We start from the raw sequence: 108,156 nt of genomic DNA, 5'->3' as shown, positions 1-108,156 counted from the left end.
AAGGGAATATGCTTTCTCAGCAGAGAATTATAAATTACAATCCGAGACTAGCAAGTAATTATTTCAAAAAACTCTACTCCTGATATTCTAAACTCTAAAGCAGAGAGTATTTTATCTCATATTTTCATCCAAAAAAGAGATTCGTTCTTTCTCATTGTTTGATGACTTGATCCAAAAGGGAAAACGCGAGACTAAGCAGTTAATTATCTCAAACAACTCTCTGCTCTTCTTCTCGTAGTATCCTGATATGCTCCTCAGTAGGCTCAAAGAACTCTAGCGATATGTAGTGTTGCGGTACAATTTCCCATTGGATCCCATCTCTTGGCAAGCTGCTAGCTTCAAAGGCAGACCAATCATTGTCAAAAGTTATGATTCTGATAACTCAATTTCGTCGAGAAATGACGTGGATGCGCGAGTTTGGGAATCGCCCTGCAAGAGCTTGTAAAAGTATTGGTTCAAACTCTTCGTTGTAGGGAAAACCATGACACACAAAGAAGAAAGAATTCTCAAGGTGCCGCCTATATCGATTCAAATCCCTCTCTAATAATTGCAGCACTGACAATGGGGGATCCCAAAAAACGGCTACTTGATTGCCGCATATCTGAATTTCAGCTCTCCGCACACGGCCGCCGGTGGACTTTTCCTTAACCGAAGCAACAACTATGGCCTACTCCACAAGGGTATGAGGTTGTAGATTGTTTCTATGGGCTTCAACAAACTCGGCAGCATGTGTCTTTCCACTTCCGATAATCGCAGAATATCCAACGTCCATAAACTATCCCGCCAAGAGTGCTGGACCTAACTCTAAAAACCAGAGCCTGAGCATAATAGTAACCAGCTATTATAAACTCCTCCTGACATGTGAGTCCATGGTGCATCATCTCCTAATTATCCATGCATGCCATCACCACCCTCGCCGCAAGATACACATGTTCAGGAGCTGGAACACCAGAAAAAGCTGCTATTATAATGGCAACCAGCTATTATAAACTCCTCTTGACATGTGAGTCCTGGGCTCCTCATTTCCCAATCATCCATGCATGCCATCACAACCCTGGCAGCAAGATACACACGTTCAAGAGCTGGGACATCACAAAAAGCAAATATTAATTGCAGCTTGTACAAAATCAAAACATCTTTCTGAACAACCTGCTATTGTGCCAAGAATATCGTTCTCAATGAGATACAACTTTATTAGTTCATTAGTCAATACATAGTTTGGGAGCATTCCCTTCTTATCATTAGCCAGTCAATTAGGAGCACTCCCCTTTGATCACTAATCAAGTGAATTGCCATTGCACCAATAAATGTTATAATAGTTTTGCCCTTGAGACTGCAAATCAATAAGTGACTGGTTAGTTTTTGTTATGGTGAGCTACAAACATTACCCTTTGAGTAGCCAAGTCAATTGCCTTTGCACCAATAAATGCTATAGTAGTTGTGCCCTTGAGATTGCAAATTAACAAGTCATAGATTAGTTATACTGTATTCAAGTAATTGACATGATACAATGTAATCCAATGAAACTGTACACAGTAAACAAATAAATATTCTACTTTTTCTTAGGCTGATTATCAACATATTGTCATCAAAAAATTTTAATCAACAGTTTGTCCTCGATATTTTGTCATGAACATTTTATCATCCAATAAAACTAATACGTTTTTTTCACTATTTTTGGGTAATTCCACTTTTTGTGATGCTAATCGTCAACAATTTTTTATCAACATTTTGCATGTCTTCAATATTTTGTCATCCTAAACATTTTATCATCAATTTTGTCATCCAATAAAATTGATACATTTGTTCACTATGTTTGGCCAATGCCACTTTCAATACCATTTGTTCACTATATTTGGCCAAACCCGAACAAAAAGATACTAGTTTGTAGTATATAGCAAGTAAGGATAGTTCGATGCCAAGGACTAAAAGAGATGCAAGATTTTATGAAAAAAACAAAATAAGAGAAGAGAAACGAAAACTAAGAGAGGGGAAAGCTTGGTTTCGGGAACAAAAATTTTTAAAAGGAAGAAAACGTTTTGATATCTCTTTTAAAATCAAAACGTTTTCTTCCCTTTAAAAATTTTTGTTTCCCAAAATCAAACTTTTAAGGTTATTAGTGGATGCCACCACCAGTTACATGTAAATCAATCAGATTATTAACCTTCAAATCTTTACTATGTCGTGAAGGAAAACAAGATGAAACGCATACGAATGTACTTATTACTTTCCTCTAGTTACTTTATTCTATGTGAAACACACCGAATTAAGAACATTCTAAAACATGCTATCATAAACAAGAAACGTAAGTTAATCAAGTCATGCATAGATGATTAAGAACATGTGAAAGTTTGATTGTTCATTGAACTAATCATATTATGGAAATGTTGGATCTAACTCTAAGAATTAGAGGCTGAACATAATAGCAACGTACCAGCTATTATAAAGTCCTCCAGACATGTGAGTCCGGGGTTTCTCATCTCCCAATCATCCATGCGAGCTATCACCACCCTCGCCACAAGAAATACACGTTCACCAGCTTGGACACCACCAAAAGTTGCTCTATTTACATCAAAGATAGTGCAAACTCTAAACATCTTTGCGAATCACCTACCGCTGTGGCAAGGATATCATTGTCAATGTCATACAACTTTTTCCATGCATCATTCACTACATAGGTAGTTTGCCGTTGGTCAGCTGTAACTTGCCTCTGATCACTAACCAAGTATATTGCGTTTGGAGCAATAAATGCCATTGCAGTTGTGCCTTTGAGATTGGAAAAAAAACAAGTGATTGATCAGCAAAATTCGCAGCTGCAAATCATAGCAACAATTGTGAAGCTGTAACAAATCAATCACACACAATCTGCTAAAGCAATATATAAGGAAGCTAAACATTGATTCTCACACAACAAAAATACAAATTACAACCTTATAATACTATCAGAATCAGAGCCCTTCTTTTAATGATTACAAGGACAAAGGCTATCAGCAATAATAGATTTATTTTAGTTTCCAATAGTTAAACAACACTCACTTTACAAGTAAGTTAAATGTAACTGAAACTCCTAAATCATTTTATAACTTAAATGCCAACTATTGCAATAGTTATGGGAAAGCATCACTCACCCTCTCTCAATTGCAGGACTAAGATTATTCAACCGAGGTTCACTGTGTTCCAATCTCTTGCAAATCTTCGAGTGAAATTTTCCAGCTCCACTTTCATTTCCCAGAGCAAATTTCTCAACTGTTGACTCACTACATTAACCAAAGAGTGAAAAACATAAGAATATGCTTTCATACTAAACTCATATGCAATGATATATACACAGTTCATGATCATATTTGCTGAATGCAATATAGATGTGTCCATCATAAGCATTTTAATATGACTATACCAAGCTCTAAGTGCATTAACTCATAAACGAAATCACAAACTCTATACATTCATAGCTTAGATATGAAAGACTATGAATTCATTGATTAGTCAAGTAATTGGTTGGCTTGAAGAAAGATGAGCGCATTACTACAAAAAATTAGATTTAAGGACGTTCGACGTCCTTAAAAACATTAGATGACACTTTAAAAAGCGTCATCTATTAGGACGTTCAAAAAACGTCCTTAAATATCTATAAGGTAAGGACGTTGAAAAGTGTCCTTATTTCTATTCACAAACATCCTCTAATGTCTACAATGACACTAGAAAAACATCATTGAAACTCATAAAAAAGTCATCTAACATTTATAAGGACACAAGAAAAACGTCCTTGTATCTCATAAAAACATCATCTAAAGTCTATTAAGACGTAAAAAAAAAAAAACATCCTTGTATCTTTTACATGACACAAAAACAAAATTTAATATATATATAATTTGATATAATACTAACCAAATATATACATTATAACTAAAATACAATACAATGAGCACAAAGTTATTAAGCTATAAGTAATGATCCAATAAATAACTACTAACAATGATCTAACTATAACTTTACAAGTTCAACACACAGCACTTTCATTAAGGATGTCCATGAATTTGTCTAGACTCTTGAACAGCAAAAGTCAAGAAAATAGTAGAGAATAGTAAGTGTTAATGAATATATGTCCCAAACAAAGCATTCATTCTCAAAATGCAAATTTCATTAACGCAATACATCTCTAAGCACAATGCAAAAATCATATCCTAAGTCATGCGGATGCAGTTATCTCTAATCAAGTACAAGACAAGAATGAATGAAACCAATATGCAGGAACCATATTCATAATGACTAGTGTGCATGAATGAAACCAGTCTACAAGAACCACACTCCCATGATTCTATCTCCACAATTAAACAACATCATAACTTGCAAAGCACCACTATTAGTACTCCAACATCAAGTAATTGTGGTCCTCATATAGCCAAGTACCTCATTTTGGTATATTTGAGAGCAATCAGGAATGTTTATGTCCTTTCCAACTGTAAGCAACTTTAAAACTTGCAAACTTGCATGGGAATTATATTCCCTTGAATACATTAAAATATAGTTGACATTTGTGTAAGCTTTTACAAGAGGACATTTAATAATAAATGCCTATGAAGAGGTTTCTTGTTCAAGACACCTAAAACGACTTTCTTGTAACATGTTAACTTACCATAGTAGCAAAACTTCCATTTTCTATTATAAAGCTCTAAGTAGAAAAGCTCCCATTATAAGGTCTAAAGACCAGAATCAGAATCACACCGAAGGATGATAAACTAAACTCATAATGAGTTCTCATAGGGAGACTCATAATGACTTCTCATAGGAACAACACAACCACACAAAGCAAATAATCAAGCATGTTGGCAATTTGATCAAGTATTGGGGCAAACTATACACTTTCACAAAGTGAAATATGTGCTGCATAGAAAGGAATCAAAGAGGTAACATACAAGAAATAGAAGAATGCAGTTGGTGGTTTCTTGGGCTTCCCGACATCAATTTTTGCACCTTTTTTTTTCTTTTGCTTGGTTTTCGATCTTTTTACTGAAACAACCCACTTTTCCTCCTCCTCAGCTCTGATTAAGCTTGATAACCTCTTTAATGCCTCACTTCGTCTGACCCTCAAAACCATTCTCCTAAAAAAATTATGAGTTTTTATCAGAACGCTTTAAACACTATCAAGAGCAAAATAGACTCTAAAAACCCAACTTCTTATTCAACAATGTCTAAGACCCTCAACATACAAAAAAACCTTGTGAAACTAAAAATGAAAATCTATCAATCTCCAAATTTAAGATATTTGTCAGTCATTTGCTCTGGATCCTTCTCACTTTCACAAGGAACTTCAATAGTATGTCCTCCTTGTCATTATGAGAAACATTAATAAATACTCAATATTTTCATTAAGTACTACTAATGCAAGCTTTGACAAGAGTGGAAATGTAATCAGGTAAGGTACTAAAGGATTAAAATATGACTTAAAATATAGCAGATCCAGCAAAACTAAACCCAATACATATGGCCAAACATTTACAACATATTTCATTCAAATATCACACAATTATTGTTAAGTTGATTCAAAATGCAAGTTCATAATACAATTACAAGAAAGTATTTATTATTCACACAGACAGAAATGAGGAAACAAATATTGATTTGTTTGATTAAATCAATATTTGCAAAAGTTTGGATTCGCAGTTACTCAAACATACAAACACTTTCACAATAATGAACCACATCCAAGTAAAGATTGAGAATGAACTTACAGTTGGGGCTAGTGAGTTCAAGTATGGATTCTCCACAAGCTGAAGAACAGACAAAGTAGCATTGTAAGACTCCACAACAGTATCTGATACCTTGGAAGATGGGAACACAATGAAAGTCATCATCATCCGATCTGGGTACTCCTCCCTAATCTTGGAAATCAGAAGCGTTCCCATTCCAGATCCAGTACCACCACCCAAAGAATGGCACACCTAGGACCTTGCAACAAACAACCAAACCCTTAAATCGTAGGTCTGTATTCACCAAATTCATATAATACAATTTGATTTACATGTAAACTAAGAAGAATTAGGGTTTGGTTAGACCGGATTCATAGTGTACTCGTCTATCTCATTTTTTCTCTTTAAAAGTTTCAGCTGTTTTGGCCCAACATCATTAAATCGGTATCATGACAGTCGAAGTAAAAAGACGTCCTTATAAAAAAAATGAGGTGTCTAGGTATGTGTTTTGTGTAGTAATGGCGAGGAAGAAGCTTGGAAATTTGTTGATGGGGACGAGTTGCACAGAGAGGCCAAGGAAACAAGCAGGTTTTAAGTGAAAAAAAGAAAAGAAAAGAAAAGACCGTGAGATTGAATTAGACGGCCAGGATTGAAACGTGAGGCAAAAAAGTATGCCCAGTCCAACTAGGTTTCCTACTTATAGCGGGTCGATTACACTGACATAAGAAAAAGTAGTATATAATAAAATGAAGGATTAAATTCAGTTTACCCCCCTGAACTTTGGGCCTAAAATCAGACTGGTCCTTAAACTTTTTTTTAATCAGACTGGTCCTTGTACTCTCAAACAACATCACCCAAGTCCAAAATTTGAATTCTGGTCCAAAAATGATGTCAGCTGCTGAGTTGGAGCCGACAAGGGAGCCCACACTTCAGATTTTTAAATCCTGAAGGAGGGCAGAATGGACATTTCCTATTTAATATAATTTCTCATTTTTATTTTTATTTTTTTCTCTATACTCTCTCTCCCTCCCTCCCTCCCCGCCGCCGCCGGAAGCAAATCTTCTCCTTCATTCCGCCTCCAAAGACTAGTTTCACCAGAAGCCCAACCAGCCCATCTTCTCCCTCACTCTCTCACTCAATTCCCATTCTCCTCATCCCTACATTTGCATCCGAATTCGTCTTCAAAACAAAGTTCACCACTCTCATCTCGTCTTCGAATTTACTATGAACACCCATATGACTGATACCATTCTCTAGTATTCCACACTTTACAACAATTATCAACGGTCCAAACTTCACAATCAAGAAGAATAGTACATTCACCAGCAGCAACATGACGAATCCCAATTATTGTTTTCACCAAATAAAAACATCAATTAGAAAAGGAGATTCTAACAATTACTCATCAACTTAAAAACCTAATCCCCAATTTCAAGTTCAAAGTCAGGCATGTCTCTCTGCGACAAAAACAGTGATGGACCTCTCTGCTTTCCGATTGGCATTGAAAGGTGCCTTCAACCCCGATGGTATGCTTTTCGTTTTTGTTGCAGGGTTTATGACGAAGAATATTTAGTTTCATACCTCTATTTCTTTGTCTGAATTATCTTAGTTTCATTTGATTTGGAATCAGATAAATTTAACTGGAATATTGCTGCACCATTTCATTTGAGTTTCCGGAATGTCCTTCGGTTGATTTTTGTGTATTAAATGGATCCTCTGTTCATATATATATATATATATATATATTTGTTACAGAGATCCAGTCTTATGACCCAACATTTGTTATTATTCAATGTCATCTTCTCTGTATTTTTGTTTGAGAGTAACTTCTCCGGCCAAATCGATCATTTTGGTCTTTTAGGATCGATCACTTGATATACTAAAACTATTATATTGTATTTGGATTTGTGCAGACTTGTTTTAAATGACAGACTTTTTGAAAAGTCCACAGACTCTTTAAAAAGTTGATAGACTGTTATGGATTTCTTAAAACCATTAATTTTAGCAATAGACTTTTATTGATTCATGAAAATCTATATACTTTATTATGAATGACTTCTACAGATTTCCTAAGATATACAAAATATAAAAACAAAAAAAAAACAAAAAAAAATAAAACAAATGCAGCCCAAACACAAAACAAAATAATTACTTTTTGTCTCTTCAATGCTCCAGTATCTTCTAATAGAAATTGACTCAAATAAATGATCGTTAGTATGTCTAGTGAGTTTGTTCTTATTCCTAATCTCCCAACAACATAAATATACAATATAGATCACTTGATGTTTATGGTTAATTATTCTCATCAATTTTGTTTTCGCCGATTAACATATATTGTAGCAATATTGGTCAATGTCTTGATCTATAATCAATCAATTGAAATTCAATTGTTCAACCTTTTTTTGAACCATAATATAAATTCAAATTAATGAGAATAATTAATTAATAAAATAAAATTTAGTATGGTTCAAGGTCTTAGGGTTAGACCACAATATTTGAGTTTTAGGGTTTCATAAATCATTTTTATTGCTACAATGAACATGTTGGGTATCAAAAAAGATTGATATCATAAAAGATTAGAGAAAAGAAAAAAAATTAAGAAAAAGAGATGATGAAGGACAAACTTCTTCGTGCGTAGAGAGAAGATCTTTAATAGACTTTTTTTTTTGAAGAGGAAACTTTGATAGACTTTTTGAAATCTTTGGTCTGGAGGCTGGAAAATTATTGGAGTTTGGTATGTATAGTTAACACTACAAAGTCCATGATTATCCATGATTTTCTAATTCCATAAGTATGAATGATATTTTGAATACCTCTGTACTTTTATTCACTTTTAAAAGTCCTAATTGAATACCACTAGATTTTGGTGGAATTCATGAAGTCTTTAAAAATCCTAATTGAATATCTCAAGACTTTCATGGACTGTTAAAAGTCTATATTGAATACATCCAGATTTTTAAATTCCATAGATTTCTTTAAAAGTTCTACTAATTCCATATACAATACACCCCCCCTTTTTGAAAGGATTACAGCTCCTCATGTTTTGTCAAACTTTCATTTTTGCTATTCATGTGATTATTCGGTATCACCCCTTATTTTTTTGTGTTTTCGTTTGCCTTTCCTTTTTATCTGACAATATGACTGCTAACAGGTACCAAGTCGTTTGTGCCTACCTTCAGGCCATGTGAACCTGGTAAGCTCTGAGTTGTTCTTTTAAGGTTTCTGAGTAATCTAGCTAATCTAGAAATGATTTTTAATTTGGTTAATTTAACGAAATTCTGTTTGGTCATTTGGTTTTTGAAGATCCCTTACCCAACCAATTATGTCTAGGAGACAGGAAATATTATAGTTTTGTCATCTTTAAATATATCTCCTCCAGAAAAATCATTTTGGTCTATTTAGTCTATGTATGATGCATGTGGAGTAACTTTCTGTTGAGGGGAACATCAATCTCAATGCATTTGCAGATATATATTTGTAGTTGAACAGAGTTTCTTCCTTGTTTTTCTTATGACACAAGTTGTTAGTCACACAACATCGATACATCTGCTACTATCTGATGTCATGTAGTTACAGCACTGATGTTTTTGGTTATGGCATTATATTACATTCGTATCTGACAATACCGATGAACAGGTGCTTTAGATCATGTGTCACTCCGTAGTCGTATGACAAACACTGGTGGTTCTCCCAATATGATTTTGAATTTGTTTTGCTTACCTTGAATTTGCTTGGACGAAGTGCTTTTTATTGGGTAAACTACAGAAAAATATCCCATGTTCTGGGGGTTGTTTCCACATAAGTTGCAACTACAACGTTTTGGAAAACCTACAAACTATCCCTACCTTTAACTTGATTGCCTTGGGACATTGCGAGTACTTGTGAGTATTGCGAGTCCAATTTTTCTGTCATAGTATATTAAAGGGTCCCACCACTTAAAATTCAGGCCGAATTGTTGTTTATTAGGATGTGCTTTGGCGCTTTGCAATCCTTCGTAATCGTATTGTTGGAGAATCCATTCGTAGTCTCTGTTGTGTGCTGATGTGGCTTATGTGGACACCCTTAATTTTGGGGACGTGGGTTCTGGAGTGAACAGAAGATTAATAACAAAAACTCTAGTTTGTTTTTGGTAACGTGTAAATCCTATTTTGCAAAAATTCAAAAGATTTTGATCAGGGCACTTTCAGCTAACATGCACAAGCCTTGACAAACTACCCCATGTGATGCCTAGTTGAAAACAAACTACTGCATATGATGCATTGAAAGTCTATAAAGAGCAAGTCCCTGTTGATGGGATGAAATTGCAATGTGCTGTCTGATCCTTTATGAGAAAACAACGATACATCTTTTGGGTTTTGACACATATGTATACCCATGATTTTGGTTTTGTTTTTAGTTACCTGGAGTTATAGTGCATTGCAGTTATTACCAGTCTGCAATTTCTTTCAGCTAACATGCACGATCAATAAATGTCTCATATGAAAAAGTCTCGACAAATCACTGCACCACTAACTCCGGTATCTTTTTCCTTGGAGTAAACTTCAGAAAACAACCCTATGTTATTGGAGGTTGGGACACATAACTGTAAACACGAAAATCCTGCAACGAATGAAAAAAAGACACGTGTACAAAATAATATATTTTATATTAATGAATTTGAGGGTTACAATCTCTGTAGATGCTATTTCACAAGAATCTCCTCTGATTCGATCTCTGACTTTGATTTGATCCAAGGGTGACGAGCACTTGATCTTGAATCGAACGGTTGTAGTGTGAACTTCTTGTTATGTTGACGATTTGAGGAAGACGATTGACCAAGGGCTGTAGAAGCTTGATCTTGATCGGATTTAGGCCACGAGTGGTGCCACGTGGTGAGTGTTCTTCGGCTTTGGTAGGGGATGAACCGGCACGTGTGTTTGGTGCTTGTTGATTCTCCACGAGCTTGATGAAGAACTTTGTAGAGGATTTACTTTGTTGATGACTTGCAGAAGGCGGTTGATCAAGGGATGCAGCGGCTTGCTCTTGATCGGATTTGAACCACGAGCGATGTCACGTGGCTAGTATGGCTTTGATGGTGGATGAATCGGTACGTTTGCTTGGTGCTTGTTGATTCTCTGCGAGTTTGATAACTTCTGAGCTTGCAGGTGATTTCCCTTTTTTGTCTGAAGTTGGTGAGGTGAAGAGACCGGCTAGTTGGCAGCTAGATGGTTCTTCACGAGATTGGGAGACTTCTGAGCTTTGGAGAGGTTTATTCCGACTGCTTGCGTCCCTTTGTTTTTCGTCCCCTCCCGGTTGGTATACTTGACTCAAGGGCGATTGTCGCTTGATCTTGAGTCGTACGATGACCACGAGAGTTGACACGTGACGAGTGCTTTGGCTTGAGGTTGGTGATGAACCGGCTATTTTGTAGCTTGAGGGCTCTTCACACCCTTGAAGACTTCTAAATTTTGGGAGTGATTTTTCTCTTTGGCTCCAGTCCTTCTCTTGATTTGAGAGGGGATATTTATAGTGTCGGCGCCTTTCTCAATTTGGAATGCCTTGATGACACGTAATTAATTGCATTTTCCTTCATAACGTAATCAAATCAATCAGCCTTAATTAACTGATTTAATCACGACCATTAAGGAATTAGTCAATTAATTTGATGGCTGATTTTAATTGTATTTCATTAATAGCATAATCAAATCAATCAGCTTTAATTAACTGATTTAATCACGACTATTAAGGAATTAGCCAATCAATTTGATAACTGATTTTAATTGTATTACATTAATAGCATAATCAAATCAATCAGCTTTAATTGATCGATTTAATCGCGACTAATATGAAATTTAGCCAATTAATTTGATGACTGATTTTTCATCTTGATTATCAATTTAAATAAATTGACATCTAATCAGCAGACGAAATTTAATACTTGATTTGACTCGGAATCAATTGATTTAATTTGATTGATCCACTTTAATTTCAGCTGATTAGGTCGGAACAAATTTATTTATTGCCGTCGGGTCTTTCATGTGTCACCAAGTGTCGTTCTCTGAGTCCGCGTGATTTTGCTTACTCACAAGCTACGTGCACATTTTGTAGGACCCACATGCTGATTATGTTTGTTCAGTCATAATTTCAAGTGTTGACCGAATTATTTAATGAATGTATTTTCATTAAATTTTTGGTGTCTACAAATGCCCCCACTTCAAGGTGCGTTGTAAAGTAAACATGTTGTCACGTGTTGGAGGTGTGACTTGAAGTTTGAATTTTTTTTTTTTTTTACAAAACTTGACGCGGCACTTTGCTTCACTGTAGTCAACTTCTAAAACTCTGAAGTTATAGAGATTCCTTTGGAATCTTGATTTAAAATTGTTGAGAGTCTCCCGGAATCTTGATACAATTTAGAAATTCTCTTGCAATATTTAATTTTGCAAATATGGCAAGGACTCCGAATAAGCAGGTGACAAAGCCCATAACATAGGAGTATTTTTAACAAACATTTATGAAATGGATCATTTATTTATTTATTTATTTATTTTGCCATATATTGGCGCAAATCAATATAATGTGCCTTAATTTCAGCAATTAATATAAACACCACATAAGTCGACGCCATATATAGTAGGAATTTTGATTCCCTCCATGTTTTCCTGGTCTCAACAAGGAGATTAATGGAGCGAGAAACCCCTACCCTTTCAACATAAACGGACGGCCTCCTTTATATTTTGAACAAAAACAGCTTGGCTGCTAGCTCATTTCACTGCCCTTTTATCTTTGGTGTTGCAGAAAATCATCAAGCAAACAATTAAGATTATTTGCCTTTACCCGTTTCTTCATTAATAGTTGAGACAACCAATGACCTGTGCTGACTTTTCCTTTCTCTACTGTCCGACAGGGACCTGCTGCTGTTGGGTGGCTACTTTTGCTGGGACTTTGAGTTTGCGCGAATTACTGGTAGTGGCAAGGCTGAGGTACGTCTGTTTTGCCTTCCTCCTCTGATTAACCCTTCTTTCATCAGTATTCTTTATATACGTGCTGTGCCTCATGAATTATCCATGATTTCATCTTCTGACATGGTAGAGACATATGATTATGATTATAGTGCACGTGCAGAATTTTCATTCACAAAAAGCATGACTCATACCTTTATTCATTCATGTCCACATGCCCCCTTCTCCTTCTTGTCTCATGACGTCACTTTCTTCTTCTTCTTTTTTAATTTTGTTTATATATATATATATAAGCCCGTGCAGATCCAAAGTGAAAGCTTGATTCATTTTTGCACTTGATCACATACTCATATATATACATGTGTAGCTCTGCAACCCCTAGAATTTTTTTTATTTTTATTTTTTCCTTCACATCGTACATGCAAACTTGCACAGGCGTGATTAATTACTCATTCATGTTCACATGCCCCCACGCCCTCTTTGTCTTGCTGACGTCACCGCCTCTTTTTTTCTTTTTCACATCGTACATGTATTCTGAAACTAGTAGACTTGCTGCTACTAGTGTGTTGCTTCTACAGGGACCTTAATTTGACGCAAGCTCTTGGTAGCGGCAGAGGTAGGCTGCAACCTCTATTTATTATTTCTTTCTTTCATACATCTTGTGTTTTGGGCATGATTCCACCATCTGACATTACATATATGCATGCACGTGTAGGCCTAATCAAGCATGATCCGTTAGCTCTATGACTCATCATTTCCTTCTAATCATTCTTCTTTCATATGTCATGACGTAATTGCTCTTTTTTTTTTTCCTTTTTTTTTTATTTATTTTTTTCAGACGTTGCACGGCTCTGAAATTTTTTTCCCTGCCTTTTTTATGATGTCACCTCCTTTTTTTATTGTCGCACAATTTCATATGTATTTCAACACACACACACACATATATATATATATATATATATTTTTAAGGGTTTTGGTGACAATTGAATAACGCAGACGACCTAAATGCTTGGATTTTTCTACTTTCTGATTGTGGGAAAATCTTCTCAAAGCAGTCAGGCTTTGCGTGTTTGTCGACGTCAAGAAGAAGAACGTGAACGTCCTAAACACTTGGCGGATCAATCGGTACGTTTGCTTGGTGCTTGTTGATTCTCCGCGAGTTTGACAACTTCTGAGCTTGCAGGTGATTTCCCTTTTTTGTCTGAAGTTGGTGCGGTGAAGAGACCGGCTAGTTGGCAGCTAGATGATTCTTCACGAGCTTGGGAGACTTCTGAGCTTTAGAGAGGTTTCTTCCGACTGCTTGCGTCCCTTTGTTTGTCGTCCCTTCCCGGTTGGTATACTTGACTCAAGGGCGATTATTGCTTGATCTTGAGTCGTACGATGACAACGAGGGTTGACACGTGACGAGTGTTTTGGCTTGAGGTTGGTGATAAACCGGCTATTTTGCAGCTTGAGGGCTCTTCACACGCTTGAAGACTTCTGAATTTTGGGAGTGATTTTTCTCTCTGGCTCCAGTCATTCTCTTGATTTGAGAGGGGATATTTATAGTGTCGGCGCCTCTCTCAATTTGGAATGTCTTGATGACACGTAATTAATTGCATTTTCCTTAATAACGTAATCAAATCAATCAGCCTTAATTAACTGATTTAATCACGACTATTAAGGAATTAGTCAATTAATTTGATGGTTGATTTTAATTGTATTTCATTAATAGCATAATCAAATCAATCAGCTTTAATTAACTGATTTAATCACGATTATTAAGTAATTAGCCAATCAATTTGATGACTGATTTTAATTGTATTTCATTAATAGCATAATCAAATCAATCAGCTTTAATTGATCGATTTAATCACGACTATTATGAAATTTAGCCAATTAATTTGATGACTGATTTTTCATATTGATTATCAATTTAAATAAATTGACATCTAATCAGCAGACGAAATTTAATACTTGATTTGACTCGGAATCAATTGATTTAATTTGATTGATCCGCTTTAATTTCAGCTGATTAGGTCGGAACAAATTTATTTATTGCTGTCGGGCCTTTCATGTGTCGCCAAGTGTCGTTCTCTGAGCCCGTGTGATTTTGCTTACTCACAAGCTACTTGCACATTTTGTATGACCCACATGCTGATTATGTTTGTTCGGTCATAATTTCAAGTGTTGACCGAATTATTTAATGAATGTATTTTCATTAAATTTTTGGTGTCTACAATAACTACCTTACGTGCATTGTTTCCAAAAACCTACAAACTATCCCTACCGTTAGCTTATCAGGCTTATATGGATTTCCAACCTGCTCAATGTGAACGGAGTTATAGCAAGTATTAAGAAGTTGCTCACCATTTGAAAAAAAATCAGGGTGAATTGCAGCATCATTACCTGACAGTCTTACACCTCTCATTATTATCATGTGTTTGAGTGAACATAATATAATCTAAAAGTGTCGTTAAAATGTTCGAAAAATTAGTGGTTTCAGCTCACATGTATAATAAATTATTCATGTCCACGTACTATTCATTTTTGTTGCTCTTGTGACATAGATAATTTGGTATTATTCAATGTTCAATGTGCTCTCACAATACTTATATTTTGGGTTTGTCATATGCATGAATCATTGTTTTTTAACGGATTTGCAAACTTGCAAAAGATACATGTTTGATTTGTTCTTTGGATGAACATACTTCATCTGAATGCCGGTACAACGCTGAAGTCCTAAAGAACGCAATTGTTGGCAAGGGCTGTGACGTATTTTGTAAGACTTGTGATTATTTGTTTTTCGAGCGCTGTTGTAACCAAGTTTCACGGCGTGCGAAGCTCAAGTATTGTAATCTATGTTCGACCTACGGCAAGCACTGGCACCTGCTGTGCCCTCGCAGATCTGGTGAATATGTGCTCAATCCTCCTGGTCACATAACTGCATATGGTCGGAGGAACAAAAGTGGTGTGTAATCTGTGGTTTGTATACTCCGAGGAAAACACATCATGTTGGATATCTAATGTGAGAGATTATTCAGAGCACCGCCGTGCACTTGCACCAACATAAATGAATGGTTAGATTGCATTAAGTACAGTTTTTGTTTATTAAAAATAAAGTTGATAATAAATATCAAGGGTTGAGATTATTTTATAAGTGTTGGGTCATTTACACCGTCGGTGCATAAAATAATTTCCAATCTAATGTGACTTTTAGGTGAAATCCTTTGGTTTGTTTCTTTTTCATCGATCCTAATATCCCAAACAATGGAAAAGAAAGTAGGTGAAACAATGGAAACACAAAGTAGGCGGCCACAATATAATAAAAAGAATGAACTTTTTTCACTGAAACACAATGCATAGAGAGAGGGAGAGTGTAATCAATGCCTGTGTGCGTGTGCGTGTGCGTGTGCGAGTGCGTGTGCGAGTGAGAGAGAGAAGCAAGAGACTTTGTGCTCGAAGCTTGAAGAATTAAACCTCTAATAATCCTACGTTTCATCTCTTGAGATTCTCAAGAAATATAAATAAGTTGTTCTCCTCCTTCTCCTTCTTGTTTTTCATTAGCATTAATGCCCGGGAGGACCACAGGTCACGTTCCGCCAATAAGCTGTGGCCTGTGGGTATGAAAAAAAATAAAATAAAAAATGCAAAAAGAAAAATGGAATCTTGACCGTGGGATTGAAACAGACGGCCGGGATTGAAACATGAGTTCTTACTGAAACGACGTCGTGCGCTCCTCCTCGCGAATCACTTCTCCCCTGAAAAATTCCTGAGTCGCCAAAATCTGAAGCTACAGTGAGAGAGGGATAACAGCATCTCAGGTATTTTGGGTTGCTCTACAATTTCTTCTTCTCTATTGTTTTCTTCATAAAGATACTTCCTTTATCTTTTGGGTTGCCTATTCTGCAAGTTTTTGCAGATGGGTTTTTGATTTCTGTATGAACAACGAGCTCAGAAATTTGATGATTTCAGGAATTTTTGTTTTTTGGGATTCACTTTTCTCATTTTTGGTTGAGCAAAATTTGGTTTCTGGGTTTTCAAACGGACCCTTTTTTTGTTGACTTAATTGACTCATTGATTTGTTATAGATCTTACACTGGTTTTTTTTTTTTTTTGCTCGATTTGGGTAGAATTGCTGAAGTGAATGGATTGATTGTAAGAAGGTAGAGGAAATTAGACTTATTTGCGTTGCTATTTTGCTTAATTGTCGAAAATTTTCGATCTTTCTAGTGAGAAAACGTGTAGATTATGATTGGCGATTTGTTACTTCTGTACTAGGTGGTCAGACACAAACACACTCGAATCAGACTCCGTTAGATGAATAGAACCACCAACTTCCTCAAGAAACCTTCCTTCTCTTTGTGTTTCAGCTACCCTTTTTCACATTCCGCTCCCCAACCTGTTCACTCTGTGTATGACCTCAGCACCTGCATAGCCTCATTGCAAGCATGTGCTCGCTACAAGAGCCTCAGAAAAGGCAAGCAACTCCACGCCTATATGCTCACGAATGGCTTCCTTTGCTCCCCTCAATCCATAACCAGCCTCATCAACGTGTACTCCAAGTGCAACCAAATGGGTGATGCCGTCTCAACCTTTTACTATAAGTTCCATGATCACAATGTGTTTGCTTACAATGCAGTCATTGCTGGGTTCACTGCAAATGGGTTGGCTAGAAATGGATTTGAATTCTATAAAAGAATGCGGTTGGCAGGTGTTGTGCCAGATAAGTTTACATTTCCATGTGCTATCAGAGCTTGTTGTGGGGTAGTGGAGGTTTTGAAGGTTCATGCCTTGGTGGTTAAACTTGGGTTGGAATTAGATGTATATGTTGGTAGTGCTTTGGTGAATACATATTTGAAATTTGTGTTAGTGGAGGAGGCACAGAAAGTGTTTGAGGAGTTGCCTTCTAGAGATGTTGTGCTTTGGAATGCAATGGTTAATGGGTTTGCACAGATTGGACGTTTTGATGAGGCTTTGGTTGTCTTTAGGATGATGGGTGAGGAAGGGGTTGTGCCTAGTAGATTTACGGTTACTGGGGTCTTGTCAATCTTCGCCATGACTGGAGATTTTGACAATGGGAGAGCAGTGCATGGGTTTGCATTAAAAATGGGGTATGATTCACATTTTGAGGTTTCAAATGCATTGATTGACATGTATGGAAAATGCAAGTTTACAGAAGATGCGTTAGATATTTTTGAGATGATGATTGACAAGGATATATATTCTTGGAACTCAATTATAGCAGTGCATGAACAGTGTGGTTATCATGATGAAACTCTCAAGCTTTTGTATAGAATGTTAGGTGCTGGGGTTCTACCTGATCTGGTGACCATCACGATAGTTGTTCCAGCCTGCTCTCATCTAGCAGCGTTGATGTATGGTAGAGAAATCCATGGGTATATGATTAAAAATGAGATTGGGAAGGATGTGAATAAGGAAGATGTTAATGATGTGCAAATGACCAATGCGATCATGGACATGTACACAAAATGTGGGAGCATGAGAAATGCTTATATGGTTTTTGATAAGACGAAAAATAAGGACGTAGCGTCATGGAACATCATGATCATGGGTTATGGCATGCACGGCAATGCTAATGAGGCATTAGATATGTTTTCTCGCATGTGTGAGGCACGGATTGAGGTTGATGAGGTCACATTTGTTGGGGTTTTGTCTGCATGCAGCCATGCAGGGTTAGTGAGTGAAGGGCGTGAATTATTGAGACAAATGAAGTCAAAATATGGTGTAATTCCAACCATTGAGCACTATACCTGTGTGGTTGACATGCTTGGTCGAGCTGGACATGTGGAGGAGGCATTTGAATTGGTGCAAAACATGCCTATTCAGGCCAATCCTGTGGTGTGGAGGGCATTGTTAGCAGCATGTCGACTCCATAGAAATTCGGATATTGCAAAAGTTGCTGCACAGAAGCTAATGGAACTTGACCCAGGGCACTCTGGTAATTATGTGTTAACATCCAATATTTTTGTAGACATTGGTCAATATGAAGAGGTATCAGAAATTAGACATACAATGAGGCAACATAATATCAAGAAGGCACCAGGCTGTAGCTGGACTGAGTTGAAGGATGGTGTGCATGCTTTTATCAATGGTGATAGGGCCCATCCTAAAGCCAACTTTATTTATGCTGAATTGGACTCCTTGACAGCTCGACTTCGTGAGCATGGATATGTGCCCCAGCTCTAGAACTTGGTTTCTATTGAACAAAGCACGGTAGTTCTCAATAGAAAATTTTTCCATTAAGACAATTGACTGACATAGGCACTACCTAGGAAAATAAAAATCACTTTCCTTGCATTGAAATGAGAAGGCTGATACTAGAGTTGGTATCTTTCAATTCTTTAGTGTTAGTTAAAGTAGGGTATGATCGGAATCGTATTTGTTTTTGGTGTTGTATTGTTGGTAGATTTCGCATACTGATTTTTCTTTCTTTGTTATTTAGCTAAGTACTTTTCTTACCTTTAGATATATAATTGAATGATTTTTTTTTATTCTCTCTGGTTTATTCCTTGCATCTATTATGCGTATGGGGTATACTGGTTTATATTTGTTGCTTAATCATGAAGGGTTTGCATTTTCTTTTTCGCATGATTTTGTATTTTACATTAGGTAATGGTTAAAGTATTAAAGATTTACTTGATCTATCTTCATTAACTGATTGATTGCTTGGCCCCCTGTTTTCTATTGGAAATTTCTGGCTCCAAACTCTGCCTGCTTCAGTCCCTCTCCCCTTGATTTCCAAACATGGCCTGCAACTTCACAATTACTGTGGTAATCATAAGTGTGATGTTGATCTTGTTTCGTCTGCTCTATGTTTTTTACCAATCCGGCAAACCCCTCAAAACCAGAGGCTCTGCAGGCTTAGCATCACCCCTTAGTACACTCATTATATTAGGCTCAGGGGGTCACACTGCAGAGATGCTCAACCTGTTATCCGTGCTGCAAAAGGACAGATTTTCCCCCAGGTTCTACGTTGCCGCTGCTACTGACAATATGAGTCTCCAGAAAGCTCAGTTGCTAGAAGAGACTGAGGACAAAATGGAAACTTCACGCTCACAGTTCATGCAGATCTATCGAAGTAGGGAAGTGGGGCAATCGTATATAACCTCTGTGTTGACTACTTTGATAGCTATGGTTCATGCACTTTGGCTAATGCTAAGAATCAGACCTCAAGTGGTAATGTTCTTTTTTTCTCTACTCATTTATATTTCTTTGCATTTGAACATTGTCCTAAATCAACTGTTTTATTATCAATTGGAATTGCAGATTCTATGCAACGGGCCTGGGACTTGTGTTCCACTTTGTGTTATTGCATTCTTATTTAAGGTTTGTGCGCATCTTTTAGATTCTCTTTTTCTTTCTCTGGGCAGTTCTGTGCATGTGATCAATTCAGAGTTTTGATTCTTGGTTGATATCATGCAGGTTGTGGGGATTAGATGGTCATCTGTGTTTTATGTTGAGAGTATAGCAAGAGTTCAGAGGCTTTCCCTAAGTGGCTTGCTTCTTCACAAGTTACGCATAGCTGATCAGTTCTTTGTCCAATGGCCACAGCTACAGAAGAAATATCCCCGAGCTCACTATGTTGGCTGTCTCATGTAGTCACTTCGGTAGTTTCTAACCTCCAATATGGTCTTACATCCCTCAAGTTTTTACCTACTTTAAGTTATTCTACTTCAAATGTAGTTCACAGCTCCTAAACTTCATACTGACGAAACTTCTGTTATACCACCCACGAGGATTGGGTCAGAACTATTCAACTGCTGTAAAGTTCTTTGTGCAATACTGATTCATTTTTCAAAGTGATGCCATTTTGATTTGTTAACACTAGGCACTGGTGACATTCAATTGTAACGGATTAATTTCAGTGAAAATTCCCAGACCGTTCAAATCGTATAAGGTAGGAGAAAAGAAATGCTGAAATTATAATTTTATATACTTCTTTGAATTTGATGAACACTATTTGGAGTTAAACTTCACAGAAAGCTGGTTGTTCTCCCTTTTCTCTATTCATTCACTCAGCAGTTGGTCTCTTTCAGTAAAGGAATCATTGAAATTTCTGTTACAGGTTTAGTTTCAGGGTTGGAGTTCGAATTGTCGAGATAATGCTGATAGAGATATGAAGCAAATCCCCAGATTGCCAACACTGTTGCAATAACCTTTATTCCATCCATATGATCATTGAAGAATATTACTGCGAGAATTGGAATAAATGGCAAGCCCGAAACACATATAACATTCGAGAACAAGGAAGAAACCTCAAAAATCAGTCCTATTGCACCAATATTGAAAGCTTGCCATGCTGCAGCTGTGCAAACCAAAGTCACCAAGTAGAATAGCCTCCCCAGCTCAAACTCCTCAATCTCTCTCTTTAAACCCTTCATCTCTTTGCTGACGAAAAGTCCAACTAGGGTAGCACAGGTTGCAACTATAGATTCAAAGATTATCATTTCTAACACAGCACTAAATGCATTTGATTTTAGAACTTTCTGGAAGGCTACCTGCGTAAGGGAAAACATCAAACCATAGCCAGCAGATGCGCCAATGGTGCACGTGATTCCGATTATGTACTTCTCTTTGGAAACTCCAGCGATATTCATGGAGTTGGCATGAAACACAAGTAACATGGAGGAGATGGTGAGAAGGACTAGGGAATTGACAATATAAGGTGTGAACTTTTGTGAATTGAGGAAGAAGGAGAAGAAAGCATTGAAGACCAACTGAGATGCACAAATGAGTGAAAATGTCGAAACTGGAAGGTACAAGAGTCCAATGGAATACAGCATGCTATCTGATGCTAGTAGCACACCAAAAGAGAGATAGATCAATGCAAGAACTGATGAAGATGGCAGGTTCACACTGCTTTCTGTAGTGATTTTTTTGGATGATGAGAGACATTGGTAAGGAATTAGGATTGGAAACCCTACAAATTGCACTAGGGTTGCCATCCATATGCTTTTTCCACCTTTGTTGTAGTACAGTCGTCCCAAGAGTATAGCTGCTGACTGGCCAAAGAGAACAAAGAGTGTGTAGACGCTGATACGGAGCCACCACTTAAAATTTCTGGGCTGAGAAATTGCTGGTTCAGCTTCTTGAACTGGTATGAGAGACATATTTGGATTACAAACAGGTGCAGCTTTATCTAAGATTAGTTTATATATAAGATCGTCATTTTAAACATAATACAAGGGGAAGATGATTCAATGTTGATGATTGTACTTCTTTTTTAAGTCCCTTTTCAGGTTCCTCCAAATTCTAGAACCCTACTGGTAGAAAGTTGCTAACTTAAAAGAAAAACACAACCCTAAGTCTTTTCCTTTCTGATATAGAAAAACCATATAGAATAATCAGACCTACAAAACGTTTGTTCATATTTCTGGACTTACCTATGATGTGGAGTTGCAGATCTTGAGCCTTCCCCATGTCGGAGGTGAAGGATGAAGAATCTTGAAATGATAAGGCAGAGAGAGAGAGAGAGAGAGAGAGATCTAGCGAGTCTTATGCAATATGAAATGCCTGAAATTCTTGCAGGTGATCATGAATGTCCATTTTGATTGCTTTGAGGCCTTGCATCATTTTAAACAATTACTGGAAAACATATGGGCATCACAATCAACCAGTTCCTGTCTACAAAGGTAATTTAAACATGTTTGATGCCCCTATAAAGAACATTTAAGTAGAAAACAATGGACTTTTATCAGGACAGGGGCATGTATTAGTCATAAGGACTAGCTAGCATGTAAATAATGACCTCATATATGTAAGTGAAACCCTTATAGCTCTTCTTTTACATAAGATTAGAATAAAATTCATATATCGAAGGCTGATTGTTCAAACATTAATGTTTTCCACAGGGACAGCTTTAGAAACTTCATCATTGGCATCTTTCTTCTCACTCTTGGACTTACGATCATCGAGGTAGTCCTGATAAACATATGAAATAAAACCCCACATAGCCAAAACCAGGGACATTGCCTTTAGCCCATCCATTTTTTCATGGAAGAAGATCACAGCTAGAACTGGAACAATAGGCAAACCCACAGCACTTATAGAATTCGAGAAGAGGGATGACGCCTCAAATACCAACCCACTATTCCAATATTAAAGAACTGCCAATTAATAGCTGTCCATGTTACATTCATAATATAGGAGACCTTCCCTAACAGAAATCCTCCATCTCATGCTTTAGACCCTTCCAGTCTCCACTAGCAAAAAGTCCCACCAAGATAATAGCGGTTGCAATGACTGATGTATACACTGTCATATGACTCATATCCATGATCACTCTAAATGTTTCTTTTCTTATAACCTTTATGAAGACTAGCTGCGTTAGAGAAAGTGTCAATGCATATCCAGCCGATGCCCCAACAGTGCAGACAAAGCCTATTATGTACTTTGACCTGGAAACTTTACTCGAGTCTGCAGAGTGGTCTGCTTGAAGCACTAGGAGGCTGGATGAGATGGTCAGTATAAAAGAGAGTTGACAATTAAAAAAGTTAACTTCTGCGTGTTGAGGAAGAAGGAGAAAAGTGCATTGAAGGTGAGTTGGGATGCAGAAATGAGGGAGAAAGTAGATACAGGAAGGTAAGATAGTCCTACTGAATACAAATAGTAGTCTGCTGCTATAAGGGAGCCAAGAGAGGCATAAATTGATGCAAGGACTAATATAGACAGTGGCTTTGACTCGATTGCTAGTGGCTTTGACTCGATTGTTTGTGGTTGGACAGTTTTTGTTCAATGCTGGAATGCAATAATACGGAAGGAAGATAGGAAAGCCACAAAGTTGTACTAGTGTAGCAAGCCAGTTGCTTTTACCACCTTTGTCATAGTACTGTCTTCCCAATAGTGTTGCAATTGCCTGGCCAGCGAGGACAAAGACTGTATAAATCGACATTCTAAGCCACCAGTTAAAACCTCTGCACCAAGGCAGCTGGTTAGGAATATATGGTAGTGAGTTTGCTTCATTTGCTTCTGCTTGAACTGAAAATACAAACACATATCCAAGGATCAGTAGTGGAACTCATGATATGATTATATTTGGGAAGAAAAGATATCAATAGCGCTTTGTTTGTAACTGAAGTATCTGATCAACGCCAAAATGGGAAAATTTTAGACCAAAAAACAAGAAGTATATGTAAGGAGGCAATTACTGATATTTTACCTCCAATGGTTTTCTTACTATACTAGATACACTCTTCTTGTATGGCTTCAAAAAGTTTTTGACTTTAATAATAGTAACAATAAATCTGGGAACTTTTACACTTCTCCATCCACCCCTAAATTTAAAGACTATCATATGCAGGATGAAAAGATCGATCAGAAAAAGCAGCAGTTTCCATAGCTTGTAATAGTAGTTGTGAACTTGTGATTGGCTTGCAGTCTTGTACATATCAGTTGCTAAAATAGATTCCAGACTTACTGCATGCAGTGAAAACTAAAAGGCCAGTAAGTAAATGAACTAGCTAGTTGACATACCCTTGATGCTCAGCTGCCGTTCTTGAGGTTCTAATGCTCCCATGTTGAAAGGTGAAGAACAATATATCTCTCAAACAGAGAGAGAGAGAGAGAGCCTTATGTCAATTACACATGGAATTTTGGCATGTACGTGTGGGAGGTCGTATGATCTAGCACAGAAAGGAAGAAACAAGTCAGAGAATAATGGGTATACACACTAGCTAAGAATAATGGATCTAGCTCAAAAACCTTTGATGATCTTTTTTGTAAGTACTTGGACTACTCCCTTCAACACATGACTTTCCCAAGATCTCAAGGACAACAGACATGCAAAGAATTAGGAGCGTATCTCTCCTAATTGCTCGTAGAAACAAAGGAAATAAAGGAAGATCGCATGAAGAGAATTTCAAGGAAGCTATCTCACTGATCTTGAGATAAAGGTCTCTTTAATACATATCATATTTACATGATTCTAAATTGATATGCATTGATTTTAATTGATCTCAAAATCTCTTTATATATGCATATCCGATTACATGTTCAAAATAGTTTTAAAACCCTTCCATGTTTATCTTATTCTGTGATTAAGATACGATCTGTTTGAGGGGGAGTCCTGCTCCTATAAAAAGGGTTTTCAAACTGATTTATCGTAGAGAGTTTTGTTTTGCATAAATTGGTTTTTGCTTGAACTTCTAGTTTTTTTGTTTAAATCGGTCCTTGAAAACTCTCAGTGTTTTTGTTTCATGTATTCCATTGCTTAATCAATCACTTGCATAATTCATTCTCAAGATCATTGAGAAGATTGAGTACGAGGATGATTGAATACAGATTGGTTAGTAGTTGATGTTGAATAAATTAGAAGTTAGAACAGTAGTAAAACAAGTTAGCATCTGTTGCTAAGTGAAAGTGTTTGTTGTGAACAAACATTACTTGTATACTGTAAACTTGATTATTTCATATTGGATTGACTCTTCATGTTGGCTACGTAAAAAGCCACGTAGTGATGTTTCCTCAGTGGAGAGGTTTACACTGCGTTAGCAATTTTTGTGTTTGTGTTATTTCATTTGTGTGCTAGAATAAGGTCAGCATTCAAACCTTACAATAATTGTTCCATCTTGTAAAACCTTACACTTTTTAGTGAGAAAACGTGTAGATTATGATTGGCGATTTGTTACTTCTGTACTAGGTGGTTAGACACAAATATTCTCGAACCAGACTCTGTTAAATGAATAGAACCACCAACTTCCTTAAGAAACCTTCCTTCGATCTCTTTGTGTTTCAGCTACCCTTTTTCACATTCCGCTACCCAACCTGTTGAGTCTGTGTATGACCTCAGCACCTGCATAGCCACATTGCAAGCATGTGCTCGCTACAAGATCCTCAGAAAAGGCAATCAAATCCATTCCTATATGCTCACAAATAGCTTCCTTTCCTCCCCTCTATAGATAACCAGCCTTATCAACATGTACTTCAAGTGCAACCAAATGAGTGATGTTGCCTCCACCTTCAACTATAAGTTCCATGATCACAATGTGTTTGCTTACAATGCAGTCATTGCTTGGGTCACTGCAAAATGGGTTGGCTAGAAATGGATTTGAATTCTATAAAAGAATGCGCTTGACAGGTGTTGTGCCAGATAAGTTTACGTTTCCATGTGTGATCAAAGCTTGTTGTGGGGTACCGGAGGTTATTAGATATTTAGATTCCTTCCTTGTTGGGTATGATTCACATTTTGAGGTTTCAAATGCATTGATCGACATGTATGGAAAAGGGGTCGTGACCACTTACCCCATTTTAGCCCAAAAATTGCCCACTTACTCCACCAAGAGTTTTTTGACCTCGTTTACCCAATCTAACCTATAGTGACAGTTTTGCCCCCTATTAAACTTTATCCTCTCAGACTCTTTCTCACACACACACTCTCTCTCTCTGCCGCGCCCCACCTCCGGCTTCGCTCTCTCTCTCTCTCTCTCTCTCTCTCTCTCTCTCTGTGCCATGGTTGCTCCGGCAGCTTCGGGCCACCACCTCCATCAAGTCTCCACCGCCATCAGAGAAGATAGGAGCACTGCATCCGGATTCGACCTCAACCTCCGAGCGCCGCCGTCACCCGAACAAACTCTCTCTCCCCCAGACTCTTTCTCTCTGCCATGGCTGCTCCGGCGCACCACCTTCGGATTCGGGACAACAACTCAATTGATCCGGCGGATTCTGGGCCATCTAGTCTCTGTTTCTCGATCCGGATCTTGGCTGGGTCTTAACTGGGGAACCCACGGAGACGAAGACGTACGGTGGTTGAGATTGAGGTCGGTGGTCCGGTCCCATCAACCTTGTTTCGCCAACTCTTCCCATCTCGATGAAGACGATGACGATCCGACCAATCCTGCACCGGCCTCACACTCGGTGGGTGCCCAGAGCAACTTCTGGGTGCCCATATCACCTTTTTTTTTTTTTTTTGTATAATGTGAGCTCCGAGAATGGGAAAGGAAAAAAAAAGTGAACGTGTACAATTGAACATATAAATTGATCAATTGTGTCTTTAGTGTATTCATTTTGGTTCACTTGAGGGCAATAATATGAGTACTGGGGGGTAGTAATATAGTTACTGGGGGCAATAATATGATTACTGGGGGCAATAATATGAGTATTGGGGGGCAGTAATATAGTTACTGGGAGCAATAATATGATTACTGGGGGGCAATAATATGATCAATTGTGCCTGTCGTGTATTCATTTTGGTTTTAGGAGTTTATACAATTCACTGGAGGGCAATAATATGATTATTGGGAGACAATAATATGAGTATTGGGGGGCAATAATATGATTACTGGGGGGCAATAATAGCAGGATTCCGGATTCCGGTCATCGATCGCTGGATTTCGGTTACCGGTCGCCGGAATCCGGTCAACGGTCGCCGGAATCCCATCACAGTTTGCCGGAATCAGGTCACCGGTCGCCGGAGACCGCACCGGCCACTGGTCACCGGAGCACAGCAGGGTGGAGGATGACTTCTCCCTCTAAGTGAGAAAGAAGGAGAGGGCAAAAAAGTCTCAAAAAAAAAAGAAAAAAGAAATAATTGGGTAAAGGGGAAATAATCCCTTAGAGTGTTTTGGGTAAATGGGGTTAAAAAACAGTTGGTGGAGCAAGTGGACAATTTTTAGCCTAAAATCGGGTAAATGATCATTTCCCCTATGGAAAATGCAAGTTTAAAGAAGATGCATTAATTGGATATTTTTGAGATGATGATTGAGAAAGATTTATTTTCTCGGAACTCAATTATAGAGTGCATGAACAGTGTGGTTTTCATGATGAAACTCTCAAGCTTTTCTATAGAATGTTAGGTGATGGGATTCTACCTGATCTGGTGACTATCACGATAGTTGTTCCAGCATGATCTCATCTTGATCTAGGCGTTGATGCATGGTACAGAAATTCATGGATATATGATTAAAAGTGAGATTGGGAAGGATGTGAATAAGGAAGATGTTAATGACACGCAATCATGGACATACTAGTGGGGGATCCGGTTCCTTTAAACCAAGTTTAAAGTGAGATTGTTGTAAAGTTACGTGGAATTCGTGTAATTTCCATCATTTATATAATTTATAGGGATATCTTCACAAATGGTGTATGAACTTTAGGCATTTCTACACTTTGGTGTACCAACTTTCATAACTATCAGAATGGTGTATGAAGTTTGCTCCAATATTTCATTTTGGTGTACGCTGTTAAATTTTCCGTTATCTTTGCAAAAAAAAAAAAAATTCCATTATCTTTCCTATAGCTTTGTCAAATTTTTTTTTTTAAGATAACGGAAAATTTAACGGCGTACACCAAAATGAAAGATTGGAGCAAACTTCATACACCATTCTGATAGTTATGAAAGTTGGTACACCAAAGTGTAGAAATGCCTAAAATTCATACACCATTTGTGATGTTTTCCCTAATTTATATGGCTTGAAAGGAAACCACATCACCTAATAGGCGAATACAGCATATCGATCATTTTATTTTCAAATTGTAGTTGACTTGGTAATTAAAGCAAAAAGAAAGTCAAATTCTTGATCTTTTCTATCCTTTGTTTGTCTCTCCTTGATGCTATCGGAAGTAATAGGGTTTACAAGCTATAAACCTTAAAACAAATAAATCTATAGTTCACCAGACAATATGAGAAAACTCTATAGGGCTCTGGAACGTAGGTTTCTATTAAGAACTACCGCAACAGAAACCTACGTTCCAGAGCCCTATATCTCATATTCTTTTGCACTAACAACTCCCGCCTCGCCGTCCAATCCCTCTGCTCAGTCAGGCCCGACCCAAATCCTACCTCCTAGCATATGATGACGAAGCCCGCAGACGGTGACGAAGCCGCATATGATGACGAAGCCTGCAGACGTTGCCGGATTCGGTCTCCGGTGAGAGAAGAAATCAATGAGGGGGAAGGAGAGAGAGAGAGAGAGAGAGAGAGAGAGAGAGAGAGAGAGAGAGAGAGAGAGAGAGAGAGAGAGAGAGAGAGAGAAGAGATCAAAGAGGGGAGGGGAGAGAGAGAGGGAGAGAGAGATAGACAGAGAGATATATATATATATATATATATATATATATATATATATGAGTGTAATTTATTAATTAAAATGAGGGCAATACTGTCAATAGATGTTAGATTGGGTAAATGGGAGTAAAAAACTCTTAGCGGAGTAAGTAGGCAATTTTTAGGCCAAAAATTGTTAAATGGTCATTATCCCTTGATTGTTCTTCCTTTGCTATTTAGCAAATTTTCTTTCTTTAAAAAAAAAAAAAAAAAAAAAATCTTCTCAGGCCTTAGAAGGCTTCTCTCACCTAGAGAAACCCTAAGACCGGGCATACTCCGTTGTTGCAAAATTGTTCTCGTCCGGCGGCGCCCGAACGTCTGAGTGGCCTCTGGCCTTGCTGTCATCATGGGGTTTGCTGCTGGACGAGAGATAGATATCTATTGCCCATAGGATTCTGTCGAAGAGGTTTTTCCCAGGTTTTGTCAGTTGGTTCGGCTGGGCTGGTGGCGGAGGCAATGGTTGTGCTGTTACAGGCTGGTAATTGATCCCCATGAATGGTTTCTTGGACCGATGGCGCTGACATGGGTTTCGATCAGTGGCGGTGCAGGGTTTGTGAGGACCCGGATCGGGGATGGTGTTGTTGTTCAGTGGTGATGCAGGTCGGCAACGTGGCTCGGACCGATTGGATCGCTGTCGGCGGTGTCGATCGCAACGAGGCGATTTGGCAACATGGGTCGGACGAAACTCGGCCGGAAAGTGACGTACGACAAGGGTGATGGGAGAAGCCGGTGGACTGGGCCCGAACCAAGATGATGGGCCTAGGGTGATCTCCTTGGCTGACTACCCTATTGGGCTTCAGGTTGTTGGGCTGGGTTCTACACTAGTCCATTAGCTTCTAAATTTGGGCTAGGGTTTAGGCCCTTGGCCCAACCCTATGTTTTTAGTTTTTTTTGTCTAATTACAATAAGTTTCCTTGTATTAGGAATTTAGAACTCTAGTACCAATGGATGATCCCGCTACCTCTACGTATTTGAATGTATAATGAGTATGTCTATTTCTGTGTACCACTGTGGGTACTACCACTATCTTCTTGCCTGACTATGTCTTTAAATGACAGCGCGGAAGGGTATGTAATGACCTATTCTGGCTTGTAATTAATATACTATTTTTGCCCTAGGCGCCTGATTAAAAAAAAATTACTATTCTTGCCTTTAGATATATTATTGAAAGTTTTTTTTTCTTTCTAGTTTAGTCCTTGCATCTATTATGTTTATGGGTATACTGGGTTTGTATTTGTTGCATAATCTTGAAGATTTTATTTTTGCATAATTTTGTATGTAATGGTTGAAGTCTTAAAGATTGCATTGATCTATCTTCATTAACTAATTGATTGCTTGGCCCCTGTTTTCTTTTGCTAATTTCTGGCTCCAAACTCTGCCTGCTTCAGTTCCCTCTCCCCTTGATTTCCCAATCATGGCCTGCAACATCACAATTACTGTGGTAATCATAAGTGTGATGTTGATCTTGATTCGTCTGCTTTATGTGTTTTACCGAACCGGCAAACCCCTCAAAACCAGAGGCTCTGCAGGCTTAGCACCACCACCCTTAGTACACTCATTATATTAGGCTCGGGGTCACACTGCAGAGAAGCTCAACCAGGTTATACATTGCCGCTAGCTCTACTGACAATATGACTCTCCAGAAAGCTCGCTTGCTAGAAGAGACTGTGGACAAAATGGAGACTTCATGCTCACGGTTCATGCAGATCTATCTAAGTAGGGAAGAGGGTCAATCGTATATAACTTCTGCGTTGACTACTTTGATCGCTATGGTTCATGACTGAAGAATTTCAAAGAGAGTAATCTTTCTATGTTTATTCAAAATGAATATATAAAAGTACAAGAGAGGGGCTGACTATGTAGAGAGAGGAAAGGTGAGGGAGAAGCTAACGCAACTTGCAGCCACCTACTCCCACAAGCTAAGCTGAACCAATTCTTAATTACAAGGCAGCCACATCTAATCCCTTAAATCAAGGGAAAGACAACGTGAGAAAGGACATTGTAGCCACATCCCTACATAGCTAGAAGGAGGAGGCAGATACAACCATTAATGAGAAGATAACATAATTCAACACGCCCCCTCAAGCTGGATCAAGCAGATTGATTGATCCAAGCTTGGAGAGCAATCTGTGAAACTGAGCAGTGGGGAGAGCTTTTGTGAAGATGTCTGCGATTTGATCTTGGCTGCTGGTATACAATGTTTGAATCACATTAGATTGGACTTGATCTCTGATAAAGTGACAATCAACCTTTATATGCTTAGTCCGTTCATGAAACACGGGGTTAGCAGCAATATGCATGGCAGACTGCTTATCACAATACATGGACATGGGACAATTTCTCTTGAACCCTAACTCTGAAAGGAGAGCTTTTAACCAGATAAGTTCACAAGCTGTTGATGCCATAGCTCGATACTTAGCTTCAGCACTAGACTTTGCAACCACAGCTTGTTTCTTGCTTTTCCATGTGATAGCATTTCCTCCAACAAACGTGCAATATCCTGTGGTTGATTTTCGATCAAGTGCATTCCCTGCCCAATCAGCATCAGAATAGCCAAGAATTTCACAGTGATCATGCTTCTTCATGTGAATTCCTCTACCAACTGAACCTTTGAGATAGCGCAAAATTCTGGTGATCAGCTTGAGGTGTTCAGTTGTAGGAGCATGCATGAATTGGCTAACCAAACTCACTGCAAATGAAATGTCTGGTCTAGTGATGGTGAGATAAATCAATTTTCCCACCAATCTCTGATAAGAGCTTATGTTAGACAAATGATCACCTTTATCAGTTAACTTCATCTTCACGTCTAAGGGAGTTTTTGATGGTTTGCAATCAGTCATTCCAGCATCCTCTAAGAGATCAATAGTGTAATTTCTTTGGTTTAAGAATAACCCCTTTCTAGAAGCTGCAACCTCAATTCCCAGAAAGTATTTCAAAATGCCTAAATCTTTGATGGCAAATCTATCCCTCAAGGCAGCTTTGAGAGATTCAATCTCGTCTGAGTTGTCCCCTGTGATGATCAAATCATCGACATAAATGAGAACTACCAAAGTTCTTGCAATTCCCACTCTAACAAATAATGATGAATCTGAGTAGCTCCTTTTAAAACCCGCTGTAAGAAGTACAGAGCTCAGTTTGGAGTACCAAGCTCTAGGAGATTGCTTGAGTCCATAGATAGCCTTGTGTAACCTGCACACCAAGTGTGATTCAATTCCTTGAGGACGGCCTGGGGGAAGCTTCATATAAACTTCTTCTTCAAGGTTTCCATGCAAGAAAGCATTCTTCACGTCCATTTGATACAAAGGCCATGATTGATTAACGGCAATAGATAGCAAGACTCTTACAGTGTTCATCTTAGCTACTGGTGCAAAGGTCTCTTTGTAATCAACACCATATGTTTGAGTAAATCCTTGAGCCACTAATCTTGCTTTGCATCTCTCAATTGATCCATCTGACAGAAACTTAGTTTTATAGATCCACCTGCTTCCTACTGCTTTCTTGCCTTTTGGAAGAGGCACCACACTCCAAGTGCCACTGTCAGCAAGGGCTTTGAGTTCATCTTCCATGGCAGCTCTCCACTCAGGAAATTGAAGAGCTTCCTGAAATGTTCTCGGATCATTAACATTGGACAAGTGAGTGAGAAAGGCTTTGTGACTGAAAGAGACCTTGTTGTAGCAGACAAAGTTAGCCATAGGATGTCTAGTGACACACGTCACATAGTTTTTCAGTCTAGAAGGAGGATTTCTGGTACGTGTAGGGTTGCGTCTAGGCACTAGATGATGAACTTGGTCCTGATATTCAACATAAGGTTCAGAACTGCAAACTTCTGGAACGGCTGGTGCTACACCATTATTGACATTAGTTACTTATAAAGTATTTGAGATAGAATTGTTTTGATCACCAAGTTCAATTGGTGTTGGTAAAGGAAATTCACCAACAACGAACTCCCTCATAATATCAAAACTCAATGGCTTTTGAAAGAATGGTGTAGCCTCATCAAATTTAACATCACGAGAAACAAACATTTTTCTGGTTTTTGGGTTATAGCACCTATAACCCTTCTGAGTTGAAGAATATCCCATAAAAACACATTTTTCAGCCTTGGGATCAAGTTTGTCTCTGTAAATTGCCTGAACACGAGCAAAGCATATACAACCAAAGACCTTGAGGTGAGATATATCAATTTTTCTGCCCTTTAGAGTTTCCCAAGGTGATTTGGAGTTCAACACTCTGCTAGGTAATCTATTGATGATATAAGTTGCAGTAAGAACACCTTGTGACCAAAAGACTTTGGGAACATTCATTTGGAACATTAGAGATCGAGTTTTCTCAAGCAAATCTCTATTTTTCCTCTCGGCAATTCCATTCTGTTGAGGAGTACCAACGCAGCTTGTCTCATGAAGGATACCATGAGAACTCAAGTATTCAGACATAGTGTTAGATGTGTATTCAGCCCCATTATCTGACCTCAAAACATGGATCTTAGAAGAAAACTGGTTAACAACAATGTTGTGAAAATCTTTAAAAACTGACATCAATTCACTTTTGAACTTTAACAAATACAACCACGTTACTCTAGAGAAGTCATCAATGAACACAGCATAATACTTGTATCCATCAATTGACTCAACTGGAGCTGGTCCCCAAATATCAGAGTGAACCAACTCAAAACACTTGCTTGCTCTAGACTGGGATACACTAAAAGGTAGTCTTGCAAATTTGGATGTTACACAAATTTCACACTGATGAGCAGCTTTACAAAAGTTTGGAAAAAGAGTAGACAAAACTTGCTTCGAAGGATGGGCAAGACGCTGGTGCCATAGCTGCTCATCTACAACTAGACTTGAATTTACACAAAAAGCTTGAGGAACTGCAAAAGACTTTGACAGATAGTATAATCCGTTTAGGAAGAACCGTTCACCAATCATCTTCTTGGTAGCTTGGTCCTGAAACACAACACGAGTTTCGGAGAAAATTGCAAGACAATTTAGGGATTTAGTTATCCTGCTGATAGACAAGAGTTGAAAAGGAAATGCAGGAACAAATAACACAAAGGACTCTATGGTATTAGAAAGCAACTTTAATTTTCCTTTACCAAGTACTGGAACACGTAGACCATTAGCAACAGAAACATGGGAAGGTTTGGATATTTTTTGAAAATCATGTAATATATATGACTGATTAGTCATGTGATCCGATGCACCAGAGTCAATAATCGATACATCTTGTGAAACACTAGCCTTCAATGCAGAAGAAAAGGCATGTAGAGTACCTGGTATTTCTTCACTCTTAACACAATCTGAATCAGCTAAGAAGCCTGCAAATTTACCAAGCAAAGCTGTAGAGTTTCCATCAGTGAGCATCTCACTCTCAGAGTTACCCCTCTTTGTTTGTAAATATGCTGCAAACTCATTAAGTAAGGCAGCAGGATTAGACGAGAAATCAATAGATCGACTTGTTTCAGCTGAGGGAGATCTTGCTAGATTGGCCTTGTGCTTGTGATCAGAAGCAGTAGCAACTCCCTGTGAACCCTTGTTGTCTCTGGAAAAGGACTTGTAATCCTTATCAAACTTGGGTTTGAGCTCTGGATGCAAAATCCAACACTTCTCTCTCAAATGACCTAGACCTTGGCAGTAAGAACACTTCCAGTCAGGTCGTTTTCCTTTGTAACCCTTATCTCCAGAGTACCTTTGACTCACTGCAAAAGCTCTAGCTTCAGAGCTGCTGGGTTTGGTCTCCACCTTCATCACTTTCCTACGTATCTCTTCACGCTGGATAGTATTGCACACACTTGAGAATGAGGGAAGCTCAGAGTTCATTAGAAGATGACTCCTCAAGTCTTCGTACTCTGACCCAAGGCTTGCAAGCATCTGAAATACCTTATCTTCGTCAGCTCTCTTCAGAAGAGTTGTAGCATCTGTAGTGTGTGGCCTATACAAGTTGAGTTCATTCCACATGGATTTCAGGCTTCCCAGATGCTGGACAAATGTTTTGTCCCCTTGTTGCAGACCTGCAATTTCTTTCTTCAACTGAAACACACGAGCCGCATTATTCTGGTTGCCATACATATCATATACTGACCTCCAGATATGATAAGCTGACTCCGAGTAACTGAACAACTCAGAGAGTTTAGGTTCCATTGAATTGAGCAACCAGGACATTACGAGCTTATCTTTACTCAACCAAGTTTCATAAGTAGGTTGTAATTACCGGATGGAACAAAATTGATAGAGTTTGAGTAATGACAGTTATTCAAACAAGCAACAACACAAATAAAAGAACACAAGAATTGCTGACGCAGTGTAAACCTCTCCACTGAGGAAACTTCACTGCGTGGCTTTTAACGTAGCCAACACGAGAATCAAATCCAATATGAATCAAATCGTTACAGATCACAAGTAGTGGTATTCAACACAACCACATTGACTAGCAACAATGCTAACTTGCTCACAACTGTAAAAGACCTATTCTAAACAACTATGAAGCAATCTGTATAGATGAAGAAATCTGGACATGCCTTCAAATTCAATCTTGCCTTGAAGCCTCACTGATCTCAATCACATATGCAAGTGATGAATGCAGTGAACAAGCAGTATGATCAATCAATCAAACAAACAATGAGAGTTTTGTAAAACAGTTAGTGCAGACTATGCAACACAATTAAAATTCTCAATCAGAAAACTCTACATCTCATAATGCAGTTTCAAAACCTTTTATAGAAGATAAAGACTCCCCCTCAATCCAATCACATTAAACACCGATTGAGATAAACATGGAAAGGTTTTTCAAAACAATATGCAATCACAATCTTTTATCTGATATGTATTCAAAACAATTCTAAATGCAGATAAGATTTTCTAAACTCCTTTCCTTAAACACTATTTGAATTGGAGAGTTTAGACCCACAATATATGCATCAATCACATGCAAATTGATATGATATGCAAATTAAAAGCTCTCTAAACCTAGACCATATTTTCATAATTATATGGAGAAAGAATCGTGTACAATCAATGCGTCTAACCCTAATTGATTCCTATTAGGAAAGATCTTTTTAACAAAAGATTGCCAATTAAAATAAACAGACCTAAATCAATTAGGTCTTCAATGGGACGATTTTAACTGGTGAAAAAAATCTTTGCATAATAAAATTTAAGAATAGAAAGATACTTTCCAAAAACAAACTTCCTAAAACCTAGGACTGACTCAAGGATTGCAACACAGATTGCAATCCCAATGCATATGCTGACTCATGAGATGCATTTACCTGTAACGTATTTGAGATCAGTATTAGGCCCTTTTCCAGCTTCTTCAGTGATGAATTGTCATGATATACTTCACTAGCTTTGTATGGGAATGCCAACAAATAACATGTACAAAATCTTGTACTTACATAGGTGAGGTGATATCAGGAGCTTCCAAGCTTCCATTTATGAAGCTCAGCTTTGACCTTCCCCCTAGAGCCAAAGTAACAGCACGAGACCATGGCAAATAGTTGAATTCGTTCAACACAACTGAACACAACCTTTGGTTAGGATTCCCCTCAACCTCAGAGGTTGGAGAAGAGGTTACTGAGACAGTCTCAGTATCAACAATAGATGAACCCCCAGTCATGGCTGAGGTTAATTTCAAAAGAACTTTTGCAAAGATGAAGTTGAAGAACAAAGAGTCAGGCCCGTGAAGGATCCTGCTCTGATACCATGAAGAATTTCAAAGAGAGTAATCTTTCTATGTTAATTCAAAATGAATATATAAAAGTACAAGAGAGGGGCTGACTATGTAGAGAGAGGAAAGGTGAGGGAGAAGCTAACGCAAGCTAAGCTGAACCAATTCTTAATTACAAGGCAGCCACATCTAATCCCTTAAATCAAGGGAAAGACAACGTGAGAAAGGACATTGTAGCCACATCCCTACATAGCTAGAAGGAGGAGGCAGATACAACCATTAATGAGAAGATAACATAATTCAACAATGACCTTTGGCTAATGCTACGAATCAGACCTCAAGTGGTATTCTTTTTTCCTATACTCATATTTCTATATCTTTGCGTTTAAAATTGGGTTACAAATAGGTGCAGCTTTATCTATGATTAGTTTATCAATGTTGATTATCTAATATAAGGGGAAGATGTTTCAATGTTGATTATCTACAAAACCTTTGTTCACATAGAATTCTGGACTTACCTATGATCGAAGTGGAGTTGCAGATCTTGAGCCTTCCTCGTGTTGGAGGTGAAGGATGAAGAGAGTCTTATGCAATATGGAATGCCTGAAATTCTTGCAGGTGATCATAGATGTCCATTTTGGTTGAATTGAGGCCTTGCATCATTTTAATCAATTACTGGAAAAAATAGGGGCATCACAATCAACCAGTTTCAGTCTACAAAGTTGAAATTTAAAACATGTTTGATGCCCCTATAAATAACATTCAAGTAGAAAACAATGGACTTTTATCAGGACGCGCGGGGGGCATCTATTTGTCATACGGACTAGTCAGCATGTTAATAATGACCTGAAAAATGCAAGTGAAACTCTTATAATTAAAATCAAGTTCATATACAGAAGGCTGATTGTTCAACCATTAATGTTTTCCTGTGCAAAAGCTTTAGAAACTTCATCATTGGCAGCTTTCTTCTCACTCTTGAACTTACGATCATCGAGGTAGTGCTGATAAACATATGAAATAAATCCCCAGATAGCCAAAACCATGGACATTACCTTTATCCCATCCATTTTGTCATGGAAGAAGATCACAGCTAGAACTGGAACAATAGGCAATCCCACAGCACTTATAGAATTTGAGAAGAGGGACGACGCCTCAAATACCAACCCCACTATTCCAATGGTAAAGAGCTGCCACACTATAGCTGTCCATGTTAAATTCATAATATAGGAAACCTTCCCTAACTCAAATCCCTCCATCTCATCCTTTATACCCTTCCAGTCTCCACTAGCAAAAAATCCCACCAAGATAATAGCGGTTGAAAAGACTGATTGAAACACTATCAAGTCCATGATCACTCTAAATGTTTCTTTCTTTATAACCTTTATGAAGACTAGCTGCGTCAGAGAAAGTGTCAATGCATATCCAGCCGATGCCCCAACGGTGCAGATGAAGCCTATTATGTACTTTGACCTGGAAACTTTGCTCGAGTCAGCAGAGTCGTCTCCTTGAAGCACTAGGAGGCTGGATGAGATAGTCAGTACAACAAGAGAGTTGACAATGTAAGGAGTAAACTTCTGCGAGTTGAGGAAGAAAGAGAAAAGTGCATTGAAGGCGAGTTGGGATGCGCAAATGAGGGAGTAAGTAGATACAGGAAGGTAAGATAGTCCTACTGAATACAAGTAGCAGTCTGCTGCTATAAGGAGGCCAAGAGAGGCATAAATTGATGCAAGGACTAATGTAGACGGTGGCTTTGACTCAAATGCTATAGTACTATTTGTGGTTGGACAGTTTTTGTTCAATGCTGGAATGAAATAAAAGGGAAGCAGGATAGGAAAGCCACAAAGTTGTACTAGTGTAGCAAGCCAGTTGCTTTTACCACCTTTTTCATAGTACTGTCTTCCCAAAAGTGTTGCAATTGTCTGGCCAGCGAGGACAAACACACTGTAAATCGACATTCTAAGCCACCAGTTAAAACCTCTGCGCCGAGACAGCTGGTTAGGAACATATGGTAGGGAGTTTACTTCATTTGCTTCTGCTTGAACTGATAATACGAACAAATATACAGGGATCAGTAGTGGAACTCATGATATGATTATATTTCGCAAGAAAAGATATCGATACCGTACCGCTTTGTTTGTAACCGAACTATCTGATCGAAGCCAAGATGGGAAAACTTTTAGACCAAAAAACCTTGAGAGTACGTATATGTAAGGAGGCAATTACTGATATTTGACCTCCAATAGTTTTTTTTTTTCACTTCTTGTATGGTTTCAAAAAGCTTTTGACTTTAATTTGATAATAGTAACAATAAAGCTGGGATTTTTCACGTCACTTCTCCATCCACCCCTAAATTCTGAGACTATCATATGCAGGATCAAAAGATCGATCCAAAAAGAGCAGCAGTTTCAATAGCTAGTAACAGTAGTTGTGATTGGCTTGTACATATCAGTTGCTAATATAGTTTCTAGACTTACTACATGTAGTGAAAACTAAAAGGCCAGTAAGTAAATGAACTAGTTGACATACCCATGATGCTCAGCTGCAGTTCTTGAGCTTCCACTTCTCCCATGTCAAAAGGTAAAGAACAAACTCTCAAACAGAGCTCTGAGAGAGAGAGAGAGAGAGAGAGAGCCTTATGTCAATTACACATGAAATTTTGGCATGTGCATTTGGGAGGTCGTATGATCCAGCACGGAACGGAACAATGGATATATATATATGTATATATCGATCAGACAGCACTTTTGGAGCAAGTGATTGGATTTTTGGATTTCTCACTGGTGTTTTAGTCTACTATGGCTGCATTATTGGAAGTGTCTCCGCCCAAGTTGCAACCACAATTAATGTAACAAAAATCATTCATGAATAAGACTCTTATATTTGATCTTCTCTTTTGTTTGATATGTGATTCAACCTCTTTGTAGTCGGCTGGTTAGAACATTCAACTAGTAGATAGATAACCATGCCCTCATTGTCTAGGGAGGACCGAGGACCGTACCGCTATCATTGCTGACATGCAATTATTGCATATGTGGGACATAGGGTGCTAATGATAAGTAGGTACATTTTCTGACTTATTACCTACCTATTGATTTAGTGATATTTATTAATTAATGACACATTGTTCCAACTCTTAGCATATTTCATTTTCATTTGCATTTTCAAGTTTGCTTCACAAGGATAAACAACCAATTTTGGTATCACAGTGAAGAGCCATCAGCCCTTTACCCCCTCATCCTATAATGATTGAAATTTCAGGGACTGTTCGAAAATATCTTCAATGAGCTACGAGTCATGCCGTAAGTGTGATATAACAAACTGGAAGAAATATATCACAATCTGAATACGCAAGAGAGTATATGGGACAACAAATTAGAAAAATTGTTGTTACAGTCCTGCTACATGACAAAAGACACCGTTAATTAGGTTTTGACTTGCATAGATTTAGAAACAAATGCCACTGTAACATTGAGGACATCAATGGCTAAGACGATCTCATGTAACATTGTGGAACTGAATTAACGCATTTTCTTTTTTTTCCAATTTTTCAAAATAAAAAAAACAATAAAAGTCACAACGATTAGATAGAATTAACAAACCGTCAGCAACGAAAGCTTCGTCGGCAAAAGGTATATTTTTCAAGCCTTTACCGATGAAAAACGTGTTTCCTTTTTCAATATTTTTTTATGAAGTGCTTGTAGCGACTAGCGACAAAAAAATTGTCACTAAATACTTTATTTTCTTTATTTCTTACTAGCCTTCCTGCACGCGCGATGCGCGTGCGGAAGGGCCGCGCTCGCGCGTGCGTATTGTCCTTCCTCTCTTGGTAAGCATATTTGAAATGTTACTCATGAGTGCAACATAATTTCTGTGTTGCATATTAACTAATTCTTTAAGGAATATTGATTAACTGAGGGCATATCCATTAGTAAAAAATATAAAACTCTGTACAAAAACATATACATAGATTAAGAGTATTGGAATTGATTAACTACCACAAAAATAAAAATATATTTAATGGAAAAGAAACAAAGCTTAAGAGAACATACTCTGTATGCTTCTTTTTGTTCCACTCTTTGAAAATAAGTTTACTGAGATAAGAAGTGTTCATTTTTATTGATTGTTTTCGTGCACCAACCACATGAAAATATGGAAACACATCTCCTAAAGCTTCTGTCTCAACCATTCCTACAAATAGAAAAAATTACACAAAGTTACAGATTGCAATATAAAAAATTCAATCAAATATGTATGTTTATAATCAATTAAAATGTTGATGTACCTATGAAGACGATCGATCATTTGTGTTTGAATGAAGCAAAACTTCTTTAAATACTACATTCTTCGTAAATACGCCATCTTCACCAACTATGGATCCTTTTTTAACCAAAACTTTTGTGGTTGACTCTGATACTCCTCTCGACAATGCAACATATAATTGTCCATGACTAAAAACATGATCTGGGAGGTAAACACCTACATGTGGGATAGTCTGACCTTGAGATTTGTTTATGGTCAAAGAGAAGCTCAGTTTGACTGGAAATTGCTTTCTTGTTAGTTGAAATGGTAGCCCAGCATTTTCTGCACTTTTCAAAGGAATTCTAGGTAGAAAAACTCTAGTCCCAGCAAACTGTCCTGTTAGTATCTCAGCATCAATCAGATTTTGGTACGAACCACGACACAACAATCTAGTACCGTTACACAATCCCAATTTAGGGTCAATATTCCTTAAAAGCATGATTGGAGCACCTACTTTCAAAGTTAACTTGTGGGGTGGCAGCCCACCTGCAGTTATTGAGTTCAGAAACTCTGGTTGGTACAAATTTCTCATGTCATCTTCAACAGAGTCAAATGAGTACAATGTAATTTCTTCACCCGGAAACATATTGATTATCTTTTCATTCAACACGTCCACATCATCGTTTATAGGAGTAATCAATGCTCTGTCCACCATGTATCTTGCATCATTTACATGATCACCCAAATTGGGGAAAACTTCATCAATAATTTGATTGATAGATTGGTCACTTTCCCATGGAACCACCATGCGTTCTGGTAATCTCATCATTTCGTCGTCAATGACTTGTTCACTTCCATCGCCAACACGAAGTAGAAATTCTGCAAATTGGTGGTCATTTATGGATCTCATATTCTGTCTCAATCTCAATATCTTTGTTTGTGCCCAAAATGTTGCTTTCACAATGGAGGCTTGAATGAGTTCAGACTTCGTTCCTTTAGGAATAACAGGGAGAACTTGACGAAAATCTCCCCCAAAAATCATTATCTTTCCACCAAACGGTAATTCGACATCCATTATGTCTCGAAATGTTCTATCAAGTGCTTCAAACACATGTCGATGTGTCATAGGTGCCTCATCCCAAATAATTGCAGTGGAATCTTGTATCAGTCGTGCTAGAGCAGACTGTTTACTTATGGAACACACGGATGATGCATCTACATTGAGTGGAATCTTGAATCTAGAGTGAGCTGTCCTCCCGCCGGACAATAAATTTGCAGCAATTCCAGATGATGCTGTGGCTAAGACTATATGATTCATTCTTCTCAACTTTGCTAGCAATGCACGATATAAGTACGTCTTCCCAGTACCTCCAGGACCATCGATAAAAAATAATGCACTTTCTCCTCCCTCAACTGCGGCCATTATGGTGTTGAATGCAATCATTTGGTCGTTGTTAAGGTGGTCAATTGCATCAATATCTTCTTGCGGGATATTTATAGAAATTTCGTCTTCAATACATCTCGGTATTCCTAGACTATCTTCTGGCTCACTTGTCATTTCAGGCAGATCAAATTCTCCAGTGCCCTTATTAAATTGTTCTAGCATTCTATTTAGATCTCGAAGTAGCCTGTTTCTGACAGAAATATCGACAATATCACTTGAAGAAGAATAATCTTCAATCATGAAAGGATAAAATTCATCCCACAATCTTCGAACACCAGTTGGTTGACTATACACCAAAATTGTGACGAATAATCTTCTCAAAGCTGATGGCATTCTAATTGCAGAGGCCTCTAACAGACATTGTCGGATGTTATTGTCATCTTCCAGCAAACCTCGTTTCTCTGCCGCTTCCTTAAAAGTAGTTTGCAGAACTCCATTAATAGTAAGCAAATCACGAAATGATCTCGGTCCTCTTATATGATTGAGAAGGACACGTAGGTAAAATTTCTCACCTTCAGAGGGTGAAACACTGTATATTCTTCCAATTACCTTGTAGTTGTTCCTTCTTTTCACCCAAGCTTTTTGCTTACTATCCCACCTATAGTATTGAGGGAATTCTCGATACAGATATCGTCTTGCTTCCGGATCCATACGGTTCATGGTGAAATATTCAGTAAGCATAGACTTCTGTGCATGCTCATCTGCTAGAATGTCTTCTACAGTCTCATTTGCATCGAATCTGATTTGTTGCATGTTTGGAAGATGTATTTGTAATCTGTCGACTGTTGGATATATTCTGTTCATTACAAATTTAAATATCCTCCATAAAGCCTCTGGTGCACAAACCCACCTTGCATCGACAAATTGTCTTATTTCATCGAACTCTGGGTCAGATTGCACTTGAACTGCAACTCTATCAGGACCTTTGTAGACATACTTATATAAGTATTTGACACTCTTTATGCTCCCACATATTTCAACATTGATGTGACAATCATACCGTAGCAACAACCACGGGTTATAAGGAACAACCCAACTATTATCCACCATTGTGTCTCCAGATCTACGTAGAGGGACTGGTAAGCGACTTGCTCGTCTTCGATATATAGGATATGCATCGTTTCCTTGCACAGTGAAATTTACAAATGATTTTGGATAACTTTTATTGCATCTCCCATTCTTCATACATGAAGACTGTTGGTTTAAGGTTCCACATGGACCGTGAATCATATGTTTCAACACCAGATCATAAAGTTGTGGCTCTTCATCTTTATCTGGTATTTCTGCTCTAACAATGCGGTCATAATCTTCAGGGTTATTAAGCTTATCATTTTCATCCAACATGACCAGCATGTGTACATGTGGTAGGCCCCGTTTCTGAAATTCAACGACAAAAGCATGAGCAATAACTCTTCCCAATACCCCTTTGGTGATGATGTCTTCTTTTAGCTGCTCAAGTTTTGAACGAAATACCCTGACCTCTAAATCTGGACGATCTTGTGATGTTTGTCCAGGGAGTAGCTCACTTTTAATTTCTTCCCAATTCGGGTTACACGTCATAGTGATAAACAAATCTGGTCTGCCATACTTTTGAACCAAAGCCATCGCATCTTGGTACCGTTGGTACATATCACGTGGACTTCCAACAAATGATGATGGCAGAATTGTCCTATGACCGACGTTACCTAAGAAAATGTGAATCTATATTAAATATTTCTACAATTGTACAATTGAAAAACTCACATATCTGATATATAGGTGAAAGTGAAATATTAATTCTTACCTGCATTGTTTTCCCCTGCAATAAAAGAGTCTTGAAGTCCTTGATAAAATTCTTTCCTAATTGTATCTTGGTTACTGCGAAGCCATCTGAGTTTTTGGGATTCAATTTTCACGTAATTATCTACAACATACTGTTGTAAGAGCCGTCCGCCTCGAAGTAGAGGATTTTCATCACCTAGGCGCATCTGCACAATCAATTTTTTATTTATTTAGCAGGTGTTTAAGTATGATTTTTTTTTCATTTAATGCAATAGGAACTAAAGTGGAAAAAAAAATGTACTAACCTGTAACATATATGCATAATAGTCGCAACATGACATAGGTCTTCCATTCTCATCATGACTATTAATATCCCACCCATATGTTCCATAAGGTAATAACAAAGGATACTGCATGGGGTCGTAATATCCGACCGAGTCTTTAACATTCCAGAGTCTTCCACTAATTGTTTGGACAATTAAATCTCTTCCATTCGGATTGATGTCGCCCCCTCCTACTATAATAGCAGCAACTTGTGATGCAGATGGTAAACAATACTGACGTTGATTAGAAGGCTGCTCTCTTATGATGAGCCTGCAATTGGGCAAGTCTTGGCGCTGTCCGAGGCTTCGAAATTGATGGACAAATGGATTATAGTGATTCAATATCTGTTGTATCTTTTCAACCAGTGCCCTGTCTAAAACTACACTTTCAGACAATCGATTGTCAAGTTCATGCTCGGTGTCATATATGTAAGCTTGTAGATATCGTGGTCTCGCCCCTTCACTTGGTAAAAGCCCACCAATCTTATGATATATAGAACCTTGTGCACGAAAAGTATAAATTCCACGACCTCGAAGATTAATGGATTCATCAACATGCACACCCATTGAAGTGAACGCAAACACATTATTATAGGCTCGGATATTTTGTCTGAATTTTCTACCCACATCTGTTTGGTCAGAAAAGAGCTGGATCATCTCTGGCGGAGAGGGTATTAGAGGCAGAACAATATTTCCTTTCGAACAACACAAATTGAAGGTCTCTCGATGAAATAACCGTGCATTGCAGTATGGACATGTTCTTAGTGCAGGCAATCGACAAAATGGGACACCCCATCCCTCATTAAAATCTCTAGCGCAGTTTGAATTTACTACTGCTCTCCTTGTACGCCGCACTGGGTCAACACTGCTGCTGCGCTGATCCTGTGGGTTATTCTCTAGCTCAGTGTTGTTGTTCTGATCCTCATGATTATTCACCATATGCTCGTTGTTATTGTGGTCCTCATCGTGATTATTCATTGTGACATTAGGCATCTCTATTTATAAGTGAAAATATACAATTTTAGCAAAAACACCTAATAAAAATTCACTTATGTGAATAGGTTGGATATAAATATTTGGTAAGCTTACCGTAAGGCACAGAATTCTGAATAACCACATTGCTCGGTCGAGACGTAGTCGAACGGGCTAATTGTCTTATGTGGGTCAAGCGCACCCTTGTAGCATCTTGGTCATGGTTTTGGGAATAGGATGAAACTCTTGAACTTATGCTCTCGTTGTCGGAGTGTACTATTAACATAATAATAAGCAATTGTCAATTATTTTAATTCCAACTATTAAGTTTAGAATTTTTGTTTCGTGTTATTAGTACACATATCCATACATCGTGTAACGGTAAACTCTAGCGATGTAACTTGCAAGTATTAAGAGGAAAAAAATAAAAATAAAAACTCTTAACAGTGGCATAGTTAAGAAATACAAAAGTACCTGGAGCTAGCCTATTCCTATTACTTGGGCCCGCCTCTTGTCCATGGTCACTTACATTTTCCACGGCTAGTCGCTTTCCCCTAGCATGAGCTCGCCGCCGTGCCAAATAGGCTTCATGTTGTGTAGAACTCATCGATTGTCTCCATTCCTGATGGCTAGCACGCGCACGCTCTCTATGATCCATTTGTGTCGTGCCTGTTCCTATAAAAATATAATAAAATATTAATATTTTTCCAAAGCTGTTGCTCCGTTCATCTCTCTTTCTATACTTTTCAGTGGAAGATAACAAAAAGATCTTGAGCAAAAAGGGCTGATAGTAAATTATTAATTTCAGAAAAGTTTATCTTTTTTTTTTTTTTCGATTTTAGTTTGAAAATAGAAAAGTTTCTAATTGCTAATTTCAGAAAACACATTCAATTTCAGTCTCCCTATAGAAAAGTTTGTAATTGCTAATTTCAGAAAACACATTCAATTTCATTCTCCCTACTAAGTTTAACCCATTGTTGGGTCTGGTGGAGAAAACTGCTATATAGTTTGGTATACGTGTACTATCCATGTAAACTACTATCCTTAATTTTATTTTTTTCTAGCCATCTCTATTTACAACTCATAGACAAAAGATATGATTCACTGATTTATAAAGAATTGCATTACTGATGAAATTAATCATAACATCACAGGTTGCAATGAAAATGTCTTTTTCAAACTCATGCTTACTTACGGCGAATGAAATGATAAATCATTCTGAACAACATATTTAGATATATGGTTACTTTTACCACGACCAAAGACAATCTACTGGTTTATTGTCATCAACACCTTACTTGCTTTTAAACAATTAAATGATCGAGTGGTAACGGTGTGTTACGGTAACACCGCATCAAAACATAGCTACAACTCCTCTAGTAATTTTATGGTAGTTTCAGTATTAGCCATTTAGGCCAGTACGTACTTGAAGCATCCACAGTCTGGGTTGCCCCTGATTCGTCTCTGTGAACCTGACTCGGTCTAGTATGTGAACCTGAGTTAGACATAGTGGTATGTGAACCCAACATGACCTGATTTAACTGTCGAGTTGCCCAGTCTTTTGGTGTTTACTGCATGAAAAGACGTACACTATAATCTTTATTAATTAAGCCAATTCTCAGGCACATGAATTAGAAGCAGATTCAACAAAATGTAAGAACTTCAAAGCAAGTAAACCTGTGAAAGAACTAAAATGTCAAAATGTATCAGGCATCATGCTAGGTGACCAAAGTATTAACATTTCTCAGCAATTCTCAGAAGAAGAAGAAGAAAAAAGTCTTCAAATCACAACCAAAAAATCCCACTCAAAAACAGAGGAAAAAAAAACAATTGATGCACACACCAATTCAAACGTACTTGACTTGAAATTTTCACTGAAAAGTTTTGCCAGGTATGTCTTGAGGATACAAAGAGGTTACTTTCAGCATATTTGTTACTTTCTAATTGTCTTATAACTATATTTCCGAGCAATGTACGCGTTAAAGAGAAATAAAGGTCATCAATGAGTTTCACTTAGACAGCCTAAAGCAAGAGAAGTAAAAATGCAATTAGGGGGCAGATTAAAGGAAAACCTAAATTCCAAGCAGGTAATTTCCTTTGGGAAAAGATTGAAAAAGATTAAAAAATAAATAAATTATGGAATGATACAAAACTTCAAACATCATTATAGCTAAAAATAATTCGCACATAGATCAGCATATTAATATTGGAGTGATTATAGAATTACCTTGTCATTAACTTTCGTTTTATGAGACACCATCAACTGGAGAGAAGCATAAGCAAGATCTCACACGTTGCATCAACCAAGTACAAAAAACTTGCTAATGCTGATCTGTGAGGTTCCTCTAAACTTTCAAAAAACATAACATCACATCTTGATAATGCGAACCCAAATAATGTGATTGTTTTCCTTGACCACTGAGATTATTTTCCTTAACCTGTATAGGAAACAAAATTAATGAAAACAAATTAAAGGATCAAACATATGAAAATAAAGAAACAAACAGAACCGAAGACAAAAGAGATATCTCTAACAACATGGGAGATATCTCTAACAAAACAGATGGCACAATCACAAACAATCCCTATTTTTTTTTTTTAAAGTCTTTTGGCAATAGAAAATAAGGATTCAAATTAATGTATATAGTAAGTAGTAACTCAAGAAGCATAGATTGTAACTTGCATATCAAAATGAGTAAAAAAGAATTTGCAGACCTCATAGTCTCTCTGTAGACCTTATGTCTAAGTATCTGTAAACAAATACAAAGGAAAAAGAATAGAGGCTTTTATGACCTTAAAGAGAGCAAACAAAGAAAACCTCAAAGCTGCACTAAATAAAAGTTATCAGAACCTCAATTCATATAACAGTAATAAGAACACCCAAAATAATAAATCTCAAAATGCTTAGATGGAGATAAGATCACAATCTAAATGGAAGAACTGAGGGAAGGAAAATAACAAACCTCAATCTAATAATCTGTAAAACATAAATCCAGGGAGAGAATTGTTACCAGACCATGAGGAGGTAGAAACAAATCAAAATGAAAAAAGGGCCAATCAAGAACTTTAGTGAGATCTATCTCTAACCAAGAGGAAAAATCAGCAACATCAATATGACATGAATGTGTAAACGTAAAAATATGAATGGGAAAGCCAAAGGAACATCAGAATCACTACCAAAACAGTAAACAAATTGAAAGGAAGACCAACATCGACATCTACGAATAATATATTCAAACACAATTATTAGTTGCAGTCCTAATTCATATCTAACACAGAAAATGAAGAACCTAACCAATTTTGCTGGAAGCTCTTAGCAGATACACCATGGAATCCCAACTTTAGATAGCCACTGCCCTTTCCTTGTTTTCTTCCTGGATAGGATTTTAGACGACTACCCTGTTCAGGAACAAATAAAAAGAAGACCCAGAAAAAAATGCTAAAATCATCGCACACAGTCATAGTATCATCAATTACTAACCCCAATCAAAGTAAACAAAGAAGAAGAATAAAAATTCTTTCTGCAAAAAACAATCTAATGAACAAAAAGATTATGCATACATTATCCCCTCGACATGAAAAAAGAGAATTAAATTAAAAATAAAAAGAACTATGCAATTGGGAAACCAAATGAGTTCAATCGAGAAGAACAGAGGGATTAGATTACCTGGAACCATAACTTCTTTGATATCTGCAAGATTCAAAGAAAACCACATTAAAAAAATCAGTTAGGAAATTCCAAAAGGAAAAAAAAAGCGAAACATAAACAGAATGATCATTCGACTGGAAGTCTCTAATGAAAACCAAACTTCAAAATTTACCCAATGCCAACCTCAAGTGAATCTACAAACTTTCAAAAAACATAACATCACAAATAAGGACAATTCGGCAGGACCAAACCTATCCTCCTGGGTGGGTTTGATCCTTGATGGCAGAACATACTTTGATATTATAAATCAAACCCGTGATTGGATTATAGAAAACCCGAGAAGATAACAAATTGAATCTGAAAAACGTAATTTGAAAATTACCCAATGGGAATTATCAAGTCTGCAATAGTGGATTCGTCTTCTACTTGAGCAAAACAAAACCCAAAATCTGAAATGACCCAATGGCAATTAGCAAGTCTGCAAACCGTCACCCGATTTGTTTCTTTCTCTTTCTCCTCCTCCTGGGTTTGATTGTGCTCTGCTCTTCTTTCTTTCTGTGTATCTTATTTTCGTATGAACTGTAAGTTGGAAGAGGGATGAGTCCTGATGCATCCATTTGTACACCGATTTTCTCCCACGTCGTCTTGTGCATCGATCTGTGTTGAGATCGTGGCCCGGCAGTTCTTCTCTAGTCTGGAGATCGTGCGCGACTGCGTCTTTGTTCTCTCTCTCTCTCCCCCCTCTCTTTTGCCGCAGAATTTGTTGGGAATTTTTTTTTCCCTTCTCTTCTCTGCCGCAGCAGAATCCTTACCCCTTTATTTTATTGTCAAGATTACCATCATATCCTTCATACAGTATTTATAGATTTATGGAGCTTTAATAAAGTATAGGCATTTCAGGTACTTCAAAAATTTAACCATTCTCTACAGAATTGGCTTAATTAATAAAGATGACAGGTTTTCAACGACGACAATCGTCGGTAAAGAGGCCTTTTGGTTTTGTAAGGTCAAAGATTCAGAACTGAATTACACTATTATATATAGGGTATTTTCTTCCATTGAATATGAACTTGTTTTATAACAGCAAAGGAATCTATGTCACAGAGATCTACATTTTTCTTCAATGATTTAACAAAAATGGGGGGTAAAGAAAAAAAAAAGATACACAACAACCCGCAATATTTCAAAAGAATTTTCTATTGCTTCCTGCTTCCTTCCCCCAGTTAAACTTCTCAAGGGGAACCCTAACAGTATTCGGCTTTCACACAGCAATGCAGTGCCGTTCTGCTTGAAAACTGTTGGAACCAGATTTTTCAGGCTATAGTTGCAACTGATATCTCCCAACTCCCTTATTCAATTCTTTCTATATTTGCACATCCAACAGGAAGCATCTGTATAACCCTCGTTTGGGTCTTGAATTGTTAAGCCTGCAACAGTAAGAACTGGTTATGACATGTAAACTATGTATATAAGACTGAGCATACAGCAGAAAGGTGCTTACTGGTCAATGAGGTATCTGAACAATAATGAATGAAATGAAGTACAAAGAAGTAAAAATGGCCGCCCCAGCAAGAAAATTATGAAGCAGCCTTTGGTTGTCTTTTGTGGGTACAAAGACTGTCTTAAGTGTATTCGTTAACTCAAAAAGCCTATGAGATACCTGCAGAACCAAGCAACAGAACAGCACAAGGTGAGAATTAGTAGGCAGAGTTTGCTCGAAAAAGTTCAAGGGGTAAATAAGATTCTCTTACCAAAACATAGATGGCAGTTGTCAACATGAAATTGAGCATGGGATAGTTTGGAATGACCGAGAGAAGCCACTTAGGTTGTCCATTAGGGGTGTTTGATCTGTACATGTATATAGGAATATTTTTATTTAAATGTCTAAATAGAAAGGCATTTGCACAGACTAAAGATGCATCACACTGGTTATGAAATTTTGGACTCGGTGGACTTATGAGTTCAACTAAAAATAAATAAATAGATGAGTGCTGCATACCTCAACCAGATGTGGAACTGTGAAATATAGGTCTCCAGAGTAATCTTGCCAAGCCACCTAGTAATACAGAGTGCAATAATACATCAGCAAAATCTTGCATATCATGACAAAATTAGCCCTGAACAATAATTAACCTTGAAAAGCATAACGTGATCAAGGGTAGACTAGTGTGAACATTCAGGTAAAAGTACGTACGCAAAGAGAGTCAAAGAGGAGTTCCGCAGCTGCTGAGTAAAGTTTCGTAAGCATATATAAACTCTGTAATCACATTAAGCAAGGGTAATAGTAAGCCATCTGATTAAATCCCAAGCAAGGCATTCCCTTCTAAATTGAAGAATAGATAAGAAATTGTATAACACGCACGTTATGGGAATCCATGATGTGTAGGGATGCAACTTGTTGTATGAAACCTTGTCCAGCTTGTAAATACATTCATACCACAGATAACCAACCTGAAAAGGAAAAATGAGCATGATCAAAACACAAATTTGTAGTATACGAAAACAATTACAATTATATAAGCAGATAAAGATATGCCACACAACTTACAAATAAAGCGACAGAAACTATTCCTGCTTTAATTGAGACTCTCCTTTTGGTATCAGATTCCTCCAATTTCTCCATCCATTTTTCAACCTAAGATATGACATTTCAAAAATGCAGTAGTTAGAATATCAACAGAGCAAAAAGCAAGCAGATGCATAGAAATTCAAGGCATTACAGTAGGATGATAATACGCATATATCATTCCAATGATCCATATGTAGCGATCCAGTCCAGATCTAAAATGCCATTCATGCAGCCGAGGGAGATCTGGTTTTGCAGGATCAGTATACCCTGCAAAGTGAAGAAGTTTTCAGTCATACATGACCCAGTTCAAGAGTACCAAACCAACATATTTTCACTTGTCTGTATAAGGAATCTCAAATCAACACAAGACCCCATTATGAAACTCAAAAGACAGGCTAAACTTTTTAAAGTGATATGATTTTATAAAAAAAACAAAATAAAAACACGAAGATAATTAAGACAAAATTATCCAGAGTTGGAGCATTCCTACCAAAAATAAACAAATAGGAAAAAATTTAGAGTCCAGGACGAATGTAACTAAATTTCTGCCAAGTCTTCCCAGAGTCAGAAGAACCAGAAGAAAAAAAAAAAGTTGCTCTATTTCACAACAGTAACTAAGACATAAAAAAAATTTAACAAAAGAAAAAGAAAAAAACAACCCGAGATCTGATATGTACTTACCCAATAAGAAAGCTAATGGACGCCAAACTATGTCAAAAACCCCAGGAATTTCCCAAATCAAGATAACCACAAGAAAGCATGCAAGAATCTTCATAGCCATTACTGATCTGATTTCATTGTACTTGCTAAAGATACCAAGCGCTCCATACACCATAAGAGTGAAGAGCGTGTGCATTGGGCAGATGTAATACAGCATATAGTCATTGTTAAGAACAATACAGCAAAACGCCACAAAAAAATTCAGCCGCCACATCATCTGCATTGTTCAATAATGAATACAAGAAACCCGGATTATTACTCTATTACTCCCCAATGAAATTTAAGAAATGATAATACTGCCCAAAACTAAACTACCTGAGCAAAGCGAGCGAGGCTAAAATCCTTTCTAATGTAGTAATAGGAAAAGTTTCCAAATCCAGTCATCCAAACATATGCAGCAATAAACATACGTATTGCATTGTATATCTCGCTTGCAGCAAAGTAATGGTACAATAGAAACAGGACCTGTCACAAACAAAAAAAATTCAAAATCAATATTAAATGTAATTCTAATAAACAACTATGTAGTTAGAGGACTGAGGAGCTATACATGTAAAGATTTAACATAATGTACTTCCAGTTCAAACCTGATTAACTCTAAAGGGATAAAAGCCAAATCTTATATACATGTTTTACTCATTTATCTACAGCCTCATGAAGCTCAAGCAACACCAATAATACCAAAGAATGATATATGATTGTTCCAGGCAGATAAACTTTGATGATATCACAAATTCATATCCAAAAAAGCATAAACAAATTACAATGGCAGGTGGTCACCTAGAGTAGAAGTAAAATCATCACAAAATTCAATTCTTTCCCAAAACAAAACCTACAAGCTAAAAGAAAATGAGTACTTGCCTGCATCCACCCTTTCCATTCCTCCGTTTGATGCCGATTTAGGTAAAATATGGATTTCCCAGAGAATGCCGATTTGTCAGAGTGTTTCCTCAAAGATGTCATTGCTGAAACTATGACGAGGAGAAGGCATAGAAAGATAAAAAGATCCCTATTGTAGTTCTGTACAAAAGAAAGAAGCAGTAAATCAATATTTACAGACTAAACATCTAGCTTATTGTGCTCATGACATGCACTCAGGTGAAAACAGGACCTTCTATTTTTATCTATAAGTGACACTAGTAACACATCAGTCATTAAAATGACAACAGTAACTTTGCTTTTATATAACATTCACTAGATGAAATAATTAGTTTTTTAGAAACAGAGAAGAAATATTAAAGATAGGATCATATTATACCATAGTATCATTTGTATCCAGATGTGAAATGATGTGCACATGCAAGTGAATGAGATATAACACTTAAAAAAGAAAAGGACAACATAAAAAAGATAACAGATTACGATATCTAATAGGACCATACACAATAGTGTGATGAAAGTGGCACTGTTATGCTAATTTTCACAAAATGGAATCATCAGTGATTTAAGAATAGATCAGATAGCCGTGAAAATTGTACCTTTGTGGAATAGCCCAGTACATTTGTGCGGTCACATATGTAGAAATAAAACAGAATTGCACCAAGCTCAGACCTACAGTTAATGTCCAGTATGGCATAAGTAAATTATATAACATTTTTCCCCTGAGAAGAGTTGTATTACACTAAATACTCACATCACTCTTAGAGTTAGTCGGTGTTCCAGTAGAAAAGAGTCATCCATGGTCAGAAACCTGGAAATAAGAACCAGAACATAAGAAAGGCCCGAAAGTAAATGAACATGAAATTCAATGCTGAAGATGCATATCATAGAGAGAACCTCATTAAGTTCAGTTTGATGGATGAACTATTAAACTTTACAGACGCTGATCTCGAAAGACCTCCTTCCAGCAAAACAGCCCGATCATCTTCCTTGACTGTCTCTTCTCCCAACTCAACCAGATTGCTATCTGAATGACTACACAATACAAGAAACACTTGTTCAGCATCAGAACATATTGGTCGGAAAAGAAAAAAAATTATGTTCTCACAAATCCTTGTTATCTAATTTCTGATCAAACAGCATCTGAAATACTTCTACCACTCATCTACACCTCCAGACTCCAAATTTGATGATTTGTACCAGCTGATTTGTGGACATGATAAACTTCTCCGCTATTTCATCATATTTCTAACTGAATTTTGTTTCATATTTAAAAGTGTGGTTTCCAATAATTTTGAACCCTAAGGTGGTATTTTTGGGGATTGGAACGGGTTTCCAGAAACCCATGGAATCCATCATTTCCATTCCAGTGTTTTAAAATGTTTAAATGAAAAATAAAACAGAGCAAAAACTATCAGAAGAGCAGCAAAGTTTTAATTCTGGAAGCATAAATATTACTGTATGGTTGCTGTTATGATCTGGTTTAAAAAATAAAATAAAAACAAATAGGATGGGTTTTCATGTGACTCCAACAGAGACTGGAACTAACTCATTGTGTACCCCAACATAGGGCCATAACAACTCTACATGAGGCCTGAATGGGCTACTTTTGATTGAAAAGGGCAGGAGAAAATAAGTATAATACTAAACATTGAGAAGAAAAATTCTAGTCATTGTCATCTCAAGTCGACCTATACCGTGGTTAATAGGAAAGCCACATCCTTGCATCAGTTAAGACAAGTAAAGACAAACTAAATGCTTTCCACTATCTCATATTTCCATGAAGGTACTAAGGAACATGAATATTTAGCCAATAGAATTGAAGAAAGTCCAAGTCGAATATCACCATTTTAAGGCGGAAACTTACGCTTTAGGAACAGATGAAGATTTTTTATACTCCAGGTACTCTGCATATATCCATGTGACAAAAACCGGGATGATTCCAAGCAAAAAGGACACCTGGGACATGATATCAAAGCTTTAATAACTGTGCTAGAATCAATTCATGCAAAAATGAATGAGCAGAAATAAAGAAAATTGAAAATGGGAGTAGTGATGCAGCATGTGATTCAATAGCACAGGTTACTTTCTGTAGATAAATGAGAATGAGGACAGTTATCCTGATGCAACTTTAAATTAACTGGGCGAACTAATTTCTAATGCATTTCTTGTCAAGAATAATTAAGCGATCTGAATATATGGAGGCCAATAACAAAGAAATCCACATGACAAACCATTCTCACATCATAATATTTTTAACAAGCATCCACATGAGTTTCGTCCTTGGGAACAATCCATGTTGATTCCCAGTTGCAGTTTACACACTACATTACATGTATGAGATAACAAAAACTACCTTACATTAAATTTCTTAGCTTCTTTCTCACCGAGATGCAAGATTTAACGTTCCCGTCTTTCCATTCTTTTTTACAAGTTATAGCACCGTCAAAGAATTTATCCATCTACAGAAACTAAAGTATGAAAAGCAACTCATGGTTCATAGTCAACTTGTGGCAGTAAAATTGGATTGGATTTATATGTATAGACACACAATCGACACTGAGATGTGACACATAACCTTCTTCAACCCTCAATTCGGTAATCCACCAACCCCTAGTCCACTACTAACAGCAATGCATTACAAATTGAACCCAATGTTCCTCAGATCAAAAGCTCGAAAAGTCGAAAACAAAGCAAAACTCACGAACCACTAATCCACACACATTTCCAGATCCTCATCAAAATTTCACAACCAAAACTCAAAACAAACCAAATTAAACATCTCCAGCATTGAATCAAAACCATCACTACCTGCCCAGGAGTAACAGGCCCAGCGTCCACCATTCTCGATCCCTCAAATCGGGTCCAACCTGCAAAAACCCGACCCGGAAATGAGCAACGACAAAAAAAACCCAGTACAATCGGACAATTGAAAACGCAGATCGAAGAGTGGTGTTACTTACCTAGTGGAAGAGTTCAGAGAGTGAGTAGTACTCTATGGGGCATTGGGGGAGAGGAGGAGCATAAATACGGAAACCCTAGCTGAAGCGAAACGGGGTCGTTTTAGTTGTGTGTTGCTTGAAGAATGGGGAAAGCGTCGGAAGGTACGTCGCTCTCTCGTGTTTCAGCGGTTGGGTGATAGTTGTTGCTGTTGCTGGGGTTTGCCGTTTTGTTTTCCAAAGAGAATGACGGGATTATAAATTAATGACTGTAATTAGGTACCTCATTACTATCGTTTCCCTTATTAATTTGATTCATTATTACTGGATTTAGTTACTAATTCGTTGACTGGATCGGGGATGGTAATAGTCTTCGTTGACTTCCAATTTTAGGGGAAACCTACAGAAGCGCCAAATTGAAGGGTTTCACTAATTTTGGCAAGTATTCAAAAAATAATAATTTTAGTGTTTAATCATAACAAATTAGATGAAGACATGACGTTATGTAAATAATTTATTTATTTTTTGAATAAAAAAGTCATGTAAATATAGGATAAAGAATTGAGAATTTCTATTAGGACCTTCAAATCTGCTCACTTGACCTCACTCTATTATGAATTATTAAATGACATATATAACCTACTATAAAATGACTATTAAGGACAATAATTATACCAAAAAAATATTATATTTATTTTATGTAGACTTTCCAATTCAATAATATTAGATTGTATTCCTTATCTATTTTCATTTTCCAATTTCACTACATACTCATTAAAGCATTCATATATATTTAATAAGAATTAAAAATATGATTAAGATCATGTGACATAAAAATGTGTGATATATATGTTGAACGCATATTGGTGAGAGAAAACAAAATAAATCCTCTTATGATTTATGACCTAAATCTAAGTCAATCCATTATATTTGCAACAACAAAAAAAACTGAAAAAGCTAAAAATATTTAAATAAATAATCATGTGGTACAAAAAATAAACATTAAAAAACGAATGATTTTTTTTTTTAATAAAAACAAATGATTTCTTTTTTTTTTCTTTTTTTTTTGCACAGCTAAAATAGAAAAAAAAAATTATAAAAAAAAATTATTAAAAAAAACATAATAGTTCATGGCATTTTCTTATTGATTAGACATTAATTTTTGAAACTCAAGTTTGATTAAGAAATGTATATTTAGTTAAGATTTATAGAGTGATTAAATCATTGAAATGACTAAATTTTTTATTTTAAAGATAATAATTTGTTTGCAAATTATATGAGTAAGGTTAGTGAGGTTCAGTGAGTAAATTTAGTATTTGAAAATTTGATAAGAGGTGTAAAAAGCATAGAAGTCAAGTGAGTAAATTTAGAGGTTCCAATAGAAAAATTCTAAAGAATTTGGTGCACAATGGAGCAAAGGCGGTTACCAGTTTTGTTACAAATACTTGTCGAACCATTTAATGATTACACAAACTTGTCGAGTTGTTTGATGAATGTGATGAAATTTCTTTGAGAATGAAGGTAAGAAGTTGATGAATTACTTTAGAAATTATGACTTACGATTAACTTTAGACACCGTTTAGTTTGGTTTATGAATGGAAAATGAGAAACTTAAAACTTAAGGAGAGGGAATGAATTCTATGTCCCCCTTCTCAACAAGTACTATTTCCACTTATGCTCATACTCAATCTTCTAATATGCAAACCTATATGCAATCATTTTTAATTCGTAAAGTTATGCACATGAGAAAGTAAAGCAAACTCATCGGCATACCGAATCGTCTAATCTGTAAACCAATCCAAGCCTCATAAACACTGCAATTGCTAAAACTTTACACTGGGCAAACATTAATTATGTGCCTCGACTCTTATAGGAAAAAGTAAATAAATAAATGTTCAAATATTAATAAGAATATAATAGACCAAATATATTACTTGAGTGAGAGAAGGGAATTAAGCACGCACTAGTAGATTGAGATGCCATGCAGTTCTATAAATTCATATTATCAATGCCGCCAATCATGCGTGGTTGGTCAAATTATGATCAGTTTAAGTAGTTGATCATTTGGTTAACTATATATGCATATAATTTATAGTTATTAGCTCAAAGGACAGGACCAATATTTGAATTAATTGTAGAGTAAGGACGAAGCAGAATAGCAGATTGAGTAATTAATGTTTTTGGGTAGAACCATAGAAGTAGTAGTGCTTCTAAAGGAATCACCTACCTTTTATTGTTGCTTAACTTCTTTCCTATGTTTCCTAGCATGCTGCTTGGGATGATTAATTAATCAAAGCTTACTACAGTGGATATGAAAACTATAAGCTTAATAAGTTATCCTCAGTTGCCTACTATTTGGTAGGGATTTAGGGAATTCAAAAGCATTAGGGATTTTAATTATTTGTATGGCCAAATGGCCCAAATCGTTGAATAAATACGGATTAGTATTATGGCCATCAACTTGCTCAGCTTTAAGATTCTGAGTAAACCATGGAAAAAAAGGAGACTATAAAGCGGTTGCCTCATTAACAACCTCCCCTCGATCAGGTCAATGCATTCCGCACCAAATTGGAATTACTCCGATTGTTGATCAACACCATGCTTCACACACACGAGTGGAAAAAGTCTATATCTTTTCACTGATAAACTTTACTACAGATATATATATATATATATATATATATATATTTTATAGAGCTATTGATACATAATCCATCATTAATCAAAGTGATCAAACACAACCGAAGTCACGCACATGTGATGATCCAGCTCGATCACTAGGAAAACTGCTAAACATGAAAAATTAAATTTGGGGGTGTCGAGAGGCCCTAGCCATACGTCCGACACTAACGGGACACTTGGGCACTCAACCAGTGAACATCAACTCTTCAGCACATTTTTGACGCCACAACATCTTGCTGAGGAGTAAGGAGAGAAATCAGAGTTTGAATTAAATAATACTCATATTATCAGCTTCAGCACATTCTACCGTTTGAGCAAAGATTAAGCAGACTTTCCAAACTAATTTGAATGCACCTAACGCAAGATGCTATGTGGTAGAATTGGGTTTAGGTGTGGATAGAGTGTATGTAATTTAGTTACGGGCAATTAGGCCCATAACCCCAAATTATGATTTGGATAAATTTATTGTAGCAAGTTAATAACTCCTACGCTCTATCTTTCTTGTATTTTTTTGTAAATTCTTCTGGCAATTTAACTCGATCCTTGCTAAACTGGAGAAGCAAATTTTATTTTATCCCAATCAACATATGAGTGAATCATGTTGCTCTTAGAAAACGAAGTATATTTGTAAATTTGTAATCGATCAGATTTTGTAATGGCTTAATATTATAAATATATATATTTGACAAAACCTAAATCTAAGTATCTGAACATCAAGTGTTCTACACTTTTCTTTCGCTCAGAATTCTCACGCTACATTTTTTCCATGACATATTTCTAATTATAATGGGTTCACAGTTGTTGGTAATTTCTTATACCATTCAAGAAAAGAAAACATCAAGTAGTACTTTAAACATCCCACCATGCATGATGCATACAGGCTAGGCAGCAAGCTAGGATCTTTTACATCCATTGCATTGCTTTTGTAGTTGAATTACAAGCATTTACCAACCAATATCGATCAGTACTCTGAAACTATACTACCAAACTCTTACAAAACCATTTAATTACTCTTCCCTAGCTAGCAGCCTAGCTAGCTAGCTAGCTAGTCACCTTCAAATCAAAAAAGAAAAATATCTAAATCTCCCTGTAGACTTGTAGAGATCATATGTAGAACGTCTCAATGGATCTTTCTTCTTCCCATTCGAAGCAGAATCATTAGAAAGCAATCGTAGCGGAAGCGTGCTGGGGCGACCGGCCGACGACGTTCATCGGGTTATTGCCCTACTGCCATTTCGCAGGACAACCCCATCGAACACCTTCTCGTTTCGAAGCCGCAGCTAAATTTTGGCAAGAGCGAGAAATAAGAGAGTCGAACTCTTGCCGTGTAATCAGTGCTCAACTACAGTACGACCTAGTACGTACTGACCCACTGCATATAAAACTTACTTAACTAATAATTGAAATGATCAGATCGAGGTGAAGATAGATTAATATTAATATATCTATATTCTAATAATTAAGTCAATCAACGATCATGGAGCTAGTAATTATCATATCTACAATGATAGAGAGAGGTAGCTAGCTAGCTAGGTCATGGCTCGTGTTTGAAAAACATAGAGGGAACCACGTCCTGCAAAAGCCCATATTGATCTGCAGGTAACTGATGATACTGCTGAGGAAAGTTAACATTTCTCGAGGAATAAATCCCGCCGGGGCCGGCGCCTCCTCCGTCGTTTCTCATCATCATCTGAGGCGTCGCCATCTGAAACAAATACTCCTGAGGAAAGCTAGGACCCGAAGACGACGTGGTCGGCGCAGCAGACGCGTACATAGACGAAGGTGAGAACAATGCATGGTGGTGGTGAGCTGCATTGATGTTGATGCTTCCTCGGAGAGTAGCCGGGATCGGATGGTTGTGCTGCCCCTCGTAGGTGGTGATCACCGTCGACGGGTCCTCAAATGACCTTTCTACCCTCTTCTTCACCCCACATTTCTGCGTCGTGCATCGGTAGTAGCTTCTGCAATATTATTAAAAGAGAGCCGTGCTCAAATCAAACACAACTTAAACAAGAAAACGGCCAAAACATAAGGCGGAAAAGAAATTATTTAGTCAACCTTTGGTTTTAGTAAAACAGTAAAAAAGTTTCCATTAAGTGATTTGGGATGGAGTAAAAGATCAGAAACTGCAGTAATGAAATGAAAGCTAAACCGCTAAAGCTAGCACATGTGCGCATACACAAGCAACTCTCAAAGTTAAACGTTTCGTTCGTGCATCATGGTTTTCCTGATTAAGGACAACTTTTTTGGTGGGTAATTTTTAAGTGTGAACAAAGAAATAAGCTACTTTTGTCTATAATCAAATTATATTGAGTAGCAGGTAATACCTAGGGTAGGGGCTGTTTTTGACAGCTTTCTGACCGTATTTTCTCCATCTGTATCCGTCTTCTAGATGATCAACCTCACTCTTGGTCATGAAGGCAAATCGAGGCTCTCTTTGCTTTTTCTCTCCTTTCTTCTTCACTATCTTGCTCCTGCATATATAGGTATTCGATCGTCATCACCGTTAATTAATCAGATCGAGTATGCATAATTGCATATGCCATGATCAAAAGAATTAATTAAGCTGCAATACTTTGAATGCAGAAAAAATATTTGAGGGTATTCAATACATAGTACCTACTGGTTCCGAAAACTTAAAACTATGAAAAATGGATCGATATATATATCTACTAAGCTGACAAGCACTTACGATTTCTTGGGGCTATGAACATCTCCTCCTTCTTCAGAAGACCCTTTTGGCTGTGGCTGCTGCCTATCTTTCTTGCTCTTGTTACCGGAGTCCTCTTCGGCGCCGGCCTCAGCTGAAGACGATGAAACCGAAGAGTTTGGTGTCACATGAACTTCACCATCGCTACTAACATGACCTCCACCACCACCTAAGTATCCGAGATTATCAACAGGCTTTTGATGGCTGCCTTCGTCAATGGAGGAAAATACTTCGTGATCGGAGGGTGAAGACGATAAGCCGAAAGCCGTTGCAAGCGAGTTGTACTCTGTGAAGCTGGTGTTCATGTATGAAGGAACATCAAACCCCTGTAATAGATTATTGTAAGCTGGGGATGATGAACCAGAAACTTTTGGGTTGTTCATGATCATTCCACCATTAAGTTGTCCGTGATCATACTGAAATAGGTCATGGTAGTAAAGGTCTTTAGGTTCATGATGATGATCAGACATGGAAGAAGAGCGAACAAGATGGGAGAAGAACAAAGAATTAGTTTTGCTGGAGAATAGAGAGGACTACTACTCTTTGTTTCAACAATTGGAATCTGTCTCTCTATAAATATTGATGATTTGAGTATTATATAATTGAGAAGAGAGAGTCCATAGGTTTGAATTTGGACTTGTTATAATCACTTTATGAAGGAGGTTGACAAAACACCTTCCAATATTGAGAGGACCAAAAAGTGCCTCCGCATTTGGAAACATTTTGAGTCCTTGATACTCCCATTGTTTTATTTAAGTAAAACCATTATTTTGGTTTCTCTTTTTTATGAATTGTAATTTCCCTATAAATAAATATACGTAGTAGTGTAGTACAAAATTAGAATATATATATATATATATATATGTATGTATGTATGTAAATTTGAATGAGTTCTAATATCCATAATAATTTGGTCTATTGACTTTAATAGAATAAAGTTGTTTTAGCAGATTTTTTCTATTTATCGATCAAATCAAATAATTTGATTGAAGAATTACATTGCGTGTGCGAAATAGAAATAGAAAATAAATGTATTGTTCTTTCAAATTAAGATGCATTCAATAATGTAGACCTAATGACCTATACAAATTATGGAATCTGTACGAACGAAATGAAATTCACGATCATCCTCATAATTCTGTGTGGTCCTTTCCATTATTCAGACTTTTAGTATGAATTGATGAACAGTGTTAGGAATATTATTAGGCATACGTACACGTGGCGCTAGTGGCACCGGTATTTGACCGTATTCTAGTCTACTGTAGACTCTGGAGTGGGCACGTGGTAGACCACACTCCCACAACATGTGCTTGTCTTTCGTTTGCTGATCCCAGACTTACGTCACCATCTTACCCTCTGGATTTTCTGCGACGCCTGTCGTGTATTTTGTTTTCTGACCACCGACTTTAGGGTTTGATGGACATATCATCTATTACGACAGTATTTGTAGCTAAACGGCAGCTACTACATATGCATAAATGCCGAGTTGTTAGCTCCTTTTGATAGGCACGGCATCACCCACCATGATCGTCCGTTTCTCTTTTGAGCTACTTGATTAAGCAGTGTGCACTATACAAATACGTTACGTATTTAATTAGTTGTTGAGGTTTTTTGTTTTTACATACTTCGGAAAATGATTCATCTCGTGGGTTAGGTGTTTTCGTATGTGGACTGCACAGTCTATTTGGATAATATGTGTTGAGTTTATATGGTTGGATGCAAAAATCAAGGACAAATGAGTTAAAAATTCAAAGAAAATTCTAATTAAAATATCAAATAGACTCAACCGGTGGAGTGATTTGAAACAATGTACATCTCTATCATTATTTCAATCCAAACACATAACTAATGTGTACTCTTCGCTAATTCGTGCATGTCAGAATACATACTTTATGTTGAGACTCTCATTATTATCTCGGGATGTTCTCACTATCCTTATTGTAATTTGGGGTTTAGGTTTCATGTCTCTTCCATGTATTCTGCAGTTTTATTAATGATCAAGGCTCAATGATAGCCGTACTAGCCCTCTTTCAAAAAAAAAAAAAGTGGTTTGCAAAAACTCATTCTAATAAAATGAAAAAATTTTAGTTAGTGAAAACTTACATCTCGCAAAGGTGGATATTATTGCATTGGTGTATCCCAATACCATGTGCAAATATTTTCCATAATCATATAATTCTCTCTTAGTTGGTTTAGAACCAAACCCTAAAGAGAGAGCAGCGGAGTGCTTCTCGTTATATGACCGACTCCTTCTGCAATTTCGTGCTCGTCCGGCAGCGCACGATGTCGAGCGGGCCTCTGTGCTCTGTCGGCTTCTTTGTGCAGTTGTCGGACGGGTAATCTAAAGGCGGGCTCCGAGGCGACGGTTTTCTGGAAGGCGTGCTCGTAGTTCTGCCAGATTTTGTCTCGGAGGCTGTCTGGGGCGGCATCTCTGCGTTCATGGCGGTGCAGTGTGGCATCTTCGTTCTGTGGGTTGGCTGCTGTGAATCTGGGGTCGGTGACGGCGATGGAGGCTGTCGGTGAACTGGATCGGTCTGGTATCTCGGGTAATCTTAGGGATTGGTGTCTCAGGTTGCTCAGTTTTCAGGCATTTTGGAGTTTCACCGTGGTCGAAATTGGGTGACGAGGCTTCAGGTAGCAGCGGTGATGGCGGCGCCGGAAAGGATGGTGCGGAGTGGCGGCACGTGCAGTAGATGACGACTTGGGCCGGTTTGGGCTGGTTTGCTAGGGCTTGGGTGATGGTGTCCTTGGGCTGTTCCTTTTTGGGCCTGGTTGTTTTAGGCTTGCATTATGTTAGTAGCTTTGTTTACTTCCAATAATTCCCCAAGTCTTTTTAGGGACCAATGCACTTTTTTGTGCTTCTAGCGGATCTTCTGGAGTAGTACTAAAAGAAGATTCATGTTATTTCGAATGTATTTAATGTCAAATGAGTGCCTTAGTTTCTATGTACCACTGTGGGTGCTAGCACAACTTCTTGCCTACCCTTAATTGGTAACGGGAGGGTATGTAATGGTCATTCTGGCTTGTGATCAATATAGTGGCTTTTTGCCTTGATTCAAAAAAAATATATTATGTGCAAATTGATTTTTATTTTTATTTTTATTTTTTGGATATAATGCAAATTGATTTTAGAACTTCAGCTACTATAAAGACGCAAATCGGATTTGCTAGATTGTCACCGCCCACTTTATGTAAGAGGAGGAAACATGCATACACATTTAACACCTTAGCTTTTTAGATAGTCAACAAAATTAAGCTTTTGTAGCTAGCAAACATCATAAACCAATTGAAAGTATGATAGAGAGACCAATTCAATTATTTCACTTGTGTGTTTTTGGGAGATTTGGTCAAGGTTGGAAAATTCAAGGGCCAAAAAGCTACTTTGCTTGAGAGTGACATTAGTCTATTTATAAATGTATTTATCCTCAGCATTTTTGTAATTAGATGTGTCGTCGGTCGTCCACATGCGAAATAGTACAATATGATTATAATTGAATTTTTTTCCCTCAAAAGCTAAAATTGTTCATCCATATTTGTACGAATTAGTGAATTACCCATTTAGCAACCGTGATTTATGCTCAATGTTATTTTTTTTGAATAATATACTTAAGGTTTGGTGACATGAAAGTGGAGTCTAAATGTTAAATAAATTACTCATTTATGAAAGTATGAGTCGTTATAGTAAGTAGTTTCTACTCGCCCAATTCTTCTTTTTCTACATAAATTTCCAACTTCTATAGTTCTATCTATACATGTCATGTACAAATAGTTTTGATTTGTGTTGAAAGAAGGAAAATAATGGAAACATGACGTGGACAGTGACTTGCACAGTTGAGTATTTCATGTTTTCCATCACAAACTAATTAAATAATTTTGGAAGATTAATATCGAGTCAGAACGGTAAACCCTGTGTATTTGACTAGTGATAGTTTAATCAAAAGGATTAGCAATAATACACGAATTACGGAAAGTATACATGAAAACTTGTGAAATGATCAAATCAAAGTTGCAAATCAATCTAATGTGATGGGGGTTTGGATTTTGGGGTGGTTGCTTAAGCGGGGAGACTTTTTAAATGGCCAAAGAGGGATTTGTAGAGAATGAGCTTGAGATTGTTGACCTATAATTTAATTAGTTGCGTCGATTATAAGGGACAGAAATTAAGGACTTTGGTTTTTGGTATATATATTGGTAATGGAAGTCCCTATCGATATAGAAGAGGGCAGGTTTTTTGTTAGGTGTGCGCACTGGAAAAAAGAATCTTTGAGATATCGACACATTTGGGTTTGCACCAAACCATAAATTTTAGGGCACATCAGCAACATGTGTAACCTATGTTTGTTCTTTCTTTTCTAATCATCTGCCTAATCAGTATTAAGTGGCACACTTTCTTGTTCCAATGGCCTAATCAGGATTCAGACAACCTAATAGTCTGATTATTACATGAACTTAGAATTAAACAATACTTCACTATTCACAAAGGATCTATGAGTGATTCAATGAAGAATCGATGATGCATTTTCAGCGTTATAGTCATATTAAATATTGAGAAATACTAGTAACTTTTGTCACTAGTTTTTATCTCCAATTTTTTTTCAAAATTTTAGCTCAAACCGGAAAAAAATTTCATGATTGGAACTATTATTATCTTCCATTGTTGAAAGATTACTGAAGATAGGAAGTAAGACTGTAAGAGGTCTCCACTTTCTTGTTCCAAAGGCTTAGTTGCCCATGCATTAGCTTTCTCTACATTATCAGAAGATTAGCAATCAAGGAAGTTAATGCAGGCTTCTCTATCTTGCCTTAAAAAAAAAAGACAAAAAAAATATATCTTGAGTTCGTTATTCTCCACCGTAAATAACAGGTCTCAAAGTCATCCTTGTTCTAAGAATGTAAAACAATCTTGTACCTATTTTAGCCTAAGCATGAAATTTGAGTGTGTTTTAGTCCAATACCTTTTGTAGCCGAAGCTTAGTATCGAAGTTAGGATAACCAATGAACTTGAGTAATAGAACACCACCTTTTTACTTGGAAGACATGAATGACTCTATCAGTACCCGATCGAATCACGTGTAGACCCAGGAGTATCCGAGGTTTCACCCTATCTAGGAAGCTACAGCCCAAAATTAGAGTTCCACTTCATCACGAAAAACGCAGTGTGTGCCTAACTTTCCCTAAAATACTCAATAATGGATGATATAGCTTCAGAGTACGTGTATCTCATCCGATGCATGAATCTACTAACTCGTAACTCGTAAAGCATGATTTCTGTTATTTGCATATAAGGAAACTTCACTATTCTCCGAATGACATGTACAGAAAACTGAGAATGTATCTATCAGTCACGAACAATGCACAGAAACACCGGTTCATGCATATATGAACAGTCAAGAACAAGCATGCAGCAGCAAAAATAACCTTAATGTTGTTGATGCTTGTATTTCACCAAAAATTCTACCGGGCTCTGCACTCCCCAGCATGATAGCTCCTAGCTTTTCAACACTCAAAACAGTTGAACATGGAACATCACATGTATGCTCCGAAACGTGATAAAAGCACCCGTAATTTTCCTTTCTTCTAGTTCCTTATTTGTTATCTGTAGTCCAGTCATCACAGCCCATTTTTTTTCGATGACATGATATCTGCATATTGAGGCTAATGTTATTTTAGTATTGGTAGCAATGATTCGTCTTGACTTGAAGGCCAAAGTCAACATCCAGAAGTGACCATTCTCGATCAACTCCACTTAGGAAGCTCCAAGTATAAAAGTATGGTTTATGAATTGGAAATTTAATAAACAAAACCCAACATGGGTTTTGTCGTACATTCATCACTTAGTGTAAAAAGCCAACTCTTCTTTAAATGTGAAAGGAGCCCTTGTGGATAGATACCTCAACAAGTCAAAAACCTCCATGACTGGTTCTAACAACTGCAGCTTTCCTTTAAACTAATCTTTTCCAACTTGAATTCTCTAATGCAAATACCCCCACCATTTTACTAACTGGTGAATAGAAAATGAAGCAAATGACCTTTATTTACCAAATCATAAACCTATTGTTTCTTTTGATGGAGTCATCTGCTTGTCACACGTTGCAATGAGTCAATTTGACTCGGCCATTTCATATTAAAATGTAGTTTGCATTCTTTCAAGTTTTTCTTCTTTTTTTGAGTAAACGCTATGAATTCAAACGACACAGTCTTTGCTTCCCAGTCAAGATCAAGATCACTGAGGAGAGTACTAAGAGACGGTCTAATTGTTCGTCCTACTAGAGCGAGAGAGAGAGAGAGAGAGAGTCAGTTAGTTTGATGGAGTTGCGGGTTCATGTACATTGCTCTGGAAAGCTTCAAAGAAAAGGTTCTGGTACCAATAAAAGGTTTCGTTCAACACTTTTGAATGTAACTTTTTGAAGAGGACAAGAATAAAGCAATATAGATACTTATTGAATTTTACCATGAAAGTCGCAATAGATTATGAATGCATTGCTTTGATGATCAAGCTTTTGAAACCAACATGGTCACCAAGGCTGACTACCTTTCATCTTCTTCTACTATAAGACTAGGGTTTCTGTGATACCCAGTATATGAGATAGTAGGGACAGGAAGTGGTAAACCAGGAGTAGAAGTAGTACACACCTTTTGGGTTCATTATGACTCACGACTCATGAGTACATAAATTTTTTTTCCACCAATAAAGCAGGGACCATACTTCAGCCAAAAAATGGAGACAGACTTGAAGGAATCAAACCATATCAAGCAGTCAAACACTCCAAAAATATTTAATTTGTCAAAGCATTTCACCGTTTTCAAACTGAAAAAAAAACAAAGTTATGATTTGTTGGTAGTGCTGATTCAAGGTGCCTCACCTTCATTGATCGAAAACTACAATCATTTACAATTTGAACTCTAACCAAAAGTAACATATTGTTGATTTCTAAGCCAATCTTCAAATTTCTCCAAGAAAAAATCCTACAGCCAGTCTGTGTCAACAGTTATTTTCTGTCTGAAATAAAAACAGCGTCTTCAATTAGCTGTTTCACTTTTCCCCGTCACTTGAGCAATTCTGGAATATGCAATAACCTTTGTTGTTAGCTAGTTTGTATTACTCAGGAAATGCATCGATGTAGGTTATCATATAAGAATGACCAAGTTGATGCTCAGGATGCATAGAGAAGAGGACCAATTGATCGGGAAGCAATGTTCATACTTCATGTGTATGCAACTTGGATATCAACGGCAAGTCCTACGTAAGATCAGGCTTCTTCTACAGTCATGTCCAATGAGATGAGGTATTTTCTTGCCTTGCTGTACCATGAGGAAAAAGAACAAAAGGTGCTTGGATATCAATGACGACTCATAAGATCAGCAAGGGTTATCTTTCCGCAGTTCCCAGCGTCTAGCCTATCAAATTTGTTGGAGATCTGCATAATATCTTTCTCTGATACCTTTCCCATCTCCTTGAGTTTGTATACAACATACTCTGACTTGCTGCATATACAAACAACATCATTAGCCAACAAAAATTTGACTAGTTGCAGATTGCTGCTAGTCAAAATAAGCAAGCAAATAATTTAAGAGCTGGAGACAGTGAAAAGAAAGTCAAACAAAACACAAAACTTTTTTATTATTTTTTTTAATTTATGCATACACTAGAGAATTACAAATACTTGAAGTCAGCAAAGCAAACTAGCACACCACGTTAAGCTAACATGATGTTCTAGCTAACATAACTAAATGACCACACCAAGAAAACAATAGTTGAAACCACATTATTCCCTAGTACAGTGACACTGAGCAAAACTTAGACAAGGCGTTCATCTCCAGTTTTCTAGAAGACATCATGGTCACTAATGGCAAAAGGTTGACTGCATAAAACCATATGCATACAGTAACTATAAACTATCAATATATCAGTTGCAACTCATAGACAGTTTGCCAATATAGACATTCCATACGGATCTTAGTATAAACTATGTCACGTATATATGCACGAGAAATTTAGAGCAAAAACTTCACATTCCAATATGTATGGAATACTTCTGTAGAAGATAATGGAGTAAACAGATAATGGAAATGTTAAACTTATTAAGGCAGGTTCAATAGGAGCACATAATATGCATGGTATCGGAAAATATCCCCATCTTCTACAATCTGTTGACTTCAAATTATTCACCTACCCTCTTCAGACCGAAAAACGACTCTTCAACTAATTGTTAATAGCAACCTACAAGCTTCACTTTCACCTTATAATATCTGAAACTTGCATAAACTATACAATCATTCATGGTACAAAAGCTTGTGAAGTTGGGCAGTCAAATAAAAGGTCTCAGGTTTCAGAAAACTTAGTAAGTTGGTACCTCTTTTAATTTGTCATCCAAACACTAATTATAATTTAAATATAGGCCCAAGTCAGATTACTAAGCTCAAGATCATGCAAAATAATATGAGTAGCTAGAAGAAGAAGAAAGGTGCAAGTCATTAGTAGTTCTAGCCTATACGCCCCCAAGTTGGCAGTGCTGGATAATGGCTGTTCAACTAATGCTCTGCAATTTGTATTTGACCTTTGGCGCTTCTATTAGGAGCCGGCCATCTAAAGAAGAAGTTTATTGACTGAATTGGTCTTTGGAAACTCCAGAAAGAGGAAAAGAATCAGGAAAGTAGTAGTGCTTACGTTGCAAAAAGGAAGGGCAGGAGTTATAATTTTGTCACTAAAGAAGACTAGAAACGTGTACATGAGTTTCAAACACACAACAAAGGGCTTGAGGTTACACAGAGAGATGTTTGTAAGGGTGAGAAAAAGAGAGCTCTGAACTAAAGATGCAATTCACATTATATAATCTGTTCTCAGTGCCTATGAAGCAAAAATGGCAACAATGATTTCAAATGCTACCATGTGTTCATATGTCCTGGATCAGTTGGAATTAGACACAAGGACCCTGACTTTGTGGCATCCAAAATTCTTAGCAGAGACTTGAATTCCACAATCTTTCCCTTCACATGAGAAACCAAATAATTTTCTCAAAGTGGAGAATGTACAGACTCAGATGTTCAATACACAAGCAAAACCGAATATCACTAAAGTAAGGCCCAGTGCCAACCCTACATCAAACTCAAAAGGGAAGAGATAAATACCAAAGCATAAGCATCCAGAGTTGATACTCATCATCAAATGTGATTCATTTATAAGAGAAAAACATATAACCAATTCCTATCAGAGACCAACCCTAATCAAATTTCACTACGATACATTCCTTGCTCAGAGTCCTATATATATTGATGTATAACTTCTTGTGGCAGCATTATGTAATTATGACTCGCTCAAATCCCAAAAGGAGTGACTATTGTGCTTATAGGCATGCTATAATAAAGACTCGCCTCAAGTATCCTTTCTGATTTATCCCACCTTAATGACTCATTAATCTCCTTTATATCACACATACACGTACCAAGGAATGAGAAGACATTACCAACCTTGATATGCTTTGTACATAATCTGATTAAATGATGTCTGCTTTGGCATCACATGGGCACTAACCAAATAGCTTATTGAACTTATAAAAGTTGTCCAAAGTTTTTATATTTACAAACAAGAAATTGTTACTATAATCTGTAAGGTATACATACTAAGACAACAATTGTATCAAATGCTTATGATAATCGATGAAAGTATAAAGCCGTAGTATTAATGAGTTCATGACACCATAACAGAAATTTTGACACTAAATTAGTCAGTTCGATTAACTATCACATTCTCTACCCAAAAATGTAAAATAAACTATCTAATTTTTGGCAGTTATCTCATTCCTTAACATATCATATCATCAACATAAAGGAGGCTCTTCATTCAGTCTCATACTAAAGGAGTGCTCATCTGTGTTTCTAACAAACCAGAAAAATGTATTACAAGTTGCTCAACATGTATTCATGTTTCTTTCATACAAAAGCTAAAGTAAAGGGTACATGCGGTACAAAAGTGAACACTGTAAACAGCACAAAAAGTTTTAAACCAAAACAATGCAATCTGTGAAGTAGATTACTTCTGAATAACCATCATTATAGGTCACTAAAACAAAGCCAACAATCTCAAACAACACATCTGATCAAAATGTCAAAAGGTTTAATAAAAACATACCTCACAAAGCCATTATTGTCAATGTCAGCAGCAAGGAACTCAGAAACAGTCATATCCTGGCCAAGAACCCACTTTGCCATCTTCCTATGCCGTTTATCCACCCTTGCCTCAGCCAAATACAGAAAGGCTCTAGCAACCGCGAGTGTGGACACAAGCAACCAGATTGATGCAAAGATTCGACCCTCCATAGACTGGAACGCCCGGTCACCATACCCCACAGTCGTAACAGACATCACCGACAGATAAAACGAATCCAACCATCCGAGCTTCTCCACATAATGCATAACCATAGCACCAACACCAATACAAAGCACCACAACCCCCAATGCCAATCCCACCTTCATCCTAATCCTCATCCTCCCCTTCTTCACATCAATTATATACGACTCCTTCTTCTCCCCCACCCCCTTCACACTCCTCAGCAAATAACTCTCTTGCAAATCAAGCACATAAGCCACCATCCCACTAAGCAAAATATCAATAAACCCGAACCCCACCAACACAAACATTATCGAAAACAGCTTCGTAGCCGTGGTCTTAGGCGTGATATCCCCATACCCAATAGTGCACATTGTCACAATACAAAAATACAAAGCATCCACAACAGGGTGAGTCTCACTCGCAGCAAAATGATCACGGTTAAACCAATATATAATCACCCCCAGAGTCAAATACGCAACAAGAAGAATCACCGCTTGCCTAACAATCGACTGTGAACTCACTTGTGGCTTAGTCCCTGACCGGCGGTTCACCTCGTTCAAAACCGCCATGGCCGGAGCGGTCTTGGACCGGTGCAGGTTGGTATTGGTCCATGAGTAGTTCGGGTCAATGAGCCAGCCCTGCGGCGTTTGTGGGTCCCCTTGCGGCGGCGCTGTGGTGGGGTCCAACAGCGAAGCGGAAGAAGGAGGTCTGGGAGAATTGAGAGAGAGAGTGAGGGCGTCAACCAGAGGAGACGAGTCTTGTAGCGGCGAAGAAGATGCGGCGGCGGGGGAGCCGAAGATGATGGGTCCTTGAACTCTGAGGGGGTTAAGGGGACGGGGACTTCGTCGTGCTCCGGTAAAGGCCAGAGGGTTGTTAAAGATGGGAGCTTTCTTCTTGGGCTTGATGTGTAGGGGAGTAAAGGCTCTTTGTCCATTCTGGGTTTGGTCGGAAAACCGGTTTTCCCCAGTTGGGTGTCGCCGGAAAAAGTGAAAGATTGAAACTTTGGGGCGGTTTTTGGACGAATGGGGTTGCAAAGTTTTGATAATGAGAGAGAAAATGTGTTGGGAGGTGGGGAGCCAAAGCAAAAGTGCAGAAGATGTGAGAGGGTACGACGTTAAGAAGAAGATAAAGGTTCCAGATGTGTGTAGTCAGGAGATTCGGCTAGTTCAGAGGAGTAGGCTATAATCACGCGCGACTGGGAGGTCACTCACTTCTTGAATATACGTTATGGCATTGAATTTGGATCAAATACCTTTTTTTCTTATTTGCAAGTTCCAATACGATGGGGTCAAGACAATTTTTTTTGTTTTTGTTTTTTTTTTGACCGGTATTATCTTGAAGAGTTGAAGACTTGTCGTACCTTCAAGTAGATGAGGGATGGGTTCGATTTTCTACTGATATAACAATGAATAATACAAGTTCATTTCTCTGTTTCTCTCTGAAGTCTAAACTAAGTTGGGTCACAAATGCATTTTCACTATAAGTTATGATAATTTACTATATAAAAATGAAATTAAACTAGGAGAAGTTCTCTTTTCTCTCTAAATATTACGTCATTTTTTTTGTTGTAAAAAAAAATCAATATATGATTCTTCATTCCATTGATATAGAATAAATTGACAAATCCTATAGCGAAAACACACTAATATGAGCTATACGTAAAGATAACACAATATTAATGAAGAACACACCAACACGGTGAAAGAGTCTTTCATTTGCAATTGGTTACATAACACTTGTGTGAGCAAGCGAGTGCATGAGATAAGAGTTTATGTTTTGAATAAATTGATTGTGCTTAGAAAGTAAATAACAAAAAGAAGATGATAGCAACGTTATGTGAATTTAACTTACAACAAAGGTATTCCGAGAAATTAATAATATCATTATATGTGTTTCGAAAGACATATATATATATATATATATATGAAAACAAAACAAATCTTTTAACCTCTTAGTTAACTCCTTGTTAATCAAGTCCCTATCATTGGAACCAATTCTTGTTATTGATATATTTCACTAGCTACATTTTGACAACTATATAATAATTTTTACAATTCATTGCTGTAAAACTAAAGTTTTATATATTAGTCTAAAAAATCTTGCGTTGAAAAATTCAAGATAAGTTTATATGTTCAATTAAAAAATTTATGTGTTGAAGAACTTCTTTTTTTTTTTTTTTGATAGAAAATGACAACTCCATTAATAAAGATTACAAAAGAGATGTAGAAATTACATCACAAATGAAAAATATGACAATAAAATATCAAAAATAAAACCTATCGTAGCTATAACTGAATGTAATAACACATATGAAGACTCACCGGATGTAAACCGGGTTATTTAAATAATTACTAATGATGTGACCGATCATAAAAGGGCAATCCTCCATCAAAGTAACTGGTGATATGACAAACCAAGCATGTTCCTCGAATATCGTACGTCGAAGAGAGAACAATCTTCCACTTATGTTACCGATATTATGACCAACCATAAAAAGGCAATGTTCTAACAGTGTAACTGGTGATATGACTATCCATACATCTGCTTCCACGTAAAAAATACGCTAGGTATTTCTTTTTTCAAAACTATGTGTTGAAGAACTTAAGTTAATAAAATAATTAAGCTCTGTTATATTTATTTCAAATAATATATATTTTCTTCTTTAAGTTTCAGAACTGTCTGATTTTTAAGAGTTAAAACTTGTTGATACATGTATAAATTAGCAACATTTTTGTGGTTGTTGTTGGACAACTAAGTGTGTAAGCGTAGTGATTGACCGTGTAATATATGACCTCATCTAAATTCGTGAGAATTGAGATTTGGAGAAGGAAAAAAAGGGAAAAAAATGCGAACCATACCTGACGTATTAGTAACTTCGGCACCTCAATTTTAAATAATATCACATTAGCACATGAGGTTTTGACCCAGACCAAACATAAGTACCTAGAGCTGTTAACTCCGTTACGGATACTGCCAGCTGTCATATTTGATATTTCAAAGGGTATTTTCATCTCTTCGTATCTTAATCTTCTTCTTTTTTAAGCATTTTTCCCTCTCTCTCTGTTCTTTCATATCTTCTTCTTCACTCTCTCCATATGAACCTGCAGATTGGGGTGAGTTAAGTTTATTCCCAGTCTTGCCATCCTTGGCAAAGACAAAGAACGACACAGCAGAAACTGCATAAGCATCAGAAATCTCAGGCTGCTCCAGCCTCAACCCTCAAGAAATGGGCATGAGGGAAATCAGTCGACATATGTGAGAAGACCTCGTCCATGTGCTTAGAGGCTAGGCCTCACGCCATGAAGCCCATAACTGTAACACAACCGGAGCGCCACTCTGAATCAACTCATCAAGCTCCTGCTTCGATTTCACATCCTTCACAGACCCACCACCCATTAATGAATAGGGAGCTCTGAATTCAAAAATCCAGAAGTAAAAACGCAGAGTTTCTGGGTTTGGTTGTTGTGCATGAAAGTTTGAGCTTTTTGATACAAAGATTGCATCTTGGTTTGAGTATTTTTGGGTTGGTTTTGATGGGAAGAAATTTGTTTGTGCAGGCATTCTTTTATTGAAAGATTTGTGAAGATATGAACAGATTCAATTCTTACGAGCAGAATGCCATGACAGGCTTTGAGGGGATGAAGATGGTGGATTTAGTTGTGTGCCCTGGCTCAAGAATTTGGATGTTGATTCTCATCTCTCGAATTACAGGGAAGCTTTCTTTGATCAGTCCACCGACTGTTTATGTTTTAAGGCATCAATGGGCCTATTTGTGTGAGAAAGCCAAGCAGAAGTTGGATTATAGTCCTAGAAGCTTGACATAAGGATTGGTCCGATTGGAGAAGGTGTTGTCCTGGCTCTATTTTGTAAATCAGTGCACTTGTATCAATTTGGTTATGCAATTTCCTACAGTCATCATATACGAACAAAAATGATCAATCTAGCTTTGCTCTCAAAACAAAAAAAACAAAAAAAACTCATCCCTATCCAGATCAAGTCTGGTATCGATTATGCGAAGGGAGACTGTGCATGAAGGGAAAAAAAAAATCTAGATAATGAACATTAGAAACTGAAATTACTCATATACTCTTCTAGTTATGTCAGTTGTTCCAGCTACTTATATATATTGGGTTGAGTTATAACTTCATGTATCAATGTGATATTTTTTAAAGTTAAGGTACCGAAGTTACTAATGAAACGAACATTAGGTACGCTTCGCATTTTTTCTCAAAAAAAAAAAAAACATTAATTTTGAAGTTTATTTTCAAAATCTAAATTCAGACCTTATATCATATATTTATGAAATATGAACAAAATAAAAAAATAGAGCTCGAAATGGAAAATACCATCTGAAAGAGACAAAAAAACCCCGTAGTGTAGAAAGCAAATACAAAGAAAAACATCGCTGTGAAAAGATCCTCGGTCTCATTATATATGATTGGCAGGGCATAACCGTGACGGGCCTCTCTCTGCACATCCTCTCAATGGTCAATAATACATACATTTGTAGTTTTGTGTTGTTTTTGTCATATATTATATATGCTTGTTTTCTAGCTACATTATTAGCAGTGGGTCTGGAATCACAAACAACGTACTCTATGCCAAACACACAAATTGTACACAAGCAATTGTTCAGGTACTAAATATTTATAATTATTTGATGACAGTGATAATGGTTGTATTTATTTGATGACAGTGATACTGGTTGTATTTATAATTCATATAATTGAATTTTTGGTTTTGATCGATCAATTATTTTTACTAGTCCATTAGAAATTGATTATTACATCTCATGTTTCATGCATGATAATATTCAGTGGGTTATACAAGTGTTAAGTGATCGAGTAACATCACAGAATGCCTGCTCACCACACACACACACACACATACACAATTCATAGAAAAGTGAGTCAATAGCAAAAGAGGATAACCTATATACAATCGAAATTATACTTTAAGATATTGGTGAAAACTAATAAAAATATCCTAGTTTTTATAGAACTTTCTCATCTATTTCATTTTCTATTCACTGCTTAGTTATTAAATTTAAAGAAAACTTATAACATCAATTGAGATAATAAATTCTTAATCCGCAACCATAGTCTCAACAGTAGAGTAATTGCTCTGTCATTGAAATTACTTGTCTTCCCCTGTCTCTTCCTGTTCATCTTTCCCTTGTTAGTTGCTCATAGTATAAGCTATATTATCTCATTGTGATGAAATTTTATGTGTTTGATTAATTTATTTTTAGATACTTATTTTTCTTATGTAGTGTCGTCTGTTGAGAAATATACTAAATTATCTTGCTAAAACAAATGTATGGATTACATCTAATATAGAACATCAATTTTGAACGAATTAACTCAAATGAAAACTATGATAGAGTCCCAGTGTGCACAAAACCCGTTAATGTGTACAATTCATTATGTCAATTTGTCATACTTGATTAAATGTAGGACATAAAAGATATAACACAATTCTCAGTGCTATAGCTAATTAAGAATTTGTTGCGCCAGTGTGGCTCGGCGGGTTGGATAGCGGAGATGGTGCAGCGGTGCAGATTGTGGCGACGCGACGATGTGGTTGGCTGGAACGTGGCCGGATTGTGGTGCACGACGGGTCTGGGAGGAGTGGTGGACTAGTCCAAACCAAGAAGATGGACCTGAGTGATCTCTTTGGTGACCCTTTTGGGCTTTTATTCTTGGGTCTCTCTGGTGGTCTTTTGCTTTCGGTTTGCTTAGTTTTTTCTTGTTTGGTTTTTTGTTGTACTGTTTAAATAAGTCCCTCCTCTTGTGAGCGAGGGTTTGGGTGTTTCTAGGTAGTGTCGTTGTCTTTGTTTGGTGTCTTGGTTGTTTTGGTGTTTCTGGGCATTTGTCGGTGCTTTCTGGTTATCAGCGTGGTGGTGAATCACGTCTAGTTGTTTTGGGACGCGGTGTCTGAACGGGTGGAAACAGTTCATCTAAATGTTGGTGGCGGGGTTGTATCGTTATACATAGGTCTAGTTATAGGTTAAATTGGGTTGGGGTTGAGTTTTTTTAGCTCATGTTTGTCCCTCTCGTTAGATCCGATGATATGTAACCTGTTTGGTTATTAATAAATTATTTATTTTCTCAAAAAAAAGAAAAGAATTTGTTGGAGTTAATGAGCTTTTGTAATGTTATGAGAACGAGAGCATCTTATCCTCATGCAACTAAAACATGCAAATTTGCCTTCCATACCACATATCAAGGTATTAATCTATCAGCTTCAAATTTTTGATACGAATGGTCAATCTCATGAAATAGCTAGCATAGGAATAACTAGTTAAGATTGTTTATGAAAGATCTAAAAGTGTTTTTCAAATTTAGCTACTCAAAACCATTTTTAAGTAAGTTAGATGTATTTTATAGTTGAAGATGTATTTTAGAGTTCAAATATAATTATATTCTCTAGCCTTGATCATGGATCATGATCTACATGTGCAACAAAGCACAAAAACGTGCAAATAAGCTCTTTCTTAATGTTTAAAAAAAAAAAAAATTCTTTGAAGAAAATTAGAGAACGTAATTTTTTTTATTACATCAACAAACTCAAATACAACAACTATTATTTTGTGAGTCAAACTCACAACAACTAGACTTTCTTAAAAGAAAATTAGAGAACGTATTGATGAGAGAAATAAAAGAATACATGTCTTTCTGATAGACAAATTTAGCATGTACAACACCCTTTAAAAAACGACAAAGAGTATCAAGTATTATTGGAAAATCTGGCACTAGTTTGCCAAAAATCAAATTAAGAAGTTTAACATATACGTGCTTGACTAATATACTCCTTAAAGAATAGATTCGCATTCACATAGTAGCTGTAGTTTGGTAGATCGAATCCCAAATTTTGATTAGTATTACGTGATGCATTCTGAAGCATTAAGGTTCAATAATGATGACAAACCATCAAAACAAATCTTCCCGTCACTACTAGCAAAACAACAATCACCCACTGATTTTAATCTGTGTGTAATAAGACTTTCTCACACAGATTTCAATGTATGATAGGCAAAAGGCTGGATTAGTTCTGCCTTGAATGCTAAACCATACGAATTTGAATGATGCGAGTTATGTTTGATGCGTCAATTTAGAATTATGAGTAAGAACTCTGTAAATGTAGCTTGTGCATCAGATTAATTTGTTTAGTTTTTTCATTTAACAATTTTCCTTGTGTACCATATGATGGAATCACAAACTAGTTATGCAAAAAACAACATTCATGCATTGTAGATACGGATCAATTATTCAAGAGATGGATATTGAATTATGTATATACTATTTAGTATACGTAATTTAATTATAGTTGATTTTTTTCTTTCCAATCAATTATTTCATGACTCGACTTGCAGTGGTTGAGTAGAAACGTAATAATCCCATCAGTGGACTACAAGCCTAGCTATAATCACCCACCACCACCGCTACCGCCAATGCTATCATCAAAATATCAAATCATCAATTGTTTACATTCGCTGGTTCGTAGTTATGAGTGATCATTGTCAAAGGGAGAGCTTTAAAGAATATCACTAAAATGAGGATTTTCTAATTAATAATTTGGGAGACCCGGCCACTTTTCGATTACATTAACGTAAATCAATTTTGAGATGTTTTTATATGTATGAGTAGATTATCTCTAAATTTTTTTTTCCCAATTGCATTGTTAAGGTAGCGAACTAGATCAAATCAATTGACGAACCACATTTATTAAACATGAACTGTTTATGGTCGTAAATGATAAATCACGATTGTGAATGCATTAATATCTAACGGTTGATTTGAGGAAAAATGATTAAAAAATGGATCTCACAAGAAAATTCTCATGAAGTTCTCATTTGAGTGATCCTCATTAATTAAAAGCTCTCCCCATTGTCAAATATATATTTGTCAAAAGATAAAATATTGTCAGTTTAGTCCCGTCTTTGTTAAGGTAATAAATTTATCACAGTGCTAATTTGGAAAGATTCAAATTGTGTTTCCGTTATACGTTGCCGGGAAGAAAGGCTTTGAAAACTTATTAGGATTGGGTCTTCATTCACAAGTTTCATCTATGCATGGCACGCATGACCAATTAGAGTTTCACACTAAAAAGCAAGCAGAGTGATGTTCGTGATGTATGGGCTTATATTTCAGCAAATGTTTTAAGTGGAGATCAACAGTACAAATTATGAAGCAAGAAAATGATCACACTAATATTTGTGTATGACTGCAAACTTCAATTGAGATATTGGAGAAAATTAACAAGTTTATTACCTGCCAATTCAAATTCAGTATATAGTGTTGACTGCAAACATTTCATGTTTATATCATACTGATTCAATATTTGTTGAGTTTATCAACAAGTTTATTAGTTTGATGAGGGAATCAGAAGGAAATCTAAACCGTGACTTGTGCTCACTTACCTTGCCTTTTTCTTTCAACTCACTATGGAGATCGACTTGTTTAGGATTAGAATTTGGGTTTGGGTTTGGGTTTTTGTGAGTTTAACAAACTAACATAAAAAAACAAATAACTTTATTTGTTACTATCAAGAAAATGAAAACAGAAAATATTATATGCATTATACAGTTTGATACACATAGCAAAACAGTACAAATTTTCTAAGCAATTTCTATAAGCTGTGGTCTAGTCTGGCTTATTTGTACGTACATTCTTGAAAAAGCTTATTCCTTTGGTAGGTTGTTCACTGGTGTCCACAATATATAGTACCCATACCGGAAGCCCAATCTTAAGATCAAATGCCACATCATCTGAAAATCAAACTTTGAGTTAAGAGCAATAAGAAGGAAAATTAACAATTACACACTATTGTTATATTTAATTAGTCAAATTCCACCATAAGGAAACATGAACAACCCAATTCAGAGCATCTTGGCAATTAGAAATGCGGAATCTTGAGCAGAAAGAACCATCAAATCCCTTTCAAAATAATACCCTTTCCCTCTTTATATCTCTCTGATAATCAATGCTGCTTACTCCCTGTAAAAAATCCTGGTGCTCTTCTTCTCAAATTCCCTACTGATCGATTTTCTCATCAAATGACTACTTTACAGAATTGATCCCAAAAAAAAAAAGGTTCTTTACATAGGGAAGTCCTAATTTCATAGACAGAGTTTCGAGAGTAATAAACATGAGAGACATAACAACACTATAATTTGTTTCAATAATTTCATACTTTAGCTTTATCTCTGTATCCGGCTAATAAATGACAGAGACAGGAAACATGCAATGTTTGAAAAATTTAAGTACAATAACCAAAGAATTCCTCAATATCTCAAAGAATCAACATGCAATGCTGCAATTAAAAAAAAAAAACATACCAAAAATTCAATCAATTTATCACAGAAAAAAGATTCAATCAAAAATTCAACCCATCATCATTTCTCTCTGCTTTCAGTTTTTTTTCCATTCAAAGCCATAAACTCGACCATTTACTAAACAACAAAAAAGGTGAATTCATATACAGAAACAAGTGGTCAAGTTTATTGATCTTTCCTCTCTCTCTTTGTTGAACAAAAGGAAAATTATGAGAAAGAAGAGGGAATTAGAGTGTGGAACATAAAGTCTTGACCTAGCTCAGATGCCCCATCCAAATTGGGAATATATTTCAATGCAAACAATGATGACTTCCTTCTCCCGCATTCACTTTGGCATAACACAAGCATATATGGGTAAAGCAGAAATGAATGGTCAGTGGCATCCAAACATAAACAATTTCGATGTTGAACTGTTGCAGTTATCTTCTATTCATATCAATATGCAGTTTTAGACTATCCAATGGCATAAGATAGAAAATGAATAAGACTGACCACTTGGTGAATCTCAAGGCCTAATTCCTTAGTTTCTACTTTAAGTAGTTTGCATTTGGACCCGGTTAAATTACTAAAAGTAAACTATCTCCAATCTTTCTTCTGAGTGGGATACGTTTCAAACATTTTTGTATATCTTGTATACGCCTTAAACTCTTAAAGGCACATAAACACTGCTTTACTTGATTTGAGTTTGAACATGTAATTGCTACTTTAGAAAAATGTGGACAACAAATAGTGGTAAATATTAAACTGTCAATTCACCTAGCTGATGAAACGAATCTGAAACTTAAGTGACTATAGACAGAAAAAGAACTCATACTTAGGTTTTTTTTTTTTCATTCAAGGCCATAAACTCGACCATTTACTATATATAGCGAAAAAATGAGATTAAAGACCAAACTACCCATCTCAGTCCCTTTAAAGAAAAAGGTGTCTCAGCCCTGAAACGCTGAACAGAATAGTGTATCTCAGGATCATCATCATCCGCATCACATCAAAATGGGAAGTCTCTTCAATTATCGTGTAAGTCTCAGAGTCTCGCATTCGGCTATTCCCTGTAAAAATCATTCCTCTTGTTTTACGAGATCCGCTTTGTATTTCCTTTGATTAGGAGATCCTCAATATGTGAATGTTGTATTTGTGTATGAATTTGGACTGCATTGATGAATAGAATCTTGATATGCCATTTGAATACAACTTATGATTTGTATTGAATGAAATTATTAGGCTACCTGCGTATAGGATTTGGAGTTGATGTTTATGCATGCTGTTCTGATCGACTTTTTATTTTATCTAGGATTCATCCCCATCTGTGAAGAACATTCTTCTTCTAGACTCTGAAGGGAAGCGAGTGGCTGTCAAGTATTACTCAGATGATTGGCCAACAAATGGTGCAAAGCTAGCTTTTGAAAAATCTGTATTCGCTAAGACTCTAAAGACAAATGCAAGGCTAGAAGGTACATACAGTGCCAGTCCAGTGATATTTTGTTTTTCTTTTATCGATCTATATGTTACAGAAAGTGATGTTATATCACCGCATTTACAGTTTTCATAATTTACTATTGTATCTTATGCAGCGGAGATAATGATGTTCGACAGCAACGTTGTTATATACAAGTTTATGCAGGACCTTCACTTCTTTGTGACTGGAGGCGACGATGAAAACGAACTCATTTTAGCCACTGTACTTCAGGGATTCTTTGATGCAGTTGCCCTTCTCTTGAGGTACACTTAATTAATTGGTCATAACTTTTTCCAACTCCTTTTACTTTTGATGATAATTTATTTCGGACCTTTGTTATATATTCATACATGTCCTACTTGCAGGCACAATGTCGACAAAAGGGAAGCGCTAGAGAACCTGGATCTCATACTTCTATGCTTTGATGAGATCGTTGATGGAGGGTATGCAATATGTTTCTTATATAGTCACACTGAAGTTAGCACACTCTTTGATGAGTGTGGCAAAGTCAACGAGTATCGGATTATACATCTCATGTACTTAACTTGTATTGCAGGATGATACTTGAAACAGATCCAACTGTTATCGCAGGAAAGGTAGCAACTCATACCATGGATGCTGATGCACCATTGTCTGAGCAGGTAATGTAAACTCTCTGTTTGATGGGCCTATATAGTTGAAACCAAATTGATTAAGGGTCTGTTAGGTAGTGCTAAAATCGCTTTCAGACGCTCAAAAGTGCTTCTGGCGGCATTCAGTAGCAACTGCTGAAATTTTTTTCTCGGCTATTGAAGCACTAAAAAGTGCTTCCACTGTGCTTCTTCCCAAAGTGCTTCAAGTGCATTATAGGAAGCACTTGGTTAATGCACTTGTGTGCTTCTAACAGAAGCGCGTCCAGCAAAACAGTTGTTGAGCAAAAGTGCTTCCTGCTGAAGCACTCCCAAACGTGCCCTAATTTGTTGATAACTTGCTATCTGTTTTTATGAAATCTTGATGTACAAAAAATTTCAGATGTACAAGCGGCCTTAACCCCACTAACACCCTAACTTTACGATCGAACTGGTATACAAAACACAGTTAGGCCACCTGCTACTATAATTTGAAGCTCTTCTTGTTTAGTATTAATCTAATCCTTGTCCTCATTTTCGAACTCTTCAGACTCTAACACAAGCCTGGGCTGTAGCAAGGGAACATCTAACCAGAACCCTTCTCAAATGATTTGTGTGCCAACGCAGTGAATTTGGTGTGATTGATGAAATTGTCTTGATTTTGACAAGGTCTTGCTCTCTATTCATGTTGTAGATCTCATTGGATTATCAGCTGGATCATATGCTATGAGCTTGTTATGGACACTTTATATCATCATTCTCTTTTGATTCATCTTAGAAAAGGAAAAGTTCTTGGATTTTTTATTTGAATAAAATCTGAAAATTAGGTTCTTTATTACTGAATTGAAAATAGAACAAACTCTGGGCTCATTGACCTGTTAGATGAAAATGTGAAGGTCTTTGTGCTGCCATGTCCTCGTTGGGGGTTTAATTAAACAGGAAATCCTTGGCTTCGGCTATGAAGGTAACGTGTGTACACACAGAAATATCAAATCAAATAAGCAAAAAATTAAGTTTGATCAGGACATTTCCAATTAGGATCCTCTAAATTTTTGCATCGAGGAGTTATCTCCTGATTGGGTTAATTATAAGAAAAGCTATTATTTTATTTTTCCCACAAGTTCATAGAAATTGGGTCTATGCAAAGCACTGTGACTTGGTTAAGACAATAATAGACGCTACTGGTAAGTCCGAAGAACACCTGTCAGTAATTATACCCAGAAATTTCATTACTTCCTTTTTCTACTGCAATTTTGCAATCATCAATTATTTCATGTCTTTCACAATGTTAAAGGTGAAAATTTTAATTATTCAGGTTTATAGGTTACTTGGCTAGTTATTACATATCCATTATTTGTTTAAGATATAGGAGGAAATAAATAACTTAATAATTGTAAGTATTCCATATATGAGCTAGTAATCTTAATGAGCATTCTAACTGCCTTATTATTTTTCACCATTGAATCCAACAACAATTAAGCACGGTTGAGTACATAATCAAGATCACCTGAGCAGGACTGCATTACTACATTGGCTCTTCGTAGGTCTCACTAATCAGTTGGTACTTGGTACGTACAACTTCTTTATTCTATAGCCTGCACTCGAGATCGCATTGTGTAGAAGAATCATCAACCTATATATTTTGGCTGCTTGGGAGGAGGTCAATTTCTCCACAATGAATGAAATGTGTACTAGAAGTCGAGTTTCCCACAGTCATAGTTTACGTATATAACCATCTTAAGGAAAAGGAATTTGTAAAATATGGAATATCTCAAGAATTTCATACCCCATCCAGATCCTCCCTGCTGCACCCATCCTGCTATATATGACCCTGTGATCAACAAAGCGACGCGCCACCTTCTTTCTTCCACATATTTACCCAGTACTTGACTAATCTCGTTCGGTACAAGTACACGTCCGTTCTGTACAAAGGATGTACGTCCCAATATGCCTGCCTAAGATCACTGCATCTTCTAATGCTGAGCAACCCCCCTGTGCTAGGTCAGGTGTCATGGGGTGCATGGCATCGCCGGTCACAGTGATGTTTTGCTTGCTTAAGTTGCCAAATACTACGTTCCAGGGATATCTAAACATTAATGGAGCCCATGTGTAAGTACAAGATTTTGTACATGTTATTTGTTGGCATTCCCATACAAAGCTAGTGAAGTATATCATGACAATTCATCACTGAAGAAGCTGGAAAAGGGCCTAATACTGATCTCAAATACGTTACAGGTAAATGCATCTCATGAGTCAGCATATGCATTGGGATTGCAATCTGTGTTGCAATCCTTGAGTCAGTCCTAGGTTTTAGGAAGTTTGTTTTTGGAAAGTATCTTTCTATTCTTAAATTTTATTATGCAAAGATTTTTTTCACCAGTTAAAATCGTCCCATTGAAGACCTAATTGATTTAGGTCTGTTTATTTTAATTGGCAATCTTTTGTTAAAAAGATCTTTCCTAATAGGAATCAATTAGGGTTAGACGCATTGATTGTACACGATTCTTTCTCCATATAATTATGAAAATATGGTCTAGGTTTAGAGAGCTTTTAATTTGCATATCATATCAATTTGCATGTGATTGATGCATATATTGTGGGTCTAAACTCTCCAATTCAAATAGTGTTTAAGGAAAGGAGTTTAGGAAATCTTATCTGCATTTAGAATTGTTTTGAATACATATCAGATAAAAGATTGTGATTGCATATTGTTTTGAAAAACCTTTCCATGTTTATCTCAATCGGTGTTTAATGTGATTGGATTGAGGGGGAGTCTTTATCTTCTATAAAAGGTTTTGAAATTGCATTATGAGATGTAGAGTTTTCTGATTGAGAATTTTAATTGTGCTGCATAGTCTGCACTAACTGTTTTACAAAACTCTCATTGTTTGTTTGATTGATTGATCATACTGCTTGTTCACTGCATTCATCACTTGCATATGTGATTGAGATCAGTGAGGCTTCAAGGCAAGATTGAATTTGAAGGCGTGTCCAGATTTCTTCATCTATACAGATTGCTTCATAGTTGTTTAGAATAGGTCTTTTACAGTTGTGAGCAAGTTAGCATTGTTGCTAGTCAATGTGGTTGTGTTGAATACCACTACTTATGATCTGTAACGATTTGATTCATATTGGATTTGATTCACGTGTTGGCTACGTTAAAAGCCACGCAGTGAAGTTTCCTCAGTGGAGAGGTTTACACTGCGTCAGCAATTCTTGTGTTCTTTTATTTGTGTTGTTGCTTGTTTGAATAACTGTCATTACTCAGACTCTATCAATTTTGTTCCATCCGGTAATTACAATTGGCATCAGAGCGGGTTCTAAAGCTTTTTAGTAGATCCGAGGACATGATGGAACATGAATGTGACAGAGCTGCTAGTTCGATAAAGTGTCCCCCATATTTTGATGGTGAAGATTACTCGCAATGGAAGATCATGATGAGGTTCAAGCCTAAGAAAAAGGTACAAAATTTTGCTATCTCTTCTGTTAAAATGAAAGATGTGGATGATAGTGATTCTGTGGATTTAGCTTTACTAACCAAAGAGTTTAAAAAATTTCTGAAAAATAAAAACTCTTATGGTAGTACTTCAAAAAGTATATCTGAATCAAAAAGGGGGCAATTATCTGAAAAACGATTTGACAAAAACCCAAAAGTCAATAATTTTGATAAAGAGAAAAGCGTTGTTGAAAAACCTATACGTTATGAATGTGGTGGTATTGGTCATATCTCTTCTGATTGTGGAAATAGAAAATATAGCTCACGAAATAACAAGGCTCTTAAGTCAACTTGGAGCGACAGTGAGGAAAATTCTCAAACTGAGAATGAAGAAGAGAATATTGCTTTCATCTCCTCACCTTATCATGAGGCATCTGACGATTCCAACAGTGAAGGTAAGATTTTTGATATATCAGATGATGTGACTAATGATAAGTGCAGGGAACTGTATAAAGCTTCAAGAGTGATGTTCAAAAGAAATCTTAAACTTGAGAACGAGATTGAGCAAATCAGAAAAGCAAAGATCAAGGCCGAGTTAAATCTTGAATCATGCAAAGAAAAATGGGAAGGTGAATGCTTTGCTTACACTGACAAACTTGATATTTTGCAGGATAAGATGAATTCCCAAAATTGGGAGGTGGAGCGTATTGAGTTGATTGACAGGATTAAAACCCTTCAGGTTGAAGTTAAAGCCCAATCAAATCTGAATATCTCACTAACCTCTAAAATTGAGAGTTTGCAGGTCAAGCTTGAAGAGTCTCAAGAAAAGTTCAACAAATTCTCAATAGGGTCAGATTTGGTTTCCAAAATGATTGGAATTGGAAAACCACACACCAACAAGAAAAAGGTTGCGGCATAAAGGTGCAAAAATCAATCGTTCTAACTTTGTGAAAGGTGTGAGCTCAAGTGTGCACTCAAGCTCATCAAATGACCAAGAAACTCATCCCCTAACTCTTCTTCAAAAGCCTAAATTTGATTCAGCACCTCCACCTCATCAAAGGAGAACTCAGGTAAGTTCTGACAGTCACATCTCTGTGCGTCAGCTTAGGTATGTTCATAACTCAAAAAGTTTCACTCCCACTTGTCATTTCTGCGGAAAATTGGGACACATACGTCCTAGATGTAATATGCTCCGCAGGGTCACTCAAAATCAGAGGAAAGCATCAAAAATAGGCTCAACTGCATCGCTGCAAGCAGAGCTGAAAGAGCATCTGAAGTTGATTAGCAGGATTGCAATCCCCAAAGAGCAGAATTTGAAGCAGAAGCAAATCTGGATTAAAAAAGGTTCAAATAATTATTTTTCTGCTCATATGAATAATCTTGATAATATGCTTGAGCTTGCTTTCGTTCCTACGTACTGAACACAAATTGTCTAATTCGTTTACTAGGCCTTTAGACAGAACTCAATTTGAATCACTTAGAAGCACCATTGGTGGATGCTCTAAGTATTGATACTCTCACTTCGCTTGATCCATTTTGCATGCATTCATGTTGTATGTCTTCATGGTAGTATAGGTGCATTATTATTTCCGTTTCTGCATTGTTAGGATCAGTTTCTGGAAATTCAAGATTGTGATTTGTATCCCTAAGTGTCTAACAGATTAATTTGAACTTAGATTGACGAGGGCTCTACTCCTTTTCTTAAATCTGTGTGCAATGAGCTGCTTAGCATGTTTTGAATTTGTTCCTGCATCACTCTGTAATTGTGAGCTTGAACAACATATTCTCTATCACCTTGAATCCTCACATGCACACATACTCTAAGTGGTGGTAAGTCATATTTGTTGGTTGGCCTGTTCTCAATACTCTTGTACGGAATATTTCCTTGTTTTTGCTGCTCCTTGAAAAAAAAAAAAAAATGTTTTATATGGAGCATGGCCAGGCTATTGCCAAAGTAAACAGCCCTCGGTCGTGACGAACGATATGAGGATTGGGAAGAAACGGGAATGGTTTGGTCACCCCGGTGGATTATGAGACTATTGACTCGAGTAGATGTGCTCTTTGGGATGTCCTTGTTACATCTAGTACCCTAAAGTCATCTGACTTGGGAGCTGCTAGCTTAATACTCGTTACATGGGTCGTAGTCTTCTTGAGCAAAAATGTTACTTTGTGTGAAAGGCCAAAAGAAAAATTCAAAATCATGCCCTCACGGTGTTATAAGGGGGAATATAGTTTACGTGCTTAAATTTGTTTCGTATGTGAGGCTTGGTTTTCAGGTTTCCACAAATATTACACACCCCATCTTGAGATATGTTCACTCTTCACAACAAGCTAGAGGTATAGAATACTCGATCACCCTCTATCTTACCTTGTGATTGTCGGAATCAATTCACTCGTGTGAACTTATTTTGTTGCACTCTTGTTTATGATTAAGTGGTATTGCTCTTGTTGGAAAAGCTATGCGAATTAAATCTGTTCTTAGCATTTGGATACAACCCACTCATTGTGTGTTTGCATTTCATCCTTGCATCTCTCATCACATGATCACACTTAGGGGGAGTATTGATACTTGGGCTATCTTTCTCTGATTGATTCTTCTTGGGCTGGTGTCTATTGCGAAACATCTACTGGTGATCCTCCTTCTACATAGCTTCCGCTACATAAGTTGCATTTGTCATAAAAATGTCAATGTTGCATCGCTTTTTTGTGTGTTCCGTGATGATATCATATTTCTGATGTACATATACCAGAGATGGGTCTATCCCGTGGACAAAAACCGTGTAAATGATTTTGGTTTCAGTGGTGAAGCCGATCAGGTCACCGATCAGGTCATTGAATAGGTCACTGATTACTGAACATGAGAAGTTCAATGAATTTGGAAATGAAAGTGCGCTTGTATGACATGAAACCAAGCACTAATTGGGAGGCAATCCAATGAATGGATGAGGAGATGGCAACGGCATAGGAAACTTTTATGTTAAAAGGGTGTTATAGTTTACCTGAATCTTCTTTTCAATTTCATTGCTTCTTTTCTGGTTCCTTTTTATGTTTTTAGTGTGTGTGCAGGTCATATAGTTGAGGAAAGATAGAAGAAGATCACTGTTGACCGAAACAGTTTTTCTGGCTCGCGGATCAGTTCATTTTGAACGGCTAGGGTTCACAGCTCACTTGGAATCAGAAGACGTGCCATACATGGATCAAAAGCCCCAGGAGTCTATTTTCCAATGGAGTTGACAGATAGAAATTCTGAGTTCTAATGAGTCTGCAGTCTCCAGTTGAGTACAGAAAGGTCAGGGCAGAAAACCAGAAAACTGGGCAGCTGAGCCACATAAAGCGTAAAACAGGGGATAATTCCCGGGGTCCAAATGAGACAAGCCTTATATGTATATGAAGCCCCAGATGTCTACTTCATTCATACCAAAGGGTTTCTGAATGTGACCCCTGTAGCTTCCGGTATTCAGGTTTGAATGGACAAAGGACATTCTGTCAGCATTCTGACAGTTTTCTGTATTTTTTTGCTAACTTTGCAGGTCTCTAGTTTTCACATCCCTTGGACTTAGAATTTGCGCCACATATGTACGGAAAGCCCTGAATATGAACTTTCATCTCCAAGTAGGATCTTTGGATTCCGATTCTGAATGGATGAGCTATAAGCCTCGGAAGTAGGACTGCTGCAAGGTTTTAGCTGAAATCAGTTTGTGACAAGTGATGTTTCCTATTGTCTTTGAGCATTATTGGAGTACCTTTGGAGCATGTTTGGCATGGAACTTATGTTAGGAAGTCAAGGCTTAATTAGCCTTGAGGTTTGTGTCTTTAGTTCGTCTCCAAAGGTTGCGTGCATTGGGAGGTCTACAAGAGGGAGCATTCTCTACTTTTCTTAACTATACTTGTTTTTGTTGTTTTCTTTTCTCTCTCTTTCTATACTTAAATCTTTTCATTACATGTGATTATTTGTCAAACATTGAGGACAATATTTGGTTTAAGTGTGGGGGGAAGAAAATTGAAACCTTTTTGCTATTTTTAGGTTGTTAGTTTTGCGTTTTCGATATATATATATAAAAATTAAAAAATATATATATAAAAAAAAAAACGATATTCAGTTTTTGTGTGCTTCATAAGCTAGTTCGTTATCTTCCTCTATCTACTTGACAATGAATTCATGGATGGTTCTTGCAAGCTCTGGAGTTGGCTGCTGCATTAAATTTTGGAAAATTGGGAAGGCCATGCACATAGAGATTGATAGAAGTGGGAAGATACCAATGTTGAGGTTCTGAGTCCCATGCAGGGAATAAGACAAAGGAATATGATGATATCGGAATGAAATATTTGAAGTATGTGCTTTTGTTCCTTGTTGCATGCTCCTCTATTTATTCACTCAAGTACGAGCAGCACAAGAGCTGGTATTCTTGGGTTCATTCACAAGCTGTGTCTACATATTCGGTTTTATTATGTTGTGCTCTCACTTGTTCATTAACTACAAGCTGAAGGTTGCCTTTGTCATTCCTAGACAAAAAGGGGGAGAATATTGGTGAATTTGATCAACTTGTGCTTTGATTGTTTAAATCTTTTGATATTGATCTTGAAATTGCGTTGACATTCCTATGCCTTATCTTTAACTTGCTTTTTACAAGGTGTGTGTGATAAGTGTTACAGGAATTGCAGGCTTCTTCCCAAGTGAGGATCCTCAAGTACTTGTGCTTTGATTGTTTAAATCTTTTGATATTGATCTTGAAATTGCGTTGACATTCCTATGCCTTATCTTTAACTTGCTTTTTACAAGGTGTGTGTGATAAGTGTTACAGGAATTGCAGGCTTCTTCCCAAGTGAGGATCCTCAAGTACTTGTTGAGGGGGAGTTTGTATTAATTAGATGTGTTTTGTATAGGAATGCCAAAGGGGGAGATTGTAAGTACAAGATTTTGTACATGTTATTTGTTGGCATTCCCATACAAAGCTAGTGAAGTATATCATGACAATTCATCACTGAAGAAGCTGGAAAAGGGCCTAATACTGATCTCAAATACGTTACAGGTAAATGCATCTCATGAGTCAGCATATGCATTGGGATTGCAATCTGTGTTGCAATCCTTGAGTCAGTCCTAGGTTTTAGGAAGTTTGTTTTTGGAAAGTATCTTTCTATTCTTAAATTTTATTATGCAAAGATTTTTTTCACCAGTTAAAATCGTCCCATTGAAGACCTAATTGATTTAGGTCTGTTTATTTTAATTGGCAATCTTTTGTTAAAAAGATCTTTCCTAATAGGAATCAATTAGGGTTAGACGCATTGATTGTACACGATTCTTTCTCCATATAATTATGAAAATATGGTCTAGGTTTAGAGAGCTTTTAATTTGCATATCATATCAATTTGCATGTGATTGATGCATATATTGTGGGTCTAAACTCTCCAATTCAAATAGTGTTTAAGGAAAGGAGTTTAGGAAATCTTATCTGCATTTAGAATTGTTTTGAATACATATCAGATAAAAGATTGTGATTGCATATTGTTTTGAAAAACCTTTCCATGTTTATCTCAATCGGTGTTTAATGTGATTGGATTGAGGGGGAGTCTTTATCTTCTATAAAAGGTTTTGAAATTGCATTATGAGATGTAGAGTTTTCTGATTGAGAATTTTAATTGTGCTGCATAGTCTGCACTAACTGTTTTACAAAACTCTCATTGTTTGTTTGATTGATTGATCATACTGCTTGTTCACTGCATTCATCACTTGCATATGTGATTGAGATCAGTGAGGCTTCAAGGCAAGATTGAATTTGAAGGCGTGTCCAGATTTCTTCATCTATACAGATTGCTTCATAGTTGTTTAGAATAGGTCTTTTACAGTTGTGAGCAAGTTAGCATTGTTGCTAGTCAATGTGGTTGTGTTGAATACCACTACTTATGATCTGTAACGATTTGATTCATATTGGATTTGATTCACGTGTTGGCTACGTTAAAAGCCACGCAGTGAAGTTTCCTCAGTGGAGAGGTTTACACTGCGTCAGCAATTCTTGTGTTCTTTTATTTGTGTTGTTGCTTGTTTGAATAACTGTCATTACTCAGACTCTATCAATTTTGTTCCATCCGGTAATTACACCATGTTAATGTCGAAAGATCTGTGTGCTGCACAACATCTAAGAATATAGGTGGGAGGTCCTTGGCATAATTCTCAAGTACTTCTTTTTGTATATCTTCGGCATCTCTCGCTAGGGAGGTCCCTGCAATCAATCAAAATGTACATAAAATTTCCAGCAATTGATAGTTTGATAGAACTTAGCCTAATCTGAGAAACAAAGCATGTGTCAAACCAAAACCAATTGACAATTGGTGGAGAAGCCGTCTTCCACACCAGCGATATACGTGCTCTCATATCTATTTTAATTAAGAACATCTAACCCAAAACCATCTGGCAATTGGGTGGAAGACCCTTATTGTTTTATATATATAATTTCCACATACAGTCTGTCATATACAAATACTTTGTTGCACAGGTGAAGGTTTCGAACCTTTAGCTGGAGATGTGACAGTGAAGAACCAGTAGATCTCTTTGTCGGTGAGGGGAACGAAGCCAGCCCTTCTGCCTGATCCTACATACTGTCGCACCTTCTGCTCGAGTCCATGGCCTTGAGGATACACAGCCAAGCCACGAGCAGCTGATCGTCCTGAAAGGACTGGCTCACGGAGTCCTAACCAGCGTGACACCACTAAGTGAACCCCGTCACACCCTATGAGAAACTATAATTGAAGAAAAGGAACAGACAAGTTATAGACCATTACTCCCTTCTATATGAATTACTCAAGATTCCAATACAAATTCTATGTCAGATTATGTACTAGTCCAACTAACTTTACTTTTGCTTTAATGACAGTTCCATTTTCCACGTGAACAATGGCAACGGATGAACCTTCATGTTGTTGTGTTTCAATAGAAGAGATCTTGGAAGAGAAACGGATCAAATGAACCGGTAATTCACCTGCCAATGCCTCGAGCAAGGCTTTCCGGTGTACTGATCTCGGTCCAGCTGCATCACTGCATATTTTCATGATGATTGAGGATGACATTCAACAATATTCAAATCAATATATTGTGTGAATTTATATTCCGAATGCTGGAAACACAAAAATAATAAGACCTTTGCTTAATAAACTTACCCATTGGCTTTGGTGAAAGAGAGTTCTTGAACTTCTCCAGTATCTGTTACATATCCCCTGATAGATCATAAGCTCCAAATATAAGTATAGGTGGAATATAGCCACATACGACCACAAGTTCCAGAGAAATGATGACCAAATACATGTTACAGTTCATATTAAAACTAATCAGAATAAGGAGGAAATTAAGGAATATAGACTTCAGTGACAACCACGAAAAATAACTCCTCTGCTTCAAAGACTTCTTGAATATTCCCACGGCTAATAACTTCATTACACCTGAGTTACCTATTTTCCAATCACTCTTCTTGAGTGATTGCTGCTTCTTTACCTTTATGGTTTTCTGGTTGAACTGGGCCAATTCTCGTCCTATATCATGTTAGTTCCTGACAATCTTTACAGAATTTCACGGAAATGCATCGAATTCATGAAAACACCCGGAGTGAAAAATATATACAACAAGGGAGAAGCAATGAGCCATCAGATGTTTACATTAGCTAATGGTAAGAACCTACTTATTAACTACTACTAATAATCTCTTCGAGTACATGGAAGGTTTGACAACTACATTAGGACTCGACTGCCAAGTTTCAAGTTTGTATTGCTTTGCTGTTAAAAAAAAAAAGGCTTAAAAATCTTTTTGGGTCTCGTAAGTACAAGGTCGGAGATAATCTTCTTTCACCTGTATAGCATGGGTTAGCATAGAAGTACTGTGATTGATAAGTATCCCAACTGCGTGAATACTTTCTTATATAAATACATTATTCCTTGAAAAACAGATCAACTACAAATAAAAGAGAGGAAGATAACACTAGCAGATCAAGTACAAATAAAGGAGAGGAAGATAACACTGGTTTTGTCCAATTTTTAAGTAAGATATTTGAGAAAACTAATAATTTAAAAACTCTTAACTTCTTATATACGTTTGCCTAATTAGGTTTATAGTGGTAAAATGCATTCTATTCCATTGTATTTTGATGAAGTGTTGCAATGTCATTGTTATTAAAGGTGTAGTATTGAAACTAGTATTGAAACCCAACTATAAACAATCTAATGCTGTTTTGCTAGTCATAGATTAGACCATGTTGTTATTCTAGGTGAGCCAACAGGCTTTAAAATATGCTCTTCTAAATTTGGAGGTTGAGGAGAATTCTTTGTAACAAAACAGAGTACAATTTAAGAACCAACCAACTCTTCAATTCTTGAGTGAGTGTAATATGATAGTAAATAGTTTGTGAAAAATATATAATTTATGAATTTCTATATGGTATCCAATATGTATTTCTTTCCTCCTCATCATAAGATACAGCTTTGTACATCCTCTAATGCGATTGTATTAGATTTTGCGACAATTTTGAATTTTCCTGAGCTTTATCTCCAAGAATTTTTTATGAGCATCAGTGGAAATAAACATAGAGCGTAACATACATCAACCGAGTACCGACTCTCTTAGTTCTTTACCCAATTTCATGGGCCATGCATCGGCGTCAGAAAAACAATAACAAACAATATTTACAAAAAAACCGGGGGGGGGGGGGGGGGGGGGGGGGGGTGGGATATTCCGTCTAATTGCAAATTCATAGTCATTCCAAACCAACTGTCTCCATGTTCCATTTCCAATTGACATGTCAAAAGCTTACAACAATAATGGGTGGAAAATTCTCAACTTCATGCAAAAATTTGCACCGGAAGATATTACTCAAAATATCAAGATGAAAGAGTAGAAGCATGGATAGAGTAAAATATTTCACAACACAATAACAAGTGTTTTATGTTTCAATTTACAGCGAAGCCATCAACTGTAACACACAAATCCAAATCAATCATCATCTTCAAGAACATTCCGACGCCTCTGAATCTGGAAAACAGAAAGTAACACAAGGCCAAATATCAGTATAGGTATATATATCATGGAAAAGGAAACAAAGTAAAAACTGTAATTAGATTGTCATGAGTCATGACTTATGACTTACAGTGACTTTAGTCTGCTTGGTTGTTTGGTTGTTGATCTGTTCCAACAATGAAATAAGCCTCTCCTCGGTAACCTGACAATTGAAGTTCTAAGCACTTTGTTTCCCTTATAGATGAGCTCTTATGAATGCTTGCAGTGAGGAAAACAAAAAACCATGGGGAAAGTATAAGACAGACGAGGATATGAGAATGATACACCATACCTTCTCAGCTATTTGGCCCATTTGAGCAGCTCTCAGTATGACATCTTCAACACCTCTTGCCTTCTCAGGTTTCACCAAAGCAATTCGAGCAACTGCACATGCATAGCATTAAGTAAAAGATAATGTACAAGTACCCTAGCCAAATTGCACTTACTATGCATTTGACGGAACCACAGCAGATCGTTGCTTGGGATTAATTTATAAAGATCGTGTCTTTTTCCGTCATTCTCAGTTTTGAAAAACTAAATATCCTACTACATTATATTTACTAGTCAATAACAGTGACCCAAACATATTATCCTAAACCAGAAATAGTTTTGTCCTTATCGATCAAGTAATAAAGGAAAATTCAGGGTAAAAGTAAATTAAGAACTCAAATGCCTATTTCCGATATCAACTTACGTCTTTCTCGAGCTTCAGATGACAAAATCTGACTAAGCATCATCTGCCTCCGTTCTTCTGCCTCCCTACATTTATTGCCTTATGTATGAGATTAACAATTGGTACAAAAGAAAACAAAGTAACGCCCTAATTGATTTAAAACCCAACCTCTTGGCATCATCATTTGCCTTCTGCTGTTCAGGGTTTTGCTGCCCTCTGGCCCCTCCCTACGTATCAATATAAAGTAGTGAGGTCAGCACAAAAGTGGCAACCTCTTTTTTGAGCAAAGATATTCAGAAAAACTCAAGTTATTGAGTACTTACAGCGCCTTGTTGAGCCATAAGCTCCTGCATTCTTCTTTGTCTGATTGCTTCGAGTTCGGGATCAGCCTAAGAATGGAATCCATAAAGTCAAAAAAACAACAAACATCCAATGACAGGCAAACAAAAACTTAACAATCGATCACAATGACAAAAAGCACAAGTGTTAATAATATGCAAACAACAAAGACGGGTACACCATAAATAACACTCAACAGTTTCTGGTTTGCGTCTTCCATTCATTCACCTGTATAGACTTAATGAAAAGAAGGCAGTGATTCCGTTGATCTAATCAAGTCGAGTAAGTTAACTCTGACCGTCTAGTTGAAAAATATGAACGAGTATCCTACATTTCTCGACATGATACAGCCAACAACTAAACCTTTAGGTCCCTAAATTCAGATATGCATTACAAGAGTGTAAAGGGTTTCACAACTTCACTTGGCACTTCCCTAAACTACTTATACTGTCTGAAGTCATTACTTGCTACTACTGCTAATAACATGGATCAAAAGCATGTTTAGTAGTATCAGCTATTTCTGAGTCAAATTCAGCTCCAAATCCATTTATCAGCCAATTACATGACAAAAACACATTGAAGAGTACAAATTAATTAAAACCCAGTCCTAATCTATATAATATAACAAGAGTAGGATATGATGGAAAAGACAAAAACTTTGAGAACCCTAATTCTAAGCAGAAGGAAATTGAAAGTGAGGGAGAGAATTTACCATTTGATTCAAGTTGTGAGTAGAGATCTAAGTGCTCCGACCTGGGTTTGCGTTGGTCGGACGCGAATTCTGAAATCTTTATATATAGAGAGGTCAGAGGGAGTCAGATACCCTTTCTTAGGTGAAGAAAAGAAAAGGAACGAAAGGAAAACTGGGCCGACCCAGTAGTTCATTCGATTTGTGTTTCGTGTTGGTCCATTTAGGTTGTACAGTGCTTCTATCGGCTCACATAGCTATAATGAAAGCCCCCTTTTGTTTTTGTCGTAAAAATTCAAATTACGTGACTGTCCTCCTCTAATTAATTGTGTCACGTTAGGCGTTAACATATTAATGAATTTTTCAAAATATATCTGTGTAAATGATGGATATCAAGAACAACTTTTCTTCCTTTAAAGTTGTAGACGTAATGTCACCTAATTGGACAATGGAAACAAAAAATCTACTCTTAGCTTACACCTACACCTTTGATTGTGATTATCAAGGGGGCGGAACCGATATATGGTATGAGGGACTAGACCCCCAACATTTGTCTACATCATTCTTAAATCAATTATACCTCATATAATTATATAGAAATTGACCTTAATTCAATTCTTGGACCCTTCCTTACCAATAACAACAACACAAGTGCCAAAAACACAGAGAATAATTCAGAAATCAAAACTGATAGTACTAATTACCCAATTTATAATAAGGAAATATGAAGATTTTTTAATTTATTGTTATTGATGTCTAGCTTTTTCAGTTGTTTCAAAAGATTATTTGTGTGTAATTTTCTATTTTATTAATAGGTATCCTAGTTTTGTAATTCTTGAACTGCTCCCCCCAAGTTTTAAATCCTAATTTGGTCCCTAGTGATCATCATCACCACCAACATCTTTCAAATAAAAATTTGGTGGTTTTTGCTTAAAAAATGATGAATTTTTTTGTTTGAATAGAAGAAAACTAAAACTTTAATTTAAAGATTTAGAAACGTGTTTGGTGTGACTTCATTGAGATAAATGAATTAAGACAATCACACTTTATCAAGTTAAACTTCATTCACACACCAATCACTTCAATACCTCATCACCTCATGTAGTTACACGCTTTCGCTACCAAATTCGGTTGAGATTGAAACTTTACAATAGAAATGCTTTTGCACTTAACAAAAAAGAAGATAAAAACCGTTTCAGATTTGCAGAAATTTGCTGGACTCGATAACAGCCGTCCCCAGAAAAAGGTAATGCTCTCTTAATCAACAGTCAGAAAAGCAGGAATATAAAATCATGGAATAGATTCTGCATGAAAATAAATCCCTTTATAAAAATCAAACCAAAAGATGCAAGTGGGCCCAACATGTCACGTGTCTCTTATAAAGAAAAACCACGTCACTTGCCTCTAGTCCCTCCCACACTTATTATTTTCACACTTTGACTAACTTAAAGAAAATGACAAAAAGAAAATGACAAATGACGTAACAGATTGATTAGCGCACATTGTTAGTGTATGATATATGGTTAGGAGAGACTTTTGTTATTATTCAGAATTTATTTTAAGAATCGAGATTCAAATTTTATATCCCCACGATCTCCCATATTTATTTAATAAATGGACTAGGTGAGACTGAGACTTCCAGTTAGGCTGAGTTTCAAATCTCTCTTCACAAAAGAAATAACAGTGCCTCCGTATCTTTCGGAGGAGTGAAAAACAGTTTCGTTTTCAAAGAGAAGAACCGGTTGTGTTCCCATGTTCCTTCCGGCGGCACGTCTTCGGGACGTCATCGTTGGACGGGTAGGTTTCGATTCTCAGTCAGCCGATGAAGGTTCAAAGCGGAGTACAGGCCAGAATAAGGAAGATTGATGGTGGAGTCATCCGTATGCAACTGCCGAGATCGTCGAACAGTATGCAACTGTCGACTTAGGCCAACAAATATGCCTTTGGCTGCCGTCATCGGAGCTTGGGGGAGGCGAGTGGCTCATTTGAGGCTACAATTTGAATCCGGGTGCAATCTGACCCTGCTGCAAATGGCTATTCGACAACAACGATTAAGCGTGCTGCCCTATTTGAGTGCTTTGACAACGGTGATTGGACTTATGTGTTAGTCGGCGGCTGGGGGGATAAACTGTGGTGTGGTCTGGCCACTAGTTTCGGTCAAGATTCGTTGGTAATGGTTGATGGTGATGGCCAACATGGGTTGTGGGCCTGTCTTCCTTCATTGGGCCTCTGCTGGTGGGCTTATATTATGTATTTTTTAGTTTTGTTATTTTGTTTCAAATATTTACAATAAATCCCTGCCAACCTTTAGTAAGGTCACATGGGCTGTGTACCAGGCTGCATACTCAGTATACCTTGTCATATGAGCGAGGCGGCAGATCTTGAATTGGGTGCAACCTCCTAGTGGCAGGATGAAATGTCGTGGCGAGGGATTTATTTCTGGTTTGCATATTGGGAAAACTATTTTATTGGTTTTATGACATTGCCTTAACTTTTCGATGTGCCACTACTACTGTAAAGCAAATGGAGTAGTCCATATGACACTTTTTGCTATTTGGTGCATGTTCGAATACATTATAGCAGTAGAGAATTCTGTTATTATTTATAAGGTTCTTTTGAGGTGTATTGTAATATGAGGTTTATGCATTATGTCCCCTCCTTTGTATTCAACAGTTTCATCAATGAAGGAGGACGACTAACCATCCTTTATTCAAAAAAAAAAAGACAAAAGAAAGAAGAGAATTGCACTTGCACCGATAGAAATAGATGGTTCAAAATCATTGTGTATATATTTTTTATTATTAAAAAAATATAGACTGAGATATTTTAAATTTGCTGATTCACAAAGAACAATTTCCAAGAAAGAAATCAAAATGCAACCCATGCAACTCTCCTTTTCCACCCCCTAGAATTCCAACTAATTACAACTCTAACCCCAACCAGGTCTGCAACTCCCCAACTGCTTCACTGTAATAAAAGACTGCTTACTTCATCATGAAGTCAAACACTCACTGACAGAACACCCTCCCATGATTCAAGAAGCTCAGAATCACAAAACCCAAATCTCAAAGCTCCCAAAAGTCCCATTTTGAGGTTGAAGAAAGCTCAGAATGGGTTTCACAATGGGTCTGAACCTGCTTCTCTTAATGGCCATGGTGGCCACCAACATTCTCTCCCTCTACCACCTCTCCTCCACCATCCAATCCCCCAAACAATCCCCCCCTCCCAAGAACCCAGTCCCTGATCACCTCCTCCACCAGCTCCACACCATACGCGCCACCATCAACCACCTCACGCGCAGCCACCCACCCCCACGCGCCGCTTCCTCTTCCTCCTCCACCTTCAAACCCTCCTCGGATCTCCTCCTCTACTCCCGCCTCTCCCCAATAGCCTCCTCCTGCCACAACCACCCTGACCTCCTCAACAAGTACATGGACTACACACCCTTCTCGCTCTGCCCCGCCGACTCCGACATTGCCGAGACTCTCATCCTCCGCGGCTGCCACCCCCTCCCTCGCCGCCGATGCTTCTCCAGAACGCCGCAGAAGCCCACATCTTCACTCTCTCATAACCCTTTCGCTTCTTCTCTCCCGGATCAAAATGTCTTATGGGACAAGTACACCTGCAAGAGCTTCAGCTGCCTCAACCGCCACCATCCCACCTCCGGTTTCGATTTGAACGGCGAGCTGACCAATTTTATGACCTACAAGTCCGAGCTGGACCTCCCCATCCCGCAGCTCTTCCAAATCGCCAAGGCCGCCGGAGCTGTCCTCCGCCTCGGCCTCGACATCGGCGGCGGCACCGGGACCTTCGCCGCGAGGATGAAGCTATACAATGTGACGGTTGTTACCACAACGATGAATTTTGGCGCGCCGAACAATGAGGCGGTGGCGCTGAGGGGGCTGGTGCCGCTGCACGTGCCGCTGCAGCAGCGGTTTCCGGTGTTCGATGGGGTGATGGATCTGGTGCGGTGCGGGCACGCGGTGAATAGGTGGATTCCGGTGATGGCGTTGGAGTTTTTGTTGTATGATGCGGATAGGGTGTTGAGGGGAGGAGGGTACTTGTGGTTGGATCATTTCTTCAGCAAGGGGGTGGATCTCGAGAAGGTTTTCGGGCCGTTGATTGGGAAGTTGGGGTACCGGAGAGTGAAGTGGGCGACGGCGAGTAAGAATGAGAAGAATGGGGAGGTTTACTTGACTGCTCTTCTGCAAAAGCCTGTCTCAAGATGAGGTTCAAGGCTTCAGGTACTAAACTGATATTGTGGTTGTTTTTTTCGGCAGCTGTTAGCATGTCTCTTGAATCTGAGTTTTGTTGGCAATGTGGGTTACTGCAATGAGTAGTTGTAGTGTTAGCTGAATATAAGTATGCTTAAAGTAGATCCAGAGTTGCATTACTCTTTTAGTTGATATGATGGCATTGAAATTTTCGGTTGGATGAAATTTGATGAGACTTTTGCTACCGAAGTTTGAATTAGGTGAGATCTTTATGCAAGACAACAATAGCATAAGCTCTTTCATTGCAAACAACTAACTAGTTTTTCGAGGAAGATCACACCTGAGATGCACAAAGCAGTAAACATAACACATTCAACTTGCATTGCCTGTCTGCCAGTCTGCCACTTGAGCAGGAACACACTAAATTTCTGAACACCAGCTAGTTTGTTGTAATTACTGGTTTTATAGTAAGAGTAAAACCTTTTTCCTGCCCCAGTTGACCAAGTTAGTTATTTTAGGAAGTGTTTGTTAACAAAAGTTACAATTTGTGTTATATCTTTTCTGTCTACATACTTGAAATGACATTTAAGTTTGTTAGTTAGATCTCCTGGATATTTAACTAATATAGAATGGTATAAAAGGAACTTCAGATGTGCTTGCTATGTTTTACTGGTGCCATGATTCTTCTAGTAATTTCAGACAAGGAAACAAATCGTTCTTCTAGAGCTGATGTATGTTAAACCTTGGATGCTTTTGGAGACAAGGCATTGGCATTTTAATATTCGTAGTATTGTATTCTAAATTCGTCTGACACTGTAACCATAAGGTTTTGATCATATATGAATATGGGTGTTCTGGTATTTTAATTTTTCAAAAGTGGATCAAACTTTTTTCCTGGCCACTTGACCAAGTTATTTTAGGAAGAACTTTTATAAGGTCAAGTAGCAATACAATTTGCTAACAGATATCCTGCTGTTTGAAAGGAAATTTGAGTGTGTTAGCTCTCCGGGATATTAGACTAATATAGAATGGTATAAAGGAACTTCAGATGTGCTCTAGGTTTTGCTGGTGTCATTATTCTTCTTTTAATGCACAATGCATGTTAAACCTTGGATACTTTTGGAGACGTGGCATTGGCATTTCAATTATTGTAGTATAGTATTCTAAACTAGTCTGACATTGTAACCATAAGGTTTTGATCATATATGAGTCATACTCTAGATTACTTCCATTACTCAGAAATGGATCGTTCCAATATCTATTTATGATATGTCATAACTAATGTACGGTTTCAAGATTTTTCAGTTCAGACAAAAGGAAGATAAACCTGAGCTTTTGTATCTAGACTAGGAGAAATTGTGGAAGAAAGTTCCCTGGTTGTCTGATTCAGTAATGGCACAGTGATTCTTACATTTATGCAACTTCCAATCTGACAACTCTGTGATGTGGTTTGGTTGGCTTTCCAGGTTTGATGTCAAATTTTGCTGTCGATGAGGACCTCAGCATGCAGAATCACCTCTCCCTAGGAGTGCATCATTAACTAATGAAGCAGAATATATTAACATCTTCTGAAGTGGGTTAAACTTTTAGCTACTTATTAATGATGTGAACAACTGTGGAATGTTACAAAAAGAACATTTTATAGGATCCTGAGCAGGGTGTAAATTCAGAAGAAACCCCAGAAGAAATGTAAAATGGCCTTTTGTTGGCCTCTTGACTGCTTGTAAGATTTATTCCGATTAGTTCTTTAGATACACATCTGCAGAAAGGGAAATTTATAACCTTTCCATTTAGTTTCTGAATTTTTTTTTTTTCCAACAACGAAAAGAAGATTTCCAAACAAAACCATAAAACAACCCGCTACCAGCTGTATCTGGAATGCTGGTTGAAGTGTTAAAAAGTGGGGATTCCATGCATATAAAGCTTGACTACCCAAAAAGAAGTTGAGCATACTCCCTGGAAAGTTGCATTTTGCGTTAGAGATTTTGACTTGCATCTTCCTTCAGTCTTTAATCTTTACCAAAAGACTGGTTGAATAGTCTTTCCCCCAAGACATTGCGGGCTCAATCATACACACATATTGGGATGATCCCATTTCCAAGCAAGTGAGATAATCGAGAGTACGACGCGTATATGATCAACAACTGATGGTTATGATGCTACACTATTTTGGCATATGAATCAATTTGCTAAGGTAAAGCAGTAATCAACAAAAGACTGGTTAATTACATACAACCTTTCCCCCAAGACATTGCAGGTACAAGGAAAATTTAATTAATAAAATGGGACTAAGAACTTGAAGCCTACACCCTCAGACAAAAACTACTGCATGCATAATGATATAATTTCATCACAAAAACATTTTAACAACATCAAGGTCTCGATAGCGAACATTTTGTTGTAGCTACAGATAATTTTTTCAACTTAAATTCATTTTCATATATGCAGGGAGCTACAGATCAGGAAAGTGGCTTATGATACCTTTGCTTCTGCAACATCAGCTATGAGCTTAAACATTTCCGATCCTTTTGTGAAGGATTTAACTCTTCTTCACCTTTTCATTTTTAACAAACCACTTTCACTCATCAAATTCTATCCATCCACCTAAAGCAAATACATACTGGAAGAGAAGAAACAACAGATACTGTAAGTGATCAGTAACTCAGTGAACCACAAACCTATGGGAGTAGATCACCTGCCAATTCTTCACTCAAAGGATGCATATCCTTTGAGAATTGCATGGCAAACACTTCTTTGTTGACAACTCTGAAACAGCCAGAAAATCGTGTCAGTTAAAATTTAGCATACAATCAAGTATCTCATCGTTAGTATTACCAAAATTTGATACTACACAACAAAAAGCATTGACAACCAATGCTAGTCAGATATTAGATAAGAGTCATTGGACAAGCAAAACCAATTAGTAGGTTCCTTCCCTAGCTATAATGAAGTAGCACCTCGATCTATATTTTGTAAACCAGAAAAGTCCACTGAGGAGAAGAGAAAGCAAAAACAAAGATTCAACCCACAAGAACAAAGGAAAAAACTGAAAAACAAATCCCAATTGCAACCTACAAAACATGACGCATTCATTGCATGTAGTCACTGAACTACCTAATATCCGAGAGAGTACAGGGATTCATAAAACACTACCAAGTAGTAGCAGGTGACATGTGTATTCCTAACTGCCAAAGCAGTACTGTGACCAACTTTCTAAAGTTTGATCATAAAGGTCTTGATTAAGCATATCTCAAAGCTGTAAAACAGGTCCGTAAGATTTAGAATAGCCAAGGTAATAAACTTTGACAAACTAATAAATCACCGAGTTGCTCAAACAGGACCTTATTTAAGTTTTTGATCCCTTGGACCAGCGATTGCACAGTAGAAAAATTAGGCTTTCCATGCAAGCTATACCTCTTCTCATAAGAAGTCAGGAAATGTATCTGATGCTTACAGGAAATAAATTTAAATTTTGTGAACGGATGTGTATGGAACAATGGCATCAAAATGGCTTTCAGAGGATTATATCAAAGTAATGGGATGTTCTGCTACATCTGCAGTTCAAGACAATGTATAAGGTTTTGGTATATAAATATTGAAGTTCGGAGTTGCATCTCATTAATTATCAAATAAAAAATGGTGAGGTGAATTAAAGGTCTACACTCATTTTGGCCGGGCAGTGCAAAAAGTTCTAAATCCAGAAACTGTGTTTCTAGTGGATGACACCCCCACATTGTTCTGTAGTATCTAAAAAACTCGGCTACTCGAATAGTATTTTAAGTACAGAATTCATTCTCACAAACTCAGAAAGGGGAAGTGAAGTACTGGATAACAAAATTGTAAATTTTGAAAGGAGAAAAGAGGATTCACGGTCAATAATTAGACAAAAATAAAACGAAAGCAGATTCTTTCGGTATAAAAGGCATTTCATTTCATCGGTTGGATTCAATGCAAAAGTACAAATGATACACCATACAGATTAACCTTAGGCAGACAACTCACAGTCCATTGTGTTCATCATAATATAATTCAGGCATTAAACACAATGCAAGTAATACACACACCTATATTTAAATTACACTCAATACTAGTTTTCACTCTATTCTTTAAATTTTCATCATAATGAAGAACATGCGCACTAATTCCAAAGTAATCAGTTATTTCTAGATTGATCAAGCATTAGCCATTGAACTTCAAAAATATAGGGAATCAGTTATTTTTTATTAAATTTGACGCCTTTTAAGGTATATATCACCTTTTCAAATTCAAATTCAAACTCAAACTCAATACTCTTTGAAAGGGATTGCCGAAGATATTTACGTTTCATAAATTGTAAGGATTGTACTATTAAATATTCCAGATTTGACAACAAAAATCCACCAATCAATAAATGGGATTTTCTCAAAAAAAAAAAAATTCAATAAATGGGATCCCTCAATAAAGATTCGAAATTCAAAGGGAAGAGATAATTGAGGCATTAATGCAAAAACCAAAACTAAATCGATCGATCCTTAAATATAGTTGGCCGGTTGAAAACGCACTAATTGTGAGATAAAAGACCATAGTTATCCATCTTAAACATTTAAACTTTATTACTGGATCAGTTTTTATTTATTTTTATCGGATACTCGATCAGCTTTTACAAATTCAAAAGTTAACATACATATGAACCCTAAAACGCTAAAACATAGGACACTAACCATAAAACCAACGGAATTCAATAACAAAAGTTTAGGGAACTCAATCCCACTCAGGGAAACGTGATTGAATCGAAATAGGATGTGAGATCCCCAATTGACGTGAGGATGTACTGCCTCTGCTCATTTATAATTTGTACTATAATAATCCTACTTATATAAATATATAAATATATATATATATATATATATATATATTTATATTTGAGCATTTAGGGTTTAGTATGGAGGATAATGGAGAAAAAGTTGCTCGCCGGAAAGGTCCGTCCATCGTGGGAAGGAAACGGAAGTTCCGATCACTAAGTAAGGTAATGGAGGATACTGCAGGAAGAAGAAAATGGGCCAAGTTAGAGGTGGACTGCTTAACCAATGTGTTTGGAAGACTAGGAATGGAGCCACTGCTTATGAATGTGCCTTTTGTCTGCAAATCATGGCACAAAGCAACCCAGGATCCTCTGTGCTGGCAAAACCTCTCATTCCCAGAGTTTTTACCACTACTCGAACCCAAGAGTCTCGGCCCGGAGCCATTTTACTACAAGTTTGTTGATAAATGTCAAGTCAAGAAGAACACTACTTTCTCCATCAGTGCTTTTGTAAGGATGGTAGTGGCTCGTAGCCACGGAAAGGCCATCGAGATCAAACTCCCTGGCTTTATAACTGAAGAAACCTTGAGGTACGTTTCGGATGCATGTCCCGGGATTAGGGTTTTGTGCATGCCAGATGATATAGTCATTTTTAAGCATTCTAGGCTTATTGCGAAATTGATTGGCAAGTGGAAGATGTTGGAGCAATTGCATTTGGGCGGCAACCTCAAGAAGATTGTCACACTTCGAGCACAATTGGATAAGCAAAGGACAAATGATTTGTTTGCAATGGGAGATTATTGTTCGTGTGAAACCATATTGGACGAGATCGTGATGCAGATTGGCATTCACTGCAATCATTTTGTGGGTCTCAGAATCGCTCATGCTTATGTTGATGAAGTAGAGGCATCGATTATTGCGGAATCGTTGCCGAATCTTAAGTACTTGTGGGTTGAAGAGTCTCACTTTGAAGGGGACAGTCTTGTCACGCTAGTGCGGGGCTGCAAACAACTTGAGGTTTTGGATGTCACTGACTGTGGAGAACTTGAAGACAGTGATGGTGATATGAAGGAAATAGCAACCCTTGCTAAGGGTTATGGTATTGAATTTCTATGGCAAGGTGGACGTGAAGATGCTGATTATTGTGGTCTTGATTTTCAGAACCGGTCGAGGAAGTTGCTTTTAACCAAGGTTCGTGTGAGACAATGTCCGCGGATGAGCACCGGTGGAATGGCACCATCGAGGCTCCTAGCTCATAGAAAATAATGCATTTGTCTTCCTGGTGACAATGTCCTCATTCTCATTTCTAAGCCGAAATTTTCTGTCCATTTACTTTACCTTACTTTGCCTCTTTTTTTTTTTTTTTTTTAATTGGAGCTTCTTGTAATTCATGAACTTTTCTTTAGTATTACTGGAGCTAAAATGCCTAGAATGTAAGATGGTTTCACTGTGACACTGGACTAAAAAGCTGAACTGATAACACAATGCTATGTAGTTTCTGATGCACACCATAAATATGCATCGCTTATATGCCACATAAGCAGAAACAGGGCTCTACTTCTGAACATCAGCTATATATATATATATCGCCACAAAATTCATCACTGCGGGTGTTTTAATTATTGGTTTTCTGGTTTCAAAGGGTACTAATTTTTCTTCTTCTCCAGGGTGGACCTGACCATGTATGTTAATTTAGGAAGATCTTCTCCTATATATAAGGTAAACTAGTGAAAGAAATTCCCCAAACACCACAAATTCTGCTCTCTGAGAGGAAATTTTGAATTATTTTTTACACTGCTATAGAATGGAGGCATGTTTGCTGTTGCCACGTAAGAAGTTGAGAGTAGATTCACTCCACCCACGACTTCGTTCTCAACACCTGCATCATCACCAAACTGTTAGTAATCAAAATATCGAATAAGTCATAATTCAGTGAATATTTGTGTAAATATCCTTAGAAATGCATAAAATACATATCCTTAGAAATGCATAAAATACACATAGATAGGAACAAAACTAAACTAGGGCAAGCGATCTAATCA

At 37.1% G+C, this 108,156-nt stretch overlaps 13 protein-coding genes and 1 pseudogene across 24 annotated transcripts; 5 read left to right on the top strand and 9 right to left on the bottom strand.

The window, feature by feature from the left end:
• Positions 1–16,299: 16,299 nt before the first annotated feature.
• LOC112201728 (UDP-N-acetylglucosamine transferase subunit ALG14) lies at positions 16,300–20,453 on the top strand. Its single transcript, XM_024342635.1, has 4 exons — positions 16,300–16,431; positions 19,352–19,807; positions 19,898–19,957; positions 20,054–20,453. The coding sequence occupies exons 2-4, from the start codon at positions 19,376–19,378 to the stop codon at positions 20,228–20,230; spliced, it is 669 nt and encodes a 222-aa protein (XP_024198403.1). The 5' UTR covers positions 16,300–16,431; positions 19,352–19,375; the 3' UTR covers positions 20,231–20,453.
• Positions 16,306–19,369, top strand: LOC112201723 (pentatricopeptide repeat-containing protein At3g14730). Of its 2 annotated transcripts, none has more exons than XM_024342631.2 (2): positions 16,306–16,431; positions 16,889–19,369. In XM_024342631.2, exon 2 carries the CDS (start codon positions 16,928–16,930, stop codon positions 18,815–18,817), a length of 1,890 nt encoding a protein of 629 aa, XP_024198399.1. In that variant the 5' UTR covers positions 16,306–16,431; positions 16,889–16,927; the 3' UTR covers positions 18,818–19,369. The 2 variants fall into 2 exon arrangements, with proteins under 2 accessions (XP_024198399.1, XP_024198400.1); XM_024342632.2 differs by lacking the exon at positions 16,306–16,431 and adding an exon at positions 16,438–16,773.
• Positions 20,454–20,646: 193 nt separating the features above from the next.
• Positions 20,647–22,258, bottom strand: LOC112201727 (purine permease 21-like). Its single transcript, XM_024342634.2, has 2 exons — positions 22,015–22,258; positions 20,647–21,725 (listed from the first exon to the last, which is right to left on the bottom strand). Exons 1-2 carry the CDS (start codon positions 22,049–22,051, stop codon positions 20,647–20,649), a joined length of 1,116 nt encoding a protein of 371 aa, XP_024198402.1. The 5' UTR covers positions 22,052–22,258.
• A 201-nt stretch (positions 22,259–22,459) lies between these two features.
• On the bottom strand, positions 22,460–24,146 carry LOC112201724 (annotated as a pseudogene).
• A 13,028-nt stretch (positions 24,147–37,174) lies between these two features.
• Positions 37,175–39,162, bottom strand: LOC112201726 (probable purine permease 10). The gene is made up of 2 exons (XM_024342633.2): positions 38,859–39,162; positions 37,175–38,373 (listed from the first exon to the last, which is right to left on the bottom strand). Exons 1-2 carry the CDS (start codon positions 38,899–38,901, stop codon positions 37,241–37,243), a joined length of 1,176 nt encoding a protein of 391 aa, XP_024198401.1. The 5' UTR covers positions 38,902–39,162; the 3' UTR covers positions 37,175–37,240.
• Positions 39,163–40,296: 1,134 nt separating this feature from the next.
• On the bottom strand, positions 40,297–49,613 carry LOC112202877. Of its 11 annotated transcripts, none has more exons than XM_024343901.2 (12): positions 49,103–49,613; positions 48,739–48,762; positions 48,367–48,470; positions 47,787–47,821; positions 47,299–47,509; positions 46,498–46,642; positions 45,546–45,746; positions 45,189–45,347; positions 44,082–45,094; positions 43,799–43,982; positions 40,615–43,700; positions 40,297–40,520 (listed from the first exon to the last, which is right to left on the bottom strand). In XM_024343901.2, the coding sequence occupies exons 6-11, from the start codon at positions 46,598–46,600 to the stop codon at positions 40,615–40,617; spliced, it is 4,746 nt and encodes a 1,581-aa protein (XP_024199669.1). In that variant the 5' UTR covers positions 46,601–46,642; positions 47,299–47,509; positions 47,787–47,821; positions 48,367–48,470; positions 48,739–48,762; positions 49,103–49,613; the 3' UTR covers positions 40,297–40,520. The 11 variants fall into 11 exon arrangements, with proteins under 11 accessions (XP_024199669.1, XP_024199673.1, XP_024199671.1 ...); XM_024343905.2 differs by having other exon boundaries at positions 48,367–48,445; XM_024343903.2 differs by lacking the exon at positions 47,787–47,821 and having other exon boundaries at positions 48,904–49,613.
• Positions 49,614–49,761: 148 nt separating this feature from the next.
• Positions 49,762–56,067, bottom strand: LOC112202879 (protein REDUCED WALL ACETYLATION 1). The gene is made up of 17 exons (XM_024343909.2): positions 55,852–56,067; positions 55,700–55,758; positions 54,756–54,847; positions 53,786–53,923; positions 53,643–53,699; positions 53,488–53,560; positions 52,871–53,029; positions 52,325–52,474; positions 51,971–52,226; positions 51,441–51,556; positions 51,269–51,355; positions 51,083–51,171; positions 50,915–50,977; positions 50,720–50,776; positions 50,472–50,568; positions 50,222–50,380; positions 49,762–50,147 (listed from the first exon to the last, which is right to left on the bottom strand). The coding sequence occupies exons 2-16, from the start codon at positions 55,730–55,732 to the stop codon at positions 50,225–50,227; spliced, it is 1,623 nt and encodes a 540-aa protein (XP_024199677.1). The 5' UTR covers positions 55,733–55,758; positions 55,852–56,067; the 3' UTR covers positions 49,762–50,147; positions 50,222–50,224.
• A 3,240-nt stretch (positions 56,068–59,307) lies between these two features.
• Positions 59,308–61,798, bottom strand: LOC112166319 (WRKY transcription factor 71). The gene is made up of 3 exons (XM_024303135.2): positions 61,202–61,798; positions 60,837–60,983; positions 59,308–60,470 (listed from the first exon to the last, which is right to left on the bottom strand). Exons 1-3 carry the CDS (start codon positions 61,687–61,689, stop codon positions 60,044–60,046), a joined length of 1,062 nt encoding a protein of 353 aa, XP_024158903.1. The 5' UTR covers positions 61,690–61,798; the 3' UTR covers positions 59,308–60,043.
• A 6,221-nt stretch (positions 61,799–68,019) lies between these two features.
• Positions 68,020–72,789, bottom strand: LOC112201697 (two-pore potassium channel 3-like). The gene is given in 3 exon segments (XM_024342610.2): positions 68,020–68,704; positions 71,349–72,354; positions 72,357–72,789. Coding segments are annotated over 3 exon segments (1,278 nt in total). The 5' UTR covers positions 72,484–72,789; the 3' UTR covers positions 68,020–68,559.
• A 9,013-nt stretch (positions 72,790–81,802) lies between these two features.
• On the top strand, positions 81,803–83,722 carry LOC112168429 (coatomer subunit zeta-2). The gene is made up of 6 exons (XM_024305554.2): positions 81,803–81,903; positions 82,178–82,337; positions 82,458–82,605; positions 82,708–82,785; positions 82,899–82,983; positions 83,501–83,722. The coding sequence occupies exons 1-6, from the start codon at positions 81,880–81,882 to the stop codon at positions 83,558–83,560; spliced, it is 555 nt and encodes a 184-aa protein (XP_024161322.1). The 5' UTR covers positions 81,803–81,879; the 3' UTR covers positions 83,561–83,722.
• A 641-nt stretch (positions 83,723–84,363) lies between these two features.
• On the bottom strand, positions 84,364–93,430 carry LOC112203067 (monooxygenase 2). The gene is made up of 4 exons (XM_024344090.2): positions 93,239–93,430; positions 92,893–93,121; positions 92,487–92,604; positions 84,364–85,057 (listed from the first exon to the last, which is right to left on the bottom strand). Exons 1-4 carry the CDS (start codon positions 93,428–93,430, stop codon positions 84,841–84,843), a joined length of 756 nt encoding a protein of 251 aa, XP_024199858.1. The 3' UTR covers positions 84,364–84,840.
• Positions 93,431–95,120: 1,690 nt separating this feature from the next.
• LOC112165961 (DNA-binding protein DDB_G0278111) lies at positions 95,121–97,306 on the bottom strand. The gene is made up of 7 exons (XM_024302686.2): positions 97,145–97,306; positions 96,417–96,482; positions 96,262–96,320; positions 96,115–96,179; positions 95,713–95,804; positions 95,512–95,583; positions 95,121–95,396 (listed from the first exon to the last, which is right to left on the bottom strand). The coding sequence occupies exons 1-7, from the start codon at positions 97,145–97,147 to the stop codon at positions 95,358–95,360; spliced, it is 396 nt and encodes a 131-aa protein (XP_024158454.1). The 5' UTR covers positions 97,148–97,306; the 3' UTR covers positions 95,121–95,357.
• A 2,732-nt stretch (positions 97,307–100,038) lies between these two features.
• LOC112167552 (probable methyltransferase At1g29790) lies at positions 100,039–103,123 on the top strand. The gene is made up of 2 exons (XM_024304581.2): positions 100,039–101,364; positions 102,801–103,123. The coding sequence occupies exon 1, from the start codon at positions 100,231–100,233 to the stop codon at positions 101,347–101,349; it is 1,119 nt and encodes a 372-aa protein (XP_024160349.1). The 5' UTR covers positions 100,039–100,230; the 3' UTR covers positions 101,350–101,364; positions 102,801–103,123.
• A 3,219-nt stretch (positions 103,124–106,342) lies between these two features.
• On the top strand, positions 106,343–107,380 carry LOC112203066 (F-box/LRR-repeat protein At3g48880). The gene has a single exon (XM_024344089.1). It carries the CDS (start codon positions 106,343–106,345, stop codon positions 107,378–107,380), a length of 1,038 nt encoding a protein of 345 aa, XP_024199857.1.
• The last annotated feature ends 776 nt before the right edge of the window (positions 107,381–108,156 follow it).

Source organism: Rosa chinensis, chromosome 5, assembly GCF_002994745.2.
Source record: "Rosa chinensis cultivar Old Blush chromosome 5, RchiOBHm-V2, whole genome shotgun sequence".
NCBI lineage: Eukaryota > Viridiplantae > Streptophyta > Magnoliopsida > Rosales > Rosaceae > Rosa > Rosa chinensis.
The sequence above is the reverse complement of the archived record's forward strand: the minus strand, read 5'-3'. Positions and strand labels throughout refer to the sequence as shown.

Bases quoted from the DNA above. Each gene is read 5' to 3' on its own strand.
- LOC112201723 (XM_024342631.2), top strand. From the start codon at position 16,928: ATGAATAGAACCACCAACTTCCTCAAGAAACCTTCCTTCTCTTTGTGT.
- LOC112201728 (XM_024342635.1), top strand. From the start codon at position 19,376: ATGGCCTGCAACTTCACAATTACTGTGGTAATCATAAGTGTGATGTTG. The intron at 19,808-19,897 runs GTAATGTTCTTT...TTGGAATTGCAG, and splicing joins TAAGAATCAGACCTCAAGTG to ATTCTATGCAACGGGCCTGG. The intron at 19,958-20,053 runs GTTTGTGCGCAT...GATATCATGCAG, and splicing joins TTATTGCATTCTTATTTAAG to GTTGTGGGGATTAGATGGTC.
- LOC112201727 (XM_024342634.2), bottom strand. From the start codon at position 22,051: ATGGGGAAGGCTCAAGATCTGCAACTCCACATCATAG. The intron at 21,726-22,014 runs GTAAGTCCAGAA...CTCTCATACCAG, and splicing joins TCTGCAACTCCACATCATAG to TTCAAGAAGCTGAACCAGCA.
- LOC112201726 (XM_024342633.2), bottom strand. From the start codon at position 38,901: ATGGGAGAAGTGGAAGCTCAAGAACTGCAGCTGAGCATCATGG. The intron at 38,374-38,858 runs GTATGTCAACTA...TCGTATTATCAG, and splicing joins ACTGCAGCTGAGCATCATGG to TTCAAGCAGAAGCAAATGAA.
- LOC112202877 (XM_040505579.1), bottom strand. From the start codon at position 46,600: ATGTTGGGTTCACATACCACTATGTCTAACTCAGGTTCACATACTAGA. The intron at 45,348-45,545 runs GTACTTTTGTAT...TTATGTTAATAG, and splicing joins TAGGAATAGGCTAGCTCCAG to TACACTCCGACAACGAGAGC. The intron at 43,701-43,798 runs GTAAGAATTAAT...ACATTTTCTTAG, and splicing joins TGCAGGGGAAAACAATGCAG to GTAACGTCGGTCATAGGACA.
- LOC112202879 (XM_024343909.2), bottom strand. From the start codon at position 55,732: ATGGTGGACGCTGGGCCTGTTACTCCTGGGCAG. The intron at 53,924-54,755 runs GTAAGTTTCCGC...TGTATTGTGTAG, and splicing joins TCTTCATCTGTTCCTAAAGC to TCATTCAGATAGCAATCTGG. The intron at 50,777-50,914 runs GTACGTACTTTT...CTGTATTACTAG, and splicing joins TCCTCTTTGACTCTCTTTGC to GTGGCTTGGCAAGATTACTC.
- LOC112166319 (XM_024303135.2), bottom strand. From the start codon at position 61,689: ATGTCTGATCATCATCATGAACCTAAAGACCTTTACTACCATGACCTA. The intron at 60,984-61,201 runs GTAAGTGCTTGT...CTATATATGCAG, and splicing joins GTTCATAGCCCCAAGAAATC to GAGCAAGATAGTGAAGAAGA. The intron at 60,471-60,836 runs GTATTACCTGCT...ATAATATTGCAG, and splicing joins AAAAACAGCCCCTACCCTAG to AAGCTACTACCGATGCACGA.
- LOC112168429 (XM_024305554.2), top strand. From the start codon at position 81,880: ATGGGAAGTCTCTTCAATTATCGT. The intron at 81,904-82,177 runs GTAAGTCTCAGA...TATTTTATCTAG, and splicing joins GAAGTCTCTTCAATTATCGT to GATTCATCCCCATCTGTGAA. The intron at 82,984-83,500 runs GTAATGTAAACT...CGAACTCTTCAG, and splicing joins ATGCACCATTGTCTGAGCAG to ACTCTAACACAAGCCTGGGC.
- LOC112203067 (XM_024344090.2), bottom strand. From the start codon at position 93,430: ATGAAAATATGCAGTGATGCAGCTGGACCGAGATCAGTACACCGGAAA. The intron at 92,605-92,892 runs GTTCGAAACCTT...GATTGATTGCAG, and splicing joins TGTCACATCTCCAGCTAAAG to GGACCTCCCTAGCGAGAGAT. The intron at 85,058-92,486 runs ATGGTGTAATTA...TTGTACTTACAC, and splicing joins ACAGATCTTTCGACATTAAC to ATGGGCTCCATTAATGTTTA.
- LOC112165961 (XM_024302686.2), bottom strand. The intron at 96,321-96,416 runs GTAAGTACTCAA...ATTGATACGTAG, and splicing joins TTATGGCTCAACAAGGCGCT to GGAGGGGCCAGAGGGCAGCA. The intron at 96,180-96,261 runs GTTGGGTTTTAA...CAATAAATGTAG, and splicing joins GCAAATGATGATGCCAAGAG to GGAGGCAGAAGAACGGAGGC.
- LOC112167552 (XM_024304581.2), top strand. From the start codon at position 100,231: ATGGGTTTCACAATGGGTCTGAACCTGCTTCTCTTAATGGCCATGGTG.
- LOC112203066 (XM_024344089.1), top strand. From the start codon at position 106,343: ATGGAGGATACTGCAGGAAGAAGAAAATGGGCCAAGTTAGAGGTGGAC.